At 33.6% G+C, this 123098-nt stretch overlaps 9 protein-coding genes, 1 long non-coding RNA gene and 2 pseudogenes across 15 annotated transcripts; 7 read left to right on the top strand and 5 right to left on the bottom strand.

The window, feature by feature from the left end:
• Nucleotides 1–6065: 6065 nt before the first annotated feature.
• LOC146933535 (cationic amino acid transporter 1-like) lies at nt 6066–13299 on the top strand. Of its 2 annotated transcripts, none has more exons than XM_085705333.1 (3): nt 6066–6220; nt 6343–6764; nt 11658–13299. In XM_085705333.1, the coding sequence occupies exons 2-3, from the start codon at nt 6347–6349 to the stop codon at nt 13070–13072; spliced, it is 1833 nt and encodes a 610-aa protein (XP_085561459.1). In that variant the 5' UTR covers nt 6066–6220; nt 6343–6346; the 3' UTR covers nt 13073–13299. The 2 variants fall into 2 exon arrangements, with proteins under 2 accessions (XP_085561459.1, XP_085561460.1); XM_085705334.1 differs by having other exon boundaries at nt 6087–6220; nt 6334–6764.
• An 8911-nt stretch (nt 13300–22210) lies between these two features.
• Nucleotides 22211–24679, top strand: LOC146933534 (cationic amino acid transporter 1-like). The gene is made up of 2 exons (XM_085705332.1): nt 22211–22815; nt 23023–24679. The coding sequence occupies exons 1-2, from the start codon at nt 22416–22418 to the stop codon at nt 24432–24434; spliced, it is 1812 nt and encodes a 603-aa protein (XP_085561458.1). The 5' UTR covers nt 22211–22415; the 3' UTR covers nt 24435–24679.
• A 1783-nt stretch (nt 24680–26462) lies between these two features.
• Nucleotides 26463–30436, top strand: LOC146933533 (cationic amino acid transporter 1-like; annotated as a pseudogene). Its single transcript, XR_015007497.1, has 2 exons — nt 26463–27000; nt 28867–30436. The product of XR_015007497.1 is annotated as a cationic amino acid transporter 1-like (transcript).
• Nucleotides 30437–31703: 1267 nt separating this feature from the next.
• On the bottom strand, nt 31704–36879 carry LOC146933531 (protein LOL2-like). Its single transcript, XM_085705329.1, has 7 exons — nt 36558–36879; nt 36013–36126; nt 35751–35861; nt 33632–33744; nt 32433–32513; nt 32238–32309; nt 31704–32119 (listed from the first exon to the last, which is right to left on the bottom strand). The coding sequence occupies exons 2-7, from the start codon at nt 36122–36124 to the stop codon at nt 32078–32080; spliced, it is 531 nt and encodes a 176-aa protein (XP_085561455.1). The 5' UTR covers nt 36125–36126; nt 36558–36879; the 3' UTR covers nt 31704–32077.
• LOC146933532 (uncharacterized) lies at nt 34606–35001 on the bottom strand. Its single transcript, XR_015007496.1, has 2 exons — nt 34880–35001; nt 34606–34801 (listed from the first exon to the last, which is right to left on the bottom strand). It is a non-coding gene; the product is annotated as an uncharacterized LOC146933532 (long non-coding RNA).
• A 3896-nt stretch (nt 36880–40775) lies between the features above and the next one.
• Nucleotides 40776–41917, top strand: LOC146933530 (CASP-like protein 1B1). The gene is made up of 3 exons (XM_085705331.1): nt 40776–41170; nt 41316–41439; nt 41539–41917. The coding sequence occupies exons 1-3, from the start codon at nt 40836–40838 to the stop codon at nt 41761–41763; spliced, it is 684 nt and encodes a 227-aa protein (XP_085561457.1). The 5' UTR covers nt 40776–40835; the 3' UTR covers nt 41764–41917.
• Nucleotides 41918–53494: 11577 nt separating this feature from the next.
• LOC146933529 (lysine-specific demethylase JMJ18-like) lies at nt 53495–59509 on the top strand. Its single transcript, XM_085705328.1, has 11 exons — nt 53495–53586; nt 54540–54611; nt 54792–54869; nt 54961–55473; nt 55562–55783; nt 56267–56428; nt 56691–57059; nt 57218–58280; nt 58380–58483; nt 58623–58820; nt 58947–59509. Exons 1-11 carry the CDS (start codon nt 53545–53547, stop codon nt 59310–59312), a joined length of 3189 nt encoding a protein of 1062 aa, XP_085561454.1. The 5' UTR covers nt 53495–53544; the 3' UTR covers nt 59313–59509.
• A 5720-nt stretch (nt 59510–65229) lies between these two features.
• Nucleotides 65230–70267, bottom strand: LOC146933527 (disease resistance protein SUMM2-like). Of its 4 annotated transcripts, XM_085705326.1 has the most exons (4): nt 70144–70267; nt 68840–69524; nt 66922–68138; nt 65230–66272 (listed from the first exon to the last, which is right to left on the bottom strand). In XM_085705326.1, the coding sequence occupies exon 4, from the start codon at nt 66134–66136 to the stop codon at nt 65573–65575; it is 564 nt and encodes a 187-aa protein (XP_085561452.1). In that variant the 5' UTR covers nt 66137–66272; nt 66922–68138; nt 68840–69524; nt 70144–70267; the 3' UTR covers nt 65230–65572. The 4 variants fall into 4 exon arrangements, with proteins under 4 accessions (XP_085561452.1, XP_085561451.1, XP_085561453.1 ...); XM_085705325.1 differs by having other exon boundaries at nt 68840–70267; XM_085705327.1 differs by lacking the exon at nt 68840–69524.
• Nucleotides 68228–70267, bottom strand: LOC146933528 (uncharacterized; annotated as a pseudogene).
• Nucleotides 70268–89659: 19392 nt separating this feature from the next.
• On the top strand, nt 89660–92352 carry LOC146933526 (nodulin-26-like). The gene is made up of 5 exons (XM_085705323.1): nt 89660–89841; nt 89957–90181; nt 91228–91425; nt 91519–91580; nt 91741–92352. Exons 1-5 carry the CDS (start codon nt 89722–89724, stop codon nt 91964–91966), a joined length of 831 nt encoding a protein of 276 aa, XP_085561449.1. The 5' UTR covers nt 89660–89721; the 3' UTR covers nt 91967–92352.
• Nucleotides 92353–112966: 20614 nt separating this feature from the next.
• LOC146933525 (nodulin-26-like) lies at nt 112967–115679 on the top strand. The gene is made up of 5 exons (XM_085705322.1): nt 112967–113164; nt 113319–113543; nt 114020–114217; nt 114572–114633; nt 115119–115679. The coding sequence occupies exons 1-5, from the start codon at nt 113048–113050 to the stop codon at nt 115324–115326; spliced, it is 810 nt and encodes a 269-aa protein (XP_085561448.1). The 5' UTR covers nt 112967–113047; the 3' UTR covers nt 115327–115679.
• A 1294-nt stretch (nt 115680–116973) lies between these two features.
• Nucleotides 116974–119715, bottom strand: LOC146933524 (seipin-2-like). The gene is made up of 2 exons (XM_085705321.1): nt 118651–119715; nt 116974–117719 (listed from the first exon to the last, which is right to left on the bottom strand). Exons 1-2 carry the CDS (start codon nt 119677–119679, stop codon nt 117234–117236), a joined length of 1515 nt encoding a protein of 504 aa, XP_085561447.1. The 5' UTR covers nt 119680–119715; the 3' UTR covers nt 116974–117233.
• Between the last annotated feature and the right edge of the window lie 3383 nt (nt 119716–123098).

Raw genomic sequence — 123098 nt, 5'->3', positions numbered from 1 at the left:
TTGAAGGTTAATGAATTTTATCTTTTAATTTGTTGAAGAAAGAAAGATGGAAAATAAAGATGGGAGGGAGAACACCACCGCTGCTGTGGTGCAGCGCCTCTCAGCTCCACCGCGCGACCACCACTTGTGCAGGTTGCCGTTGAGATGGGTCTGTTAGGAAGGTGGGTTGAGTCAGATGAGTTTGTGAGTGAAGGGAATCTCAAGAGGAATGAAGGAAAGGACAAAGACAAGCCTATGTGATTGTTTTTGTTAACATCCATTGATTTGTCATTAAACAAAATGAATGGCTGAGATTTTCCACAGGAGAAACAGGAGAGATTATTCACGGGAGGCAATCCTCTCCCCTGTTTGACTACTAACATCGCTTGGATTTATGCATATAACACATTCGATCAGCCAACACTCCCATAAAGACCAAGGGAAGTTTCCCTCATGATTTATGCATTTCTTTAATAAAATAACAAAATTATAGTGTTTATCAAATTATTATTTTTTCATAATTTTGATAATAATTTTTTATTTTAAAAATATTGACCCGATCGAAAACCAGTTTAAATGCTTCATTCAGTTTAGTACGCTTTGGTTTAGGTATGGTGGAAAATATATATTATAATTTGTTATTGCATGTGCATGAAGGAGGTGGGTTTGTAGTTTTGGCACCTTAATCTTGTGAGAAAGAGAGTGAGCTGCCCCATTGGGACTCCGGTGAGGGTGGAAAAGGCAATGACAAGTTGAATAGGTTGAGAAGACACATATAATACGAAGCTGGCCCTGTTGTGGGATAATTTTTTTATTTTTTTAGAAGTATCCATTAAACTAATTGAAAATAAGGAGGTGTCATTCTTGAATAAGTTATGGTAATGGGTAGAGGGGGATAAAAAGAAATTAAGCTTGACACTTTGGAGTGTATTTTTCTTAATGTCTTAGATTTGATTCTTTTGATGTTAATTTCGATGAGTTAGTTCATCGATAAATTTACTCTGGCTTTAAACGTGTCATCAAATGGACAGTGAGATTAAACTCATCGAATTAGTCGATCCTTGAATTGATACATTTTTTTTAAGAGAAAATAAACAATTTAAAACAAAAGTGAAGGAGATTGTTAAAAATATGAAAGGTACATGTAATATACTCCTATTAGTTATGTTTTCTAATTATTAAATAATGCCTTGAGAGATTTTGTTTATGCAACCCAAATTTGGATCAGATTGGTGGCTTCTATATTTATATTACTAATTTCTTTTCTTTGAATTGCATGGATTGGATCTTCAACAACCTCACTCATTGAAGTTATAGAGCTAATACAGAGAACTGGCGAAACTACCTTCATGGTGATGTTTGGAACATTTGCAGGCGGAGAAATAAAACTATCTTTGAGGAGGATTTTCATCGGCCTACTAATTTAACCATATTCATGTTATTCCTGAGTTGGTTCGAGCCATTAAGAGGGGCGAGCATCCCCACCTAACAAGAGAGTCAAGACATCTTGAGACATTCTACATTGGCAGGAAGAGACCGCATGAAGAGTGGGTCAAACTTAATTTTGATGGATTTTATAAGGAGTCAGTGGACCTTGCAGGTTGTGGGGGCCTTATTCGAGACTCCAATGGTCAGGGGCTAACTAGTTATGGTTGGAAGATTGGTACTTGCGATTCTTTTCATGTTGAGATATGGGGCATGTATGAGGGGATAAAGATAGCTAGAAGATAAAGATTTCTACAACTCATTGTGGAAAGCAACTCCAAACTTCTGGTGGATATGGTCACATGCAATTACAAGCTTAGCGGAGCTACCCCTGTCCTGATTCGTCGTATTCATGATCTCATTAATCTTCCTTGGCAGGTTCATGTCAACCACACCTGATGTGAAGGCAACATAAGTGTATAATGGTTAGTTGCGTTTAGTCTAACCCAAGTTTATTTTTCGTCCATTATTTTAGAGGCCCATCCTAGGGAGCTACATAGTATCATGTTTGAGGATATTTCCAAGGCTTGCATGTCTAGAAATGTTTGCTTAATTTTGTAGTTTTCTTTTTCTCTTTTGAGCTTTCCCTTTTTTTTTTGTACCAAAAAAAATAAAAAAATTAACGACTTTAGTTGATTAATGAATAAATTAAGTAGTAAAGCTAATTAACTTTTTATTTGGATAATTAATTAATTAATTAAACGATATGTATATCAATTTTTTTTTTGTTGAAGAAATTTATATCAAATATATGTGGATGTCACAATAGCTCATTTTGAAAAAAATGAGAACCTTAATTAACCATCATCTATATATAGATCATGGTCTCAAACTCTCAATATATCAGACGTATTACATATTGCCTTTTCTATCCCTTTGAATACTATGTAAGATACAAGGAGTCTAATTGAGGAAAAACCTAAGTCAATAGTTGTTCATTGTCCGCCTCTATTGTTGGCTACGACCGTAATGAATGAGCATGGTAAAAAAATTTGGTTACACTTTTTGATTACCAATGGTTTCATGTAATAATCAAGACTTGTACTTTAGTGGTAATGCACAAAATTATGGCTTGGTGGCTTATATATTGGTTTTTAGTCTAGGCTTTTCTTATCATCCATTACATAGAGAAACTTTGTAATCTTGTTCTTGCAACTTTAAATAAAGCTAAGTTTTCTTTACTTGTATTTTTTTTAAGTCACAATGAAGCGTACTTTTCACAAATCTCAAGTCTTTCTTGTTGCTGTGTTTTCTAAATCTTATAATTTTATTGTTTTCATAATGAATTATGGATATGATTATTTGAACTTATCTAATCAATATAATAATTGATTTAAGTATTACAAGATCAAACAATCATATGACTATAATTATCTAAACCTACGATATCAATGATGTAGCGGAAGTGAAAGTTGATATTATATATGAGATTGGATAATTATAGCATCGATTCATAATCTTAGACGTCAACCAATGTAATGCTACTGAAAGGTTGATGTCGTATCTAGAAGATAAAACAAAGATTTCAAAACATGAGAATAGTCTAGTTTTGTTTGAGTTAATATAAGGTAATTATGCTTAATGGATTTTGTCAATTGATCAATCCATGAACATAGGAGGATCCATTGGTTCAAAATACACTTATGTAGGTTACATTAGTTTATCCCGCCTTTAATATCTTGATTTGCACAACAACGGAGGGACATGAGACTGAAATTTCTATCTTGTGATCGAAACCACAATCCTAATATGTTTTTAATCATTTTTATAACTTTTTTCCAAAGGCAAACCAAATCTAAAAGTACAATATTTTAGATATTTAACTTAGAAAAGCGGGTCAGTACTCAACACTAGTCTCTGTGAGATCAATACTTTTTATTACCCGATAAAACCGTGTACTTATGTGCTTATTAACACCCTCGCAATGAAGTAATGGAACTGGGAAGACATATAGAGATGACAATTGGACCAAGGCCCAATGGGCACCCGCAAAAAATATCCACAATGGGTAGGGTAAAACCCCGCTTTATGGGTATGAGCTTGGGTCCGGGTAATTACCCGCAAATTTAGATGGGTATGGGTGCGGGTAAGGGCACTATACTACCCAGCCCCGCAACCCGCATATACATATTTATATAATATAATAAATATTTTATTTATTTTTGGCGTATAATTATTTAATTTATTTAGATATTTAAGCATAAACTTAAACCTAAAAACTAATATGGTAATTGTTTCATCCTTACCTTCATAAGCTCACGAGATACAAATTTATGATTTAGATCAATTTGATGTTTATTTTAGCATGCACTTTTTTATATGTATTTTGAATGTTTATATTTTAATTTTCAAGGAATATTTTGGATGTTTTTTTATTTGGCTAAATACTACGATTTCTATTATTTTATGAGTTGCTTTAAAAAAATTGAATCATAGTTTTATTTCAATTGTGATGTTTTTTATTGTCTTTTTATAATTAAAGTGCGGGTAATGGGTACGGGTATGTGCACTTAGGTGCCCATAGGGTATGGGGAAGGGCACTAAAGTTGTTACCCACGAGGGTACGGGCATTTTTTTACAAACGCGGGTATGGGGAAGGGTACTATAGTACCCTACCCATTGAGGAACAAGAAGAGTTGTTGTTCAAAGTCCACTGTCTCAGTCCTGCAACACCCTCTCTGGCCAAAGATCTCTAGTTCAACATGATTAATATGCGACCCATTTAGTATGAATTATTACAAGAAAATATTTGATAGACACTCATACTTATACGTCAAGAGATAAAGAAATAGAGAAGATAATGTGTTAAATGTGATATATTGATAATGTCTTGACAAAAAGTGAGACATAAAAAAATAAGATATTAAAAACATATATGAAAATCAAAGATGTCTATGTATCATTCTTGTTTTCTTCAGTAAAACAAATGTATCATTTTTGTTTTGTAAATACGGCCGGTTCATAGGTATTGATTTCTTACAACTCTGTTTGTTCTTATCTATCCATTAAATGTTGTGATCCGCTTTTCATGGCACATTTATAATAAAACAATTAATTCATAATAACAGGGGGTTCACACTAGCTAGCATGAACATTGTGCTCCCGTATGTCATGTGTCACGCAAAGAAGACCTCGATTGAGAAAATAATTGAGGAAATAATGTGGTTATCTTAACCGTTGATTTAATATCAATTTTTAATTTTGATAATTGATAATGTGAAGATAAATGGTAAGGTTCTTATCCTCACAAGCTTAGCTTGGTTGGTAAGAATAATATATATATATTTGGACCTCAACCATAAAAGAAAAATGGTAATGATCTTTCTATTATTTTCTCAATTTTTTTCTCAATTAAGACAATTCATTTCCTACTAAGAGGTAAGTGACCATTTTTTTAAAGGTTTAAATGTGTCTTTGATCCCTGCACTTTCATCACTTTTTTCTATTAGTGTTGCTTTTATATAATTGTAAAAATGTAATGAAATAAATAAATAAATATACTGAAAATTTAACCAATGCATTTGCATTTATATCATAGGGAATTGATTTTGTCAAGTGGAATCCCTCCTTTTTGGGGAAGAATCCAAACCCGATACTATAAGTAATACAAATGAAAATCACCAATGATGCCTTCTTATGAACTTTTTTAGTAACATATTCCTGAAAAAAATATTACTAAAAAACTCTCCATTAGTTTGGCTTATTCTCCTTGTTCTTTTTCAGTCACGATTAATAATGATTCAATAGCCATGCCATGTTCATAAGAGAATCTCCAATGATACTCTTACTAGGAGGTAACTTAGGTGTCCAACATGTATATGTATGTATATATATATATAATTCACTTCAATGTAAATAACTACTCACTTACTCCAACTCAACAAAGATAACTTTACATTATTACTAAATGAATCGCACCAATAACTTTACATTATTACATTTCAACAAATATATATATATATATATATATATATATATATATATATATATATAGAAAATGTTAACTTGTGCCCTCAAGACACAAGTTAAGAAATCAAAGATAGAAACTTTTTGTTGGAAATTGTGCATTTAATGTTCTAGAAATTTAAAATCTCCTCTTTTCAAGACATTATTTATTATTTAATTCCCTTTTTAGAATCTTAACTTGTGCCCTAAGGGCACAAGTTAACACTACCCATATATTTTATTTTATTTTTTATTTTTTTTTAATATGAAGTAAGAAGTTGATTAAAGTATGCAACTAAACTCACATCCATGAAAGAGATGGAGAGATTATAAAAGCGTTTCATGTCAATAGTAACCCCTCTTGATATGATTTTATTTTATTTTTCTCTTTATCATACCATTTTTACATACCATAGGGAATTGATTTTCTCAAGTGGAATCATTTCCATTTTGGGAGAGAGTCCAAACCTGATACAACAAAAGAAAAATACCAATAATGCATTCATATGAGAAGTCCTTTACATCAATATAAAATTTAATTGTCATTAATTTGTATAAAAAAGTCTCCCTTAGTTGGATTATTCTCTTGTCCTTTTTTTTCCATCTCAATTAATGATATTTTAATAATTTCCATAATTAAGAAACTTTTTAATTTTCCTTCAAAAAAAAAAAACTTTTTAATTTAATCATTTTAATGGACCGTTTCCGTGGCATTAGAAGTCCTTCATTCTTCACATAAATAGCTCCTTCTCCTCTGGCTAATTCCTTCACAAATTCTCCAAAACCTTACGCAACAAGTGCAAATTTCTCGGTGCTTATCCTATCTTGTTTTCTTTGTCATTTATCGCAAAAAAAAATGTAACATATATTATATATACTACCAAACTATTAATTAACTCACTCATCTAATATAAGTTTCTTTAGTGAAAACAGGAACATGGCGGTTGGAGAGGTGGTTGACGGCGGCGGAGGAGTACGTAGAAGAGGATGTACGTTTCAGAAAAACGACTTCTTCCCGGAGGAGTCGTTTAAGAGTTGGGAAAACTACGGAAAATCTATCATGGAAACACCTCTCCGGTTGAAGGATCGTTTGTTGAAACGGTCCAGTGATCATGCAGAGCTGGTGGAGATTAAGGCTAGGAGTGGGAATGAGATGAAGAAGACACTGAATTGGTGGGACTTGATGTGGTTTGGTATCGGCGCTGTTGTCGGCTCCGGAATATTTGTGCTTACCGGACTTGAGGCTAAGGAGCATGCAGGTCCGGCAGTTGTGTTGTCGTTTGTCATCTCCGGTATATCTGCTTTGTTATCAGTGTTTTGTTATACAGAGTTTGCTGTGGAAATTCCGGTTGCTGGTACTTTCTCTTATTCTCACTATAATCATTCTTATGCGTTATAATATGATCATTTGCATTAAATTTAATATATCTTGAATTGAATTTTTTGACAATAAGAAACTTTTACCGGTTACTCGAAGTAGATATAAGAGCATCTTTTTTTCACAGAATATAAAAATACAACAAAAGGTTATAAGAGTATCAAAACAACTAAACTTTTCGGTGTTGCGAATAAGATTGATCTCGAGTGGTTAGTGGTTAATAATCTCACATAGAATATTTGTTACAAGTTTACTAAATTTTACTCCGGCTATAAAATGTTTCTATAGAGATATGAATAAATTCATATGTAGTTAGCTACCTTAATCCATATTTTTATAGTTCATAGGAATATTATAAAGTTAATCAAACATATTTTTCTAAATACTTTAGAATTAAATTCTCATCTTTATATTCCAAGTATTGTTAATCCTAGCAATAAATTTTGTAAACTTAAAACAAACACACCCTATTAAACCAACACAATTAATGATTTCTGTGAAAAAAATCATATGCAATACTTAAACGATTATTAAAATGAGATAGAGAGAGTACTACGGTTCATCAATAAAGTACCCAAATATCCACTCAAAATAAAGCACCAAAATTTATAATTTTACAACATTGTAAGGGGCTATTTAACTTAACTTGATGTTAAATACTACTCCTACCTTTTGACTTCTCCAAGACTTTGACAACCTCATGCATATTACTCCCTTCGTCTTGAAATAATTGTCTCTATTATTTTTTCTTTGTTAAAAAATAATTGTCATTTTAAAATATCAATAATTTATTACTATTTTTTCACTATTATATCTTAAATATCGTGCACAAACATTAAACGACTCTTATCTTAAGACGGATGGAGGAACCATTCTAGATGGAATATTAAAAAAATATGCACTCAATTATAATCTCTTAAAAAATCCATCAAATGTAGTTTTTTTTTTGTCAGGTAGCCTAGTGGCTAGATTCACACGCATTATGTGTGGAGAAGTGGGGGATCCGAGATTCGAACCCCGACTCCTGTACTTATTATCCCTGATAACTATCAACTGAGCTACACTTACGGGACATGTAGTTTTTTTTACTACTATTACAAAATTAAGACATTGTCTCTTCCGCATGTGTTGATAATTCTTATAAAAGACTAATGTGGCACATGAGTTGATAATTCCAAATGTGGAATTCCTTTAAAAAAAAGAAAAAATCTAAACGTGTAATTAAGAATATTTTTTCTCAGCAATTAAATTAGGTTCCCTAAGCTAAACTCATTTGGTAGTGATATATGCATAATATATGCATATATGCAGTAGTCAAGATTCGAAGCCAGACATCCCACTCCTCTACTTTTAAAAATGTGTGTGTTTCAATCACTGAATTACTTGACTAAAATATATCTTTATTGATTGATTTCATAACATGTAACATTTACTTTTTCCAACTTCATTTTTTTTACAAGTTTTCCAACAAATTCTTAATAACTCCGGATTCTAGTGCCTGCGTTTTTAATCTTTCATCTATTTGTTGTGGAAAACTGATATTTTACTACCATAAAATTTCACTAATGTTTTGTAGTTATCTTTTTTATTATGGTATAATATCCTGTTAATTCCTTTCTCCGACTTGTAAAATTAAAGACTGACAAAATTGTCAAGGTTGTCATGTTTTACAAGCTAGATTCAGTGCCAAGAAAAATTGGCAAAATAGTAAATGTTTTAGTCAAGATTCAAGAATATCTTTAAGAGTATCTTTACATTGGTTTTGACTTTATTTCACTAAAAGTCCAAGATTCCTCCATTCATCAGTCATATTGTACCACACAAACAAATAATAACTTCTCACGCTAGATTTTTTCTGGAAATAAATGTAGATAAGTGTTAGTATTGTACTTATAAAGTTTTTTTTTCTTCGTCAAATTTTTTTTTGACAAGATTTTCTTGGACAACTTGTACTTATAAAATTATAATATTTTTTATAAATTTATTTACATGTAAACTATACACGAGTTTGAAGAAAATGGATTGTTGATGTAAACTAACTTTATGCATACATGTAATGAAAATTCAACATGTTGAGATTCATTCCTCTAATAGTAATAGACAGGCGCCCCCATAGTCATTCTTTGTCAACCTGTTCACACAACAAAGATGATTTTTTTTTATTACACCCTCAAAAACGTTGAAATCAACCATACAGATGAAATTGCCCACGTATTCAACAAATAAGAATTATAACATACACATAAAATATATATATGATGGGTTGAACTGTTAGTCAACTTTTTTGTGATTTAAAAAACATCTTGAGGAAAAGGAGTAATCATTAGAAGACAAATGCAAAAGGTCTAAATGTATTAATATTAAAAAAAATCACGATACGACCGAGTAAACAAAGCCAAAATATAAAGAATTATATTTTCTCACGACGCAAATCGCAACGTCAGTCATTATAAACAATCATAAGAAACATATTAAAAAACGGTCTGGTTAACGAGTGCCTCCGGGATACTCTTTAAACATCCTAAAATTAGTAATTATTCTTTTAAAAAGTTAACTGTTACAATTTTCAATGCATTCAATACACAACTTTTCATTAAAAACTTATTTAAAGTGCTTAAAGAGTGCCTCGAAGGCATTCGTTAACTTTTCCCATTAAAAAAAGCAATTTGATGGGGGGTTGAGTGTTTCTGAATTTTTCGCTGGTCGCTAAGAAAGAGACAGATTCACATGATGAAAGTTAAAAAATCAATCAAAGAAAAATTTTCGAACATATCATTCAACAATAGAAGTAGCATGTTGTATTTTTTAATAAGACTTTTTCATCTAATAAAACCTTCAAGTGTTATTAGGACATTTGTTAAGAAGTGTAAATAATAAAATTTATAAAGAGAATTGTGTATTCAACACTTTATACTTTAGAAATCAACTGTTTTTTTACGAAAAGCTTGTCAATTATTTACTCTTTTTAGTCTTACGTCAAGGACATTTGTTAACACCCTTTCTTAATATCTCCTTTCATTAACCACAACTAATATTTCAGTTTTATGATTTTTTTTGACAGAGTTTTATGAATTTCTTATAAACAAATATATTCACTCTTTTTAATAAATATTTAAGATTTCTTATAAACAAATATTCCCTCTTTTTAATAAATATTTAAGAAAATGAAAAAAAAAATTAACTGTGTAACTATTAAAAAGAGATTAATTTGTTTAAAAGATTGAAATAATTTTGTCAAAAAACATAAAATTGAAAATGTGGTGTAATAAAATTCAATAGTTTAAGGAGTTTTGTTTAATTGTTTTCAGAATAAACAATTTCAATTCTATCCTCTCAAAAAACAATTTAAATTCTTTATTTGAAAATGTCGCAATTATTATTCAAAATAATACCATAATCAAACAATTTTAATATTTTTTAAACCAAAAACAGTTTTTTTTGAAAACAATAATCTTAGATGTATATGAGCACCAGCTAAATATGGTGGCCCCCCAAGTAAAGATAATACAGACAAAAAGAACTAAGAAAGAGACGGACAATATTGTCAACGTCTCAACTAACGCATGGTGTCAGAGTTTGGCTTTAACACATGAACATGATAACATAACGTCACCAAAATTGCAATAGGTTCAAATTTTCTTACGTAAAATATCCATGTTGCCAGGCCCCTCTCTGCCGGCAATTTTTCCAAAGACCAATGGTGTGTTTGGGAAGAGGGTTTAGGAGGGGAGGGGAGGGTTCACTTTTATTTTTTAAATTACGAACAATGTAAAATGTCTTTTTAAGATAAATTAAGTGTTTTTTAAGTATTATATGATCATTTATCATGTTAATTCAATTTTTTTAAAATCATTTTATAATGTCTTTAAATTAAAAAAAAAAATGTAAGTCCTCCCCTCCCTTCCCCTCCTAAACCCTCTTCCCAAACATACCCTAAGTCCTAGTACTGCACTGCTAAATGTTCAAATAGTTTGAGGATTAGGATTTTTGGAGAATAAAAACCCTCTTCATTTTTTAAAAGAAATATCTAATGATAATGTAGCAAATGGAGAACCAAAGGAATTGGTAGTAGTATTGAAACAACTTCAAATGTTAAATATTTCTATCATAGTATTGTTTTTTTTGAAGAAGCTAAATAGCCCACCCTAAATTGGCACCGGAGAGAATCGAACCTGAGACCTTGTAGAGGAGCACACTCCCATGACCCAAGTCAATACCATCAGGCCAACCCAAGTGGGTTTTCTATCATAGTATTGTTATTTGGAAGAGACAAGAGTTTTGATGTCTATGAGGAAATAAAAGAGCTTTAAAATTGTCTAGTAGTACTCGTCTCCATTTATACTTCTACTTCTATTTTTTATAATTCAATGTAACATTGATATTTTTTTTTTTTTTGAATTAATTTAACATCGAATATTGTTTTGTCAATATTATGAATGAAATAATAAATGAGAAATGATATTTGTACAACCATTTTTTAACAACTTTTTGACAACTTTCTTTCTCATACTCACGTCATGTTTTTATTCTCTCTCTTCCTTTTTTTTTCCTCTCTCTCTCTATTGTTTTTGACCAATCAAATGAAAGAAAAACAAAGTTGTCAATATAGTTGTTCCAAAAGTTGTACAAATATCACTACTCATAATAAATTGCTAAAGGCAACGACATACATAATTCCTTCAAAAATAACAAAAATTATTAGTTTTATTCATACGTGCATATAAACTTAAAACGACAACTAAAAAGGAACAAATACATGATACTATAATTATTTTTTTTTGAAGAGGCTAACATGATACTATAATTATATTAGCAGTTTGATTTTGATATTGGTTTGTTTATAGTATACACTTTTCACTCTCTTATTCAGGTGGATCATTTGCTTACTTGAGAGTAGAAATGGGAGATTTTGTTGCCTTCATAGCTGCCGGAAACATCCTCCTTGAATATGTCATAGGCAACGCCGCGGTAGCTCGATCATGGACCTCCTATTTTGCCACCCTCTGCAACAAAAACCCTGATGATTTTCGTATAATAGTCCACAATATGAACCCTGACTATGGCCATCTTGACCCTATTGCTATTGGAGCTCTAGTAGCCATCACAGCCCTTGCAGTTTACAGCACCAAAGGCTCTTCCATCTTCAACTACATAGCCACAATGTTCCACATGGCTGTCATTATCTTCATAGTAATTGCTGGTCTCAGCAAAGCCAAAACCGAAAACTTCAATGACTTCACTCCTTTCGGGTTGCATGGAATGGTCAGTTCTTCGGCCGTTCTTTTCTTTGCTTATATTGGCTTTGATGCAGTTTCAACTATGGCTGAAGAAACTAAAAACCCTGGTAGAGACATTCCTATTGGTCTAGTTGGATCAATGACTATTACAACAGCAATATATTGCTTACTAGCAGCAACACTTTGTCTTATGCAGAATTACAAAGAACTTGATCCTGATGCTCCTTTCTCAGTTGCTTTTAGTACTGTTGGAATGGATTGGGCTAAGTACATCGTTTCATTAGGTGCTTTGAAAGGAATGACAACGGTTTTGTTGGTTAGCGCTGTTGGTCAAGCTCGTTACTTAACACACATTGCACGTACTCACATGATGCCACCTTGGTTTGCTCTTGTTGATGAAAGAACTGGAACGCCTATGAATGCTACAATCTCAATGCTTATCGCTACTGCTATTGTTGCTTTCTTCACCGATCTTAGTATTCTAGCTAACCTTTTGTCGATTTCTACTTTATTTATCTTTTCACTTGTGGCATTAGCACTTTTAGTAAGGAGATATTATTCAAGTGGGGTAACTACAAAAGGGAATCAAGTGAGTCTCATTGTGTGTCTTGTGTTGATTATTGGTTCTTCAATTGGAATTTCAGCTTATTGGGCTAATAGTAGTGAGCATAATTGGATTGGATATACAATCTTTGCTCCTTTGTGGTTTATAGGGACTGGTGCTCTTTGGCTTTTTGTTCCAATGGCAAAGAAGCCTAAATTATGGGGAGTTCCTTTGGTTCCTTGGCTACCTTCTTTATCCATTGCTATTAACATATTCCTTCTTGGAACTATTGATAAAAAATCGTATATAAGGTTTACGATTTGGACAGGGTTTCTCTTGGTATACTATGTGCTATTAGGGTTACATGCTTCATATGACACGGCAAAAGAATTTGATAAGAGTAAACATAGCAGTGGTTCTGATCCGGAGGTTGAGAAGCAATGGAACAAGATGGAGCAAGGTGCTGTAGAGCAAGATTCTAGTGTTGCACATGTTTCCAATTAATAACTTGATATGTATATGTTAATGGTAGCATGCATATATGTGCATAAATTAAGAAATTTGTTTCTTTAATTTCGGTTGTGGTTTTGTGTGGGTTTATGTTTTGTGATGCTTAGTTTTATAGTACTTCGTCAAAAAAATAAAATGTTATATAGTACACTTGTTTGTAAATGCCGCGAGGCCCATATTTAAACACAATCTATTGTGATTCAATTTTTATTTTCTTTCAATTTTGGTTTTGGTTTTGGTTCATTTTCTGATCAGTCAAATGATTTGTTTATGTATGATGCTTTTTTTCTTCTTCCATAATTTGTATGATGTTGCTAAACTAGACAATTAAGCATCTATTAAGTACTTTTTTGTCTAATAAAGATGCAGCAATGCTTCCTATGGCACCTAACAGGCTGCACCATAGAATTTTTGTAGTCACAAATTCTTCACATCAAAGCATCTGCAGAATCGCAAATTGAAATTGCAAAGGAGATTAAAGTACTTTTACAAGTTTTATAATGTATCATTGGTCTTGCGGAGACAGATTTTAATTTAAAGCGAATTGATTATATAAAATTGATTCCGGCTAAAAGTTAGTTGATTCTAAAATGATTATGTTTAATACATTCATGTAAAAATGAGTTGTTCTCATGCAAGCTTTGTGATGATGTGGCACTCTAGAAAAACTTCTTATCATCTCTCAAATGACTCTACAAAAAGCTATCTCTATCTCTTACAACCTTACAACTCCCCACTATATCAATTAATTGAAAAAACTTAATGCTTCTTATCACTTCAACCTTTAAACTAATTTTTTTTTTTTGAACAAGCCTTTAAACTAAAATTTGATTCCTATTCCTTAACTTATATTCCTTAAATTCATTGTATTATTACTTAGTTATAATTTTTATTGATAAACATTGTCATTGTTTTTTTATATTCATGATCATTGTGTGTATAAATATGTGGTGAGACTTTGTGAACTTTTTATCTTACCCTCCATCCCAACAAAAGGAGTGTCATATGAAATTAGGAAAAATGAAGGTAGGAAGAAAGGGCTCTATTGTGGAGTTTTGGATCATCATCTTTTCCAAATAATTGTTGAATGATACTCTTCAATTTTGTATGATAGTTTTTGTTTCTCTTTCCTATTCTTCACATATGTTTTGACTATTTAATTTATTGGTTTTAGTGGCAGGTCATAGAGATTCAAGTTACTGGATCATATAGATTTGTCAAATATTTCAACTTTTATTTTTTTTATTGATATAATGTTTATTAGTCTATGTTTTTTTTATCTTTCTTTCATAACTTTTTACCGATGTGTTTACTAAACGGATGCATGAGATTTATGACTACATGAAATCTAAATCTGTATATATCTATCCTTCCTAGACCCAATTTAGTGAGCCTCATTAGACCCTTTTTTTATATTTCATCTTTAAAGCATGTGTTCCTCCTCATTATTTCATCTTAAATTGACAAAAAGAGCATCTCTTTTTAGGAAACAGACCTCTAAAGAGAATCAAGAATGTCAGCAATTCAAGCAATAAGATCAATTTCCAATTGGTTACATTGGCAACCAAATAGTGCAAATGGAAACAAAAGTTGTGCAAAAAATTACTACCTGATTCAAATATTTTTTTTTTTTTGAGAGAAACCTGATTCAAATCTTAGTAACCTAAGAGATGCGGCTGCACCTTTTCAATTACCAAATTACCAAAGTCATACAGCTGCATTAAGTTTTTTTATTTGGAATTCATATAGTTTCATTTGCTTCAATGTCTGTGTATTTGAGTGTAAGAAAACATATTAAAATCATGCCAGCTTTAATTTTGCGCTTTGTTAAAATAACTAGACTGCACCCACAGTGTATTGTGATAATACACTTCTTCCTAACTACACTTTTTTTTTTATCATTTACTAATTATTTCTTTCAAAGATAATTAATTTCTTAAATTAAATTATAATTTTATAAAAATACTTACATTATAATTTTACAAAAATACTAAAGAAAACTTGAGTTGTTCTCATACAAGCTTTATGATGATGTGGCACTTTAGAAAAGGTTCCTATCATCTCTCAAATCTCTTAATTTCATCTCTAATTAAACACACCCACTATATTTTATGTTTTAGTAGTGCTTTATTGAACATCCCTTCATAATCCAATCCTCAATATATTTTAGTTATGCTTAAACTCATTGCCTACTATTTCTTTTGACAGAAGTTAAATAGACTAATTAATTAAGCTTAGGTTACAAAATATATATGTGATATGTAAACTCTTTGAATCATCCTCGTGTTTAAGTAAAAAAAAAAAATACAATTGCCTCAAATATGTAATAAATTAAAAGAGATAGTGGTTGAATAGATCAATACCAAATCTTCGGTTACAAAATATGTGATAAATATAAACTCCTCCATCCAGTAAAACAAAGTAGATTTTACATTCCCTCATATTCCTTTACATGTTCATGAAACAAATTATCATACTATAAATTTTGGTTTTGGATGATGATCACTTTCTTCATGCAATTTTTGGGTGGTGTATTTCAACTTTGTATTGTAATTTTTGTTTATCTTTCTTACTTCTCACATATGTCTTGGCTATTCATTAATGGTTTATGTGGCAATATATAGACTCAAGTTACTATATTATACAGACTGCTCAAATATTATTGCTCTACTTTTTTTTTTTTTATCACCGGCTAAAGAACCCATATAGTGTTTGTAAGTCCACTTTTCCAACTTCCTTTCTTATTTTTTTCTATTGCTTAGTATTGATATAACTATTTTTTTATGTGAATGAGGAGAAGAAGACAAAGGAGCTCAAGTAAGTACATGTCTTTCACCATAATTTTGGATAAATTAAATTATAAGTTTTGGAATTTTTAATGCGATGAAGTGTTTCCACCATGTCTTTTATGGATATCAATTTCACAACAAATACTTTTCTACACTTTTGTTGATAAATTGGTTAGTTATACATTTTACAAGGGCTATTCTCCTATCCCTATGTGTGTAAATTTTGGTGGTATTATTCTGGTTTTGGATCATCATTTTCACTTTTTTCAATCAGTTTTTGGATGATACACTTTAATTTTGTACCGTTAAATATGGAGAGAGCACATTATTTTCTTAACAAGACTAATGCTGTTTTTTTTATTTTAATTTTGTTTTCAGGTTCTCTGCATAACAATTAGAGAGTACATTTCTTAGCTTGGTTACAACAAAGTCACGTTAAGAAACAATTTTATCCCTCAAGGGGAGGTGGATAATGTAAAAAAAGAAATTACGCATAGTCATAAGAAAGTAAACCAAAGCGTTGACTAAAAATATTCGAACCAATAAAAGTTAGAGTAGAAATCCAACTGTGGAGGTTTGATAGAAAACTTTTAAAGATGTTAATTTATCAACATACGAATTGTTATATTAATAATTATGAGAGACCTTAAATAAAATATATGAAATATGAAAATAAAAGTAAGTGGTTACATTGCGTATTTTCCAAGAACATGATCAAAATATGAAAAAGACACAAAACAACCAAAGATTAATCATATGCTAATTGGAGCTTATTTCAACGTTTCTTATGAACAATATTGACAACAAGCATGGCTGCCAAATTGCGATTCTAAAAAAGAAATGCTATAATATGATTACATTATTAAGATAAACTATGACATATGTTTTTAAACTTATCAAATATTATAAGATCAACAAAAAACTATATTCATTGTCCTTAAAATATTTACATAAACCTGATATATAAACCAATACAAATTCTCTTATTTTGAAACAACATTTATATTTTAATATAAATTAAAACTAACCATAAAAATGTCACTATTTCAAAAAATCTTATAAATTGTACTCCCTCCGTTTCAAAATGAGTGTCGCTTTAGCCAAAAAAAATTGTTTCAAAATGAGTGTCGCTTTCGGTTTCCAATGCAATAATAACTTTTTCTTTTCAATTGTACCCTCCAATTAATATTCTGCACACTACTTCCAAAGTATTACTTTTAAAACTAACCAATAGTTAATAAGGATAATTTGGTAAAATAACCATTCTCTTTCTCTTAATCATTGCATTTCTTAATATGTGTGTAAACACCTAAAACGACACTCATTTTGAAACGGAGGGAGTATATGATTATACTTACCATAATTTTATTTTCTCATTTTAAAAATATATATTGTAAGTACTATTTTAATTCAACCCGTGCAACGCACGGGTTATATACCTAGTATACATATATTAGATGGTGTAGTTTAAACTGATATGCATGAATAGATGTTTATCATCGCTGCCTTTGGAATGCTTTTCTAATCAGTTGGACATTATGTTGCCTATACAGCCAATGTATCATACCATCAGAATTCCTGCATAATTTGTATTGGTCATCTGCATTTTGGGATGCCCTAACTGTAAGTAAGTATATCTAACAAACAACATGGTTTGCACAATTTTTTTCCCGTGCAACATGGGTGTAAAAAATAGTTATACACATCTAAAATCAATTTTAGCTCATTCATAAGTGATGTCAAACACACACATACATACTTGCTCACATGCTCGTTTTTCCGCCATTTTATTGCGCTAAAACGAGTAAATTATTAACGGTATTTTATATGAAATTTTGATTTTGATTAAAATTATAAGTACAAATATTTGTGACTTTCAAATTGTAACAAACTCAAAAAATCATGTTTATTTTTTTAATAACAACTGTAAATTAACGAATATAATATAAATTCTTATATTTTTTAATACCACCAACAATATAACATTAATATATGAAAATTTGTTTAAGGGTATACTTGGAATTATAAAAAAATCAGCACAAAATCTTCATTTATTACATATATAATATATTGATAATTGATAATATTGTTCCTATTTTAGTGGGATATTTCCTATTTTAATGGAATTTAATTTTTTTAAATAAAATTTAAAATATTATTATTAAAGGATAACATAGTAAATAAAATAGTTTAAATGAAGGGTAAAATAGGTAATAAAAAGTTAGCCCAAACTCATGTATTTGAAGTCTATTTTATATATATATATATATATATATATATATATATATATATATATATATATATATATATATAGTATAGATGTACCTTCTAATGTTTTTATTTTTTATTTTTTATATTACAACATAAGAAAAAGAGAAACAAAAAGAAAGTGCGTGTGGAAACCGGAAGAGTCCCGAGTGTTTTCGGTTAAGTCTATGCATTATATATTGGAAGAATTGATGGTGTCGGATGGCAGCTTGACCATAAGGGAGAAGAATGTCTTTAGTCACATATGGAAAAGCCGGACTCCCTCAAAAAGTTGAGGCGTTCTCTCGACAACTTCTACGAGACATACTGCATCCAACGAGGAGGAACCTTGCAATATAGAACTTAATTAGGCTGGAATACCCGCCTAATTGCATTCCATGTGGGATTGTGGAAGAAACTTCCAACCAGATGTTTTTGCACGAATTAGTCGTGCTGAATGTGTGGAGCAAAGTCGCGGGTTGGCTGGGTTTTAACATAATTTCCCATCAAAAGTTGTTTGATCATATAGATTGTTGGAGATTGATGTGCCAGAGTAAGAAATTGCGTAAGGGACTATGGTTGGTGTAGCATGTGCCATGTGACTATTTGGGTTTTGTGGCTATCTCGGGATGAGAGGATTTTTAAAAATAGGACAAAAGGGATTCAAGAAATGGTGGAGAAAATTAAGGTGTTATCTTGGAGATGGGGTTTGAGTAGAGTAAAAACATTGACATGTTTATATTATGAGTGGTGTTGGGATCCCGATGATTGTTAGTGCGGTCATATGAGGTGATTTTTCTTGGTTGATGTTTCTTGTTTGTTGTTGTAAGGTCCGGATTTTGGGGTCTAACGGTTGTTGTTCTGCAGCTGATACATTATTTGTTTTGGTCTATGGAGAAAGGCATGTTTTTTGGGATAGTTTTGGACAGTAGGGGCATGTGTTGTATGCCTATGTTAGTTGTTGTCTAACTAGTTTTTATGCCTTTGTTAGGTGTTTTACTCTTCACAGGTGTGGTTTGTTGGTTATGATGTTTCGTATATATGTTGCATGTTTTGTTTGTTTCGCTTTCGCTAGCCATGTGCGTCTTGTGCAAGCTATGCATGAATAAAGTTTTGTTGTTTAAAAAAAATCAAAAAGAAAGAGAAAAACAACTACCGTCTAGGGAAGGAGAGTTTCAAAGCATATGCAATCATAATAGATGCGAGTTCTACTGACACATATGGAATAATATTTAGACAATCAAATCTTTAGACAATCAAGTCGAGAGGATTCCGTTTTGGCAACAAAAACAAAATCATCACATCAATTTCCTTCTCTGAGAGTATGAGGTAACTCCACTTTCCGATTCCTACTCATTTTTAGCTTAATGCCATACAAGCGTTCAACAAACACGTGAAAAGGTTAAATCGTCTCATTGACCAACTCTATAACAACGATGGAGCCTGAATAACCGATGAGATCTTGAGTTTACGAATTCCAACTAATTTGAAGCACATGCAAAATGGCCAAAAATTTTGCATGAAGGTTATTGCATTGGATTATTTTTTTTTTTGAAAAAGTTATTGCATTGGATTATCAATCTAAGTTCAAAGTTAGAATCTTAGACTCCATAATGTTAGAAGTCCTCAAGAATTTTGAGCACTCACCTCACAAGTTCACTCATTTGTGTTTAAGGTGATATGATTCCTCTCAATTATTTCTCAAAGAGCAAGTCCTACAAAAGAATTGACTATAAACTATTTTCTTATTATTTCTCTTGTGAAAGCAAACAAAAATCATGAATACTTTTAAAAAAATTTAAACAAAAAGGCCATAATAAAGAAATATTATTTCTTTTCCAACAAATTAAAATATCATTTGAAAATACAAAACTTAGCAACCCAAATTTAAGTGTTTTATGATTTTTTTTTTGAGCTTTTACATTTTCAATTTTAGAGGCATACAAGGATAAATCCACCTTTCCCTAAAAAAAAAAAAGGGATAAATCCACCTTTAGAAAGACTGACTTATGGGTCGGGTCATCATTCTTAGCGGGTAATGTTTTTTTTACTGCCCTTTTCATATCAACCACTTTTGGATAGAATAACATATGGATCGAGTTATCCTACTTAGTTTAATTAGTTTCCTTTTATCGCCTTTAATTTAACCTCAAGAGTTTTATTATGCTTAGGTTTCCTAGAGTCATATTTAAAGATATCATTTTGATTTTAAAGGCCAAAAATATTAAAGCATCTTTTTATGAAAATTGCTTTTCTGACATACAAAATTTCGTAAAAACACATGAAAATAACGTTTTTGCCCCAAACGGTAGTTAACTACTACTGTATACAGGCGGTAGTTAACTACCACTGTATATCAACACAATACTGTACTTCTGGCATCAAAACGAGACTAGTTTTGTACTTCTAGCATCTTATATTATATTATACTATATAAAAAACATAAAAATCTACCAGAGTCACATTTTGGACAAGAACGATACAAACTAAAAAACAAAAGTTACCGACCGCAATTAATATCTATACTATATATAAAGAAAACAATTCATTTCAGCTCTTTTAGGCTGACATTTTCGCTTTCTAAAAATGCCCTTAATTTTCAATAAAATTAGCACATGTAACAAATAGATAAGAATAAATTTAAATATTAAAAAAATATAACAAACACAATATGAATATATATTAGTCTGATTTTTTTCTTTTATCATTTAAAAAGTGTAACAAATTAGATGAATATATTTATACTTACTTTTTCATTATCCTAATTTTACCCATAAACAACTTTTTTTTTTCTTGTAAAAAAAAAAACTTTTTTTCTATAATAAAGATTGTTGTTATATTGTTGGTGTTATTTTTTTTTTGGTAGTGCTATTGTTGGTGTTATTGAAATAGATAATCATGATTAGTTTGGTTTGTTATAACTTGAAAACAACAATATTTTTAGTTTTAATCAAAATCAAAATTTCATAAAAAAAACAACATTCATAATTTTCAAACGTTAACGCGGAAGAACGGACGCGAGGATCAATAATTATAACAATTACTTTAGATATCCAAACAATCTAGATTTGGTTAAACTAAAGGCTCGCGGCCTGTTAATCAACAATAATCACCCATTCATGATCATCATCATTGTCATCACCACAATCATCATGCATAATCATTCAGCTTTGACGAACCACACAACGGCACAAGCAACAACCTGTGCCCACTGACCACTGTCTCAACCTTGTCTTCACCATTTGTGGGTCATCATCTTCATAACAAAAAAAACAATAACAACAATTTTGATGCTCCATAGTTGGAGTTGTTTTTTTTGTCAGGTAGTCTACTGGCTTGAATTCATCTTTTTCAAGGTGAATAAGTGGGGTGTCCGGGGTTCGAACTCCGGCCCTTGCATATAACAATGCATGTCTCTGCCAACCGAGCTATGCTCATGGGAACTTTTTTTTTTTTTTTTTTTTATGTTGTGTTGGTATACAGTGGTACCTAGTTAACTACAGCTGGACAAATCGAGCGGTTGTTAAAAAAACATCATTTTCATGTGTTTTTTTAGGAAGTTTTGTATGTCAAAAAGTAATTTTCTCATTTCATTAGATAAGCTTCACAAAAAGGCAGTTTTTTTTTTTTGTGTGTAATTGATGTACTTTGTTATGCTGGCCTATGCTCAACTTTTGCAGGATTTTGCAATTAAATACAATTTTGCCAATTTAAAAAGAAATTGTGCATATATTTATGAATTGAGTTGTATGAGATTGAGTAGTTTAATTTAACTGATCTGAGATAAAATCGTTAAAAGAGTTGGATGTCTTACATACCCATAGGAAAGAGGAAAAAAGTAATAAATTTTTGGTTACTTACTAACCTTAAAGAATGAGAAAAAATAATATTACAACTCATTATTAACATTTGCCGTTTTTTTTTGGACGAGATTTGAATTTCGGACCTTACATATACCAACTGAACTAAGCTCACGAGAACTTAACATTGGCCGGTTAAAAGAATATCAATTGAGTTGATGTATGAGAATGTAAATCTGATTAAATTCCATACAAAATTCTCTTTAAATGAGTTGGCTACTTTGCTTATTCTCCTTGTCCTTTTTCATTCACGACAAAGATAATATTCTAAATTTTATACCATTCAAAAAAATATTCTAACTTAATAATTGTTAATTATAAAAAAAAGAGGACATTGTTTTAGATAAATTGTATCCATGTATAAATAGGAGAAGTCCTTCACTATGTAAATCAATATCCCGTCTTCTTACTACACATTTGCATCTGTTGTTTAGTAGGGAGATGGCAACAGTTGATGGAGTACGGAAGAGGGGATGCATGTTTCAAAAAAACGACTTCTTCCCGGAGGAGTCGTTTAAGAGTTGGGAAAACTACGGAAAATCTGTCATGGAAACACCTTTTCGGTTGAAGGATCGTCTGTTGAAACGATCCACTGATCATGCGGAGCTGGTGGAGATTAAGGCTCGTAGTGGGATCGAGATGAAGAAGACGCTGAATTGGTGGGACTTGATGTGGTTTGGCATTGGTTCAGTTGTCGGGTCTGGAATTTTTGTGCTTACCGGACTTGAGGCTAGGGAGCAAGCAGGTCCGGCAGTTGTGTTGTCCTTTGTCGTCTCCGGTATCTCCGCTTTGTTATCTGTCTTCTGTTACACAGAGTTTGCTGTGGAAATACCTGTTGCAGGTAATTAATTATAATTACACTATACTCGTTGCAAATAGCAATGCTTTTTGTGTATGATTGGATATACTCATTCCAATGCTTTGATAAGATAAAAAAGGTTAAATTTATCTTTTTAGTGCATTAATAATTAATAACCGTGTACTATTACAAAAATAGTAAAATTTGATTACAAAGACAGTGATTATTTGTTGTCACTGTTTTGTTCAGGTGGATCATTTGCATACTTAAAAGTTGAGCTAGGAGACTTTGTGGCCTTTATAGCGGCCGGGAACATCCTCCTTGAGTATATTATAAGCAACGCCGCCGTAGCACGATCATGGACCTCTTATTTTGCTACCCTCTGCAACGAAAACCCTAACTATTTCCGTATAATAGTTCATAACATGAACCCTGATTATGGCCATCTTGACCCTGTTGCTGTTGTGGTCCTCACAGCCATCACAACCCTTGCCATTTACAGCACTAAAGGCTCTTCCGTCTTCAACTACATCGCATCGCTCTTCCACGTGCTTGTTCTTCTCTTCATAGTAATTGCTGGTCTCATCAAAGCCAAACCCGAGAACTATTCTCAGTTTACGCCTTTTGGGTTTCATGGTATGGTTGATGCTTCAGCTGTTCTTTTCTTTGCTTATGTTGGCTTTGATGCAGTTTCAACAATGGCTGAGGAAACTAAGAACCCTGGTAGAGACATTCCTATTGGTCTTATTGGCTCAATGACGATTACCACCGTAATATATTGCTTACTAGCAGCGACGCTTTGTCTTATGCAGAATTACAAAGACATAGATGTTAATGCTCCTTTCTCTGTTGCTTTTAGTGCTGTTGGAATGGATTGGGCCAAGTACATTATTTCATTAGGTGCTTTGAAAGGAATGACAACGGTTTTGTTGGTTGGTTCTGTGGGTCAAGCTCGTTACTTAACTCACATTGCACGTACTCACATGATGCCACCTTGGTTTGCTCTTGTTGATGAAAGAACAGGAACGCCTATGAATGCTACAATCTCAATGCTTGTTGCAACTGCTATTGTTGCTTTCTTTACAGATCTTAAGATTCTCTCTAACCTCATGTCGATTTCTACTTTGTTTATCTTTATGCTTGTAGCCTTAGCACTTTTGGTGAGGCGTTACTATTCAAGTGGGGTAACTACAAAAGGGAATCAAGTGAGTCTCATTGTGTGTCTTGTGTTGATTATTGGATCTTCAATTGGAATTTCAGCTTATTGGGCTAACAGTGAGCATGGATGGATTGGATACGCAATTTTTGTTCCATTATGGTTTTTAGGGACAGGTGCTCTTTGGCTTTTTGTTCCAATGGCAAAGAAGCCTAAATTATGGGGAGTTCCTTTGGTTCCTTGGCTACCTTCTTTATCTATTGTTATTAACATATTCCTTCTTGGATCTATTGATAGAAAATCGTATATAAGGTTTGCGGTTTGGACAGGGCTTCTCCTTGTATACTATGTGCTATTAGGGTTACATGCTTCATATGACACTGCAAAAGTTTATGATAAGAGCAAACATAGCAGTGGTTCTGATCCGGAGGTTGAGAAGCAATGGAACAAGATGGAGCAAGGTGCTGTGGAGCAAGATTCTAGTGTTGCACATGTTTCCAATTGATAACTTGATATGTATATGTTAAAGGTAGCATGCATATATGTGCATAAATTAAAAAAATGTTTCTTTGTTTTTGGTTGTGGATTTGTGTGCGTTTATGTTTTGTGGTGCTAAGGTTTATAGACTACTTTGTCGAAAAAATAAAATGTTATATATATTAATAAAATGTTGTGGGTTTATGTTGTGAAAACCCAAAATCTCATATTAATATGGTTTTCAATTTTTGAGAACATGTCACAAGGAGCATGCTAATTTATTAAACTTTGGATTGAATCACCACATAATTGCGTAGTTTCACTTTTTCCACACATACAAAAGAAAGAAAAATTAATTATACGTCCTAACGGTAAAACAAAAAGGTATTGAGCATGATAACTTTTTATTCAAAGCAAGAAATAAAAGAAAAAGGAATTTTTTGTTGTCCTCCATGTTTAAAAGCATAAAAAAGATGGGCTTTGGCCCTCTTTTGTACCAAAAAAAAAAAGCATAAAAAAGAAATATCAAAGAGAGGGTAAGGAAAGATCACAATATTTTGAAGAGGAGTTCCTTGTTCATTATTGTCTTGGATACAAGGCTCATAGGTTGCCTTTAATTTCTTGCATGATAAAGTTTCACGTATATGGTTTAAGGTTTTTGTTTGTTTCATGTGTTTGGTTGACGTGGTTATGAAAAGTCGGTATTGATGATGAATGGATGTGGAAGGATGATTATGTATGGATGAATGAATTTTTTTAAGGTTTGGGAGGTAAGTTATGATTGGGATTCCACTTGTGTATCATTAAGGTACTAATGGTATATACCATTGGCGAATTAGAATGTGTCACCTATCAATATTACTTTATAAATACTTTATTTGATATATTTTTTTAAAGGGTGTGTCATGTGGCACATTCTAATTGGGCAATGGTATATACCATTATGGTACACAAGTGCTATCAATTATGATTGTATCCCCAGGTCACGAGTGGCTTTAACAACCTATTGTTTTGTATGTGCAACTTTTTTTATGATTGAGTGATGGTCTAGAGGAATTACGGTTTTAGTCCCAGGTCAAGGGTGGCCGTTTATATCCTCTGTTATTTTTAGGGGACATGTTTGTTTGTTTGTGGGGTTTTGGTGTTCTGGCCTACTTTCATCATCGATTATTGTGGTTTTCACTTTCATATGAGTTTCAAAAACTACAAAAACATTTTTATTAGTAAATAAAAAGTGTGAGTTGCCTCCCGCAAAGCCCTTGTTTAAGGTCTTATACTTGACATTTGATACCTAGGAATTTAGGATGGAAATTTGGAGATGGGACACCCCTCGATTTTCATGGAATGTGGTGTCCCTCACTCTTATTACTCGTGGAGACAACAATGCGAAGACAATTTTTATTCATCAGCTTATTACTTGTGCAATTTGATAGGCTTATATTAGTATTAGATTATTATTCATAAACCTATTCAGGTAGCAATTTTCAAATTCACGCAACATTGATTTGTATGATAGTAACAGAACTCAACGAGTTCAGGTAATAAATTATTAAATTTAGGTAACAACTAATTATTTAATTCTCACTAAAAAATACTAATTATTTAACACAAAATTTGTTATCAAACTTTAAGACTCAGATTTGGACAATAGTTTTTTTATTTAATTTCTAGATCAATAATTATTTAATTATAGTTGAACATTAGGTAAGAAGAGTATGAGTTTAATGAGGTTAATTAAAGAATTTTAGTGGCTATAACTTTAATATATATGCTCTAAAAAAAACTTTAATATATATTATTTTTGTTAAATTTTAATTTTCATTAAAATTATGTGATATTTTGCATTTCTTGTTAAAAAAATAGATATTTTACACTTAAAAAAAATTATACTTATCATTTTTTTGACAAAATATACTTATATTTTTTTAACAATGCATGTAACAAACATAATATATTATTAACATTATTCTCCGGCTAATTCCTTAACAAATTCTCCGTAACCTCACGCAACAAGAAGTGCGAATTTCATGGTGCTTAATATCCAATATCTTTTTTCTGTTTTATTTATCGCAAAAAATAAGCAACATTTACTATATATATAACCAAACTATTAACTCACTCACCTGCATTCAAAAGAAACTACGCACCTGATACAAGTTTTTTTAGTGAAAACAGGAACATGGCAGTTGGAGAGGTGGTCGATGGCGGCGGAGTACGTAGGAGAGGATGTACGTTTCAAAAGAACGACTTCTTCCCGGAGGAGTCGTTTAAGAGTTGGGGAAACTACGGAAAATCTGTCATGGAAACACCTTACCGGTTGAAGGATCGTTTGTTGCAACGATCTAGTGATCATGCAGAGCTGGTGGAGATTAAGGCTAGGAGTGGGAATGAGATGAAGAAGACGTTGAACTGGTGGGACTTGATGTGGTTCGGTATCGGCGCCGTTATTGGTTCTGGAATATTTGTGCTTACCGGACTTGAGGCTAGGCAGGAAGCAGGTCCGGCGGTTGTACTGTCGTTTGTCATCTCGGGCATATCTGCTTTGTTATCGGTATTTTGTTATACAGAGTTTGCTGTGGAAATTCCGGTTGCAGGTACTTTTTCTACTCTCACTATACTCTTTCTTATGCGTTATAATATTATGATTTGCATTAAATTTAATTTAGGGCATTGACAATAAGAAACTTTTACCGATTACTCTAGGTTGTTGATATAATAGCATCCTAAAAGTAAACAAAAAATTATAAGAGCATCACACCAACTTATAAACTTTTGAGTGTTACAAATAAAATTGAACTCTTGCGGATAATGATTTTCCCATAATTGAGAATTCAACTTTTTGAAACAATATTGACAATATTTTAGGAATGACACTGTTATTTATCAATCAATAAATGAATAATTAAATCGAATACCGTACTTTTTTTATAATTTTTTAATATTAATGTTTAGATAAATACTAAATTTCATCAACTCAACACTCACAACAAAGAAATAATAGATAGGTTCACCAATAAAGCACCCAAAGTTAAAACCAATAAAGCACCCAAATTTATAATTCCACAATATTAAAAGTGGCTATTTAACTTGATGTTTTCTTTTAAGGGATTTAACTTGATGTTAAATACTACCTTTTGAATTCTCTAAGATTCTAAGATTTTTACAACCTCGATGCATATTAATTAATTTAGACGAAAGATTTATTTAAGTCTATAAAAAAATGTGGCACTCAATTTTTATTTTTAAAGAAAAAAAAAACTATTGTGTCATGAGCTGATAGTTCTTTGTTTGACAAACATGAGTTGATAATTCTAAATATACATTTACTTTTTACAACTTTTGTTTTTAACAAATTATCCAACAAATTCTTAATAATTTCATATAAACTCTTCCAAACCCCCCAAAACCATCATTCAATACAATTTTTTTAGTTCCCCAAATAAGGAGGGTTTTATATTTTGAAGAAAAATAAGGCCCCCAAAGCCCCTCCTCCTAATGTCCTCTATTTCTTCCACTTACTCCTTTCTTTTTTTTCAAACTCTCCCCTCTATTCCACTTCAAACTCGCAAACAAAACCTTAGTCTATTTGTTTTGTGAGAAACCGATATTTTACTACCATAAGATTCACTAATGTTTAGTATAATTTTATTTTTTTATTATGGTATAATATCCTTTAATTTACATGAATACACATGACACACTTCAGCCATATTGGAATAAATAGTGTATTCCTTTAATTTATATTTATATTTATCAAATCACTAATATAGATGTTAGCAACAGAAGAGACATGTGTTTAAAAAACAATATAACTGCTCGTCTTGGATTGAGACAATACAAAAGACAATCCACCTCTTGTAGAATGGATACAATTACTCGAAAAGGTGGCACCGAAGTATTAGAGCTATAAGCCAATCCTTTTTAGTAGAGTACCACTTAAGCCAACCTTTTATTGATAATCTTTATATTCTTTTATGTTGATTTATCATTGATTTTTATAATTCAATGTAAGATTGAATATTTTTTTTGAATAACTGTAAGATTGAATATTGTTTTATCAATTATATCATTAAATACTTATTGCAGAGAAAAATAAAATAATTAAGACAATAAAATGTTAAGGTACGTAATGTAAAAAACTACAAATAATTTCTTCAAAACTAACAGTTTATTAGTTGTATTGATACGTGAATATAAACTTAAAACGACAACTAAAAAAGAACGGTGACACTTGAGAGTATATTCTTTTTGTGATTTAGGGAAAGATTATTAGCAGTTTTTTTTTTAATATTTTTTTGAACAAGCAAAAATGAATTATATTAACACGCACAACGTAATTGTTATAGCACAAGGTGTGCCTAAACAATCACGAAAATGTCAAATGTCACGTAATTGTTATTAACAAGTTTTTTTTTTTAATATTGGTTTGTGTTTATATGTTTTTCCCTCTTATATTTCAGGTGGGTCATTTGCTTACTTAAGAGTAGAATTGGGAGATTTTGTTGCCTTTATAGCTGCCGGAAACATCCTCCTTGAGTATATCATAGGCAACGCCGCGGTAGCTCGATCATGGACCTCGTATTTCGCCACCCTCTGCAACAAAAACCCTGATGATTTTCGTATAATAGTCCACAATATGAACCCTGACTATGGCCATCTTGACCCTATTGCCATTGCAGCCCTAGTAGCCATCACAGCCCTTGCAGTTTACAGCACCAAAGGCTCTTCCATCTTCAACTACATAGCCACACTCTTACACATGGCTGTCATTATCTTCATAGTAATCGCCGGTCTAATCAAAGCCAAACCCGAAAACTTCCACGACTTCACTCCTTTCGGGCTTCATGGTATGGTCAATGCTTCAGCCGTACTTTTCTTTGCTTATGTTGGCTTTGATGCAGTTTCAACCATGGCTGAAGAAACTAAGAACCCTGGTAGAGACATTCCAATTGGTCTAGTTGGTTCAATGACGATTACAACAATAATCTATTGCTCACTAGCAGCAACGCTGTGTCTTATGCAGAACTACAAAGAACTAAATGTTGATGCTCCTTTCTCAGTTGCTTTTAGTGCTGTTGGAATGGATTGGGCTAAGTACATTGTTTCACTAGGTGCTTTGAAAGGAATGACAACGGTTTTGTTGGTTAGTGCTGTTGGTCAAGCTCGTTACTTAACTCACATTGCACGTACTCACATGATGCCAGTATGCCACCTTGGTTTGCTCTTGTTGATGAAAGAACAGGAACACCTATGAATGCTACAATCTCAATGCTTATCGCTACTGCTATCGTTGCTTTCTTTACCGATCTTGGGATTCTATCGAACCTCTTGTCGATTGCTACTTTGTTTATCTTTTCACTTGTGGCATTGGCACTTCTAGTAAGGAGATATTATTCAAGTGAGGTAACTACAAAAGGGAACCAAGTAAATCTCATTGTGTGTCTTGTGTTGATTATTGGTTCTTCAATTGGAATTTCAGCTTATTGGGCTAACAGTGAGAATGGATGGATTGGATACACCATCTTTGTTCCTCTGTGGTTTATAGGGACAGGTGCTCTTTGGCTTTTTGTTCCAATGGCAAAGAAGCCTAAGTTATGGGGAGTACCTTTGGTTCCTTGGCTACCTTCTTTATCTATTGCTATTAACATATTCCTTCTTGGATCTATTGATAAAAAATCGTATATAAGGTTTGCGGTTTGGACAGGGTTTCTCCTTGTATACTATGTGCTATTGGGGTTACATGCTTCATATGACACCGCAAAAGAGTTTGATCAGATTAAACATACTAGTGGTTCTGATCAGGAGGTTGAGAAGCAATTGAACAAGGTGGAACAGGGTGCTGTCGAACAAGACTCTAGTGTTGCTTAATTTGATATGTACCATGCATAAACTGGCCATGGCTAGTATATATATGCACAAAATTAATTGTTTCTTTATTTTAGGTTGTTGATTTGTGTGGACGTTTTGTGGTGCTAAGTTATATGCTTAAATTTGTTTCTATATTATGAAGTTTATGAGTTTTTGGATTAATTTTTCGGATTTTTGATCATGAATTTCACTATCAAATTAATCCCTGTCAAATTTGACTATTAAATTTATCCCTCCATACGCGAGAGGTGACAGGCACATCAAATTTCAACAGTGCACGTCAGCATGTCTACGTCTGAACTTAATGTAATAGTCCATAAATTGAAATTATGCCATCAAATTAAGTTTGTGTTATGCAAAAAAGTCAGGACAGGAATCTGTTGCTACAGCTTGAGTTTTGTGTCGTGCAAGCTGTTTCTTTAACAATTACTATATGTTTGTACTTGAATCAATCCTTAACAATTACATGAACAATTTAATTCCTCAAATACATATTGTACGGTCACTTTAGTTCCCGAAAGTGGCATGCGGTGTTACAAAAGTCCCTAGAAGAAACATAATTATTTTTAAGTCCATGAATTGATATTATGTGGCATGAGAGCTGACATTTCTTAAGTCCAACTGGACATCTACATTGGCAAGGACCAAAGTGACTGTTAATTAAAACATAACCATTTTTTCCAATGTCTATTGAAAGAACTCTAACCCTTATTTCTTCATTGTTGTTCTGAACTGGATTTTTATCAAAATGACTGTTAATTTAATGATAAACATCTCTTGTCCTCCTTTCTCTCCTTCATGTGAGTAAGGGCACCTTGCTATACAATTATTTAGTTAATTCAATAATTTCAGTCAACAGACTTTCTGATTACATTCCAGCTACTTTTGCTTAATCTTTCAGTTCAGTTTTTGTAGCTGAATAATCAAGGAGATGGTTTGATTGATTGTCCTATTGCTGCTATTTTTTTCAATGGATTTCCCAACACAACTTTGGCTACATTGAAACTGGTTCTTAGGTACAACTCCAAACAATATTGGAAATCTATCTACCATTGGATAAGCTCAATGGTATTTCAAGCCCCTCACTTGCTAAGTTAGAGATTCCCTTCTTGAAATTAGGGTTGCTGGAGATCCTAAATTTTACCAAATTTTATTTACTTGAGGTTTTTATATTTAAGTACCTACAATCTTGAATCTCCAAAGCCAAACTTTAATGATGGTGTGAAGGTTGTTACTCTGGGTAACCATTTTCTTCCTTGGATGGAGTGGGAGTATTATAATTAGCAATCATTGAGTTATTACAAGTGCATTTTCATGCATATACATATATCCAAACATTCAAAGCCTCCTGGTCCTGGATATTATCACCCTTTTCACAAATCACTCGTAAAATCTGTCATTTATAGCGCAATGCCTGTACAACATTCAGTAACGAACAAATATTTAACCAGATCTGTTATTATATCACACAATGCTTGTATCGAATATCCATACACGGTCCTAACAGATCATCGATAAAATCACAGGCTTATCAAGGAATGAAAGAAATAACATTTGCCGTCTACAACTTACTAAATAACGATACAAGAAGAATGAACCAATCACACAGCCCTTTTCACAACTCGTCCTCTCCATATACATATACATACTGATATCTGTCTAATCCTTACATCGAAAAAGGAAGGATTCGTTTGAATGAAACTATTGGAGGCTGCAATATGATATACATATACACATGCAATATCTTCTGGTAACAGCAACTGTGATAATGTGTCATATACTGTACCTTCTATCATGGCTGCATTATTTCTTATCTGTTGTAACACCAACAACAACATTGCTCACCTGTGACATGCCAAATTCATTTTAAACAAGTCTTTCTATGCTCAAAAGTAACAAGAGAAGCAGTCAAATGCAGTGGAAAAAGACATGAAAAATATACATGAAGAGCAATAATATTTACCAATTTCCCACTTGAATCAACAGACATTGGATTTTCTACAACCACTGTTTGGCTCTGAGATTGGGGCATTGACTGTAGGTAGTAAAACAGAATCACATTGATATTCATTAGATTATCAGAACAGAAAACACCAACATCATCCTTTCTATGCTATTAATCACCAAAAACAAAACTAGAAAAAAAGAGAAAACATACCGTTGAAGTAGAAGGTAACGTTCCCGAGTCGGTTGTCCCGTGAGGTCTATGACCAGGAATTGGAAGCCTTCCATTGGACATCTACAAAAGACAGGAAACAGTATGAAAAAATCAACTCAGGAAAAAAATAATACTCCCTCCGTTTCAAAATGAGTGTCGCTTTAGCCAAAAAAATCTGTTTCAAAATGAATGTCACTTTCGGTTTTCAATGCAATAATAACTTTTTCTTTTCAATTGTACCCTTCAATTAATACTATGTTACACTACTTCCAAAGTATTATTTTTTCTTTAATGAAAAACAAACCAATAGTTGATTAGGATAATTTGGTAAAATTGCTATGACATTTGACTACTTTATTCCATTCCTTAATCTGTGTGCAATTGGCTAAAGCGACACTCATTTTGAAATGGAGGGAGTAAAAAAATCCATTTACAACAGACAAAAGCTCAAAGGCCTCAACGGGAATGAAATTTCATAATTTATATGTTTACAATATCATAACCCTTTAAGATGTGTTCAATGTTGACTGAGAATCCAAAGTTTCCCTAGGGCATATAAGTCGGGTTTGCAGGCCTTAGACTCCAATCTTATTCTTTTAAGTTGGATCCCAATATCTGATAACAGGCATGTGATAACTTGGACGATCAAGCTTATCAAGAATAAGTAGGACGACGTAGACACGAATGGTCAATTGATAATACTAATACCAGAAGATTTAAATGTATCTCCAAAAAAATAATCTATGTGTGAAACCTTTCCTATTTAAAAACGCAGATTAAAACTTGCAAAATATAAATGCATGTAACACACTTTGCTTGAGTCATAGAGTTAGTTATAAAGTAGCTACAGAATTAGTTAGGTGGTTATAGTAGTAAAGGAAGGGGATTCAGTTAATTTGTAGGAAGGCGGAAGGAGGGGGTATTCTTTCTGAACTGTTAGCTTTGGGGAATTGAACAGCACCTCAGTTATAAAAAAGGCTGCCCTTTGTTGAAGGGGAAAACCCTTGGGATCCTTTTTCTAATCAAATTTCAAGACTCATAAACAAATTCATTATTTCCTTTCTCTCATACTAGTCTTTAATTCTTGTATGTGGAATTTGAATTTTTCTAGTCTTGAATTTATATTAAAACTTTTGAAGCATTGTCGAGAATAAACTGTCAATACCCAGATTAACAAAATTCTGTAGATATCAACTTACATTGATATTCGTAACATAGTGACAAACAGCACATTTGACTGAAGGAGCTCCATAAGGATACATGAGTGTTGTCCGGCAGTTCCCGCAAGGGACATGGGCTACTTGATTAGATACTGTTAAGCAAAGAAACAAATCTCGTCAATGAAAATTCAGTGAACATCAATTAATTGAATAAATCACACTGTAAAATGGAATTCTTTATTGGAATGAAATGAAGAAAACATAAGCACCAAACATCTCGTAGTGTGCAAATAAGATTTCATGCATACAAAGCCTCTACAATAGAGATTTGAAGAGTAATAAAAGGAATAGTACTCATCAAGACGAACGGTCACCAAGATTAAATAATGAAACACTGACCTTGGACTAAATGCAAGCAATAATATGAGTAAAGCAATCAAATTATCAAAAATCAGAGAACAACACCCAGAAAATGATTATGCAAATATACTTTTCAAGTTTCAACAAAGAAATAAACCTTAATCCCAGATTAACATGTAGTTGTTTATAAATGGCGTAATATTTACTTGACAATTATTACAACACAATCATGTTTTTATATTTTCATGATTTAAGATCAGTATTCTCCAGACTTCATTTCAAAGAGATGACGTGAGGACAAAAGTGAAGAATCAACACATTCGGTATATTCAACAAGATTTTTTTTTTAGGAAGAATTGATGGAGGCTCTCTTTCTTTTGAATAGAATCAGTTCCTTGAGTGGTGTGGAATCTGATAAATATTTTATGTATAATTTGCTTGAAAACAAAATTCAGAGTATATCATTTCAAAGTAATATAACAAATTTGTCCGCCTCTTCCCGGGAACATAAGACGGGATTTTATAGTACCAGGTTGTCATTATTTTTATTGTAAAATGTTACCAAGAAATTTTGTCTCCAAATTTACAAAACATTAGCTACTCTTCTCGTTTAAAGTCTACAAAGTCATGAAATATTCTCATCATTTTCTCTCTTTCTACTAAATTTGTGCTTCTTTCATGATCTCCACTCTCCAACATACATTCACCTTTCACAAGCATAGGAGCCGGGCTGCCACCTTTTTGGAAAAGCATTTTAGCAAAACCCAACCTCATTCCAGTTATTGGAGCCAGTGGGTTCGCAGGGCTTGCTCCCAACACCAATCGTGCAGTAAATAGCTTCATTTTAAGCTTTGCAGAAAAGGTTAGGAATTAGACACCATAACCACTTAGCCATTATAACTCTAATGTTCTCAAAAGCCAACTTACCAAGACTAAGCACCCATCCTTTTTAGCGTAAATAAATCTCCCGAGTAGCCAAATGACCCCCATGCAAAAGGAATCCCGTATAACATTTTAAATTTTATCTTCTACAGACTTTTGAACAAAGCAAGAAAATAAGGAGAGATGCTAGTCAAGAATCAAAGAAGACTGAATCAGGGTCGCAAGTTCACCAAAAGAAATTATTCAGTGACTGTATACTGTATAGCCATTAGCAATCTTATTTAGCAACAGCGTCTGGAAATTGAAGATTATTACAATGGAACACTAGGGAAGAGGCCATTACAAGTAAGAACACCTAAATAACATAACTGTTTTAGCCGTGACCAACATAAATAAACCACTCACAAGTCACAACATCAACTTGATCATTGGTAACAGCCAAACCGTGTTTACCAAGGCTCATAAAAACACGACAAATGACCTCAAAAGTGGAATCAAAGTAAAAAAAACAAACAAATTTAGAAGTAATTCAAATCCATGCATACAAAAGAACATCATAATCTACAAACTGCAGGTGAGAAACCACCATCCCGTCGGGCCAAACAACCAAACCTTTCACTAACCCCCTTCCATTGCCTCTTATCCAAATACAGTTCAAAACATACACTCGAGGATACATAAGAAACAAGATACAATGACCTTAATGTACCCCCTGGTAATCCGTACACGAGGATTTCGGAACGTAGTTCACTATTAACCATATTCCATGATCAAGCAATGCAGCAAACATAACAATTACAAAATATAATATCATTAATAACAATATTAAGCAAAACCAATATGCCACCCGCTTAACTAATACTAAACCACTAAGCTTCATCTGTCAAGCAAGTAGCAAAAAGCAAATATACATTACCTGGAGCAAGGTTTACAGTATGACAGCAAGAACATCTGACACTTGTAGCTCCGCGTGTGTACATTAACAATGTCCTACAGCCTCCACAATATAGTTGAGACATATCCATCCCTGCAGGAACATCAGTACGGTAAACATCCTAATATCAACTTAGAGTCTCACAACATGTAACTATCTAATTAGTTAAAGACACGAGATGTACGAACATTACATATAGGATAAGTTAAGTTACTTTAATAACGAGAACAGCGTTGGAGCTTACCAGGTGGAGGAACAGAGGTAATTGTGTTGCACAATGCACAACAAACATTGGTTGCCCCTCTAGGGTAAAGCAACATGCTCCTACAACCATTACACACAAGTTGACTCTGCATAGCTGCAAAAATTAAAACAACACCATCACCATAAAACCTTAACCAACCAAACCAAGATTCTCACACACACACACACACACACACGCACGCACGCAAAAAAAAAAAAATTTAGTCAACAATCTAATCTTGTAATTGAAACAAAAAGTGTGTCAGGCACAAGAAACTGTCAAACAATGAATTCAAACAAGAAAAAATAGCATAAAATCTGCGCCAAATTCCAACTACTATATTAGGCAAAACTTCAAATTCGGGCATCAAAACGAGTAATCTTAATCCAAATAAGAACAAAAAAATGATGACTTTTTTTGCAGACAAACGTACGATAATTCCCAAAATGTTGAATTTCCCAAAACGTATAATAAAACAAACCCAGAAGAAAAAAATGGAACAAATAAAAGAAAACAAAAAACAAAAACAAAGGATCTAACAATACCTGCGGCACCAGGACCGTGTTCTGCGACAAGCGATTCAGACAACGAAGTCAAACAAGAAAATAATTAAAAAAAAAAAACCTTTTTTTTTATTATTTTAAGAAGAAAACGTTGATATGGGGATAAAGGAAAAGAAATATGAAAGAGGGTTGAATTGTTGATTGTGATTGAATTGAATGAGAATTGGGAATAATTTGATTGTGTTGGAAAGAGAAAGAAGAAGATGAAGATTGAAGAAGAAAAGATAAAGCGAAGAAACCCTTTCTTCCTTCCTTGCGACTTCTTCTTCTTCTTCTTCTGCTACCAATATTTTATTTTCCTCGCATCTTCCTCTCTACTTCATCTTCATCTTTAAACACTCTTTCGAAATTTCTTTGGTCATTATTAAATTACTCCACATTTTTTTTTATCATATCCTAAATTATTATCAAATCAAAGGATTAATTAGTATTTTTGTTGGGTACAAAAATTGGTTTTATAACTATAATTTAATTCAGTTTAATGCCAAACTAATCATATAAAAATAAACAATTCTTGTTTTTGATAGATAGAATAATTAGTCTTCCTAGATATAATTCAGTAGATATGAACATTGTATTATATGCGTAGATGGCGGAGTTCGAACTTCAAATTCATCACTTATTGAATTTAAAGTAAAAATTTTGGTCATTACACTAATGGATCGAAAAAAACATAGAATAATTAATTTTTTTATTGATAAATTGAATAAAATGAATTCCCTCAGTTTTATTTTATTTTAATAAAATGGCCCGTTCGTGTCATTTAAGAGATATAAAAATTTAAAGAAAAATACTAACTAAAAATTTTGGTCATTACACTAATGGATCGAAAAAAACATAGAATAATTAATTTTTTTTATTGATAAATTGAATAAAATGAATTCCCTCAGTTTTATTTTATTTTAATAAAATGGCCCGTTCGTGTCATTTAAGAGATATAAAAATTTAAAGAAAAATACTAACAAGTGGGAAATTCGGGGTTTGAACCCCGGCCCCTGCACAAATTTTCTTTGGTAGCTACCAACCGAGCTACACAAATTACTAAATGCATTTATTATTATTTTCCTAAACATACTTCTAATTAATATTACTAACTAGTAACTTGTCTTGAAATATTAAAAGTTAAATTTAATACACATATAAACAAAGGATAATTTGGTAATATTAATACACAAAACAGACACATTAATTACACTATCAGTTTGTCTTAAAAAATGTGTAAAATGCAAATAATGCTTGCATACAACTAAGGGAGTAAAAACTATTTTTATCAATACTACAAAATTTACTTTAACTTCTCAAAAAAATTTCATTTATTTGCTTCATTAACTAGGGTCGCACTCCTAGACTTCTAATAGTTAGCATAGCTCAAATCTAAATCTCAAAAGTCTTTATTGTCTTTGGACTTACACCTAGACTTCATAATTTCATCTTAAATTTCTTTTACCGAAACAATATATTCCCTTCGGTCCTAAATATAAAAGAATAATTTTTTTTAGATTCATTGAATAATTCATGTATTTAGACTATACTCCCTCCGTCCCATTTTAATTGTGCCCTTGGCTCATTTCACACTTATTAAGAAAAAGTGTATAAGTGAAAAAGAGAAAAATGGGTTTGAGTGCCCTTATTAACTATTGGTGCATTCTTCTTTATCATAAATGCAAAGTAGAATATATTGAATTGGGAGTGGTGAAAGTAGTATTAATTAGTGTTATAATTGGAAAAAAGTAATTAATATTGTATTGAAGAGTGAAATGAGTCAATTTTTCTGGGACAATATTTTTTTGCAAATGGCTCAGTTATTATGGGACGGAGGGAGTAATATAAACTAAATACATCATTTATCCAATAAACCTTAAAAAAAATCTTCTCTTATATTTAGGACTGGAGGAAGTAATAATTAAAGTCAAATTTTTTATTGAATGAACAATAAATCATAAGTAGTTATGATTAAAAATATATAATAACTACTTGAGTTTAATAAAAAAAATCCGAGAGACCAAAAAATATTATCTAATGCACAAAATGTATCAAGGATAATTCTTAAAAAAATGATGTAGCAAGGATAAGTCCTCTCAAAAGAAATTTAGCAAGGATAAGTAAAACAATTACAAGTCAAAAAGCATGCAACCATGGCCAAATCCTAACAAAAAAAAAAACCATCATACAAGATAAAACAACTCCCAAAAAAGAATAAAAAAAAAAATCACTCAAGTCAAGGATCTCCAATGCATAAAAGGATGAGTCTATCACTATAAAGTTGAAACTTTAATACTACATCCGTTCCTAATTATAAGACCCTTTTTAAAAAAAAATGTCCCATTTTATAAAACTCATTTGTTATTTCCAACTACATTAATTATTTCTTTACATACATGCCCCTATTTATTATACATCTTTTTCATCAATCAGTAATAAATAGCATATGGAAAACATAAACCAACACTCTTTCTTAAGGATAAAATTGTAAAAATAATAGTGATTACAAACAACTTTAATACAAATATCCACTTTCTTAATTCCCGTGATTTTAGCAAAATGATCTTATATATAGGGACGGAGGTAGTATTTTGATATAGGTTTTGAACCGTCACCAAGGAGTTGAGATCATCTCCATTTATAAAAAGGGTTAATAGGTTTTTACCTCCCTATAATATAGGTCATTCCGGTTTCCCCCTTGTAAATTATTTTTTTTATTTACCCCCTGTAAAAAAAAAAAATTGTTTTGATTTACCCCCTAATAGGCCAAACAAAAACCAAAATTCTTGAAAAATAAAATAAAATTGGTTTTTGTTTGGCCTACTAAGGGGATAAATCAAAACGAAATTTTTTTACAGGGGGTAAATCAAAAAAAATTACAGGGGTAAAAACCGGAAATAACCTATATTACAGGGGGTAAAGACCTATTAACCCTTATAAAAATAAATGGAGATTCCATTATGAAAAAGATTGATACATAAAATAGGTGGTGGGTCCTATCATTAAATAGGTCATACCATCATTAATTATTTTAATATTTTTTTATGTCTTTATCTTTCTAAAGGGAAGAAATGGAGAAGAGTTTAATGGAGAGGTTCCTAGCTCGTCACCAAGACCACAATTTAATTGTTTCTACAATGTTATTCAAGACAAGCTTTTTATGTTTAAAGATAAAGGCATTGCGAGCTTTTCAAATAGTTTACACAAAAATCATCCAAATCGGCTGCAGTATGTTACGATGCACCTTTCAAGAAGAACATAACTCACTAAAATATTGAGCATGATCCAACACATTATTGGACACTGCACTACTAACACTCAACCAAGCAATTGTTAAATTCCGAACATAACAAAAAATTTACATTCTACAAATAAATGTTGAGAAGATTCAAGTAATCTGTAACCACTAACACGATATATGACTCGAGAGATTTTTTCACGACTTGCAAGATTATCCTTTGTAGAGAGTCTATCTCGCAGTAATCTTAACAAAACAAAAAAATAAAAAGAAACCTTCAACGAAATCAATTTATTCCATGTAAATTCATATAAAGGAGACCTATCAATTTTGAGATCGTATATCAACCCACAGGTAAGCCCTTCCGATTGAAAATTTACCATCATAAATAATGCATCCACCTCCACCATAGATCACCCCCTCTACATCATTCAACACCATATCAATCAACCGAACATTTTTTTTTCTTTCACTTTGCCGGCTATAAAGTCTTCTTAAGTGATTCTTTAATACCACACCCGCCATCCAAAAATCATGCCAAAAAAGAGAATCCCTTGAATACCCAATCACATTTTCTTAAAGTTTTGAGAACCAACTTACTTGGTAGTATGAAACTCATCTCCAATCCTATGAATATCTCTCCACTACACTGAATCTCTATCTGAACACGCAATCACACCATCATAATTAAAAGTTTGCACATCACAATGAGTTTAATTTTCATACACTATCAATATATACAACGTTAATAAATCGAAATTATTCATATATGTCTCTTTAAAAGTAGTTATGAACAAAGTCAAACAACTTTTATAATCCGATTGATCGACCATGTAAAAATCTTTTACACGTATGAATGATATACCGACTACTTTGTAAATTGATGAAAGTAAAAAATAATTTTATATCAAAGTGATCGAGTCACACAAGTCCTCACATATTTCTCACCAGTGGATAACAACCGACAGATTAGTTGGTTAGACAACCTGCTGAATTTACAGACAGAATCTACATTTAGCTTCTTAGACTTAACAACCGATATGGTTCATCAATATTTCTGTCTTCCATCTATAATAACGCATCCTTCAAGCGATTTGAACATAACATTTTCAAACTCCAATAAACTATACACTATCACAATGGCCTCAGGAAATGAAGAAAAAATAGAGTCTGGTTTCAATGTTGTTCCTGAGACCAAACCAAAGAAGGATTGGATCCTTTTGTCCCTTAGGGTGGTTGCATTTTTGGCCACTGTATCAGCTACACTTGTTATGTCACTCAACAAACAAACCAAAAGCTTTGTAGTTGCTACCATTGGTAGCACCCCAATTACAGTTCCTCTTACTGCCAAGTTTCAGCATACTCCAGCTTTTGTGTTAGTCCATAAAATCTCTCTAATTTAAACCTTTCTAACACTTCTGTATCTAAACATTTTCATTGAAAAATTAACTTAATAGTGATAATAATATTATTAGACATTTAATTTTCACCTTATGATTTAATTTGTGGTGAGAATACAGGTACTTTGTGGTAGCCAATGGAATTGTCAGTCTTCATAATTTGGTTATGATAGCAATGGATATATTAGGACTCAAATTTCATAACAAAGGGCTCCAACTTGCACTGATTGCAGTATTTGACACGGTACAAAATAAATGACACCTCTAATTGATCATTTAAGTTAAAATTACTAACATATGAGAACTGATTGATTATATTTTTTTGATTAATTGGGTGAATTAGATGGCTTTGGCTCTAGCATCAAGTGGAGATGGTGCAGCAACATTTATGTCAGAATTGGGAAGGAATGGTAATTCACATGCAAAATGGAATAAAATATGTGACAAATTTGAGTCCTATTGCAACAGAGGTGGTGGTGCCTTAATAGCTTCTTTCATTGGGCTCATTCTCCTACTCATTATTACAGTGATGTCCATCAACAAACTCCTCCAACTAAATCGCAATTAACACACTATTATTGCAGTTCCTTGATGCTAATAACTTGTAATACATCATTTGTGTACACATATATTTATTTTCTTGGCCGGTCATCACCCTATTTTAATTATGTACATCTACTTGTTTGAGTTTATTAAAAAAAAAAAAGTCTGGTTTTGGTTTATCATTATATTAAAATTGGAAATATTACTATGAACAAATATGGTTTTAATAGATCATACGGTGCACATGCACTTGGATTTCCTAAAAACAAGTTTTTTTTTTTCGTGATGTAAAAGAGATTGCATGTTTAAAGATGATGATATGAGAGTTCAAGTAAAAGAGATTGCTTGTTTAATGATGATGATATGAGAGTTCAATGGTGGAGATTAGAAACACGATTCCACATGTATAATTTTAAACTTTTTTCCCAAATACTTTTTTTTTCAACTTAAGAGGTGCAATATTAGAAACATGATTCCCGGCACAATATTATAAAATAAATAGTACATTATATCATTGGCCTAAAAAGAAAGAAGTGCACAAAATTACTTTTTATAAAAGTTTCGATGCAAAATTATGTATGCTTCTAAAATAAAAAAATCTAGATATAATCAGTCTGTCTAGTCTGGATTTGGCCAATGCCCAATCCTCATGACCTAGAATCCATGATCCGTAAGACATCCATCCATAGCTACAAATCACTTACACCGATGAAGAGCCACGATGCACAAAATATTATGCTTAGAGCAAATTTGAGTCCCTCGTATGATCATCTGATCGCCTGACCATCGCCATAATGGTCCACACTGATATCAGGTACACGTTCTCATTATGAGAAGTCAACTCAAAGCATTGAGACTTCATTGAGCGTTGAAATGTTTTTGCAGGTGCACCCCTCACATTGATGAAGGACAATCATCATCCGCCATGAGCCACCATAAAAGCTGCATCACACCTACTCCAGCCGACTCTTCTATTCTCCCACACAAATAGTAGTGTCGCATATGGGAATGAAGTTTTCACAACCTCTTTCCCCAAATCCTCTTTACATTCTGACTACTGCAAACAACGGTTGGAATTGGTACCAAAACTAAAACATCTTCACGATATCAGACGCTGACATGCATTGCAATGACAGAATCTTCATCATCACGCAAAACACGAGTGCTTGACTTTTCTTCATCACTAGTGATCATTTCTACGATGATCCCACAACAAACCTCCAAACCAACAGAGGGGCGTATGCCACACTACCTAATGATACACTCAAGTCATGTGAAGATCTATCCATGGAAGAGATAAACGACTCCACACAAATTAGGACCGGAGATCGTTTGGCAGATTTGTATCAACTGATACAACAACAATCGCATATGCTCGATGAGCAAAACCAACAATTGGCTAGGGTGGAAAACCTGCAAACTCTCCTGTCATCATCACACCAAATATAACAAGAGACGAAGAAATATTTTCATGATGATGACACCTCCAAAAACTGCAAACTTTATAGTCCCTCTCGTCACAACATTCATAAGCACAAAAATAAAGATAAAGAATGAACTGTTGAAGAAAGGAGATTTGTGACACCATAGAAATGTGGACATTTGTCCCACCATCACTTCGAACAACGCAAAGGTGCCAAAACAACAATTCACCTCCTCGGCATGACAGTGGTCACAGGAGAGGAGGGAGCAACTCCCGGCCTTAATATTTTTGGCAGTTTGGCTCGACCATGATCATCAACGAGGGACATCTATTAGGTTAGAATTCCATCGTCATTTCAATAAAGAGAAAACTCCATGCACTAAAGTGTTTGAGGGTCATCCTCATCAGATTAACCTAATCAAGGGACATGCCAGATAACCTCCACTAGCATTTTCTGATGAGGAGTTACTGATAAGTGCTCAAAAGTATTATAATTCATGTGTTAAAATAGGCAATTTAATGACTTGTTCTGCAAGTTATCTAAGGAAAAGCAATCATTTCTTGTTCATGATTGAGTTTGTAGAGTATTAGGGATGATTTTTATGCTGGATTGTGTTGGATTTTGGATGATTTTCACAGGTCAGAGGCTGCACGCTTGCAGAAGTGCATCACGCTTAAGCATCCTCAGCACGCTTAATTGTGCAAACCCAGAATTTTTATGAATGTTTGCTGACGAGCACGCTTAAGCGTGCCCCAAGCGTGCAAGCTTCTGAGCTGCCTGTTTCTGTGTTTTTACAATCTGTTTCACTTCCTTTAATTCCATATGTGTTCTAATTGCTTGTTATACTCTGTATATGGATTTTTCTTGTTGTTTTGCAGATGGCACCTAAACCCAAAACCAGTAACAAACGACCGAGAGCTTCCACTTCCGGTACTATTGAGCGGTCCATACCCATACCCATACCCCGGCATTTTGACCGAACCCGTTTCTCATCCGGGAAACATTGTTTGTGATTCAATGAGTTGAATAAGGGCACATGGCATGAAAAAGTTTTTACCATTAATCCGGCTGGCCAATATCCCCTTATCCTTAACATGATTACCAGTAGGAAGTGGGACATGCTTATGACCCCTGAAACCCGAATTAACCCTGACATTGTCAGAGAATTTTATGCAAATGCAATGCCCTTGTGTGAGAGACATGAGATGGATGCTCAGTTTACTTATACCACCATGGTCCGGGGGACCACTATCCGGTTTGACCGAGATACGATAAACACCTACCTTGGTGAACCCCTCGAGCTACCACCACCTGAGGATCCTACCATCCTATCCCTCTGTGAGTATGGCGAATTGGAGAGAGACCGTTCATACAACTTTACCCAGATAGCAAGAGACATACTTTTACCGGGTAGACGTTTCAATAGGGGGAAGAACAATGACCTAACCACAACCAACTTTAATGACATGACCCTTGAGGCTGGTGTCATTTTCCAGTTCCTGGTGCACAATGTCGTGCCCAAGAGTCATGTCAACACCACCCCTATGGCTGCTCTCCCTTTGCTATGGCACATTCTACAAGAAGGACAAGTGGATGTGGTCCGTGTCATATCCGACCAAATGAAACATGTAGCTTTGTGTGGATTCATTGGTAAAAATACTAAACTTTCTTTCCCAGGGTTCATAATGGGGCAAGTGAAGGACCAGGGTGCCCAGATTCCTGAGCCAAGAACTGAAAAGATCAAGGGAGTGGTTAATGATAGGTATATCTACAACCTTTCCCAAAAATTAGCTGGAGTAATACCACATGACCCTGAGCCTGCACCTGCGCAAGAGCCTGAGCAAGAGCCTGAGCAAGAGATACCACAGGAGGATGTACATCAGCATGATATGCCTCAGCATCCTGGCGCTTATGATTTTTCATCCCTTGCTGCTATGTTGACTCAGCAGGATCAGAGGCAGGAGCAGAGAGCTCGGCGACAGGAGCAGAGGGACTCCTCATTATGGATCAACAAGTTGCTATTTTCAAAAGTAACCAGGGGTTCTACCAGCATCTCTATGATGCTCACTTGGACCCGACCTATGCGATGATGACTCCCGCCCAGTATTACCAGTCTTGTATGTGGCCTGGGGACAGACCAGTCTACTCTGGAGGGGGTGGTGCTTTCGGAAGTCTTGTTGATGATGAGGAGATGACGGCTAATGTTCATGGTGTTGATGACATGGAGGATGATAGGGATGATATGGCGAACCATTGACCACAACTCGTGTTTTTAGTGATGCATTTATGCTTTTGCTTTTATCATTTGACTTTATACTTGTTAGTTTTTGTTTTTGCTTTGAATTTGGAACAATTTTAATGTTTTTAGTACTCTTACCTTTTGGAGCACGATTTGAAGTGCTCAGTATGTTGTTTCATTACTTTCGGTTATATTTCTTTTGGTTTAAATAACTTAGCTTGTTGTTTGTTCTTTACTAATGTGCCTTGGATGAAAATTTTGTCTAGTCTTGCTTTTGTTTCTCAAAGAAGAAAATTGCTCATGAACATTAATGTTTAAAGTGCTCGAAAGAGCCAAATTTTGAGCAAATTCAGGTGTGTGATAATGATAGGAATTGTGAGAAAGCGCAAAGCCAAGATATTGGTTTCCTGTTTTTCTAGGCATTAACTAAAAATTTGAAACTAGTACTTTGCACAAAACTTTTCTCATCTAGTTCTTCTCTTAAGCATGTTTACTCTTGAACCACTTAGTACTTAGCCAATAAAGTGAGGTAGCTTCAATTGTTCACTATATGCTGGAGACCAATAATCATTGTCTAATTTGTTTGCTTTATGTTAAATCTATTTACTGTTTTGAATTGTATGGAAGCATGGAAAGGATCAAGGCACTTTTTGAAATTGAGCTAACCAACTTGACCACATAAAACCTACCCATGAGAAGAGCGAGTATCTGATACCCTAATCTGAGCCAAATGAATCAAGTCCTCATACATGAACTGTCAATATTCATAAGCATAATGCTCATTGAATTTGCCTGAAATTTTTCAAAAATCCAGTTCATGTGTTTCAAAAACCCTAATTTGATATTTTTACTTTGTTGAACCCTTAACCTTTTTGTACTTTGTCCTTTGCCTTAGGATAGGGGAACATTCAATTAGAGTTGTTGTGTTTAAGTTGGGGAGAAAGGGAGGTTTATTATGTCAAGTATCATGGTGAATTGTTTAAATAACCTGACAACATTGAAGTGTATGTACATATTAGAAGTAGCAAAGTTTATAAATCTGAAAAAGAAAAGAAAAAGAAAAAGAAGAAAAAGAAAGAAAAATAAAAAATAGAATAAGTTGTCAAGGTTATTGTTTAGATTGTTAATCACCAAGGGTTTGTAATGATTGGTAGGGGAGGATATTGGTTTTAATTGTTGATACAAAGAATGTTCCTCTATGCTCGGCCTCTTGATTTCAATTACCCCACATATGACATTTCTTTTGTAGCCCGACCAAGTTATAACCTAGAAAGACCTTTTGATCCATGCTTTTGTGCTTTTTGAGATGATATTTGGATGGACTCATAACTTAATTAGAATGTTAGCTTGATTGTTGGATGTGTGTACATTACCCCTCATTCATTGTTTTACTTTGTTCATCTACTTACAAAGAAGTGTGTTAGGTGTGGTTCATAGATAATCATGTTTGTGACTTGAACTGTCTGAGAAGAATTTTATGCTTAGAACTTGTTTCACATTCATAGTTTGTGCTTGTATTAATTAGAGAACTTCATGCTTGCCTGCGCAATCACATTTGAATCACCACTTGAAATTTTTTTATGTTTGAACTATCTGGAACTTGTGAAAGATCTTGTCCAAAGCCTTGTAAGTTTCCTTTTTGAATCTTTTGTTTGAGGACAAACAAAAAGCTAAGTTGGGGAGAATTTGATAAGTGCTCAAAAGTATTATAATTCATGTGTTAAAATAGGCATTTTAGTGACTTGTTCTGCAAGTTATCTAAGGAAAAGCAATCATTTGTTGTAATTTCACCATTTATGCTTTATATGCCTAATTCTATCCCTCTTATGCAGGAAATGACAAGCAAGGAACAAGAAAGAAGCTCAAGAACCAAAGTCAGCACACTTAAGCGTCCAAAATGCCGAGAGCAACTTAATGCACGCTATTGGTACGCTTCTAGCACGCTTCCAAGATTCAAGCAGCACGCTTAAGCGACCTCAGCTCGCTTAAGCGTGCAAGTTCCAGTAGCCAACCTTCATGTACGCTGTCAGCACGCTTGTGGTACGCTTGTCAAAGAGTTAGCTATCACGCTTAAGTGACCTCAGCTCGCTTAAGCGTACAAAATGTCGAGAGCTCAGATTTGCACGCTAATAGAACGCTCCCAGCACGCTTGAGCGAACTGCTTCAGGTTGCAAGTGATAAGGCACACGTGGCTGCTTCCCATTGGCCAACGGAAGATTTCCAAGAGGCATGCTTAAGCGCCCTTGCACGCTTAAGCGTGCAGGAATGAATTCAACCCATATACATAGCTTTCTCTTCTCTTTCCAGCCATTCACTTACTGTTTTATTCATCTTTTCTGGTTTTCAGAGAGAGGTTAGGGCATTTTCTAGATAGAGAAACACAATGCAAGGTAGTTAGGAGTAGATTCAAGCCAAAATTTGTTGAGACATCATGGATCTTGTCATTGAATCTTCATCTCTTCTTCATCCTTTGCAAGGCTATCATAGACATATGTAGCCACATATACTCTTGAGGTTTTGAGGTATTTAAACAAGCTATTATGTAATCTTTTGATCATTTAATATATGGTTCTAGCTATTTATTCAATATTGTTGTTATTCTTGCATTTAATGTTTTATGAGATTTAAAATGATATGGACACATACTTTTGAATCTAGAAATAGAATAACAATCTATCTAAAGTTATCACTCTAGACATAGATGTTAATATTTGATAATCACTTTTAATCTAGAACTTAATACTTTTGGGTAATTTAATCGGTTGGGAAATCGTCGATTAAATTATACAATCGACTTTGTGATCGTTTAAATGTTTGGGAAATCGATGTTTAGACGATCCCTTAGAAATAACGATATCATTTGGACACGAATGATATTGTCGAGTGATTGTGATAATATCGTTTAAAAAGCTAGAATCTGTTAATCGATCGAGAGATTGCAGCTGTTACGCTTGGTTGATATCTCTGACCCCAAGCGAAATAGCCCTGCCTCGTCTCGTTTTACTTTTATGTCGAATAATTAAAAATAGCTTTACACAAACAAACAATTTATACCTAAACACTTAATGTGATAAATATTGTGAAAATGCATAAGATATACGCAACTCCATGTGGATACAATCCTATATATACTCACGTGTAAATAGTTTTATGAGATGTAAAAATCTTACATCAGTTACCTTGCATAATTTCAAACCATCACATCTCGCATTCTAGTCCGAGTATGATAGATAACTCTGAGGTTAGAAGGGTCCTAGACAACCAGTGCAACATATGTGATGTGTTATATGTTGACCCGTTCAAAAAATTACAGTTATTTATTAAAAATCTCACACATTATGTGGGATCCGACCTCTAGGGGTTTAAAGAGGTAACCACCCAGTCATGGGGATGCTCAGAACTCATAGCAACATTTGGTGAAAGACCGTCAAGATCCACTTCCTAGTGGTGGAATGTAAATCTATTTGCAAATGTCTCGTCGGGAGATTTACAATTGCTAAACTATGTGTGATACCTTCCACAACATATCTTAAAATAATGTACCATGTGCCAGACATCATTGTGGCTAATATCCGGGTGGATATAGAGTTTGCAATGAATTTTTTGATGGTTTCAACTAACCTCACTGAAGTAGAATGCTTGGAAGCTAAGTCATAAATGATATCTCTTCACAAGTGGAGGCGTAAAGAGATCAAGAAAAATGGGTAGCTCTGTAGATCCTACGAGATAAAAGCCCACCCTTAGGTAAAAAGAAAGGCCTAAGAGCTCATATTTGTTTCTTTTCTTTAATTTTTCTTTTAAGAACACTCTTGGTGTTGGTCTAGATCGTAGGTGTCTATTGACAGAACCATTGATTGAAATTTCAAAAGATAAAATAATAAATGATTTCACCGTAAAAATTCTTATTTCCATACTAACATTTCTTGATAATGCCAAACAAGGTCATGTTCCTCCTACATGCATGACAACGGGGCGAGGCCAATAAATGGGACGAGACCGATATAAGCATCCGTCGCACCCGCACCAACCCTCGTACTAAAAAACCGAGTTTTCCCCGCACCCGCACCCGCACCCATTCCCAGTTAAATTGATATTTCATGTTAAATTCAGGGTGGAGGTGACCGGGTTCGAGCGTGGGCGGACTCTATTTCCATGCCTCCCCTCGTATCAGATATTTTTTTTGCAAATAATTACCATTTATATCTCATTTAAAACACGGATGACAACTTTTTCCGTGGGCTTGTATCACAATGACAAATGGATGAACTATTTTTTATATTGTTTGATGAAGTGTTGGGTCTCAAATGGATGGACTATTTTTTTCTTTCTTGTATATAGTTTTCCCATTTAAAACATTTTTATTCACTTTTCAAAAAGGCTCATTAATTGTTAGAGGGACATATCTATCCCTTATTTAAGCTCATAAAAGTTATAAGAAAGTCAAGAGAGTAAGAAAATCACATAATATCCTAAAATTTCATACAATTCATCTAAGGTTTGTTTCCTCTCGCTCTCACTTAAAATTATGTTGCTCTAAAACTTCTTTTACAAATTTAGTTCATGCAAGTAGATCTCACCATTTCAGTGATGAGTGATCATAGATCTATGGTTGAATTTTATTTTATTATCATCTAATATGATTATGTTTTTAAACTTACAGAAATATCTATTGTCACGGTGTTCATCGTCGCTCGTGAGATTTGCAGATAAAGAGAGATCGCCGTGGAAAAATACGAGAGTAAAGGTACGCTATTTTTTTTTATTAACTTTAATATTTTTTTGTCTTCAAAAAAGTCATCATATTCATAGATATTTAATTCTCATGCGGATCTTGAATGACTTAAACATGAAAAAGGTCAAAACTTTTTTTATTCTACAATTGTTTATCAAAGTACAAACATGTCGAGTTGATGGGTCCAGTTTTTTTATGACAATGAAAATAAAATGAGAGAGTATATGAGAAGTGAAAATGAGATACTAAAATCCGTTAAGAAAAGAGATTTTTTATTTATTTATCTCAATAAATTAAAGAAAGAAATAGAAGAGAGTGTAAAAGGTGAAAATGATAGGGAAGAAGAGTTTTTTTTTTCCTTCCTTACTTGGTTCAACAAAGAAAATAGAGAAGAAAAAAAAAGTTAGAGATGAGTCTCAACTTTAATCTTTTCCGATCTATCATGCGAAAAATCGTGTGTGTGAAGAGAAAGTCTAAAAAATGACAAACATGCCATTTTTGTGATCGAATTGGCCTTTCAAACCCTTGAAATTTCTTTCTCACTGAAATAAGAATCTTCCTCAATTTCGTGAGATCATCTTCACCATATTTCGAAACTCACATTATCCATAACTCTTTACCATTCTTAAACTTAATACTCTTTACTTTAATCTATCTCATGTGATAGTTTAATTAAGTAATTCAAACCTCATGTTGAACACATTTGGAGTCCAAATAGAGAAAGCATTAAATTCTTCTTTTCCAAAACTAGAGAAGTTTCGTGAATCCCTAGGAGAACAATGAATATTTAATGTAGGAGTTTATATTTTCTCTGTTTATTTATCCTCCATTTACCGTCAATTCTTTTAGAGATACACACACAAAAGATTAACGAGACTCTTAATGAGGTCCACTTATTAAAGTGAATTCTACTAATCTATCATGTGTGTTTTTCTCTCTTGTAAATTAACCATAAAAAAGTAGCGATCAATGAAGTGATATTGATTACTACTTTTATCTTTTAAAAAAAAAAATCAACATAAGGGTATTTTTGTCTTAATCCTCTACAACCATATCTTTTCATTTTGTTTTTATATCAAATTTAACGGGGGAAGCAATTGTTTTGTCTTTATTTTCTCATCCTCAAGTCTCTTTTCTATCTATTTTCTTACTTTTCATTTCCTTTTATCATCTTTGTGTCCAAAATTATTTTTCTTTTATCATCCAAGACAATTTTATTGAGGCCTACTTGACTTAAAAATACTTTGGTCATGTTGAAATTTCAATATAATTACATAAAATTTAGAGAATTATTAATAGTAAATTATAAATTTTCTTAATGTGCTAGTGTTTAGAATTATAAATAAGGAAATATGTATTTTTTTCCCAATAAAATAAGTAAATATGTATTTTGATAATTGAAATTGTGATGGTTGATAAAGTTAATCATTCAAATTTTGTAAATTGGTAGAACATGCCTCAAATAATTTCTTTTTGATTGATAATGTTTCATATTAATTACTATTCTTACATGGAATGACTTGTCATATGTTAAGTGCATATGTGATCTTCTGCGTAAGCGTCACCTATTGCCACCTAATAAGGACAATTTTCTCTAAAAAAACGTAGGAATTTAAAATGGAATTCACTTCAAAATAATTGCACCATTTCAAAATCAAAGGCTTTTATTTATATCATTATCCACAACTACGAGTAACTTGATAAGCTTATACACAATAAACTGAAAACCTTTTGAAGTGTAACTGCAGAGTGTAACTGAATTTATTTTCAAGAGCTACTTTTCCAGCTACATAATTTATTCTCAATTTTTTTATATGCAGCTATGAATACCTTTTGTTCAATAGAAGCTATCAAAACTTGTTTTTTTGGGCAAAGAAGCTATCAACACTTATTATTTGTTGCGCCAATCTTAACCCGACCACACTCCAACCAGATTGTTAATATTTTGTTTTTACAAGAGATTGTTAATATGTTATTACTAGTTATTTCTTTTAAAAAAAATGTTATTACTAGTTATCAAAATTTATATAAAAATAAATAAAGTTTGTAAAAGTTTATGTGAACATAACTCAGTTTTTAGGTCGGAGTTCGAACTCCAGATACCCCATTTATTCACCTTATAAAGTGAATTCTAAACACTAGACTATATGACAGAAAAAATAAAGTTTGTAAAAAAGTAATTTAATAAAAAATTATTTTCAATTATAATAGAGATATAAAATACGGACACAGAATTTATTTATTTATTTTTGGTAAAATATATCTAATATTTTAACTTTTAATATGTCAAAAGTTAGTCAAGTTAATAAAAAATATTCTTAATACACAAATTATCTTTTTTTAATAAATTATTAATAAAGATAGACGATTAATCTCTTTCAAAATTATTATATATGTCACAAAATTCATAAAGAAAACAAAACCTTAAAAGAAAAGAAGACAAAATAAAAACATGAATAAATTTAAAACCTTTTTTAAGAGGAAATAAATTTAAAACTTTTCCTTCAAAAAAAAAAAAAAATTAAAACTTTGTTTCACGCCCGCAAAATATCGTTAACGGTTTTGCCACTGTGGCGGGCCACAATGGAAGGACCAACAAAAATATTATGCTTGCTTTGGGTACTTCAGACTGACAGACGAAGCAAAGTTTCAACCACTGAAGTTGCTCTTAGCCGCTTTCACGACCATTTTTTTTGTGTGTGTCGGTTCTCTTATAATAATAGTAATAATAATAAAACATATCTTTTGCATACTTTTTTTCATCAAATCTTTTACACAGTTGTTTTTTTTTTTCTTCACCTGCCACCTCGTATCCTTCTCATTATTTTCAATGAATTATTAATTTAATTCTGTTTCCTGTTCCACCTGTCAAAATATATTGCACCATCCTTCAAAAAAAATATATTGCACTTTTTGGCCAAGGCCATTATATATATTTTTTGTTTCCATATTTATATTATAAATACTCTCTATAACTAATTGATTTTGGCATTTAGAGTCCAAGATTTGTAAGATTATACTCTTTTGCAATTTACACAACTTGTTATTGGGTTTGACACATTGATTGGTATACATGCATAGTTACATACACAGGTAGATATAATATCAATATATATTCATCATATTATATACATGCAATTCAATTTGTCTTTCGGTTTTGATTTTATTTGTACGCAATTGCTGTGTGAAAATTCAGAACGTGGAAAACAGCACTCTACTCTCAAAGAGCTTTGCTGCATTAAGTACGTTCTTGTTTTGCATATGTTTGCTTTTTGGTTTTTAGCACTTTTTAAGGTTTGTTTTGTGGATTATTTAATAGGACTAATGATGATGTTAGTTACAATTGTCTTTGTTTGTGTTTCAGGGAACAATAACTTGCTCAATTTGTGTCTATTCACAATTTTGCATTGAATGAAACAGTTGAAATTGGATGCATATTATCACGCCAAAGAGGTTGGTTTTTTTGTACTTGGTTGGTACTGTTAAACCTTAAACAATGTTTTATGAATTTATATTTCTAGAGTGTTATTTGTATCCTTTGTTTTTAATTGATCACACATCAAATTTTTAGATCTTATCAATGTTGATGGAATTGAAAATTTATTGTTACTATCGTGCATATTTTTTTTGTCTTTTTTCATTCTTGCTTAAGACACTTTGATTGTGTTTTCTCTTGGAAGAGCTATTGTTGAGTGATGTGTCATATTTTTGGATTAGCTATTGTGCTGAATTTATGATTTTTTCTAGGCCTATAATGGTTTATAATTTTTTGCTTTCTTGAGGTTTGAAAAGATCTAAAATTTCTGACCTAGGTGGTGGTGATTAGTATTGCCTTTGTTTTGGTTTTTGGAATAGCCTATGTTTGGCATTGGTATGGTCTAATTCTTTGATCATCTCATTTTTGTACCGCTTTTTTCTATGATCCGCGATAAACAACCCTAATTCTGCCCCTCTTAACCCTCTTATTACTCATTGGCAACACGTCTAGTTTCTCTAGTTATCCCAACTCTCTCTAACTAACTGTAACTCCTTATTTCTCTAATCTATCGGGTCGACTAAATGGGCGGAGTTGCCTAACAAATAAGCACATAAAGGGCACTTAAGTTGTGTAACCGGTAGAATTTTAGATGCCCTAAGTTCATGATTGTATCCCCATTTTGTATATATACTAGAAACTCCAAAAGTTGGCAACTTGTTGTTGAGTGTATTTTAGTGCATTCCCACTTCTAACCATTTACATTTCAATCTCTTTGAAATTAAGCTATTACAGTGTTTGTATCATGCATCCTTTTGTTGTTTGAGCTGTAGTAACATTAATGACATACTCTAGTAGATTTAATGTTTATTTCATGTCTATTTCTTCATTCAGTTGGCAAATTAGCATTCTTGTGCGTGACATTTTGCAGGATAATCCTTTTAGGCACGAAACAAACATGGAAAATACACTTGAATCTTCCATCAATCCACAACACAAAAAGGTATTTACTATGTTCTACCGTGTTGAGCACGTGTCTTGTTATACACTTATACTCATTGAAGTCATGAACTAAATTATGTTTTACGAACATTTTTCCTATAAATATATGTTTAGATATTCAAACGAAAAAGATTTTGAAATTGAAAGTAACATGGTTATATATACTGTTGCCATGCCGCAGATATCATCCAGATGGGATCCAGTCGAAGCATGTCGGCCTATAATCGGTGAAACACCTGTGTTTTATCCAACGTTTGAGGTACCTCTTAATTATCACTATCATGTACTATAGATTTTGGCGGTGGTAACACTGTTCTGTGAATCAATTTTAATTTTACTCTTCTCATTAGGAGTTTGAAGATACGCTTGGTTACCTAGCTAAGATACGTCCCTTAGCTGAACCATATGGCATATGTAAAATTGTCCCTCCAGCATGCTGGGCTCCACCTTGCCCTCTTAAGGAGAAAGAGATATGGGAAAATGCTAAATTTCCGACCCGTATTCAGCAAGTTGATTTGCTTCAGAACCGAGAGCCGATGAGGAAGAAAAGTAGGGCAAGGAAACGAAAACGTGGAAAGCAGTCAAAGATGGGAACGTGTAATAGGAGAACTGGAAATTCATGTTCTGAAGCTAATGCTACTTCTGAATCTGATGATAAGTTTGGATTCCAATCAGGGCCAGACTTCACACTTAAAGAATTTCAGCAATATGGAAATTCTTTTAAAGATTGCTACTTCGGGTTGAGTGATGCCAAAGATGGTAAAGGTAGTGATAATAATCACCACGAGAGACGGGAACCGTCTTTGGAGGATATTGAAGGTGAATACTGGCGAATAATAGAGAAACCGACTGATGAGGTCGAGGTAATATTGTATTGACAACATCGTTTGTTGGTTTTCAATGTAACGTGTTTAAGAAAAAAGTTTATATATTACTATATGATTTTTGTAGGTGTATTATGGAGCTGACTTGGAAACTGGAGCACTTGGAAGTGGTTTTCCTAAGACATCATCCTTAACCGAGAGTGATTCAGATTTGTATGCTATGTCTGGCTGGAATTTGAATAACTTTGCACGACTTCCAGGTTCTGCATTATGTTTTGAAGGAAGTGACATCTCAGGGGTTTTAGTTCCATGGCTGTATGTTGGAATGTGCTTTTCCTCATTTTGCTGGGTATGTAGTGAGAATTAATTTTTTGTTAGTCTTATTTATATGAATGAAAAAAAAAAAATTATGGCGTAAAAAACAATATCACTGATTTTTATTTCTTTTCAGTTTGCATGTCTTCCTGTAGAGTTATATGTTATTTTTCAAGAAAGCTAAGTTGACAATTTTAAGGCTTGCTACCTTGCTCATTGATAAAAAGTTATAATCTAATTAAAGGTCAATGTGGAAAATAAATAGCTCGAACTACTTTAGACTAGAGAGAGACTGCTACCAACGCGAACATCAAATGATTTCTAATATTATAGAATTCTCAGTGTGTAAGCACTCATAATATTTAAGGTTTCACTGCTTGTGTTGATTTGTTTGGAATGTTGACATATAACATAAGAAATAATATCTTGAACTTTGCATTACTTTTGTTTCAAATCTTTATACTTTCCTATAAAGACTAATTAACACCGTGTTCTCATTCCCTGCTCCTTGGAACAGCATGTTGAAGATCATCACCTCTATTCACTTAATTATTTGCACTGGGGTGACCCAAAAGTATGGTATGGTGTACCTGGGAGCCATGCTTCAGCTATAGAAGATGCAATGAGGAAACATTTGCCTGATTTGTTTGAAGAGCAGCCAAATCTACTCAACGAGTTGGTATGATCCTTGTACTTTCCTCATTGCTGCTATTTTTTGGTTTCTTTTGTGCACTTTATCGTTTCCATGTACATAATTCGTGAACAAAGAGACATAGTTGATGCATAATGTATATTTTGTAGGCAGTTGCACTTATGAAAGTTAATTAAAAAACCAAAATCACGATGACATTTGGAATGTTCAAATTTTATATATCTTGATAAGTCTTTCCTTATTTTATATATCTTCTGATTGTAGTGGTTATGATCGCATCTTTGAACAGGTGACTCAGTTCTCTCCTTCAATACTCAAGTCTGAGGAGGTTCCTGTGTATCGAACTGTCCAGCATTCTGGGGAATTTGTTATCACGTTTCCAAGGGCATACCACTGTGGCTTCAGCAGTGGCTTCAATTGTGCAGAGGCTGTGAATGTGGCTCCATATGATTGGTTTATGCATGGTCAGAACGCTGCAGAGATTTACAGTCTACAGTGCCGTAAGACATCCTTGTCCCATGATAAGTTGTTATTTGGATCTGCTAAGGAAGCTGTACATGGCCTTTCAGAGACAACTCTTCATGGAAAAGAAAATCTAAAATGTTTAAATTGGAGAAATGCTTGTGGGAAAGATGGTGTTCTTACCAATGCAGTTAAGGTAATGATTTTTGTGTGCCCTCTCCTCTTTGATTTGAACCCCTTTCATATATTTAGAAAAATCCGTAAAACTTTGGATGGTATTTATTATTTGATTTTATTTACCTTTTTTTTTTTTTTTTATATATATTTTTGTGTAATTATCCTTACTTTTGACAGACAAGGATAATGATGGAAAAAGAGAGGCTTGAATGGCTTCCGGATCATTTAAAGATGCTGAAGATGGACAATGACTTCGATTCGGTTGAGGAAAGGGAATGTTACTATTGCTTCTATGACTTGCACCTCTCTGCTGTTGGTTGCGAGTGCTTTCCTGACAACTATTCTTGTCTTAGACATTTCAAGTTGTTTTGCTCATGTGAAATGGATAAAAGATTTGTTCTGGTTCGTTATACAATAGATGAGCTAAGTACATTGGTTGAAGCATTAGAAGGAAAACCACGTGCAATAGAAGCGTGGGAAACTAGAAACATTGGAGTTGTTTCTGCTAGTGTTGAGGATGCTTGCATGCACGAACAAGATATGGAGAGAGTCATGTGCAAAACTGAGAATTACAAAGAAGGGAAAAGATCGCCTTCTTGTACAGGAACTAATGAGAGGTTAAATTCAAATTTACCTAGCAGTCCTCACAGTCACATTTCTTCAGAGTTGGTCCATTCAGAGTCTCATCATGAAACTTCTCGTACACCTTATGTGGATCTGACTGGTGATATGGACAACTTGAATGATACTATGTTGGTCATGGACAATAAAGTTAAGGAGGATAAGGGAAGTTCTTTGTATTTGAATATTGGTGATATCTCTGATAAACCTGCAAATTCTTTGCTAAATATAGCCGAAATCCGTCACAATAAGTGTGTTCCATATGCGGAAAAAGTTACTAGTGCAGAGATCAGAAAAGAACGAGACAACATAGAACTTAGTGCTGGTGGTATTTCTGTCTTGGAAAATGAACCTTCACCATGTCCAACTAATGTTCGAAATTCCGGTACACTTGATGGTTGTAAATTGTTTGGTGTCAATCTGCAAATGCACTCAGATTTAGGACAGAAACTTAATAGTATGCTTGAAACGGGAGTTCTAGACACCTCCAATACAAGTATATCTTTGACAAACCAAAGCTCCCCAATGAAAAAGTTTAGTATTTCGGCTGAGCTTGTTAGTTTGGGATCTGTTGTGTATGGAAAACATTGGTGCAGTAAGCATGCAATATATCCAAAAGGTACGCTTTCTGTAACATCTTTTCCGGTCTTAGATTGTTCTTTTATTTTTTTTTATTTTTGAGTTTAACTTTTCTTTTTCTTTTGGTGAAATTATGAAGGATTCAAGAGTCGTGTAAAGTTCTTTAGCATTCTTGATCCATCAAGCATCTGTAACTATGTTTGTGAAGTCATTCCTGCTGGATTTCTTGGCCCTTTTTTCAGGGTATCATTCCTGACCTTGTTTCTGTTTTAAGCTCAAAATCATATTGACATGTTTCTGTTACTAGATATATGTTATTTGCATTGACTTGTATTGCGATTGAAGTATATTTCTTTCTCTTTCAATAAAAAATATATTCCAGGTTACTTTGGAAGAACACCCCAACGAGGTTTTCACAAACACCTCAGCAGATAAGTGCTGGGAATCTGTTATTGATAGACTAAACTATGAAATAAATAAGCGCAAGAGTCTCGGTGAACTAGACATGCCTCCCTTGGAGCTACTGCACAACATCAATGGTCATAAAATGTTTGGATTCCTTTCGCCATCCATTATTCAGGTAATGCAAACTCGCAAAATCTTTAAGATGTTAATGTCCTTTTTTAGCTTACACCTAACATTAGTACCATAGACGTATATATTATAAGTTTTGATGTTTCTAATCCATTATGATAAACTGTTTCAGTCCATTGAAGCTCAAGATCCCAGTCATGAATGTGTAGGGTACTGGAATCACAAACAAGTTAATTCTGGATCTTCAGGCAAAGCCATTGATGACTCTAAGTTAACTTGTGGTTCAAGTAATAGCTCTCTAGGTGACTCGAGGACCAAACTTTTTGGTGTCGATTTGATAAAGCTGGAGGAGGATGACATAGGAGAAAGTTCTCATTCGTTTGAAGAGATGAAGTTGATTCTAGAAAGATTCCTGAAAAAGGGAAGTCCTGACGAGTTACGAGCAATGCGTCAGTTATTCAGTTCTGATGCACAATTGACTCAGTGGAGACCTGCGCTGAAAGTGCTGATAGAGAAAATCCAGAAAGATTGTGAATAAAACAAGAATAAGATCTCAATTACATTGGAATCTAAATAAATGGTCATATTTCAATTTAGTCATTAGTTGTGTCCATTCTTGCAGAGACAAAATACTGCTACTTGAGATGGATGCCATTGGACCCATTTGTATGTGCTATAATGTCATTGATATAGTCCAACTTTCCTTATAATTATATACATCTGTTGGTCGGATTATTAGTTTTTGCACCTTTCATCTTTAGTGATCTGATCTGCATCCTCATTAAATTTTTAAAAACAAAGGTTGCTTTATATTTTCTTTTTATAGGCTAGAAATTCATTTATAAAAGAAGAAAAAAATTTGGATAAACAGAAACCTATCCCAGTAGAATAAGGATTCAGTCATCTACTTATTTCATAATCATATTTTGCATGAGCTGTTAATAAACAAAATTTTACTACTTATTTCACAATCATAGTTTGCCCCTTTCAAAGAACTTTTAGGGTCTGTTTGGGAGGAGGATTTGGAAGGCTAGGTGAACTATATTTTAATATATATTTGAGATTTAAGAAAAGAAAAGAAATAATATCATGATATATGTATATATTATCATATAACAATTCAATCACACTTATGCTGTGAGGATTTTGATATTTTTGGGGCTAGTGCTTGCCAACCAACAACTAGTAACAAATATAATGTTTAAGCGGGAGTTCTTAACAAGTTAAAAAGTAAGATTCCAACATGTTCGTCCAAGAAACAAGTCAATGTTTGTCCCATTCCTCAATATGTAATGAAAATTAACAGTGTCAATTTCGTCTACGAGTACACCGACATGGGACCCTTTCGTGTGATTTTAATGCTGCAAAAAGTACGTTTTTGATAAAAAGACTTTAAAAGCACTACAATAAACTTGAAGTGCAAGGTTTTGAAAAAAAAATGTGGTGTGCAAGGAAACTTAAAATGTTAAAAGTAGAGTGCATGAAAAGTAAAAAAATTGAAAGTAAAATATAAAGGAAAGCAAAGTGCTTTTAAAGTAAATGACTTGAAAATTAAACAAAGAAAAGAAAAAATGGCATACTTAATCATGTACAAATAATCGATGATCATTTATGTGTTAGATGGGATTTTTGAATGCATTAAGCAACTATTATTACAATTCCCCAAGAGCCCTATTTATAGAAAAATATGATATCTTCCACAGGCATGCATGTTTGCCACATGTCCCAAGCAACTGTTATTACAATGCCCCAAGAGCCCTATTCATCAACTTTATTGATTATGGGATGTTTGGTTATCTTTTGCTTCAATTCTATGTATATTGAGACTTGGAAAATGTCTTCTCCCAAAAATAAACATAAATGCTTTATATAAATATGAACATTGCTGACGAATTCATTCATAAAATGGGGTTTCCAATCTTTTCCTTCCTATAAATAGAGATAAGTAGAAAGAAAAAGAGGGTTGTGGGGACAAGGGATTAAAGAAGCTTAAGAATATTGAAGATCAAGTAAGATCATTTTCGTCCAGTGGTTCCTCTTCCTCTTTGGTAGTGTCAGCCTTCAATGCATTCACATCTCCCATAGGCAATTTTCTTGCAAGCCTAATTATCTGCAGAGATTTTGCTAATAGTTGAGTCCACATCAATGAAAGTAATATTAGTCATTTTAAAGCAAGTGATAATCATTTTCCATAATTAAGATTACATCACTAACTCTGTTTGGATTGACGGAGCAGAACGGAGCGGAGCGGAATGGAACAGAACGGAATGGAGTGAAATGGAGCGGAACGGAACAGATATTCCATTCCACCGTTTGGAAATTCTATGATGTAACGGAACAATGTTTCCATTCCATTGTTTGGAAAGTGGACGGAATAAAACAAATTATAGTTTTTATTCCATTTTTACCCCTATTTAAAACCACTATTATTATGTAATATATCATTACTAAAAAATTTATCTACTTTGTAACCAAAAAAAATTATCTTCTTTAATAATTCAACCACCCAAACAAAAGCTCCTAGATCATCCCAAAGAGGAACTCGTAGGAATTGCAGTCACCAAAAATTAATTGCACTCACCTCACCTCCATGAGAATAACAATGGAATAAGAAAGCAAGACAAAGGTCCACTACATATACAAACAATGCACGAAAATAAGAACTCAAACTCGTTGTGTATAGAAAGCAAGAAAAATAACTCAAACTCGCTGGGTATACAAAGCAAAGAATAAGAAAAAAAGGTCCACTACATATACAGAGAAATGCACGAACATAAAAGCAAAGAAGAAAAAAAGTAAGCATGCAAATATGTACAAGAAGAAAGACACACACTGATTGAAAAAATGAAGTATTTGAGAGGAAGAGGAAACAATAATGATAAAATAAAATAAGGGTAAAAGGGTAATATTTAAGTTATGGTGCTCCATTCCATTGCATACACCCCAAATTGGGGGGAATGGAAAATTGAAGGATTGGATGGTATGGGATGGAATGGGTTCCATTGTATTCCATTCCACTCCATTCACTTTTTGCTAATCCAAACAATGGAACATAATTAGTTACCACTCCATTCCATTCCATTCCATCACATACCATCAATCCAAACACAGAGGCTCTGTTTGGATAGCTTAAATTTAACGGAGCGGAATGGAGCGGAACGGAACGGAATGGAGCGGAACGGAATGGAACGGAATAAAAATACCATTCCATTGTTTGGATATTTTATGACGGAATGGAACTAATTTTCCATTCCATTGTTTGGGAAGTCGACGGAACGGAATGAGTTATAACTTTTTATTCCAATTTTACCCTTTTATGTAAAAATAAAAAAAAATAAAAAATAGTAACATTATTGACTAGTTGAACAGAATTAAGGACAAGAAACTTGAAGATTATCCAAATCTGTATCCTCGCATGAACTCAGTACAATAGTAACATTATATATGAACCCTCCAAATTGTTTCAAAGTCAGCAGAACATCTTCCTGGGACACCATCTCGTTTCAAAGTCAACGAGATGCTTCTTCCAAATTGCAGCTTCAGGACTTTCAAAGGAAAGAAGGGAACCTGGGAGTGAAAGCATATTATTTAAGTTCCATCCAGATTTCAAATATTCAGGATAAGTGCATGCCTTCAGAGGATCAGAAATCTCTGGAATTGGAAATCCACTGCTAAAATCTCCAGAGTCCAAAGTGTCACAGCAGAGAACCTCAATTTCATCAGTTGGATTTTGAGCAATTCGTCCGTATTCACCCTCAATATTCTCAACAGATGGAAAGAAGAGGGTAAACAAGTCATTTTAAAAATTGAAGGAGTGGTTCCATCCCATACCTCCCGATTTGGGGGGAATAAAAATTGAGGAAAGTAATGGAATAGGATGGAATACATACCACCATGTACCATTCCATTCCATCATTATTTTTCAAACCCAAACAATGGAATGGTATATTATTTAATCACATTCCATTCCATTCCATCCCACACCATCAATCCAAACATAGCCTTAGGCTCTGTTTGGATAACCTAAAACTAACGGAGCGGAACGGAATGGAGCGGAATGGAGCGGAATGGAATGGAACGGAGTGGAACAAAGATTCCATTCCATTGTTTGGATTTTATACGACGGAATGGAACTAATTTACCACTCCATTGTTTGGAAAGTGGACGGAATGGAATTAGTTATAATTTTTTTATTCCATTTTTACCCTTTGCTTAGAAAACTTCACTATGTTGAATTTGTAACTCAATTCAATCAATATGTGATTATTTTGATATTGTTCATAAGTACCACAAGAATAAACATTAGCAGCTTAAATTTTGGTTATGTATAATTTGCAACTAGTGTATTTTCCTTTGGCATATTAAACCAAACAATAATAATATAGAAAAGTTATAGTAGATATTTCTGCATATTTCAAAGGTAAGACAGAAAGAGATGGTTATACTCCATAATAAAAGCTGCCAGAAAAGAATGGTGCCCACTAAAAATCATATAATCAATTTCAACCCTGCCCTAAAATTTCTGTTCACCCAGTTTTTCTTTCAAGAATAAGATTTCTACATCACAAATTATTATTTACATAATAAAATAATAACTTCAGGCTGATGCAGAAAACTTTGAAAGCAATAAAAAAAACCTTCCATAACAGCTAAAACAAACACAACATAAGCCTATAACAGAATCAATAAAAAAAAAAAAGACACCTTCATTATTGCATCATATCATATGATAAAAAACAAAACACTATACTAGCTCCATTTTCTTCAAATGTAAATGTAACTTCTGCTACCAATGTGGAAAGAAATGGAAGCATGGGCATTTATGCAAAGAGAGAAAATATTGATTATTCCCCTATTTTAGAGCTAACAGTAGCAGATTTCAAATTTTGACTAACAGAGAAAAGTAATGAACCTTTACAATACCATCATTCATGAGTACATTGATTATATATATAATCAAAAAACAACAAAAAATATCTTCCACTTTATAGCACCAGGATGACAATAATAATTAACTACCAAAACAATTGTCATCAAACTATCAATATGTCCATAAGTCATCAAACTGTCACAAGCAAAAAAAAAAGTCAAATATAGGCCCATTGTAGTTGACAATACTATTCTTCAAGGACTCCACAATACCTGCAAATTTTCATATACTCATACTCAATTTCAGTTGATAAAACTCATAAAATTGCATAAAAGTGATAAATAAATATATTACCATTAATAAAAAGGATAGTCGGGCACAATGAGATGTAACATTTCCTTGCGGTTATCAATTGGAATTCCATTAAAAGCTTTCAATGCATCAGCATTCTTAACAAGGTACATGTATACTTTAGGCAAGGAAGCTGGGTCAACACCAATTTCGACTAATTCAGCCCAAATATCTCCACCATTAGCACTCTTACTCTGTTTGACCAATTCCTCTGAGCTCATTTTAAACACCTCAACCATTGTCTTTAAAGTCTTAGAAATTTCTCTCATGCTTGTATCATCTTCAACAACCTTTTTTGCTCCAACAGTCACCACTCATTTCTCTTTATTGGTTCAAAAAGATGGGATTGACAGGTATTACATCTCCAAATCATTTTTTAGTTAAATAAATGATTTTAGCATATTTTCAGTTTTTTATTTTTATTGATTTTTTATTTTTAACGAGACATTGATTTCCCGTTTTCATGCGGCGTTTTTCTTAATTTATGTTTTGATACGGTGTTCATTTATTTCAAATTGAAAGAATAATTTTAATTCAATGTATCTCAATAAATGATGTTGGTTATTTTATGCTATTAATCTGAATGTTCTAAGTTTGTTCGCATATTCATTATTTTCTTTTACAGGGGTTCTATCAATTTGAATGAATTCATACCTCTTTTAATAATAAAAAAATGTTTATTTTCCCAATTGATGCTATCTTAGAATACTATATTTTCTATCTTACTATAGTGATGGACATATTCTCAAATAAACACACACAAAGTGAAAATGTGGCGACCTAATTCCAACGTCAGATTCCATATAAAATATCCTCACGGTCAAACTATTAGGATGTTTGCAAAACTATATTAAATACTTCTTCCGTCCCAAAATGTAAGGAAAAAAACTCATTTTCTTTGTTCTAAAATGTAAGTAAAAAAGACAAACTTTTATCCTATTTAATCTTGTTTTTTTAAAAAAACCATCTTTTCCTAGAAAAACTTTAGTTTATTGTCATGAAATTAAATGCAAATTACATTCAATTTTCTCTCTCATCCATTTTCTCCATAACTAATGGTCAATGAAAATTGTTTTTACATCTTTCTATAAAAACTTATTGCAAAGAAAACACAAATAAGTGCATATAGTTAAATTATTAAATTCCATATGTTTCCTTAAAAATTTAACGGTCAAACTTTTTATATATGAATTTTACTTGCAACACACCAAAAAAGATTCATAAGTAAAAAAATTAAATTAAAAATATTTTTGATAAATACATTTGATAAAAGGAACACTAAAGATCACATAAATGGAGGAAAATGGAACTCAGTCTTTGAACTCATAATACACTATAGCCACCTAGCTACCCATATGGCAAAAACAAGTTAAAATTTGACAAAAGGAACACTACACAACGCATCATGATAGTTATTATTATCAGAACTGGTCATCTTAAAATTACAAGCACAAGCAACTGACAAAAAAAGCAAAGTGTAAATTCATCTATACCTAAAAAGCACTTATCAATCTCTAATCTTTCCAACATTGTGTTTTCCAAAGGATGTGCATGTTTAGACTTCATTTGGAAGATAATCATGTCATGTCTAGTTGTATCAAGTTATGAACCTTCATTTGTTTGGATAAAATCTCCAAACTTGTAGATGTGAGCAATATCTTGCAACCATTATGATCTTCACCAAAGGGGATACCAATCTTACTTAAATCAAGTCTACCATAAAGATCATACACTACAACTAGGACTGTTTCAAGCTCTTTCATCTTAGCACACAGAAGAAGAGCTCTTTCTGCAGTTGTCAATCTTTTATTATTAACAAAACACATGCAACAAGTAGATTCAGCTATATCTGTCTTATCATCAAAATTCAGACCTATTGCATCACCAATTAGTGTTTGAATCTTTGTAATGTTTGACATCTTTGTCACAGTTGTTGTGACAATCTTTTGGAACAATTGATCTCTCTCGGCTCTTCTTATAACGGTTTTCACATAAGCCTTGACTCTTCTATCTGGACCACATAATCCGATTAAATTTTCCCCTTGGTTACTCACTCTTAGTGCACTCATAATTTGTTTCTTAACCCTATCATCGTTAGGAATGTAAATGTCCGGAAAATAAGCCCCTGCAATATCTTCCATAATCTGTTCTTGCTATAAAAGTGCCAAACCCCTTTTTTTCAGCCTACCGTACACAAGACACAGGGTATCTGAGGCCTATGATGAGAGTTGCCGCACCACAATTAGATTAGGGAAAGATTAAATTTCATGCCTCCACCTGAAATTGAATAATTAAATAAGCCAAACATCAAGCTGCATATTCTATTATCTAAAACATAATGAATGTTGTTTAAAAGATATAAGATAGTATCAAACAACATTTGCCAAACAGACTACTAAATTTGAAAGCCTGTATTCCAATGAATTTGTATGGAAAGCATCCCCTAAAATATTGAGATTCCACACATAGTACAAAAGCCTCTACAATTGCACAATTGTTTATCAGGTCAAAACATTGTCCTTTAGGATATAGAATAATTGGTAATTAGAGTAGTTAATAATCAGTTAGTAGAAGTTACTTATAGCATGTTTTGAACAGCTTCTGCATCAAAATTCTCGCGTCCCAAAGCATGTGCGACGTGAAATTTGAGAAGCTACAAAATGTAGCAGTGGCCTAAACGTCAGTTTACTTTGATTTCAACATGAAAACAAACAGCCACTTAGTAAGCTTATTTGAATATTTAAATTTAGTGACTAGAGAATGCTCTAGTGTGAAAGGAGAGTGAGTGCTCCTTTGGGGTAGCCTTCAGCCTTGTGTGCAAGATTATCATATTCATTGTATACTATTTCATCTAAGGAAGGTGAATTCCTCCCTCCCTTTACAGAACGACAGATGAAAATAATGAAAGAAACAAGAGAAATCTTACCACCACCTAAGTGTATGCAGTGTAAGTAACGAAGTACAGATAAAACTTCATTAGATCTTATACCCGAGAAGTGAGAAAGCTTCATTTGACAAAATTTCAATTTACATTAGTAAATGAATAAACAAGTGGGCTAAAATGGAAACGGTGTCGTTTAAGTGAGGAAAACAATTCGTTGTCCCAGATGACGTTATTTACAAGACTAGACTAAATATAGAAATTAAATGAATAACTAATCAATTTGATGACAGTAATATAATGACAGATATTATTCATATAATATCTTAGATTACAAGCACAAGCATTTGACAGAAAAAACAAAATCTTAGTTCATCTACCCCAACACAGCACTTGTCAAACTCTAATCTCTCTAACACGGTGTTTTCCATATGATGTGCATATTTGGACTTTAAATTTTCATCAACTCTGCTTCAAACACTCTAGTTGGAAGAGAATCATGTCATGTCTCTGACAATCGAATCAATTTATGAGCCTTCATTTGATTGGATAAAACCTCCACACTTGTAGATGTGAGTAATATCTTGCAACCATTATGATCTTCACCAAAGGGGACACCAATCTCACCTAAATTGAGTCTCCCATGAAGATCATACAGTACAATCAGGACTGTTCGCAGCTCTTTCATCTTAGCACAAAGAAGATGGGCTCTTTCTGCAGTTGTCATTCTTTTACTATTACCAAAACGCATGCAACAAGTTGATACGGCTACATTCATCTTATCATTAAAATTGAGACCTATTGCATCGCCAATTTGTGTTTGAATCTTTGTAATGTCTGGCTTCTTGGTCACAGTTGCCGTGACAATCTTTTGGAACAATTGATCTCTCTCAGATCTTCTTATAGTTGTTTTTACAGAAGCTTTGACTCTTTTATCTGGCCCACATAATCCAATTATGCTTTCACCTTGGTCTCTGACTCTTAGTGCACCCATGATCTGTTCCATAACCCTATCATCCATGCTGGTAATGTATATGTCCCCAAAACTAGCCTTTTTATACCCATCCCAGTCTCCAGACTTCATATTGGCACAAGAAGTTTCAATACAATTTTTTTCACTTAACTCTATAGTTTACTCTATACTCGATGTCCATCTGTTCTTTTTTTCGCTCCACCATTCATGAGGCGAACCTATCCATGGCATATAATGAGAGTTGCAACACCAGAATTAGATTAGTGAAAGTTCAAATTTATGCTTTCACCTGAAATAGAAATTTGACAAGAGTAAAACATCAAGCTACAGAGACTATAAACTAAAACAAGATTGAAGTTGTTTAAAAGATACGAAATATGATCAAATGACATTAGCCAAACAGACTACTAAAATTATTATAAACTTGTATTCCAAGGAAATTCTACAGGAAAATCAACAAAACTGCCATAAGCATCGACATCCCAAACATAGTACAAAAGCCCTTGCAGTTACATAATTATTTATCAGGTCAAAACATAGCCTTACTCTCCAAATCAATATCCAAAATTCTAAATGAAACTTTGAAAATAAACCAGCAATTACAACATTAAAGCACAAGGCCCATTGTCAAAATGACCAAAATCTAAGGAGTTAAGTGCTGAAGTACACCCACATATCCACCCTTCAAAAATTATTTAAGAACGATTTGTTGGACACAAAGTTAAATATACCCCGTGGTATATTACTACTCCTCCAAACAGCCCCAAACTAGATCACATAAATGGAGGAAATCGGTACTCAGTCTTTGAACTCATGATACACTATAGCCATTAGCCACCTAGCTACCCATATGGTAAAAACAAGTTAAAATTAGACACAAGGGACACTACACAACACATCTTGACAGTTATTACTATCTTAACTGGACATATCTTAAAATTACAAGCACAAGCAACTGACAAAAAAAACAAAGTCTTAATTCATCTATACCTACAAAGCACTTGCCAATCTCTAATCTCTCCAACATTGTGTTTTCCAAATGATGTGCATGCTTGGACATCAGATTTTCACCATCTCTGCTTCAAACACTCTATGTCATGTCTCTAATAGTTGTATCAAGTTATGAACCTTCATTTGTTTGGATAAAACCTCAAAACTTGTAGATGTCAACAATGATCTTTGCCAAAGGGGATACCAATCTCACATAAATCAAGTCTACCACAAAGATCATACAGTACAACTAGGACAGTTTGCAGCTCTTTCATCCTAGCACACAGAAGATGAGCTCTTGCAGCAGTTGTTGTTCTTTTGTTATTACCGAAACACATACAACAAGTTGATTCAGCTGTATCTGTCTTATCATCAAAACTGAGACCTATTGCATCACCAATTTGTGTTTGAATCTTTGTAATGTCTGGCTTCTTTGTCACGGTTGCTGTGACAATCTTTTGGAATAATTGATCTCTCTCAGCTCTTCTTATAGCTGTTTTTACAGAATGCTTGACTCTTTCATCCGGCCCGCATAATCCGATTATATTTTCTCCTTGGTCTGTCACTCTTCATGCACTCGTAATCTGTTCTTTAACATTATCACCCATGTCGTGACTATACATGTTCCCCAAACTAGCCCCGGAACAGAAAACCGGTTCCCCATACGACATAATGGCACAAGAAGCTAAACACAGAAAAAATTATGAAAATAGAAATGGAAGATTGGGGGTTCAGGGAGAAAAGAAAATTTAGATAATATTGTGCTTGAAACAAAATAGTGTCCCTAATCTTTTATTAATAACATTATCCCTGCAGCTGATTGTTATCTTCCATGTACAGAAGCTAAAATTTAGAGTAGTGAAGCTAAGACGTGTTTGTATCTTTAAGCTTTGAAATTTGTTAAACAATTAAGTCGTAACAGAATTCAACTTATTTTAGAGTGTTAAATACTCAATATATGAGTCAAACCCGATTTTTAACCCCACCATACACCACAACTAGAGTTGCAATACCACAATTAGATATGGGAAGTTGACGTGAGCCAAACATCAAGCTACAGAGTCTATAATCTAAAACATAATGGAAGTTGTTTAAAAGATATGGGATATGATCAAATGGCATTAAAAAAAAAAAAACGAAATTATTAAACTTTAATTTCAAGAAATTTCTACAAAAAAATCCCTTAAAATATTAAACTAGAAGATTGAAAATCGCAGATTGAGACTTGTTAACAGAAACAAGCAAGAAAGTATACCAAACCTTAGTTGAAACTGATTTATCAACGGAGGAAGGTGAAATCTTACCACAACGAAAGGCGTGTTGTCCGGTCTTTGAGTCTATCTAACCCAAGTAACTGATATCTATCTTTTCTAGATCTTAGACAGAAGCAGTTTTTGCTCCCGTGGCCGCTGTTTATGTGAGAGTAAATGATTAAGGACCCGTTTGTTTTAGATTTTAAAAAAATGGATTTCCTTTGTATTTTTTAAAATGGATTTTTTTTTTAAATTTACTAAAAAATAGTAAAAGTTATTTCAAACTCATTTGATATAAGTTAAAAAAGAGATTTTAATATTCATTCATTAAAATATTCATTGTTCGAGATTTTACATAGTAAAAATCACATATATTTTTAAAATGACATCTTTTAAAAAAAACTATAACAAACGGGTCCTAAAATATTAACGTTAAATATATTTTTATGCATATAAATATTCTGATTTTTTTTTTGTTTTAATCCCTTTAAAATTTTCCTTCCACATGCACAAAAAAATAAATCATTCCATATTTAATTTGTTAAAAGTTTTGCGTCATCACTTTTGATCTATGTTTTTAAATCAACTCATATCTATCATTCAAAATTTTGAATGAATTTTTGCATGAATAATTAGATACTATAAGAATCTCTAAAAAATAGATATTTTTACAAATCATGATACTATAAGAATCTCTAAAAAAAATAGATATTTTAACAAATCATAAATGAAATATGAGTTGTGAAATCCAAAAAACATAAAACGATGATCAAAAGTGATGATGTAAAACTTTTGTAGGATCAAAAATTGAAAACAAAATTCTATTAAGATTAAAACAAAAAAACTAAAACTTTTTTTTTTGGTAGTGTAAAAAACTAAAACATTTATAGACGAAAAAACATATTTAACACAAATACTATATATAGAAATTAAACTTTGGTGATGGGAGTCGAATTTATTAAATTATTAGATTCAAATGCCACATGCACATTTTTTTTTTTAAAGAAAATATCACGTACACAGGGTCATCTCAAATGTGGAAAACCAAAAGAAAATAAAATTGTTAAATTCTATATGAATTCAAATAAATTATTAAAAGTAAAAAAAAAATCAGTTTAATCAAATGCATTGGGTTTGAATTCACCTTTGGAAATGTAACAATGTTAATCTCTTAGACGAGGGTTTTCTCATCCATGTGGTCTTGTGTCCATAGATGAAGAGTATTCAATTCGCATAAAAAAAAAATTATATATATTGAGGGTGCAAAACATTTTTATGTTGGTCTTATCTTATGGTACAGAATATTCAATTCACATAATAAAAATTGTATATATATTCGATAATGTAAAATATTTTTATGCATACATCCAATCAAATCACTTTTTGATATCATTAATATAGATCAATGTGTAATAAATACTTTTACAAATATTTATTTGATATGATTTAATTAAATGTATATGTAAAAAAATTACACGCACTACATTGATTATCTTAGTCAGAAAATATATATTTCATTCATTATAACAAATTTTTAAATATCTTAGTCAAAAAAAACTTATTAAAACATCACACTTTTTTTTTTTGGTCTAAACATCACACTTTTTATATACGAAATATCACAACATTAAAATAATATAAACTAATCTAAAATACTTGTCAAAAAAAAAAAACTAATCTAAAATACTCAATAAAATATATACCCTCCGGTCATAAATATAAGCAAAAATTCATATTTTAGATTATTTAATAAATGATGTATGTTGTGTATAATAAAGATCGTATACATCATTAATTGAATGAATAAAAAATATAAATTTTTGCTTATATTTATGACCGGTGGGAGTATTTGTTATCTCAACAAATTTCCTGCACCCAAAGGCTCAACAACAACGGAACCGTCAAAGAAAAGACAATGCCGTTTCCAACAATTTTCTGTGTACGAAAGTCCACATTTCAAATGTCTCAAATAAAGTAAAGTAGAACGAATAGAAGAATAAACATAGAAAGTTTACCAATTTTTCAAACCTGAAATCTTTGAGCTTGGAATCATTCATCCATGGAGTTCTCTATCCCCAACTCCAAGCTACTCTTCTTCATCATCTTCATCTCTCTCCTTGTTTGTCAAATGGTGGTGGCTGAAGATGGTTCATCAAGGAAACCCTTTTCAGCCAGCAAAAGACCCATCCTTATCAACTGTGGAGAGTTGGTTTCAAAGTCAAAGTGTTCTCAGAACTCCAAGTGCAGCTGGTGCACCAGTCAAGATCTTGATGATACTTGCTTCTCTAAATCTGAAGCTTTAAGGTTGCCTCACCAGGTTTTCTCTTGTGGGCCCACCCGTTTATGAGATCTATCTTTTTCATCTTTTGGATCTGTATTACTGTCGCCTTCACTAACCAATTTCATGTGTCCCTTTTGTTTTTCTGGTTTTGGTTAGCTATCTTGATTTGTATGATTTGATTTTATAGACGGTGGTAATGTTGTATATTTTTTTAATGTTGTTGTTAGTGTGTATTGATATTCAAGCTATGATTTACTTATTTAAGACATGATTGTGTGTGTTAGTTCAACATAGAGTGGTAGTAATAATCACCACATTTGATCTTTTTTCTTGATGCAATAAATTGCATTATTCACTTGTTGGCAATTGAAGAAATAGTTAAGATTAACATAAAAAATACATCATTTTGAAAGCTAGCAATGCTGAATCTTTATTAAGAATTAGCTAAGTAATAGTTCAGCACTTGTTGATAAGTTTTTCATGTAAGTTGATGATAATGTGAAATCTCCTTTCTCCATTGCAGCTCTGTTTTATGGCTCCTCTGTCATTATTATTAGAAATGCTTGATGTTGGTAGAAAACCAGGAAAATCTTTCTGATGATATTGTTGATGGCTTAGTACATAGTTGATGATATACACTATGTACTAGAATCTCATTTGAGAGTATAAACGTTTGTTTGAGTGTTTGCAACGTGAAACCAAACAACTACTAATTACTGTAAAATAGAAAATGCTTAATATATGTATCGACAATAAAATTCACGACAGTATTGCGAAGGCTACTTAAAACGCTACTTAACTGAAAGTTTGACTTAAATTACACCCATGGCCCGTGTTTTCCAACCAGAACCAGATTTTATCGGTTGATGGCGATTTGAGAGGTGTATCAAAAGTCCTCGCGATGAAGAGCATTGCTGCCATAAAATATTGTTAAGCACTTAGCAGAATTTGAACAAACCACCATTGTTCTAACATACACTAATTAGTAGTATAAAATATTGTCAAATAGCGGCAACCGTGGTGTTATATAGAACTGTTGAGTAGCATCATTTAAACAAATCGCTATTTTCTGCAATTGGCAAAACATAAGTTGTAAAAATGGTCAAAAATGTTGGTTAGAATGATAGAAGGAACAACTTCCAATAGTTTTTTTTTTTTGACAAAAACAAAAGGATATTCATTCATTCAAATTGATAGAATACATCACAAAAGGATATTCATTTATTCAAATTGATAGTATACATCAGAGACAATAACATGATCAATATCGCTAAAAACATAGAGGGTGAATCTGCGAACAAACTCACAGCACCCAAGTTAATAGCATACAACGGCAAGATGCCTACAAATGATATGGTAAAATCTAAATCACCAGAATACCCATGCTTCTGGATCTCCAACGTTGATGCCCAAATCATTGATTGAATTTGTGATTGTCTGAAGCTGATCTTTCAATATGAACCAAACGAACACCGCACAACAAAAGATGCGAAATCAAACAACGCCGCACAAAACGACGAACAACACAACGTCGCACTAAGACGACGAAATCACGAAAAAACACGAAAGAAAAACCTGATATGTGGAAATCACTTATTTAAATTGAAAGGGAAAAAAGATGCAGAGGGGGTGATTCTAGGTCAAAAATTGACCTAAAATCACCCCTCCTCCATGAGTGAAAGAGGAAGAAAACTTAGAGAGAAGGTGGAGTTTCTCTCACTAAAAAACTAGGGACCAGAAAAAAATTGAATCAACCCAACTTTTACTCTATAGTTGTCTATTATATCCTAACGAGTTTAATATTTATATACCGCATGTGTAAAACTTTTACTCTCTCAAGCAATCATTTCCAATCATATGTATGACAACATTTTTAATGATGAAATAATTAGAAGTAATTCACATTGCATACCAATTAAATCCTATCATAATTAAAGTGACAAAGATAACATCAATGAAGAATGAGATATGTTTCACAAATGACCTTCAAAGGAAATTGAGGTTGATGATTCTGATACTATAATAGGTTTGACACTGAATGACTTCAGGGTTCAGTTTCTTGATATAGACAAAGTTGAGTAAATTAACCTTTCATTTGATTCCCTAAGTTTGCATTCTTGTATTAGCTGGAATACAATTAGGATCCATTAAATAAGTCCACTCTTTGTTGCTACATTTGTAATATATTTCAATCCCGTAACTGTTTCTTGTTGGTTGTTCCTGAACTTCGGCTGGCATGATGATTGTGCTTTGAACATGCCTTAGACTTACAATCTTACCGTGACTGTTTTGCTAACATGAAAGAAAACATAAATAAAAAGTCAATCACTTTGTATGCTCGAGCTTATGGGTATGTCTTAGACTTGTGAGGGATTATAGACATGAAAGGTTGGTCGATATAAAGCTCCTTAACAAGTTATAACACAATAGTAGCCAGCCATTAGATGAAACATAATGATTGGAAGATTGACAAAATCATTATGCTAAAAGAGTGGTATAATTGTTCGAGTGATAAAGGCAAATTCTAATATGGATCACGTCCACTATGGACCAATATTTGAAAAACATTTATAAGTCCAACATTATTCGTCTCCTTAAAATTAGATGTTAATGATTATTTTTATTACTATGGTTGAGACGGTGACTTAATAAATATTGGTTCGATAAAAATAATATAAAATAAATATGTACACCATCCGGTCACTATTATAAGCAAAAATCTATATTTTAGATTCATTCATTTAATGATGCACATGGTCTTTATTATAGACCACATACATCATTAAATGAATGAACCTAAAATGTAGTTTTTTTGCTTATATTAGTGACCGGAGGGTGTATTTTATATTGAATTGATATCAATCAAGTCACCACCATATCCATAAACATGACGAGGGTTATAAGCTAATTTTTTTTCCGAAAAGTATCGGTCAACGGTGGATCCATTGAGTATCGGTCTATGGTGGATCATTTCTGGAGGTGGAGGTGGTCCACTATAGTAATTGATTCTCTCTTTTTTTTTTAATAAAAGTAATTGATTCCTTAATATGTATTTTGTTTACTACTATCATTGTGGATCTCTTAGTAAACATCAATTTCCTCAAACTCAACACCCTCAAAAAATTCTGAAATAGGTCTCACAAATAATTTTATATTAGTACATTCTAACGAAAATTTATTTACTTCAATATGATTTACTAAATGAGGCCCAAAGTTTAGTTATGTCAATATCATTTTAACAAAATTGTGTTTTGATCTCATTTATTTGTATTCCAATTTTTTTAATAAAATAGCATACGAATTCTCGGTCATTTCAATACCCCCCCTCTCATCTCCTTTGTCCTACGGTTTTTCCATTTCACTTTGTTTGGATCTATAATCGGAAATGAAACATGTTTGGGATTGTAGAATTCGAGTCGTACCATTATTATTATTATTATTATTATTATTATTATTATTATTATTATTATTATTATTATTATTATTATTATTATTATTATTATTATTATTATTATTATTATTATTATTATTATTATTATTATTATTATTATTATTATTATTATTATTATTATTATTATCTATATAATGATCAACCACTTTATCTTAATTCCCATTTTTGAAATTTAACCTAATTCAATTTTCCTTCTAATTATATCATCTAATTAGTTTTAGGGTTTAATAAGTTTTTGGTTCTATAAAAATATTAAATTTCCGTTAGTCCTTCTAAGTTTTTTATTTAATTGTTTGTCCTCCAAAAAAATTATGTCACCACTTTTAGTTTATGTCTTTAAGTTAGGTTATGTGTACCCTTCAAGCCTTTGAATGAGTTGATGCAAGAATGTTTAGAATATTATAAGAAAGAATCGCTCCCAAAAAAAAAAATCTTTTTGCAAAATATGAATTTTTAAGTGTCAAATACATTAAAATTCATTCCTTGTTAAACGATTCTAAACTTTTGCAAGAGAGAATCTATAATCTATAATATACTAAATATGACCCTAAAAAAATTAAAAATCCAAATGATACACATGAGTTAGTTTAAAAGTAGGGATCAAAAGTGGTGACGAAATTTTTTTGGAGAATAAAAAATTGCTGAAATTTTTTAGAGTGATGAAAAGCAAAATTTAAAATTTTTATAAGGACCAAAACTTATATAACCCTTGATTGTATATGCATCACTTGCCATTTTTGTTGAATCGGACAAATAGTCGGTCTTGTGGTTATCGTTTGTTTAACCTGACTCGTATGGATTTTATTTGACCACGAATGTGTTACATTTTTTTATGATATTATGTGTTACCGCTTGTGTATTACATTTTGGATAATATTATGTGTTATATTTTGTTCTATTTTATTATATTGTGTTATGTTATGTTCTATTTTGTTATGTTATGTTCATAAAGTGTATATATTGCAATATCACGTGTATCCATACAATATTTTATCCGCTCGATCGGTTTATAGAACCTGAAACTCGTCAATATACTCGTACTCATACTGAGTAAAAACTTGTGTGCATTGGGGTTTGGTACAATTCTAGTTATGTAATTCGAACCAATCAATCATATGAGTTCTCGTGGTCTGCATTGCACTGACAGTTTCTATTATCCACAATGCCTAAAAACTTCTACAAATCAGTGTGTTTGATTCACAGAATAACGAGCTTGTATTAAGTAGAATTGAACAGTAATCTAGTTGTAATTTACTACATAGGTGGAAGGAGAAACACAATATGTTTAGGGTCATTGTTGATGTTACACTGTCTGACTTACAAGATCAACTGGACTAAATTAAAGTTCGTCTCAACCACGGTGACACAAGAATGGTGGTTAGTGTTGAGTATCATCGTCCGTCGACTGACCTAAATGGAAACATTCGATTCACCCAGATGAAACTCTAGAACGACGATGATGTGAGAACCATGTTCTCTATATTTAACCAGTATCGTTTGAAGGGACGGATCAAGTTAGACATTACCTTAGTGAGATTTGTCCATGCTATTCAGGAAACTTCTATTCAACTCAGGACAAACGAAGAAATTAAGATGTGCATGGATGAACCTTATGAATAAATTTGTTTAGTTGATTCATGATCTTGTTTGTGTTTAATTATGTTGTCACATTTATTATTGTCGTTGTATTATGTTATTATATTACGTTGTTGAGTTTATGTCGAATTATACTATTTAAACTGTTGTGGTTGAATTTTATCGTTGTTATTGTTGATATATCATGTTATTTAATGACAAATTTTGTCAGCTTTTTGTTTTCTGATGGCTTTTAGATTCTATAATCTGATTCTTCTAAAAAAAGATTCTAATCAGAAAAACCATAACACACTTCACATGGTTGTTTTAGTCATAGTTCAACCATGACTTAACTATTTTTTCTTCTTTGGGATTTTTATTATTTCATTTTCTAAAATCCGAACAAAACAAGGACACCTGGTTTTAGAATTAGAATGGCCCATTTACAGACTTCAAACCCCTCTTGTGCATTCGAACAAAAAAAAGGGTATTCATATTCTAAAATATTCGAATATTTAAAAACGGTTGTTTTCTGTTTGGATTATAGAATCAAAATCAGTAAAAGTCCTTAAAAAGTCGTGGTTAAAACGATTGTGGCTAATTTTTTCCTTTATAGAATCTAGACAACCTTTTTTGCACCATATAATTCGACGATTCGATGTTCGAATTTTATTAGAGAAAAATATTTATATCTAGTGCTCAATATTGTCTCAAATTGAATACTCATCTAATAAGAACTTATGCAAAATAAAATAAGATGCAAAATAAAAAACTATGTATATTTTCCACACAAAAAAAATGATATATATTTTCATTCCACTGAAAAAGGTGGAGCTAAAGAGGATAAAAACCTAACGTGTTTTTTTCACTTTTAATTTTTGTGTATGCTTCATTTCGCAAACGCTAAAGGCATTTGGTGGGATAATACTTTGGTGACATAATGTCACAGTGACATTAAATCTGGGCCACACAAAGGATTGTGTTGTGTGGCCCAGATGTGTTGTATGGGTGACATTAAATCTGGGCCACACAAAGGTGTGTGTTGTGTGGCTCAGATTTAATGTCACGGTGACATTATGTCACCAAAGTGCGGTGTAATTAAATTTTGTCTATAAAAGTTGTAATTATTGTTATGAATCATGATGACCTTTAATTTTTGTATTCATACATCAATAGTAAAATTAAAAGGAGTTTTCTCTATTGTTGGTCAAGTTAGTCACTTTTCCATACTAGATGCCACTTGATGTTTCATTATAATGTTGATGTTGTTGGTTTACAAGAAGAGTTGCAAATAAGTTGGATCTATCCAAAACTGCATCACATTCACTTTTCTATTTAATGTATGACATCTAACTCACACTTGCCAACCGTCTCACTCCTGTGTGTGAGCTCATCCATTCAACTGAGTATACTCCCCTTCAAGCAGAAGCTTTTTTCATTCACATACTTACATCGCCGTTGCTTGCTGCATCAACGAGACACGTGAAACGATCCCTTTTAGTACTTATCGACTCTGCTACCATTGTTGTGTCATGAGGGTGTTCAGAGGATCATCCACATTGGATAAGATCAATCACACAACTGAGTTAGACACTACATCTCTGTATTAAATATTAAGACATTTGATTTTATATATTGCTCGGCATTCATTTCTCTATGCAATATGATACTTCTAATCCACATTTGCTACAATAGAATCATAAATTTATGACACATTTTTTATACAAAACTTTTCTTGGAATGAAAGTGTCTTTTAAGGTAAAAAAGTTTGGTCTTAAATCTAATGATACAAACTTGTCAAAAAGAAAATCTTAATGATGGAAAAATTGAAGATAAAGCATCAAAGTAGTTATGCGCTTTCCACCCAATCTGTAAACACAACACAATCCAAGTCCAAAAGGGTTGAAGCAAAGTAACGGAGCTTAATTCAACGCGCATGTATAATTTTCCAACACCCCACTACTGACCACATGCATAATCAACGCCATGCTTAATTTGACAATCTCAGCATTTATGTACATAGTTTTACAGTACTGATAATGTTTTTCTTTTCACTATTGCACGGTCATTTTTTATGGTTGAAATTCTTACAATGTTCTACACCATGGCAGAGTCAGGAAAAAAAAGTTTGGATGAGCCGTTAAAATAAATAAACTATAATACATAAACGCAAAATTAAAATTGTAATAAACATTAAACACGAAGTTGAAGTAGTGGAGTTTGATTAAAAAGCTCGGATCGGTACTTTAGGAAAATGGAGAAATTTATGTTGACCGGTCAATATAAGGGAGTTTAAAACCCCCCACAAATTAGAAGGTATGTAAACCTCCGCTGCCCAGCCAAGTATAAACATGACAAAAATCACGTATGTCATTTTTAGAACCGTCGAAAACTAAAACTGTTGAAAAATTGTTTAAAAACTCGCAAAATGGACCTATAATTTTTAATTTTTTTCAGGTGGGCCACTACACCTTTTGCGGGGATTTGGATCTGTCTAAAACTAAAATTGTTGCAAAATTGTTTAAAAACTCGCAAAATGGACCTATGATTTTTATTTTTTTTGGATGAGCCACTATACCATTTTGCGGGGATTTAGATATGCCGAAAAGTAAAATGGTCGCAAAATTGTTTAAAATCTCACAAATTGAACATATAATTGTGAATTTTTTTATTTTTCCGGACGTACCACTTCTACATTTCTATTTTAAGCGTAAAAGTATATTTTTCATTTAAAAAATAAGTAACTAAAACTTTAATAGCACAGTCATGAATGATTTATCGAATATATGCATATATTTGATCATAATCACAATTTTTTAATGGCATGATATTATTTTGTTCCAAAAATGACAGATAATAAAGTAAATTTACACTCACCTTCATTGATAGATGTTTAAATCACACTCCTATTGTCTTCGTGTGCTTAGCTAGGGGTGTACATGGGCCGGTTTGGGTTGGGTTTGGCCAAACCCAAAACCCAAACCATATAGGGTACTCCGGTTTGGGTGAGGTAAAATAACCACCCGTTACATTATTGAGCTGGTTTGGGCAAACCCACTAATTTATGGTTTGGGTTGGGTTGGGTGGTGGGTTACCCAAATTATTTTATGTTTTTTTGTTAATATTAAATGAATAAACTATGAGTCTTTGTATTTTTTCATAAAAATTACTCAACTTTTGTATTTTCTAAAAAAAATTGTAGAACATATTTTTCACTATATTTTAGCGTAAAAAAATAAATAATGATAAATATCAAATAATGAATTTCATCATAAAATACTTACAACAAAAAGTTGTATGACATAAAATTGTATTAGTATCAAAACAATCAAAAAGTACAACATCCGAATTTTTAACTCTAACATGTTTTGATTTTCAATATAGAGAATGCCTTTTGTCAATTTTGAAAATTAGATTTGATTTATGACCGAAATCTTATATATTCTCCTTCTTCCTAATGAAAATAAAAATAAAAATGCTGGCATTATTGGGTAAGTGGGTTTATTGGGTTTGGTCTGGTTTTACCCGAAACCCGTTATTTTTTATGGGTTTTTCATTTTTAAAACCATACTCACCCAATTACCCAACCCAACCCAACCCACTTTCTTGGGTTTTTTGGGTGGGTTTGACCGGGTTTTGTGGGTTGACCCAACCCATGTACACCCATAAGCTTAGCTTAGTTGGTAGGGACAAATGCATAATATATGCAAGGTCCGGGGTTCAAACCCCTGCCACCAGCAAAAAAAAAATTACATTCCTATTAATAGAGAGAAACTTGAGTTACATTCTTCCCCTATTATGTTGAAATATACATAATTTTTCTATAACATAGTTGTTAAATTCTTTTATTAAGAGACGTGCCATTTTAGTCCCTCGAAAGGTTGAGTTTGGATTTACATGTAACCTTAAAAATTGTATTGTGCGTTGTCATGACAGAAATGTGAGATCAGCTTAAAGCTAATGCATATGACTGAGTAATGTGAACATAATTCATTCTTTTTAGTGTAAAATGTGAAATGTGAAGTTGTGTGAACTGAATCTGTACAAAGCATACAAAAACAGTCTTTCAAAAGAAAAAGTATCAAAAACATAAAGACAAAACCAAATGGTCCTTCTTACCTTTCTAATTTTTTTTTCCATGCACAATTGCACACGACCATGTACTTCATGGTTTTATGACACAGGACTTGGGCGATACGTTGTCGTTATTGTGTCTCTGACTTTTGAGGGCTCTGCTCATTGTTTTTTAGGAACAAGTTTGAATTGAATCTCAATTTAAAGCATATGTTTTCTAACTAGAAAATTAGGTGAGTTGGATTACTATTTTTTTTTTTTTTATAGAAACTAAAGTAAAGAAACATAAAATGATGGGTTAATTAAGTAAATAATCTTTATAAATATGTAGAATTTTATTTTTAGTTTCTACAACATAAAATCGCACCTTTTAGTTTTGGTAAAAAATTTCGTCATCATTTTTAGTCTATCAAATTTTCCATCAACATTTTTTGTCCTTATAAAAATTTTCCATCAACATTTTTGGCCACTAAAATGGTCAAGAGTGTCAGAGGGACTAAAAACAAAATTCTGAATATTTATAGGGATCGTTTACTTAATTAACCCTAGAATGATAAAGTAAATATGATATTAATAAGGTCAAATGCATCTAAAGGTCCTTTAAGTTTTTCGTTTTTCCCAAAGTGGTCCTTTAAGTTTCAAAAGTCTCAAACAAGTCCTTTTAGTTTTTGAATCGTTTCAAACCGGCGAAAATCCTATCTCAACCGGCGAAAATGCCAAAATTACATCCATGGTCCCTCCACTTATGTGTATGAGTTTTAATAGTTATTTGTTATTTTGTCTATCTACGAAAAAATATTTTAAATTACATAAAGAGTAAGTAAAATAAGACTTAGTCAATCAGATTAACAGCTAATTAGGGTAAGTAACTTACTATAATTAATTTTATGTTTAATATATGTGTTTACTACACATCCATATTAACAATTACAGAAAACATCGGCTTCTCCTCCCATCACTTCTTCTCATCCAATTCGGTGCAGGTTTGGTTAAAAGAGGGTGCTACCTCATCTCGGTCGATCATATTCCTGTCAGGTTTATGGTGGATTTGGAGACACCGCAATCTTATGTGTCTCGGTAACGAAACATTGTCCTTAACCCAGTTGTGTAGTAACATTTACAGTCTGGTGGAAACTATCAGTTCGACTTTCCACAGCGCCGCAACCGCCCCTCCTCCGGACAGGTTTATTCGATGGAACAACAATAATCTTCAGTGCACCATACTGAACGTCGATGGTAGTTGTAGTGGAGACCCTATCCGAACAGGCTATGGCGGTATCCTAAAGGACCATTCTGGCAGCTTTATTTCTATTTTCTCAGGTTTTATCAATCACTCTCAGGACATTCTATTCGCTGAGCTTTCAGCTCTCTATCAAGGTCTCATCTTAGCTATTAACCTGAATTATGAGGGAGTGGCATGCTATTCAGATTCCCTTCTCACAGTCAACCTGATTAAGGAAGATTTAAATCATTTCCATGTCTATGCCGTGCTCATTCAGAATATCAAAGATCTTCTCAGTTCAAGAAATTTCTCTCTCCATCATTCGCTAAGACAAGGTAACCAGTGTGCAGATTTTTTGGCCAAACTAGGAGCTTCGAATGATGTGGATTTGGCTATTCACTCCAACCCCCCAGAGGGCCTTCCCCCTTTGCTGCAGTCGGATGAATTAGGAACGCTTTTCTTAAGGCGTTAGTTTTGCTTTCTGTTTCGTTGTTTGATTTTCCTCTAATTTAGCCTTGTAACCAAAAAAAAAATAATTACAGAAAACATCAACAGTGAAAAGAAAATGAAATGTCGAAAATACATTGATGCTTACTCTTGTATATGGAAAAAAATTTGGTTGAAAGGAGAGAACTCAATTTATGTGGCCTAGAAGCTCTCCAACGAAAATTAGTCACTGCTAAATATTGGTGGAAACTTCATAGCTATAACATAGTAACAAAAAAACTTAACTCTTTCAAAAAAAATAAAAACAAAAAAGATAATACAATCAAATTGATCATAAATTGAGACATTTTTATCACCATTTTGAGATCAACACCAGTGATCATCGAAGTCAAAACCACGCTAACGATACACATAAACATTTTAGAAGCCAAAATAAGATTAACAAACAAATTTCTTAAACATAACAACGAAACTAATTTGTTTCACATATGACCAGTGGTCGAGAATAATGCAAGATCCACAATTTTTAATCACGTCCATCTAATGGACGTAATATTTGTCGATATTCGTTCATATCGGCTATAAGTAGTCTATGACACGACCAACCCGACCACATGTTAACAAGTAGTATGTATGACTGAGAGGGTATTGAATATGGTGATAGTCTATGTAATCCCTTTACTCAAAATAGAGTACCGACAAAACGCATTTTTATCAGACTTTTCAACAAACATATAAAGTACAAACTTGAAACAAATTAAAAATTGACATCATAGAGGACACATGTAATCAAAACATAAAGGCAATATACGCAGACAATGAATTAGGCAGTGCTGAACCCCTAACACAGGGGAGTCGCCTTAAAGAGAAATTAAGAAAGCACAAAGAAACATATTTAGGGTTTGCCCCTCTATTGAGAAGACGAGTGATATGTAAAGGCTATGAGATGTCTAAATAATTTTGGTTATGGATTAAACTGTAACACTCAAATCAACCTTAATTGAAGTTCATTTACCACTTGAGTCGTATGACTTGATGACTTGATTATCACTAAGATAACATTTTACTCGATTGATTAAAACATTAAAATTAGAATATTAGAAAATAATATAATACGTCTCTTGTATGAAAGTGAAGACGAGGCCTGGTCTCAATATACTCGCCAAATGACCTCGAAAGAAAAGTAAACAACTAAAGAAAAACAAAAGGAAAGAAAGAGATATTTGCTATCCTTTGATGCTTCCATTTATCTGTATACATGGCTGGCCAGGTGGGTAGTTAGTTGAGCCTTCAATGCTTCTCAGGGGCAATGCAAGCAAAATAACCATTTCAAATTGTCCGTTAGCCATTTTCAACATGAATTATTAATTCATGATATTAACACGAAGAAATCATTTACTATCCTTTGATATTGTCAAAAGAAACAAAACTCTCCTTTGATATTGTCAACAACGACCTCTAGACCTCTCAAAAAAAAAAAAAAAAACAACGACCTCTAGAATTAGACATGCAAAACTATATAAAAACCAAAATTGCCTTTATTTTCTCTCCATATATTCGTTACGTTATTTGGCAAAATCGTATATTCCTTTTTGGCTGATTCAGGAACCCTAATCATTTTGTCAAAAAATAAAAGGAACCTTAATCATTGTCTAATTATATACTTAATAGTATAAACTACCCCTAAAAGATGTACACCCTCCGGCCACTAATATAAGCAAAAGTTTGATTTTTAGACACATTCATTAAATGATGTATGTAGTCTTTATTATAGACTACATACGTCATTTAATGAATGAATCTAAAAATCAAACTTTTACTTATATTAGTGACCGGAGGGTGTATAAACTAAATAACACGAATGTTTGCAAGAGCAATACGGGAAGCACTTGAGTGACATAATATCACCGTGACATTAAATCTGGGCCACACAACACACATTGCCACATAACATCTGGGCCACACAACACATACAACACATCTGGGCCACACAACACAACACCTTTGTGTGGCCCAGATTTAATGTCACGGTGACATTATGTCACCCAAGTATTTTCCGAGCAATACTGCAGTTTAAGCACTATTTCACTGTTCTGAAGAAAAATCACACCAAATTATACGGCCTTCACATAAACTCAGTGGGACCATACGAATTTCAGCTGATTGTTTAGAATTTATTGAAAGAATGTGTAGAAAAAAGTTGTCAATTTAGACTTGTCAATTTTTGTTAAAAATTTAAGTAAGTTGAACTAGGGTTCAAGCTTAGAGATTTAACCATTATAGTTGGACGCACATCATTAATATTATGGTGTATGAGTAAACTTACTACCAACTGCACCAATCTACATCGGCAAAACAATGTTTATACGTACCTTCTATTCTTAAAGTTTAACGCAACATTAATTATGTTAATTAAAGATATTATAGAGAGAAAAAAAAAATTCCATAAATAATTTAAAATATATAAGATCTCTCTTGTGAGTCGTCACCCATAACACTAATTTCTTCTCTTTCATTTGCCAAAAAAAGGGGTTATTTAGAGTCAATTTTTGACCTAAAATCACACGTTAAATCATTTTTCTTCTTCACTTTTATTTAAATAACACACACACACATATATATATATATATATATATATATATATATATATATATATTTTCTTGATTTCTTTGTCTTATTGTGGCATTGTTGTTCGTCGTCTTTGTGCGGCGTTGTCTGTATTTTCCGCCCGATTACGCTGTTTGTTTGGTTCAAATTGTCAAATCAACTTCGACCCAATGCAGATCTAATTAATGAATTTGGTGTTATCAACGTTACAAATTCGGAGACATGTGTATTCCGAACTGTTGTGAAAGTGACTCAAAATTGGAGTTTGGAGGCCAAAATTGATGTTTGCTGAAAGTACAAATCGGTGGCCGATTTGGAAAATCGGTGGCCGATTTTGGCTGCCTTTTGGGAGGCTTTCTGTTCGGGAAAAATCGGTGGCCGATTTGGAAAATCGGTGGCCGATTTCGCGTGCTGTTATTTTTCAGAAACGTATTTTTGGGCCAGATTTGTTACAATTTTATGGGAGTTTCTTTTACTATAAATATAGGCCTTGTATCAGACTATTTTGAGAGAGATAGAGGGGGCTGAAACAAGGGTTTAGAAATCAAACTAGGGTTTGTATAGAGTTTGTCTCTTGGCAACAAACTAGGGTTTGAAGGTTGATTCACCTTGGGAAACACTATTAGGATTGAGTCTCTTGGTTACGGGAAGAGGCTGGGATTTGGGTAGAATTAGGCGGGAGACTTATTCTTGTAACCCATTGAAATCTCTTTTGTAACGTTACTCATCATATAGTGGAACGGAGGGCTGCTCTCTCCCCCAGACTAGGTCAATTTGGACCGAACTGGGTAAACAAATTCTTTGTGTTCTCTCTTCCTTTTCTCTCGCTGTTGTTTTCTACTTTTGGTTTGTGATTATAATTGTTCCATACACTTTGATTTTGGTTGCTTAATTATCCCTTGCTCCACACATCAAGTTGTTATTGGTGTGAGTTTTTCATCGAATTCGCAACAATTGGCGCCCACCGTGGGGCAAAGGTCAAAGGATAATCAAGTATCATGGGTTCAAAGTGGGATATTGAGAAGTTTACCGGCGATAACGATTTTGGGTTATGGAAGGTAAAGATGGAAGCGGTGTTAATACAACAGAAGTGTGAGAAAGCTTTGAAGGGTGAAGGTTCGTTACCGGTCACCATGACACGAGCGGAGAAGACCGAGATGGTGGACAAGGCCAGGAGTGCCATTGTCTTGTGCCTCGGAGATAAAGTTTTGAGAGAAGTAGCAAAGGAACCAACCGCGGCATCGATGTGGGCAAAGATGGAATCTTTGTATATGACAAAGTCTTTGGCTCATCGGCAATTCCTAAAGCAACAACTCTACTCATTCAAGATGGTGGAGTCAAAGGCCATCATGGAGCAACTTACGGAGTTCAACAAAATCCTTGATGACTTGGAGAATATTGAGGTGAATCTTGAGGATGAAGATAAAGCTATACTCTTGTTGTGTGCTCTACCTAGATCTTTTGAATCGTTTAAAGATACCATGCTCTATGGAAAAGAAGGCACTGTTACCTTGGAAGAAGTTCAAGCAGCTTTGAGAACCAAGGAGTTGACTAAGTCGAAGGACTTGAGAGTTGATGAAAACGGGGAAGGCCTAAGTGTTTCAAGAGGGAATGGTGGAGGTAGAGGTAACCGGGGAAAAAGTAGTAACAAGACAAAGTTTAAATGCTTTAAGTGTAACAAGATGGGTCACTTCAAGAAGGATTGTCCGGAGATTAATGGTAACTCCGCACAAATTGTCACTGAGGGTTATGAGGATGCAGGTGCTCTGATGGTGTGGTGTTGTTTGGAGGATGAAGGTGATGTTGGTCACCTTGGTATTGATGCTTAGTGGAGCGGTGATCGTCTGGAGAGACGTTAAACACTCAACATCAGCCTGGAGAGGCGGTGGTAAGAATACTCATGATCTACCGGTTGAGGTGGAGGTTCAAGGAAGACATAGTGGGATGTACTCATTTGCTAGTTGAGAGGTTGGAAGCTCAGCTTTAGGTGGAGTTGAACACACCGGGAGTGGTACGACTATGGAGGACCTTGGGTGCTATGCTCTAGTGGTGAGCAAGGGTTTTCTTCATGAAGACGGAAGGCATTCCGGAGGTTGAAGAATGTATAGCACGGCTTGTGGAATTACCCTAAAAGTCCAAGGGTGATTGGATGCAAGGTGATCTTCAAGGAAGCGGGAGATGTCTCGTATTGAAGAGGTATGTTGTAGTCTTGTAGAACTACCTGAAATTCCTAGTGTAGTTTGGATACAAGGATCTTCGAGAAGGCGGAAGACATTCCGATGGCTGAAGAGGTTAAGGTGTGTACTTGTGGAACTACCTAAAATTCCTTGAGTAGTTTGGACACAAGGATCTTCAAAAGGGCGGAAGGCATTCCGATGATTGAAGAGATTAAGGTGTAAACTTGTGGAGCTACTCGGCGTAGTGGGAAGCAAGGGAAAGAGCAGCAAGGTGTTGATGTTAAATGGGCATCATCACTAATTTGGAGTCAAGGTGGAGATTGTTGTGAAAGTGACTCAAAATTGGAGTTTGGAGGCCAAAATTGATGTTTGCTGAAAGTACAAATCGGTGGCCGATTTGGAAAATCGGTGGCCGATTTTGGCTGCCTTTTGGGAGGCTTTCTGTTCGGGAAAAATCGGTGGCCGATTTGGAAAATCGGTGGCCGATTTCGCGTGCTGTTATTTTTCAGAAACGTATTTTTGGGCCAGATTTGTTACAATTTTATGGGAGTTTCTTTTACTATAAATATAGGCCTTGTATCAGACTATTTTGAGAGAGATAGAGGGGGCTGAAACAAGGGTTTAGAAATCAAACTAGGGTTTGTATAGAGTTTGTCTCTTGGCAACAAACTAGGGTTTGAAGGTTGATTCACCTTGGGAAACACTATTAGGATTGAGTCTCTTGGTTACGGGAAGAGGCTGGGATTTGGGTAGAATTAGGCGGGAGACTTATTCTTGTAACCCATTGAAATCTCTTTTGTAACGTTACTCATCATATAGTGGAACGGAGGGCTGCTCTCTCCCCCAGACTAGGTCAATTTGGACCGAACTGGGTAAACAAATTCTTTGTGTTCTCTCTTCCTTTTCTCTCGCTGTTGTTTTCTACTTTTGGTTTGTGATTATAATTGTTCCATACACTTTGATTTTGGTTGCTTAATTATCCCTTGCTCCACACATCAAGTTGTTATTGGTGTGAGTTTTTCATCGAATTCGCAACACGAACCCTTGAATATAGTCATATTTGTAGACTTATGTCTTTTAGTTTTATGCTATTAACATATATGTTGTAAGTTTGTTGACATATTTATCCTTTATGTTTTCAATGAATTTGTATTGTATCGACGTACTCTATAAATTTGAATGAATATCATTTATTTTTAGTTTAAAAAAACAAAATATAAAGGGGATACATTCTTTTGGGTCGGATTTTTTATTCCATTTAAAGTAGTTTATCATTTTTATAATATTATTTAAATTATCAATTAAAAAATTAGTTAAATCTCATTAAATAAAAATAATACACAACAATAGGAGGAACAATCCACAACATAGGAACAAATTAGACACTTAAAAAACCTTATTTTGATCAAGCTTAGTAACATTTTTTCTTTCTATTTTTTCGTCTTCTTCAATTTTATCTTTCCTTGTTAATGAGCACAGAAAGACAGACACATTAATGCTCATCTTAACACTAGTGATTAATAAAAGAGATACTTAATGATGTGTTTGCAATTTTGATATATTCAGAGATCATAGCGATAGCACATGACCTAAATAGTTGTTTCTCAAATAAAAAAAATATTATTTCTTTTTTATTGTAAACGAGAATTTTAAACTATTCTGTCTCTTTATAAACTTTTGGTACCTAACTGTCTGCCTATAAATTGGAGTCGTTTATTTCAGGTTGAGGAGGCAAGACATAACACAGTGTATTGTGTTGTTTGTTTCTAAATTGTTTCCTTGTTCTCTATCACTTATGGCAAATGATAATTCAGCAAGAATTGAAACCCATGAGGTTGTTTTAGATACAAACAAGGATTCCTCACAAACATGTGAAGGCTCTGGCTCCTTTATCTCTGTCCCTTTCTTGCAAAAGGTGTCTCCTAATCTTTCCTTTACAAACTCATACACATAGTTACATAGTTTCTTTCTGAACTTTTGATCATATAGTATATTGAATTAATTAGGTTTTGTTTTGTTGGTGAATACAGTTAATAGCAGAAATGGTGGGCACATATTTCTTGATATTTGCAGGATGTGCTTCAATAGTAGTGAACAAGGACAACGACAACGTGGTAACACTTCCTGGGATTGCAATTGTTTGGGGACTAACTTTGTTGGTATTGATTTACTCACTTGGTCATATCTCTGGTGCTCATTTCAATCCTGCTGTTACTATTGCTTTTGCTACCACAAGGAGGTTTCCATTGTTACAGGTCAACACTACACACAATCTTTTTTCTCCATAAAGTTTATTTTTGTAAATAATATAATATTTTGACATACAAAGTTGATAACATATATACTCTATTTACTTTATTTAAATGTATATATATACTCTATAATACAAGATAAACTATTTTTTTTTAATCTTGGCTTCTTGATTAGCCATTTTTTCGGTATAATTATCTGCAGGCCCACAAGAAATTAAGACTCTTTAAAGCCCACTTCTCTTGAAATTGAAAACTACCCCCCTTTTTTTAACTCAATTTGTAAAAACAAGTATGTTATCCTGTAAAAAAATAATCTTTTTTTTTTTACCAAAAAACAAAACTTTTAAGTCTGAATATATTTTCTCTTCGTTGTTTTCACGCCAACTTACCATCATTTAATAAAAAGTTACACGATATCATTTTCAAAATGTAATAATAACTAAATTATATATTGAAAATGATAAAATAGAGACAATATATAGAATAACAAGTGGTTTGATTCATTACTCTCGGACGATATCACTTTACAATTCGGTTTTGTAGGGTAGTGCTTAATCCAACCCAAATTTTAAAGGTTATCAAAACATTAAAAGTATAAGAAAACAAAATTCATAAGTCAATACTTTGTATTCCTGATTTTACATGAAAATATCAGTCAAATAACCTTGACATTAATTTTAAACCAATAATAGTAAATTCTAAATATTTTTAAATAAATATATATAAAATTGGCATAACTCTCATTGGTAATAAAATGATGTTTTTTTTTGACAAAAAAATTATGGTAATTTTTATGAAGTGATATTTCTTAAAGCACATGGGTTTACAAATAGTTCTTTGATTAAAAAACATTCTACTATTTATTGATTGAGAAAATTATACCAAAATTCTTCAATTTATTAGGTACCGTAAAAGCTCCCAAATGAAAATACTCGTTGAATAAGTAGCTAAAATGTTTCTCCAAGAAATCATGTTACTTAGTTTGTCCAAAAATTATTTTTACCACAATGTTATGCAATTATGAATCATCCTTTGTATAATTCTTATAGGTACCAGCTTATATATCAGCTCAGCTCTTGGGAGCAACACTTGCTAGTGGAACTCTTAAACTAATATTCAGTGGCACACATGACCACTTTTCAGGAACACTTCCATCTGGGTCTAACCTTCAAGCTTTTGTTCTTGAATTCATAACCACATTTTACCTTATGTTTACCATTTCTGGAGTTGCCACCGATACTAGAGCGGTAAACTCATCAAACACATCGATCTCATGTTCATATAAACGTTCTTTAATACTTTTATTCATTATTTTTATTTTCATATTTTATGTTTTGTAGATTGGTGAGTTGGCTGGAATTGCAATTGGGTCTACATTATTGCTTAATGTGATGATTGCAGGGTATGTTTCTACCCTATCTAGAACCTAGTTAAATGCAAAATTACTAATATGTTCCATAAAAAAAAATTGCAAAACTAAGAGTTAGATATTTATGTCGAATCTAATTTATCTGTATAACACGAATTTGTAAAATGAGACGTGTCACTTTTTTATTTGACAGACCGGTAACAGGAGCATCAATGAACCCGGTTAGAACTCTAGGACCAGCTTTTGTACACAATGAGTACAGAGGAATATGGATATATTTGTTGTCGCCGATTTTGGGGGCCATCGCCGGAGCATGGGTCTACAACACTGTTAGGTACACTAACAAGCCATTGCGTGAGATCACCCAGAGTGCATCCTTCCTCAAAGAAGCTGGACGTGGTGGGAACCAAATAGTTTAAGAAATTGGAAAAAAGTTGTCATCAAGTATCATGTATGCAGAGAGTCAATAACATTTTTACTTGTGTACATGTCTTTGTTAGAGATGATAATGAGAAAATAAAAATGGTTTGTGTGTAGTAGTACTAAGGTACTATGTATCATGATCCTGTGCAGTTTTAAAAGGAGCTGCATCACTGCATACACTTCCTAATTAAGGTGCTAAATTGATGGTTCAAAATCATTGATACTTATTTACTTTTGTATTTTATAATATCCAAAACTAGTTTTCTTTCTACCAGAGAAACAAAAATCCAAAATAAATATAGAGAGTGTAGAATTTCCTAAGTTTCTTTTAATGTGCAGAAGACCTTGATTCAAGGTCATATATAGTATTATGATTTTAATATATTTTGTTGTTTTATAAAAAATTAGAAACCCTTGATAATCATATATACACTTTTAGTTATTGTAATTTGTATGCGTGTAAAATGCAAATATGTCTGATATGAGTCTATATATGATCTAATCCACATAGAAAAAGTTATAGATTTGCCATTAATGGATCCCTACTCGGACACATCTTTTAGTGTAGTGAGGAATTCAAAAGTGACTTGCTAAAAAATAATTATGAGTTGGTTGATTAAATATCAAAGTAACATAAAATGTTGATAAACTTAATTTTTTCGAATGGGTAATCTAAATCTTAAACCATTGAAAAGATAGTAAAATACCATAGCATTAGCATCACACTAAAAAGTGCTCATTATTGAGAATTGAGAAAAGGAAAGAGATGGGAGAGAAATGAAAAAGGACAAAAGAGATATGAGAAGAAATAAGAGACATATACATATTATAAGTAAAAAGCTAGTAGGATGGCGCCATCTGAGATGGAGTCATCCTAAGGATGATGGTGCCATCTTATATGGCTTCATGTAAAGGGGAAAATGAAAGCATAGCATGTTGGATATTTATTTTCAATGTAGGGTAGATTGGATAATTTATTTTTGGAAAATAGGACCTTTAAAAAAAAAATTCTTAACCCCGACAAAAAAAACTCAATTTTAGAAAACAATTCATATAGGAATGGTGTGTCTGAGAATAATCAAAAGATATTTTAAGTTGAAAAGACTTTTGATTTTATTATCTCTAAAAAATTTTGGTCAAATAGCATAGTGGTTAGATTCACACACCATTATATGTGGAGAAGTGGAGAATTCAGTGTTCGAACCCGGCCCCTGCACAAATTATTCTTGGTAGTTATCAACTTAACTACACTTACAGGATGAATTTTGAATTTTTTAACCGTTTAAAAAATTACTATAAATTTTTTCTTACAAAAAGAATTATGATTGTTATAATTGAATGCCGCAATAAATTTTTATACAAAATCATGTTAGAAAATTTGAATGTATTTTTTTTGTTTTTCTGTGGTGGTCGGGTTACCTTAAACTTTACATATATCATGCATCGTCTCTATCAATTGAAAATTCGAATGTCTATTCTGATTGAAAAAATTATGTATCAACCTTATTTATTCTATGTCGGAGTCCATACAATCGAGCCCTTTCAAAAAACCAAAGATTAAAACAAAACAAAATAAATTATATTTTAATATGTAATAATTGTCACCAACAGTACACCACCGTAAACAGACGAATATTATAAAAATGTCATATTCTCAAGCTCAAGCTTTACTTCCCAACAACCTTGTAAGATCAAATTTAATTTTTTAAGATAATTTAATTTTTTTGGTACATAACTTTTTATAGAATATCTTTTATTTTATTTTTTCTATAACGGGACTTACCTTATCTCTTTTTTTTGACCTCATTTATTTATGTTGATAAGGTTGGATTCTTTTATTTTAATTTAAAAAATTATATCAATTTTTATAATTGCTCATATAGAGACATATCCAAACGTAATTATTTTATTATGCTATAAGCATTTGTATATGCCGTTTATACAAACGGGACCTTAATGCTTGAGTTTCTTATTTCAATCCTAAACGAAAAGATTCAATTTTGTCTATGAATGTTGATATATGTAAAGAAATTTTTGAAAATTGGGGGAAGTAAAATAAGGTTAGGGATGGGAGGGTTTGATTTTGTCTAATTTTTAATTTGTTTTAATTAATAAATAAAATAAATATTAAAAGTTTAATTTAGATAACATTTTTAACATGTGACATTCCAATGACATCCCTATTTTAATGATACTTCATTCGATTATTTTTATTGGTTTAAATGAGTGTCAAATATGAAGAATCCAATAAATTATAAAGGTGGAATATGTGTTTTTTTTACGGGAAATGATATGTCTCCCAACAGCTTTTATGCCGACAAATTCACGACCATGTAAATTTTGCATGTCATCAATTCCTTTCCTTTTTTTTAGCACCTGAATTCCAAACAAATCAGCTATCCAACGGTTGAAAGGCTTTCGGGATGCTTTCGGGAAGATTTTCTTCCCTTGTATTATCAAGGAAACAAAATGAATGAAATGAAATGTTTATTCTCATAATTGACTGAACTATTACAACACTCTTATATATATAGAGTTTGGTAACAGACTTAACTAACAAAGAAGAAGCTATTAAAAGTACTAAAAAGCCCCTAACAATTACTTGGGCTGCAAGCTATCTACATTCTTCTGTTCATTTTCTTCTATGTTTAATATCCCCCCACAAGTTGGAGGTTGGTAAATGTTGAGCAACCCCAACTTGGATAAAAGGAGATTAAAGGGTTGAGGAAGCAGTGATTTAGTGAAGAAATCTGCTAGCTGATCTTTGGAAGAAATGGGCAGTAGTTTGAACAAGCCAGCTTGCAACTTTTCCCTGACTATGTGGCAATCAATCTCCAGATGTTTGGTGCGTTCATGGAAGACAGGATTGGCTGCAATGTAGATAGCACTCTGGTTATCACAATAGAGCACAGGTGGCTTGATGCATGTGACCTCCAAATCTCTGAGCAGATAGGTAAGCCACTGCAGTTCACATGAAGCAGATGCAAGTGCTCTGTATTCAGCTTCTGAAGATGACCTGGAAACAGTGAGTTGTTTCTTGGTTCTCCATGAAACAAGAGAATTACCAAGGAAGAAACAATGGCCAGATATGGACCTTCTAGTGTCTCTGCAGCCAGCCCAGTCAGCATCAGTGTACCCTTTGAGTTGAAGAGATGAACTTCTGGGAAAGAATAAACCTTTACCAGGGCATCCTTTAAGGTATCTTAAAACTCTCATAGCTGCATTATGATGAGTTTGAGTAGGGTTACTAAGGAATTGGCTAAGTTGCTGAGTAATATATGTGATATCAGGTCTTGTTGTATTGAGATACAACAATCTGCCAATTAATCTTCTATAAGCTGAAATGTCAGGAAATGAAGGTGCAGAATCATTACAGAGCTTAATAGAAGGATCAGAAGGAGTGGAAAGTGGTTTAGACCCAAGTAAACCTGAATCTTCTAAGAGATCAAGGCAATATTTTCTTTGACATAAAGATATGCCAGACTTTGAATGTGCAACCTCCAGGCCCAAAAAATATTTCAGTTGGCCAATGTCTTTGATTTTAAAAGCATCATGAAGAACACTTTTAATCAAAGTAAACTCAGAAAGAGTGTTACCAGCCAAGATCACATCATCAACATAAACCAGTAATATAGTGAAAGAGGAATTGGTGCTCTTAATAAACAAAGAAGCATCAGAAGCTGCTTGTTTGTAACCATTGGAGAGGAGAAGAGTGGTTAACTTCTCATACCACTTTCTACTAGCTTGTTTGAGTCCATATAAAGACTTGGTGAGTTTGCAAACTTGGTTGGGATGAGAGTGAGAGACACCAGGAGGTATTGTCATGTAAACATCTTCCTGTAACTCTCCATGCAGGAATGCATTGTTTACATCAAGTTGATGTAAATGCCAGTGATTGATGGAAGCTAAGGCAATGATGAATCTGACTGTAGTGAGTTTGGCTACAGGTGAGTATGTGTCAAAGTAGTCCAGTCCTTCAATCTGGTTGTATCCTTTGGCCACCAATCTTGCTTTGTATCTCTCTATGGATCCATCAGCATTGTGCTTGATTTTGAAGATCCATCTGCACCCTATGGGTTTGACTGCTGGAGGAAGATCAACTATCTGCCAAGTACCAGTTTGTTCAAGAGCAGTAATTTCATTTTGCATGGCATTCTTCCAACAATCATGTTTAATTGCCTCAGTGTAGGTTTTAGGTTCAGTGTGAGTGGTTATGGACAAAGAAAACAAGGAATGAGAGTTAGATAAATTTGCATATGAATGATAATCAGTAATAGGATATTTACTAGTTAAATGATGTGACTGATTATGAGATGCAGAATGACAAACAAAATCATGTAAATATGCAGGTTTATGTTTAGTTCTAGTGGAGGTTCTAATAGGTGGAGGGTTAGGAGGGGTGATAATAGGTAAAGAAGGAGAAACAGGTTCATCAGTAAAAGGTGTTGGAGTGGGGGAAGATGTGAAATATTGCCAATTGGAAGAAAATTGAGTGGGAGGTGAAATGTAAGGCAAAATTGACTCATGAAATGTAACATTTCTAGAAATGAAGATTTCTTTGGTGTTTAAATCATAAAGAACAAACCCTTTAAAGCCTGACTTATACCCCAAGAAAACAGACTTTCTAGCTCTAGATTGTAACTTGGTTCTGTGAGCTTGAAGAGTGGAAGCATAACAAAGACAACCAAAAACTTTGAAGGAATTAACATCAGGTAAAGTATTGTAAAGGACTTGATAATGGGACTGGTTTTTGAGAACAAGAGTTGGAACTCTATTAATAAGAAACACAGCATGTAAAACAGCATAAGACCAAAAGAAATTAGGAAGTTTGGATTGAAAAAGGAGGGCTCTAGCAACATTCAGAATATGTTGATGATTCCTCTCAACTCTACCATTTTGTTGAGGGGTTTCCACACAAGACCTTTGATGAATGATGCCATGAGAGGCATAAAAGGCAGGCAAAAGGAATTCAGGTCCATTGTCTGACCTGATGATTTTAGGGGTAACATGAAATTGATTTTTAATGAGATGAACAAAGTTTTGAATATGTGAAGGTACTTCAGACTTGGTTTTGAGTAATATAACCCATAAAAATCTACTATGGTCATCAACAATAGTGAGAAAATACCTATGACCATGTATGGAAACTTTAGCAATGGGGCCCCAAATGTCTAAGTGAAGTAGTTCAAAATTAGAGGAGGCAATAGAAGTACTTAAAGTATAGGGTAGTTTCTTTTGTTTAGCAAAGTGACAAATGTCACAAGTGGATTTATTATCAACATGAATATTGGGATACAATTGATGCATCTGAGACAGTCTTTGATTGGACAAATGTCCCAATCTAAAGTGCCACAGTGCTGAAGAAGGTACATGAATATTGAAAGTACAAGAAACTGAATTGCAAGATTGCAATGAACTATTATTGGAATGAAACTTAGGAATGCTATCAGAAGCAGAATCAGAGAGTGAGGTAGCAGGCATTTTCAGTCTATAAAGTCCATCACATAGTCCACCCAAACCAATCATCCTGTGTGATTTCACATCCTGTATGGTACATACATCATTCACAAAATGTATAGCATAAGTCATAAGTTGAAGAAGTCTAGAAACAGAAATCAAATTAACCTTAAAATGAGGAGAATATAAGACATTGGTGATATGAAAAGAAGAGGAAAAGAAGACAGTACCAGCATAATGAACTAAAACAGATTGACCATTTGGTAAAGTAACATTGAGAGGTTTAATTTTGTAAAAGGAATGAAGCAATGAAATAGAAGAACAAATGTGTTCATTAGCACCTGAGTCTATAAGCCAGTGGGGTGATTTAACATGCAAGGAGCAGGAAAATATAGTGTTTATACCTGCAGAAGAGGAAACAGGTGCAGAAAGAACATGATTGGTGTTGGCTGAAGTAGTATTTGATGGTGGAGGGGTTAGGGAGGATTGTTGGAGCAAGTTAACAAGATGAAGATACCGATCTTGAGTCAAACCAGTTTGAGAGATAGTTGAAGAACCTACAGCAACACCTTGTGAATCAGGAACAGCCTCTGAATTCACAGCATGGGTAGAAGGAGTTCCCTTATTAGCATTAGGGAAACCATGTTTTTGATAACAAAAATCAACAGTGTGATTTGTCTTATGGCAAAAGGTGCAATATTTGGAGTTATTCTTTGGAGGATAAGAACCAGAATTAGGTTTGCCACGTCCAAAAGGTTTTCTTGCTTCAGAAGCATTCACCAAAATGCTAGAATCTTCAATGGATGGAGAAGTAATAATGGTGGAATTGTGACTTTCTTCCTGAACAACAAGAGAGTATACTTTGTTGATAGAGGGAAGAGGCTCCATGAGTAAAACCTGAGTTTTGACAACTCCAAAGTTATCATTCAAACTAGTTAAAAACTGAATGACTTGATCCTCCAAACGAAAATTGCGAGCAGATCTCATAGATTCACAACGACATGGATGAAGACAGGTGCACATAGGCATAGGACGATGTGAATTGAGTTCTTCCCAAAGAGACTTCAACTCAGTGAAGTATTCAAGAACAGATTTGGTACCTTGTTTCAAGTTGTTGATAGCAGTGCGTAAAGAAGCAATTCTGATTCTATCAACCTTAGAGAAACGTTCTTGAAGCTCTATCCACACATCAATGGCGTATTCATGGAATACAATAGTCTGAGCAATTTGTGCAGAAACAGAGTTCAGAATCCAAGAGTGAATCAAGTAATTACAGCGATCCCAAGCACTACGGTTCAAATCATCAATAGGAGGAATTGGAATAGATCCATCAATGAAGGAAAGCTTGTTCTTCGCGCCTAATGCACGCTTCATAGAACGATGCCAAGCGAGGTAGTTAGAACCATCAAGAAGAGGTGTAACTAACACAGAGCTTGGACTTTCACTAGGATGCACATAGTATGGAGAATTCGTATCTGGTTGATGAGCAACTGGTGCTTGACGAGGAGGCATGATGAAGAAGAAGCAAGAAATGCGAATCAGAGAAAACAGAGTATGATCGTAAGAAAACGAAGAAGAACGATCAAAGAGAAAAAAAAACGAAGAACGAAGAATCTCAAAGTGAAATTGAGACAAAATCGAGATGAAACGAAGAAGAATCAAGAAGATTCTGTAAAAGAATCAACGAAAAACGAAGAAGATGAAAAGCTTGAGTTTGAGCATCAATGGCGGAAGCTTGTAACTGAATCGTAACCAGGCTCTGATACCATATTATCAAGGAAACAAAATGAATGAAATGAAATGTTTATTCTCATAATTGACTGAACTATTACAACACTCTTATATATATAGAGTTTGGTAACAGACTTAACTAACAAAGAAGAAGCTATTAAAAGTACTAAAAAGCCCCTAACAATTACTTGGGCTGCAAGCTATCTGAAGGTGAGAAAAACACAAGAAGGGGGGTTGAATTGTGTTTTAGAAAAATTCTTCGTTTCTCCTAAAAACTGAACACACTGATCAGAAGCTAAGTGAGACAGCTTCTGAAGTGATAATCAGAATCTAAATGCAGCGGAATAAAACAGAGAGAGAGAAGAAGAACGACACAAAGCAATTATACTGGTTCCTTCCACAATCCGGAAGTAGTCCAGTCCCCCTTGCACTTCCAAGGAGATTTCACTATGAGTAATATCTGATTACAAATGCTCAAGCACACAAGCAAGAGACTTCCAATGCTCAAGCACACAAGCAAGAGACTTCCTTTGCTCAAGAACACAATCAAGAGACTTCCTGCTCAAGCACAACTGCAAGAGACTTCCTAACTAAACAAAATTACACAGAAAATTGTTTAAGGTTGAACACTTGATATACAATCAGAGGTGCTCACAATACAAATCAGATACAGACTCAATGGACTTAAGAATTTCTAAGATATGACTTTGAGACACAGAAATTCTAAGTGAATGCAGAACAATTTCAGCAGAGGTTTGGTACTTGTGAAAATCTTTGTGAGTCTTTCGTTCAGCGTTCTTGCATTACCAATTCTCTAGGTCTTCACTCCTTTATATAGAGGTGTGAAAGAGACGTTGTGAAATTGCCAGCACACCAAAGAGTCGTTGTTGAAGCTTGATCTTTCACCAATGATCTTTTGCCTGATTTGGTTGTTGTCCTATGAAGAACAAATTTGAAATCCATTCCTTATCCAAAGGAACATCTATGCAGGCGAGACCGTATTCTGGAGCTGTTTTCTTGTCTTGAAGTGCAGACACAAAACAGAGTAGTGGAGAACGTGGTTGTACAATTCGTACAAAGTACAATGTCAACGCTTTTGTCCAAATTGCAAACACATGCCTTCAAACACCTTTGAAATGACCGTTGCAAACTCCACTAATCCTTTGTTTGTGTTTTCGAATCCAATAGACAGCTTTTGCATTGATAATTCTTCAATTCTTGATTCTTTGCAAATCCAGTTGATATTCAGCTTCTGGTGAAATGGCTTCTGATGAGGCAGCTTCTGATGATGCAGCTTCTGATGATGCAGCTTCTGATGAGATGACTTCTGCAGCTTCTGATGATGCAGCTTCTGATGATGTGACTTCTGGACCTCTTGTCTTCAGGAGCACTATTCTTCAAGAGCAGCTTACTTCAGGAGCGCTATTTCTTCAGGAGCAGCTTGACTTCAGGAGCGCTTTTTCTTCAGGAGCAAGTTGCCTTCAGGAGCGTCCAAGCTTCAAATTTTTGTTGTTTCCATAGCTCTTTATTTGCTCATTCAGAACCAATGATGATGTAACTTTATAATTATGGTCCTGTACACTTGAACAAATATTAGCTAATCCAATTTACAATTTTTAATACCTTGTTATCATCAAAACTCTTTAAGGTTTATTGTTAAACACATTTTGTTCCAACAATCTCCCCCTTTTTGATGATGACAAACAAAAGTATTTAAAATTGATCAATTGTTGTTAATCTAATTAACAAGTTGACTTTGGGGTTCTGAGGTTTGTAAGCTCAGAATCTGAGGTTTGTAAGCTCAAACTCCCCCTGAGTCTGATAGTCTTTAAGGTGAGGTTTGTAAGCTCCCCCTAAGTTCTATCCAGGTTAATTAAATTCATTTTGCGCAATAATTATTATCAGAGCTTAAAAGCAAAATTGAATCATTGAAAGAATTAACTTATAGATAAGAAGAATGGTTCAATTAACTTTACTTGAATTTTGATACTCCTTCGTTCATTCATAGCTTATACCAATAAGGTAAAATGATAGAAGTTTTTCAAAAATTTCAAATGCCATTAATGGGGCTCAGAGCCTTTAAATACTTGTCACATATACTCCCCCTTTTGTCATTATCAAAAAAAAAAATTAAAATAAATCTAAGCACAAAAGACAAAAAGATATGAGAAAAACTCAAACGTGAGAGAGTATACTAAGCAATGAACTAAATAAATCAGAGCAAAAAAAAATCATGTATATTCAATTGTCAGAAGCAGCTAAACAGTCAGAATCAGTAAGCATTCAGAAGCAAAAGAAATAAGACAAGATGATTTCAGAAGCAAGGACTAAGAAAATAAAACAAACAACAAACAAAGAAAAACACAAGGGTGTGCAACTAAGGGTTGGTTTGTTGTTGTTTCTTCATCTCTTCCATTTCTTCAATCTTCTTCTTCAACAATTCTTCAAGTTGTTGTTGCCTCTGAAGAAGAGCTTGTTCCCTTTCTTTAGCTTCTTGCTGCTGCTGTGCCATCTGTTTCTTCAGAAGCTTACACAGCCTTGCTTCTCTGGTCAAGTAATCCGTTTCAAAGAAGAAAGGCTGGTTTGCCAGGAGCAGTGTAGAACTTCTTACTCTAAGGCTCTGATTCAGATTTTCCATTAGCCTTCTGACTGAAGCTTGCTTGACTCTGATGCATTTAGCCTTGATCTCTTCAATAAGCTCAGCTGCCCTGTTCTGAAGTGATGCCCAGGAGTCTTCATATGCACCTGTGAGATCAATCGTCCTTCTTTGATCCACCAGATTGTGCATCTGACTCAAGATTGTCAGAAACTCAGAATCGATATATCCAGATTCCAGGATGTTTGTGGGTGGATGTTCAAGGATTTCAAGATCAGAATCACTGATTTCTAAATCTTGAATAGGGTTAGGAACTGGAATGGTAAGGTGTGTTTGTGTGTTAGAAGATGAGGGCTGGTCAGAATCAATGTGTGTGGTGGAGGTTGAGGCTTGAACATTGACTAGAGAGATGTCAACATCCATGGGAGTTGGTTCAGGAGAGTGTTCAGGTAAAGGTTGAAATTCAGTTTCAGATGGTGGTTGTTGTGGTGAAGTTGTTGTTTGAGTGTTGAGTTGGGGGTCAGTGATGGCTATTGGTGATTGTGGGGGTGTTGTGGGTTTATGTGGTTCAGGTGTTTGTTGATGAGGGTTTTCTGAAACAACATTTTCAGAAGCAGCTGCTTCTGGAGTTGTTTCAGAGGCTTTTTCTGAGGCTTTGTCTAAGGGTAACTCACCTGAGTAGTGGAGAGCAAGATTGTCTAAGACAGAAGTGTCTTCTATTGGTTCAGGTGCTGATGGTGAAGAGGGTGAAGTGGAGATAGAGGTGACTGGAATCTGGATTACCTGATCTGCAGGGCCAGCTTCAGAAGTGATAGTACTAGGTGCTTTCAGAACCGCTTCTGAAGCTTTAACAGCCACTTCCTTGACTTCTTCAGACTTCTTCTTGAAAAATTCATCACAATTCTCCAGACCTGAAGCCTTGAGCCTTTGATCCCTCTCCAAATTGTATTGAGCTTCTTTCCTTTTTAATTCAGCTAGCATCTGAACAGCTTGCCCATCAGCTTCTTTCTCCATATCAGAAGTTACTTCAACCATTGGAGTGAAGGTTAGTTCAGATGCCTTCTTCTTGTGCTCATTTGCCTTTATCCCATCAAGAGCTTTATTCAGATGCTCTTCTGTGATGACTGACTCTGATCTGTCCTTGCTTCTTTTTATGGGAATAGAAGCAGCCCTAATTTTCTTCTTCTCCATTCTATCTGCTAACTTATCAGCAGCGTATTCCTTAGCCATCCTTTCCATGACTGGAGTTACTTCAAACATAGAGTTTTTCAACTCAAGAGGAGCTTTCTTCTTCTTCAACTTGGGATCAGCTTCTTCTTTCTCTAACTCGTCCAGAGCTTCATCCAACTTCTCTTTATGGTAGACAGTTTCAGTCTTTCCTCTCTTTCTCTTAACAACTTTCAGTTGCTTGACCTTATCAGCAGCAGCTCCAGGAGCACTTTTAACTTTCTTCACTTTAACAGGAGCAGCTTCATCCTGAGTGCTTGCATCTTCCTCCAAGATGTACTCAGCTACTAAATTGGCTAAGATTTCAGGGTTGCTTTCTTTAAAGATGGGAGGAAAGTCCCTGATTATCTCAGTCTCAGCAGTTGTCATCTCTAACCACTTCTCATCTTTAGGGGCTTCTTTGAAGAACTTCATAGAGTGTAAGCTCCTGCTACTGATAGTCCTTTCAGCAGTAGAGACTTTGAAACATTTATCAGAAGCACTCCTTGTCCTTTTTAAGAACTCCAGCACCCTTCCTTGATGAAAGATTTCAGACAGCAATCTTCCATAGGGTACTTGTTTTCTTTCTCTTGTAATGCTTTCGTTTATGGCCCAGCAGAGATGATCCATTACATATCTTGGGAAGTTTATCTTTTCCAAAATAGCCATGAAGTAAATTGCTAGCTTCTGTTGATTGTTGGGTTGGTCAGATCCTCCTGCTCTTTGAAAGAAGCAATCATTACTGAACTTCACCAACATCCTGTTGTGAATCTCCATTTCAGAGGGCTTTGCATCCTTCTTCCCACCCAAAAGAGTGTTGTAGTAACCTTGTAGCAGGACATCTTCCTTCCTGACTATTTCTTGGAATCTTCCCTCTGCATGCCTTCTACAAGCTTTAGCTATAACTTCCTCAGTGATGGTTATAGGAATGCCCATCACTTCAGACCTTATTTCTAAGCTGTCAAATGATGTAGGATTCATATCCATGACCATTTTCCCTTTCTTTGACCCAGCTTGTTTGCTTACAACTTTTGCCTTTTTAGTAGGTTGTTCAACCTCTAGATATTGCTCTGCAGTCATCTTCCTTTTTGACTTTCTGCCTCTGGCTCGTGGCAGAGCACCACCATACATTTCCTCTGGAATATCTTCCAATCTGATTCTCTCATTGGTTGCCTCAAAATGTTCCTTGATATAGTACATCTGCACTTCAATGGGATCCTTCTTGCAGATGGGTGGAAAGTCCTTCATAAGATCAGACTTAACAAGTGATTCACTTAAATCAGTTTGAAGTTTGGTGACTTCACTGACTAGCTTCATATTCAAGAGAGTATGAGCATTAATGAATTTTCCAGTTTTTGTGTCAAGTAGCTGATCTGTGAAGCCTTGAGATTGACTGAGACTGTCCAAGATACCTCCTTGATAGAATATCTCTGAGAGGAGTCTTCCATAAGGAACCAAGGGTTTATCCAGTAGCTGACTCTGTTTCAAACACTCTACCAAGTACTTGAACATGTATTTGGGCACATTCACCTTTTCCTTCTTGATGAAGTGCTGGAGAAGGACCTTCTGAGCTAGATTTGGCTTCACACAGTCACCACTTGGAAACAGGGTCTCATTCTGAATCTTCAGAAGCATCTTGGTTTCCATGCTCAATTCAGCATATTTCTTCTCCTTCTCAGAATTGTAAATCACCAAGTTGGCTTGCTTTTTCCAAATGCGTTTTTCAGCAGCATCTGAAAGATCAATTCCAGAGTAGTATCCAGAGGCTGCAGCCTTGAGAACATACTCTATGTGCCATTGTGCAATTCTTATTGGAATACCACAGATGCTGGACCTGATTTCATCTTCAACAAATGGCGCAAGACCCATTTCTTCTCTTGTTTTCCCTTCTAATTCAGGATACATTAGCACCATTTGACTTTCCTCAGATAAGGATGCCGCTTTGTTGTAAAATTTTGCTCTTACCCAGAAGTGTCTAACCAGAGCTTCATATGTTGGTCCATTCAACATTCTGAAATAATCCATGAGTCCTTGCTCTTCATAGTAGCTTCTGATAGAACACCTATGAAAATTCAGAGAATCAAAGTCCACTGGATTCTCTATCTGAACTTGCAAATCCCATTCTTCCAATTTCATGCTTCTCCCTCTGTAGTCATATTCAGGGACCATTCTTGAAGTAGATACTGAATCTTTTCGTTGCGAGCTTGATGATGCCATTTGATGATTGACGAAGATTTGAAGAAGATGAAGATTTTTAGGGTTCTAAGGTTGAGAGAATGCGCTTACTTCGCAAACGGTTTGAGAGCAAATGTGTTTGTTGTGAGTGAGTAGTGTGTGAATTGACAAAGTGTTAAAAGTAAAACGATTGCAATTCAAAAGAGACAAACAAACATAACATTAATGACAAAATTGGGGGCGCGTGAAAAGTACTTTCATAGCTATTAAATCATCATTGCCCTTTTTAGTTATACGCCAACACATACAGGCCACGTAAGAAGTTCACAGAGTAACTATCAAGTTAGTGGGCCAGAAGTTACTTTAAAAAGTAACTCCCAACGTTTCCACTAATCCAACTATTCAGAAGCAACAAATCCAGCTTCTGGACTTCAGATGCTGATGTCATCATCAGAAGCGAGTTTTCCTCAGAACCTCAATAAAGAGCTTCTGATGGACTACTGCTTCTGAACTAACTTCAGAACCTAAAATCCTATTCAGGAGCAAGCAAACATTTAATCAGACACGAAGTGCATGTTCAAATTTTTCTTTATAAAATCAAATCTTTCAACAGTTAAAGGCTTAGTAAATATATCAGCCCATTGATTTTCAGTATCAATGAATTGTATATCTAAAATTCCTTTTTGAACATAATCTCTGATAAAATGGTGTTTGATTTCAATGTGCTTAGCTCTTGAATGCAAAATTGGATTTTTAGACAAACAAATAGCAGCAGTATTATCACAATATATGGGAATACTGTTAGCAGTTATCTGATAATCTTCCAACTGATGTTTCATCCAAAGTAGTTGTGTACAACAACTTGCAGCTGAAATGTATTCTGCTTCTGCTGTAGACATAGCAATAGTTGTTTGTCTTTTGCTAGCCCAGGATATAAGATTATCACCCAGAAATTGACAATTGCCACTGGTTGATTTTCTTTCAATCCTATCACCAGCATAATCAGCATCACAGAATCCAATTAGCTTATAATCTAAGGATTTCCTATAAAGGAGTCCAAGATTAGTTGTTCCCTTCAAATACCTGAAGATTCTCTTGACAGCAGTCATATGAGATTCTCTAGGATCTGATTGGAATCTTGCACACAAGCATACACTGAATAAAATATCTGGCCTAGATGCAGTGAGGTATAACAAAGAACCAATCATACCTCTATACAGCTTCTGATCTACTTTAGCTCCTTCATCTTCTTTGCTCAGGTTGCACGTAGGATGCATTGGAGTGTTCATCACTTTACAATCTTCAAGTTTGAACTTCTTCAGAAGCTCCTTTGTGTACTTTGATTGATGAACATAGACTCCATCTTTGCATTGATTGATTTGAATGCCAAGGAAGAACTTCAGCTCTCCCATCATGCTCATTTCAAATTCATCCTGCATTAACTCAGAAAATTCCTTGCAAAGAGATGCACTAGTAGAACCAAATATTATATCATCAACATATATTTGCATAACAAGAATATCTTTCCCAAGGGTCCTTCTGAAGAGTGTAGTGTCAACCTGTCCTCTCTTAAAATCATTTTTGATTAAGAAATTACTTAGTCTATCATACCAAGCTCTGGGAGCTTGTTTCAAGCCATATAGTGATTTCTTCAGTTTAAAAACATGGTCAGGATATTTAATATCCTCAAATCCAGGAGGTTGCTTAACATACACTTCTTCTTCTATGACACCATTGAGAAATGCACTCTTGACATCCATCTGATATAATATTATGCCATGATTAACTGCATAGGAAAGAAGTAACCTGATTGCTTCCAATCTTGCAACTGGAGCAAACGTTTCAGTGTAATCAATGCCTTCTTGTTGACTATACCCTTGTGCAACAAGCCTTGCTTTGTTTCTTGTTACTTCACCTTGCTCATTCAGCTTGTTTCTGAATACCCATTTTGTTCCAATAATGTTCTTGTGCTGAGGTTTGGGTACCAGATCCCACACATCATTTCTTTGAAATTGATTCAACTCTTCTTGCATAGCTAGGATCCATCCATCATCTGAAAGTGCTTCATCAACTGTTGTAGGTTCAATCATTGAGATTAGTCCAATCATTGACTCTTCTTGTCTGAAATGTGATCTTGTTCTTCTTGGACTATCTTTGTTTCCAATGATTAGCTCCTCAGGATGTGAAGACTTGTGTTTGAATGTGTTTCTGGGAGGATCTTCTTGATGTGAGCCATCTTGTGCTTCATCAGAAGCAGTTTCATCTTGCGCTTCTGATGTGGGTTCAGCTTCTGGACTATCTTCAGACTCAGCTATCTGATCAGGTTCTGGAGTAGCTTCAGGAACCTGTATCTCTGCAAAACTTTCACCCTGCTTTGAAGTTTTATCTTCAAGCTCCTTGTCATCAAATTTAACGTGCATAGATTCTTCAACACAGAGTGTTTCTGAATTATACACTCTGTATGCCTTTGACCTTTCAGAGTAACCTAAAAAGATTCCTCTTTGGGCCTTGGCATCAAATTTCTTTAGGTAGAGCTTGTTGTTCAGAATGTAACAAGTACATCCAAATTGATGAAAGTAAGAGATATTGGGTTTTCTTCCTTTAAAGAGTTCATATGCTGTTTTCTCCAAAATAGGTCTAATAAAGATCCTGTTTTGAACATAGCATGCTGTATTCACTGCTTCTGCCCAAAAATGTTTTGGTAAATTGTTTTCATGAATCATGGTTCTGGCCATTTCTTGTAAAGTTCTATTCTTTCTCTCTACAACTCCATTTTGTTGTGGTGTTCTAGGAGAAGAGAATTCATGGAAAATTCCATGTTTTTCACAAAAAGCTTCAAATGGCTCATTTTCAAATTCTCCACCATGATCACTTCTGACTTTCAAAATTTTTGATTCTTTTTCAGATTGAATTTGAGTGCAGAAGCTACTGAATACATCACACGCAACATCTTTACTCTTTATGAATTTCACCCAAGTCCATCTGCTGTAATCATCAACAATGACTAATCCATATCTACTTCCATATAAGGATGCAGTACTCACTGGTCCAAATAAATCAATATGGAGTAATTCTAAAGGTCTTGAGGTTGAGACAATGTCTTTGGTTTTAAAAGATGACTTCACAATTTTCCCTCTCTGACATGCACCACAAAGTGCATCTGAATGATAGTCAATGTCTGGTAGCCCTTTCACAAGTTGTAACTTACTAAGCTTAGAGATTAACCTCCAGTTAGCATGTCCCAACCTTCTGTGCCACATCCATTTCTTATCATTCACTGATAGTAGGCAAATCACCTTCTGATCAGCCAGTTCAGAAAAATTGATTTTATAGACATTGTCAACTCTCTTTCCCTTGAACACAATGGATTTGTCTTCCTTGTTGATTACTGTACAGTTGGGTTTTTCAAAAAGCACATCATAACCATTATCACAAAATTGACTAATGCTCAAAAGGTTATGTTCAAGACCATCTACCAACCATACATTATTAATTGAGGTAGAGGAATTACCAATAGTTCCTGTACCTATGATCCTGCCTGACTGGTTGCCTCCAAATTTCACATTTCCTCCCTCTTTCATTGTTAGGCTGAGGAACATGGACTTGTCTCCTGTCATGTGTCTTGAGCAACCACTGTCTAGGTACCATGATCTTTGCTTTGGCACTGCTCTTAGACATACCTGCATCATTGACATTTTTAGATTTAGGTACCCATTGTTCTATGGGTCCTGGAAGGTTAGTACATAAGGCTTTACTCTTCACTTCTTGTACCTTGTGCTGTGAGTTGGATTGCTTCTGATTAACCATCACCTTAGGTTTTGGTACTTCAGAAGCAGTAACTGTCTTCTTCTGAAACTTAGACTTCAGAACCCCAGATTTTGGTTTCACCAGACTCTGAGGAATAGGTTCTGATCTTTTCAGGATCCTAACCTTTGAAGTTTTGGAATCAGATTTGATCATAGCCTTTGACTTAGAGTTCTTTGGCTTTGAAGTAATCTTAGCCTTAGAACTAGAAGCTTCAGGTTCTGATTGAACAACAGTTTCCAACTCAGCCCCTTCTGGTACAAAGAATGTTTTCAGACCTTCCTTGATGCATTCACAACAAGACTTTAGATTGGTTTTCTCCAGTTTCACTTCTGGAAAACCAATTCCTCTGCCATTGTTCTTGTAAATGCTATAAATCATAGAAGCCACTCTGCTTCTGTCAATGCCAGATATAATGAAGTCTTCAAGAGCAATTTCATGATTACTTAAAGGTTTTTCATTACACTTTTCTTGTAGCTTCTGACATAAGAACCTGAGCTGGTCTTCATATGTTTTACACATGAAGTCAAAGCCCCTAAGTCCCTGTTCAGAAGCTTTCAGATCCAATAGAGTTGATTTTTGCTGTTGTACCAAATCAGCATATTTTTCTTTTAAATCCTTCAACTCATTGGTTCTTACTTCAAAATGTGTAAGAAGTTCTTTAAGTGACTCAACAAGTTCATCTCTGGGAATTTTGGAATATACCTCATTTTCATCTTCTGAGTCTGAATCTGATCCAGCTTCTGAAGTTGCTGTTGCTACCAACCCAACAGCTACCTTTGCATCTTCATCAGCTTCCTCTTTATCAGATCCAGATTCACTACCCAAATCATCCCAGGTTGCCATTAAACTCTGCTTAATCTGCTTCTTGAATTTGCTTGGTTTGAATGTAGACCTCTTTGACTTGTCCTTTGACTTTTCTCTTTGAAGATCAGGGCATTCAGCAATGAAGTGACCTGGCTTCTTACAGTTGAAGCATCCCTTCTGATCTTCTTTCCTTGAGCATCTGGAGTTACCCCTTCTGGAGAGAAACTTTCTGTTCTTCTTGGCCAGATATTGAAGTCTGTTTGAGAGCATGGCCATTTCAGCAGCATCTGGTTCAGAGTCTGAACTTGACTGTTCTTCCTCTTCAGATTCAACCACTTTGAGAGCTTTTGATGACTTGCCTTTGGATGGAAGAGCTATTGATTTACTCTTCTTAGTAGACTCATGTTCATTAAGACTTAACTCATGAACTTTGAGAGAACTAACAAGATCTTCGACACTTAAAGTGTTTAAATCTTTAGCTTCCTCAATGGCAGTCACTTTTGGTCTCCATCTGGCAGGTAAGCTTCTGAGTATCTTGCTTACATGATCAGAAGCAACATAGCTCTTCTTTAGAATCTGTAGACCAGAAACTAAGGTTTGAAACCTTGAGTACATCTCCTCAATAGTTTCATCATCCTTCATTTTGAATAACTCATACTGATGTACAAGCAGGAGAGCCTTTGCTTCTTTGACCTTCTTGCTCCCTTCATAATTTGAACAGAGAGAAGCAAACATAGCTTTAGCAGTGGATTTGTCACTCATCTTCATGTATTCTGCTTTGGGTATGGCAGTGACAAGAGCTCCTCTGATAATATGATGCTTCTTGTAAAGTTTCCTCAGTTCTGGAGTATGTTTCTTTCTATCCACAGCAGCTCCTTCTTCATCAAGGACTAAACCACCAACGCCGTCTTCCAGAATATCCCACAATTCTTCATCTAGGCTCATGATGTAACTGTAAAAATTGGTCTTCCACCAAGAGAACTCTTCAGCATCTCCATTGAACTTTGGAACTTTTCCAACACTGGTTTTCTTACTATCACTATAATCATGTGAGACATTTTTATAGCTAGTATCACCATCAGGAGGAGGAGTAGTCATGTTTTTCTCAGATCTTTGACTGTTGCACGGTTAAGTGATACACAACAGACCAAGGCTCTAGATACCAATTGAAGGTGAGAAAAACACAAGAAGGGGGGTTGAATTGTGTTTTAGAAAAATTCTTCGTTTCTCCTAAAAACTGAACACACTGATCAGAAGCTAAGTGAGACAGCTTCTGAAGTGATAATCAGAATCTAAATGCAGCGGAATAAAACAGAGAGAGAGAAGAAGAACGACACAAAGCAATTATACTGGTTCCTTCCACAATCCGGAAGTAGTCCAGTCCCCCTTGCACTTCCAAGGAGATTTCACTATGAGTAATATCTGATTACAAATGCTCAAGCACACAAGCAAGAGACTTCCAATGCTCAAGCACACAAGCAAGAGACTTCCTTTGCTCAAGAACACAATCAAGAGACTTCCTGCTCAAGCACAACTGCAAGAGACTTCCTAACTAAACAAAATTACACAGAAAATTGTTTAAGGTTGAACACTTGATATACAATCAGAGGTGCTCACAATACAAATCAGATACAGACTCAATGGACTTAAGAATTTCTAAGATATGACTTTGAGACACAGAAATTCTAAGTGAATGCAGAACAATTTCAGCAGAGGTTTGGTACTTGTGAAAATCTTTGTGAGTCTTTCGTTCAGCGTTCTTGCATTACCAATTCTCTAGGTCTTCACTCCTTTATATAGAGGTGTGAAAGAGACGTTGTGAAATTGCCAGCACACCAAAGAGTCGTTGTTGAAGCTTGATCTTTCACCAATGATCTTTTGCCTGATTTGGTTGTTGTCCTATGAAGAACAAATTTGAAATCCATTCCTTATCCAAAGGAACATCTATGCAGGCGAGACCGTATTCTGGAGCTGTTTTCTTGTCTTGAAGTGCAGACACAAAACAGAGTAGTGGAGAACGTGGTTGTACAATTCGTACAAAGTACAATGTCAACGCTTTTGTCCAAATTGCAAACACATGCCTTCAAACACCTTTGAAATGACCGTTGCAAACTCCACTAATCCTTTGTTTGTGTTTTCGAATCCAATAGACAGCTTTTGCATTGATAATTCTTCAATTCTTGATTCTTTGCAAATCCAGTTGATATTCAGCTTCTGGTGAAATGGCTTCTGATGAGGCAGCTTCTGATGATGCAGCTTCTGATGATGCAGCTTCTGATGAGATGACTTCTGCAGCTTCTGATGATGCAGCTTCTGATGATGTGACTTCTGGACCTCTTGTCTTCAGGAGCACTATTCTTCAAGAGCAGCTTACTTCAGGAGCGCTATTTCTTCAGGAGCAGCTTGACTTCAGGAGCGCTTTTTCTTCAGGAGCAAGTTGCCTTCAGGAGCGTCCAAGCTTCAAATTTTTGTTGTTTCCATAGCTCTTTATTTGCTCATTCAGAACCAATGATGATGTAACTTTATAATTATGGTCCTGTACACTTGAACAAATATTAGCTAATCCAATTTACAATTTTTAATACCTTGTTATCATCAAAACTCTTTAAGGTTTATTGTTAAACACATTTTGTTCCAACACTATCTACATTCTTCTGTTCATTTTCTTCTATGTTTAATACCTTGAAATAGCAACGCTGTTTTATTGCAGTAACCAATTGAGTTATGAGAAATACTAACAAATACATTTATTAAAAAGTTTAAAACGAAAATTTTATCTTGAAACAACAAAAAAGTAATTTTTCTACATATAATTTATCAATTATTTCAAATTTTGAACCTTTATTTAGAAGATAGTACCGTATTAATGTTTATTCAGAATATATTGCAATTATGGTAGGAAATCATTATTGAAATTAATTGTGTAATTACAAATTAATATAGGCTAAGTGTAGTACAGTCACGGCCAGCTCTGGTCCTCATAGTCATAGGATTGTTATCATATAATATACTACAGGACTTGTATATAAGTGCATCATCTGTATCAATCATATTGATTTACTTCTCTAATACAATACACCACCGTAAATCAGAGGAATATTATAAAAAGGTCATTTTCTCACGTTCAAGCATTATAGTACTTCTCAACAACCTTGTAAGATCAAATTTAATTTTTTACGAAAACTAGATATTATAAATAGGATCAAAGAGATTGTTTGGTGTGGTCCATCGTATTTCTCATCTCAAAGGAAACAAGTTTCATTGTTAATTCATCAGCCATTTTCTTGTTCCTCTAACAGTGATGGAAGAAAATTCAGCTAGCAATGCAACCAATGAGATTGTTTTAAACGTAAACAAGGCTGTCTCTAACACAAGTGAAGACTCAACCTCTCATGCCACTGCTTCTTTCTTGCAGAAGGTGCATCCTTTTTGTTCTTTTTGTCTCAAAAACACGTTCAAATGTTTTGTTTGTTCATAACTTATTTGCTATTTGATTTATTAAAGGTTTTGTTATGTTATGTCTGCTAAAATCTGAAACCTTTTTTTCATGGATTGTGACAATATTTATGCAGTTGGTAGCTGAGGTGATAGGCACATATTTCTTGATATTTGCTGGTTGTGCTTCAGTGTTGGTGAACAAGAACAATGAAAATGTTGTAACACTTCCTGGAATTTCAATTGTTTGGGGACTTGCTGTGATGGTGCTGGTTTACTCTCTTGGTCACATCTCTGGTGCTCATTTCAATCCTGCAGTTACCATTGCTTTTGCTAGCACCAAAAGATTTCCCTTGAAACAGGTGACCAAACTCACCATTTTTCAACTATTTGGCAAAACTTGTTAGGAAATTAGAGGTCAAATTAGTTCATGATCTACAGCCTACTTTGCTTGAAAAATGAATTTCTTTTTCTTACTTATTTTGACCTTTTCATATTAGTTTATAATATCCAAAGAAATCATGTCAATTATTGCACATTGTGAACACACAATTTCATTGAATAGGGAATAAAATAAAAAATTGGGTGTTCACACACACGTAGATAGAAAAATATTGTAATGAAAGATAACTTATCTCTCAACCAGATTTTAAATAAAGGTTTGCGATCGTGATCTAGGTAGCGACATAATAATTTTTTATGTTGTCGACACTGCAACATGATTGCAATTGAGGCCGCATTGATCGTATTTAACAGTGATTCTCCATAATGTCTCGTCACTGCGACCTCTATTTAAAACCTTGCTAACTATCTATAAATCTTTCCATTTATTGTATAGGTACCGGCTTATGTAGCAGCTCAAGTTTTTGGATCCACACTTGCAAGTGGAACTCTTAGACTAATATTTAACGGCAAACATAATCAGTTTGTTGGAACACTTCCAGCTGGGTCTGACCTTCAAGCTTTTGTGATTGAATTCATCATCACTTTTTACCTTATGTTTATCATATCTGGAGTTGCCACTGATAATAGAGCGGTAACGTGTTTGTTCATCCTAATGCTTTGTTTCTTGCTTGTTAATTTGGTTATTAACTAATTTCATCTCTCTTATTTTGGTGTAAAGTATTTTGATTTAATACGTGTTTAGCAAAATAGGGGTTGGCTAATCATCTTTCAAACTCTAATATAAAAAGAGGCAATTAAATTGACTAGTTGTCTTAATATATATAGTTGTAACGTTTTGAATCATTTGGAAGAATGCTAGCAGCTAGTAGTTTACATAACAAGACAAAGCTTATACGAAACAAAACGACCATATTTGAATATTTGTAATTCTTAGACCATTCTATTTATTGGCTTTTATTTATTCGTTTTATTTTCAAACTTGCAGATTGGTGAGTTGGCTGGGATTGCCGTTGGATCTACTGTACTTCTGAATGTGATGTTTGCAGGGTATTAACTTATCCCAAAATTATTCAATATTATCATTTGCTTACGTAGTTCATCACCATTTGGAAACAGATAGCAAGTCATGATCTCATTTGTGTGATTTAGTATTTATTCTTGGAGCATACTATATGTTTCTTTTTTTTTGAAGAATACTATATGTTTCTCTTCATGGTTAAGATCATGTGATGCCATTTTAAAAAAAAAAAAATTAATAAATCATGTGATGCAGTAAAAACTTAGAATAGAACACTGTATTATGTTACTTGCTGAGTTTAATTTTGATACACTTTTAGTGTAAAATGTTTTATTCTATCAGTGTCACCAAATGATAATCAATCATATTTTTTACTTTAGAAACTTACGATAAAAATCAAATGCTTTTAATAATCTAACGATTATGATTGATCAACAATTTATTCTAAAAGTGTATATGAAGTAAATCCTTATGATTCTGCAAATTTCTAATGACATTATTTCTTATATGACAGACCAATCACAGGCGCATCAATGAATCCAGCAAGAAGTATAGGACCTGCTTTTCTACACAGTGAATACAGAGGAATATGGATATACTTGGTGTCTCCTATTCTTGGAGCTGTGGCTGGTGCATGGGTTTATAACGTCATTCGGTACACGGATAAGCCGGTTCGCGAGATCACCAAGAGCTCATCTTTCCTAAAAGCAGCAAAACCATAGGGCTGACTTTGGTTGATTTAAAGCATGTTTGATTTTCCCTTAGGTATATCACATGTTATGTTCTAACTTTTATCTAAACGTGGATACTTCCAAGGGGAAATCAATATGCTTTATAGCAAATTGCCTTGAAATGTCATTTAAAGATGCAATAACTTTTCAAATTTTAATTTTATAGATCACTATTTATCAAGGATGAAGTAGAAGGAAGAATATCACTAATAGTATACATGGTAGCAAATAACACTAATAGTAGTAGTATATCATAAAGCATAAAATGTTGGTCTCCTTGTATTCTGCTTTACCAAGTTTATCTTCATATTAATTTAATGGATTGATTGTGGTATTTAGTTTTACTATATTTAGTATATGGTTCACGTGGTTCTAGTGAGTAGTTTTATCAAAGTAAGTCCCTATTGAATTTGGTTAATGGGATATAGTATGTTGGTTGGCATTCAAGACATGAGACAGACAAACTTGTGAAAGTTCATTAGCCCGTCAAGGGGATGAGTCAGAAAATGGCTAAAGTCACACTACTTTTCACCCTCTCAAATCTCAGCTGTTAAACTCACATGTTTTTTAAAGTGTAATGTACTTGAAGACATCACAGAGTTATTTTTTGTGTGTGCATCCCAACTCATGTTGAGGGATGTGGAAAGTTTTCCCATGCCTAAATTGTGTCACATGTGCTGCATAAAAAGATTTTTGGAATCACATGGATTGTATGTTTGGTTTAAGTTACAAAACCGTAAAGAACTCCTCTGTTCAGTTATAGAAAGTAAATGAAATCTTTTCTTCCTTTTCAATGAAGAAAAATGTCAAGTCAAACAGTCACCAATGGTTAATTTAGTTCATGTTTGATTAATCAAACACCAATCTTTAACCATGAATCAACTGTTTGGTTAGACATGTTGCAGAATTTTTAAAATTCTAATTTTCTCTTGAATACGTGATGGTAAAGTAAGAAAATAATCAAAATTCCTTCTTTTCCTCAACCGAGTTGTCAAATTTCAAGTGTATTATTGACAGTATTTACGGTTGTCAGCTACACTTTTTCTGAAATTGAGAACGACATGAAACTATCACCACGAGGCACATGTCCTAAAGTATCATTCTATTGCAACTCCACCACCAAGAAGAATGGCAGTGCAAGCAGCCAAGCAATAATGCAGAAGATCTAAAAGGATAATTAAGGATATGATGCCAAGAAATATATGAATACTATCATCCTTTATAATTTTCATTAGCCATTGAACTTGAAGAGACAGTAAGGTCATAGATATAGACTCCACATTGAACAATGACTTTCAGCACCGACATTAGTGTTTGCTCTTGAAACTATGTGAGTTTTTGGGGATATATCATCATAATTCTTTGTCAAATATAAAGGGTTACATGTTGATACTAATTATTTATAATGTAAAATATTAATAATAAATAATTATTCAATTTTAAATCTTGAAATGAATTCATGCTAATCAAGTTTAGCACAAGAATACTGTTAAACTAAATATTGTGGAAATACTAGAGAATAAAATATAGAGGGCAAGCAAGACACGTACTTTAAATAATGTTCAAACTGCATGAATGACCTTTCTAATTTAGAGAAACAACTTACATTTTGTTTTCATTTTTTCATGTACAAAGAAATTTGTGAAACCAATTCATTATTCTCTTTCTTGGTATCAAAACTATTGAATACCGAAGTACAAATCACACGCACACCTGCACATTATGCAAGTTTGCGTCTAGATATATTATACATAAGTGAGAAATTAAACATGTACAGAGTGATTGGGAAGGAAATTTAAAAAATAAAAAGATATGAAGAATAAAAGAATTTATGTTAGGATCCCTCACTAAACAAAACATGGATTTACATGTAAGAAGAACTAGGAAAAGAACTAGACTCAACTTTGTGGCTGAAGATTGTTTTGGGTACTTGTACTGCAAGCAGAACCACTCCTTTGCCTGGTTCTAGGAATAATCATAGGCCAACAACACACTAGAACAAAAAGCAGCTCCATCACGAATGCCATCATTGCAATCCATATAAATAAACTCATCTTCCAATACCACAAAATCCTCTTGATTAAAGGAAGTTCTGATTCAACAAATATAGATGAATCATATATTTGAGGAATACCAGCACCAGGTACATATTCTGCTCGCTGCTCAAGGGTTACTTTTAAGCATGAAGTGGGAACATCCCCTTCAACAAAATCACTCATCTTGGCATCCAGAGTCTGGGTCTCTGATATATAACCAGTAAGAAGAGGAACAATCTTAAGGAAAGTTGTAATTAGGCGGATAGGCTCACTTCTGAATCTTAACATGCAAGGTTGTCTCGAACTTCCAATTGTTTTACCATTAGAAGATAAGAAGTCTACCCTGATCTATAAAAAACAAGTCAAAGAATAACTCATTAGCAAGCCACAAGAAACTATGAACTGCAATTTTTATTGTAATCCAAGTTCCTTAAGCAGGAAATGACAATTTTAATAGAACACGCCTATATACACTCAAAGAAACCATGATTAATTAACAATCCACAAATACATTTGATCCCCTTTGCTTAATAAACCTAACTGTTATTTTAAAGCATCAACACCATAATGGTAGGAAATAAAGCAGATACACAGAAATGACATGTCAAAGAAATACTTCAGTTAAAGGCATTACTAAACATCTCAATCTCCAAGAGACCAACACAGCCTTCACATCAAAAGCAATTTAGCATACATCATTGAAAAAGGGAACCGAGAATAGGTCTATTATCCAGTTGAATTCTTTTCAAGTGAGTTAATATTTTGAATAACGGTGAGTTTGACAAGCTCACAATAGCACCGTGATTTTGTTGAAGCTTCAAAGTGTAGCTTTTGCCAAAATCACGGTGACAAAAGGTGATTCTGTCAAGCCACTAATCCAAACATGCACTCAAATGACAGAGGGGTGCTTTCACCTCCTTTCAAAGGAAACTAATTTGTGAAATTCTAAAATCATGTACACAACATCTTATTTAAGCACACAATATTAATATAACACTGGGAGTTGCCAGTTGTAACTAGCACCAAATTACCGCTCAAACCTTTGAAGTTGCCATATAGAATTAATATCTTCAAAAGCATACACTATTTGACATAAACAGCATATTAATCGCCTTCAAAAGTCTCTGCAATATCATCATAACCTTCCTCATTCATACTAAAGAGAGCATGTCTTATTGTCGAGCAAGTAAAACATCATAATAACAAGGTAAAGAATATAAAACCATGTCAAGCAAAGTGTTCTTTAGACTAAAATGAATCTTATAGCTAGGTAAGGTACCTGAAAGACACCAAGTTTAGTGTTGTATCCTGACTCAGGCACTAACAATGAAACAGTGAGGTGCACTTTCTGTTTAGAAGGGATAACCCTTTTATTCACCCATCTATCAACCCCAATGTCGCCACTCTCATCAAAACGACGATCACCACCAACACCAGAACACGATATTATAGGAACAAACGCAACAGGACTGTGTTTAGTATAATCAAAATTCAACACTTGTTTCATCTGAAACGGCTTTTCCACCAAACCCTTCACCAAAAACCCACTAAACAAAAGTGCTGAAACCAAAAGTGCAAACAAAATACAACAAACATAGATTGACCACAAAAATCCCCACCCACATCGAAATGCAACATTCCAGAATGACTTATGTTCATTGAACCATCCCAATGCTGAAGGACCAATGAACTCACAAACACAACACGAAACCCTATCCAATACCCTCATAGAAAAAACTCTCCCTTTTCTTATTGTTCCAAATGGGTCTACAAAAAACATACAAGTATAAAGCATCAATAAAATTGGACACTTCACGAACATAATGAAAACCCTAATTTGAAACATGATTGCTCTAATCACTAATCCAGTTGCATAATCAAGCGAATTCGACGGTGAATCGTTGAGTTCACCCAACGAGTCAGCTGAATCACCGAATGGTTCATCATGTGTAGCTGTAGTTAACGTCGATTCCTCATTCCTCTCTTCTTCGACTTTCCCTTTATCGGGAAAATTCTCACTTTCCTTCAAAATTGAAGGATTTTGCCTCTTAATTTTATCACCGTTGGTCGAATTGGCGCTACTGGAAATGGTTTCTGATAATTCATTTTCCGGTGATCGGCGGCGAATTGAACGACGGCGGATAGTGGCGGAGGAAGGTGAAGAGGGTTGTGTGTCTAGGTGGCGGTGACCGGAAGAGGAGGGAGGAGATTCCGGCATGGTATGGTCGTCGTTGGCGGAGCAATGATGGAAGGGGCATTGGTGAAAGGCGTCGAAGAAAACGTCGTCGTTTTGGGGGTTTGTGTCCATTGAATTGAATTGAATTGAAATGAAGAATGTGAAGTTAGTTTGAATGGTTGTGAATTTTCGAAGGTTTACAGTAGAAAGGGATAGAGCGTGGGAAAAAGGAATATTTTTTTTTTGACGGGCAGGAAGAGCATGGGAAAAAAGAATATGGAATTCATAATTTGCCTTCTAGAAAAGAAAGGTATATTTCAAAAATAAATATTACATTACAAAAGACAAAACAAAACATTCATGTTAAAATAAACATTTTATTCATGTTAAAGAAACTAAAGGGTGCGTGTCCCATGAGTTTAGTTCAGTCGGTAAAGACGTTGCATATCATCTCCGACTCATTCCCATTTTCGTGGTGGATAATTTTTTAATAAAAATAAAAGTATTTTTTCAGCTTTGAGCACAATGTTGTAATACATTATTTAGTAAAGAGATTATGACGATCAATGACTATGATGATTGAGAAGAGAGAGACCTAGAGTGTGAGATATGGAAAGAGAAAAGAAGTGAGTGTCATTGAAAGACTTAGACTCTGACCGTGTGAGTAAAATGATTTAGAGTTGGGTTTCTATTTATATAAAAGGGTTAAAAAAATGATTTTGTACATTCGGGGACGGGTATGGGTTCAAGGTGGGGGTACCTATATCCCTGTTACTCGTCTCATATCCGTGTTGTGAAATCGGGTAAAACTCAAACCCAGTCAAATTGAGTTTGGTTCGGGCGAGTATCCACTGATATGAGTTTTGTTGGCACGCCTATGTTCAAACTTATTTTTACCTCTTGCACCTTTTCTCTATTGTGATAGTTAATTTGCATGTCACATTGCTTCCCGTCCTATATTTCATGAACAATCAAAGCGCATTGACATTGATCGTCACAAAGTTCATGAAAGATTACAAGCACATCTTTTTTCATCTTCTTCCATAAACCAACTACCTAACTTCTTCACCAGCCAAATCGGGGGTATTAGGATGAATTACTTGTGACACAAGTTAGCTATAATTAGTCACGTAAAGACTCAATTATATGTTAGTATAATTAGTTTTCTAATTCATTTTTATCTTTTAAGTTTAACAAAAATATCAGATTAATTCTTTAAATTTTTTAAGTTTTAAATATATCATTAAAAAGGTTATAAAGATCTATTTAAAACTTACAAGGTCAAAAGAGGTATTTCACCTTTTTTTTCTTTCTAAAATATAAGTTCAGGGTGAGGGGATGATACTCCCTATCAACTTTCCGGTTAGATTATGACACCGTTAGTTGGTTTGGCTATTTCCCACCAATTCCACAGCTCACACATTGTATATATACGGATAGCACTTGTGTACCATAATGATATATACCATTGTCCAATTAGAATGTGTCATGTGGCACACTCTTTAAAAAAATATATTAAATAAAGCATTTATAAAGTAACATTAGTAGGTGACACACTTTAATTGACCAATGGTATATACCATTGGGCATTAGTACCTTAATGGTACACAAGTGGAATCTGAATATATACATGTAATTGTATCAATTCCTAATCAACGAATTCAATAATATTCACGCAGTTATCAATCTTTACTAAATTATCTATACTATTAACATGGTTATCAATCTTTACTAAGTTATCAATTCCTAAAATGAAAGAAATTATTGGCTTCCTTTTTTGGTCATTGACTCAATATCGAACAGCCAGTCGTCGCCTCAACAATGATAACGTGGTTAGTGTGTTATTAGCATTCATCAATATTAACTGTTGTATGATTTGGAGTGATTGGTTCCAAATGAATGCATCTTCGACATGTTTTAAGCGTGACTGGTGTGAACCAAACATGTCCGATGCATTGCATGAAAATAATATTATATTAAGACATTCAACTCATTGGTTAATCATATTAAAAATAAGGCAGCCAAATAAAAGTTGTCTAGGTTTTATATTACTATATTAGTTTTAACTTTAGGGCAATGCTATCCGGTGTCCCGGGGCACCGGTTAAGGAACAATAAAATGAATGGGTTCCACTTAATTAACCTCAATTAAAATGAGAAGTTGGTCAACTTAATTAAATTAGGAAATGCTGTATTCAATACCATTAAAAGACAGCATCAATATACAAGCACATGTTACCGTTGCTCTTTAACCTTCCTTCTCTTTCTAGCTTCTCAATTTCTTAAGTAATATTGCATCTCTCTGCCACCACTTTACAACAAGTTCCCCTTTTACACTTTTTCTATGATAACTACACCATCCGGTCACTAATATAAGCAAAAATCCATTTTTTAGATACATTTAATTAATGATGTATGTGACATATAATAAAGACCACATACATCATTAATTGAATGTATCTAAAAAGTAGATTTTTGCTTATATTAGTGACAGGAGAGTGTAAGTCCTACGGCACCACTTTCTGCAGGTAACAATTCTTTTTTTATTTTTGTTTTTTTACGCTCATTCTTTTATTTTTTCTATGAATTGGCTCTTTCAATTATATTGGTATTGGTATGCATTCGTGTATATGTAACATGGAGGGGAATTTCTTAAAGTTTTGAAAATGAAGCTGACGATGCAAGCATGGAATCCTATTTTGTTTTGAAGAGGATCTAATTACACATTTGATGATTTTGTATTTCATACTTTAATTGGATATATTTTATCTTTGGAATTGCAAATTTATTTTGGACTTTATAATGTCACGGAAAAATGATTAAAAAATGCTGATGATACAAGCATGGACTTTATAATAGTTTGAAAGAAAAAAATGATTAAAAAAAATTCACGAACAAAAAAAATGGTTAGAGTAACAAAGATATGAAAGGAGGCAAGTGGATTCAAAAAAAAAAATGATTCAAAAAAAGTTCACAAGAAAAACAAAGAAATGAAGCGCGTGCTGTGTACTCCCTCCGGTCACATTTATAAGCAAAAATCTACTTTTTAGGTTCATAGAATAATTAATGTATCTAGTCACATTTATAGACTAAATACATTAGTTATTCAATGAACCTAAAAATTAGATTTTTGCTTATAAATGTGACCGGAGGGAGTACTTATTTTCTAAATATTTTCTAAAGAGTATTAAATGCAGCAGTTTTCTATTTTAATTAAGTTGACTAAACAATTTTCACTTTAATTGAAGTAAATTAAATGAGATCCATTAATTTTACTGTTCCTAAACCAGTGTCCCGGGGGCACTGGTTACCAGCACCCTTAACTTTATTAATGGTTTTATAATAGGTTGTCCAAAGTTTGATTTCATCCTTATCTACAGTATTATTTTGGAAAAGCCAATTAAGTTCTGTAGTTATTTTTGTCTTCTGCTTGATAGAGTCAAATTTGTAACATTTTTTTTTCAAAGTTAAATTAAAGTCGATATTGTTATTAGAGACGTGCAATTCATTTTAGAAAAGTAAAAGGTTTCAACGAAGACAAAAAAATTAAAC

The sequence above is a fragment of the Medicago sativa genome, chromosome 4 (assembly GCF_051527215.1).
Source record: "Medicago sativa cultivar Bolivia chromosome 4, Bolivia_mono, whole genome shotgun sequence".
Lineage (NCBI taxonomy): Eukaryota > Viridiplantae > Streptophyta > Magnoliopsida > Fabales > Fabaceae > Medicago > Medicago sativa.
Note: the sequence above shows the minus strand (reverse complement) of the source record. Positions and strands in the feature narration are given on the sequence as shown.

Bases quoted from the DNA above. Each gene is read 5' to 3' on its own strand.
- LOC146933535 (XM_085705333.1), top strand. From the start codon at position 6,347: ATGGCGGTTGGAGAGGTGGTTGACGGCGGCGGAGGAGTACGTAGAAGA. The intron at 6,765-11,657 runs GTACTTTCTCTT...TCTCTTATTCAG, and splicing joins TGTGGAAATTCCGGTTGCTG to GTGGATCATTTGCTTACTTG.
- LOC146933534 (XM_085705332.1), top strand. From the start codon at position 22,416: ATGGCAACAGTTGATGGAGTACGGAAGAGGGGATGCATGTTTCAAAAA. The intron at 22,816-23,022 runs GTAATTAATTAT...TGTTTTGTTCAG, and splicing joins TGTGGAAATACCTGTTGCAG to GTGGATCATTTGCATACTTA.
- LOC146933531 (XM_085705329.1), bottom strand. From the start codon at position 36,124: ATGCAGAGTCAACTTGTGTGTAATGGTTGTAGGAGCATGTTGCTTTAC. The intron at 35,862-36,012 runs GTAAGCTCCAAC...ATGTTCCTGCAG, and splicing joins TACCTCTGTTCCTCCACCTG to GGATGGATATGTCTCAACTA. The intron at 32,120-32,237 runs GTAAATATTATT...GGCATGTCACAG, and splicing joins TTGATTCAAGTGGGAAATTG to GTGAGCAATGTTGTTGTTGG.
- LOC146933530 (XM_085705331.1), top strand. From the start codon at position 40,836: ATGGTTCATCAATATTTCTGTCTTCCATCTATAATAACGCATCCTTCA. The intron at 41,171-41,315 runs GTTAGTCCATAA...GTGAGAATACAG, and splicing joins CAGCATACTCCAGCTTTTGT to GTACTTTGTGGTAGCCAATG. The intron at 41,440-41,538 runs GTACAAAATAAA...TGGGTGAATTAG, and splicing joins TGATTGCAGTATTTGACACG to ATGGCTTTGGCTCTAGCATC.
- LOC146933529 (XM_085705328.1), top strand. From the start codon at position 53,545: ATGAAACAGTTGAAATTGGATGCATATTATCACGCCAAAGAG. The intron at 54,612-54,791 runs GTATTTACTATG...GCCATGCCGCAG, and splicing joins TCAATCCACAACACAAAAAG to ATATCATCCAGATGGGATCC. The intron at 58,281-58,379 runs GTACGCTTTCTG...GAAATTATGAAG, and splicing joins GCATGCAATATATCCAAAAG to GATTCAAGAGTCGTGTAAAG.
- LOC146933527 (XM_085705324.1), bottom strand. From the start codon at position 67,960: ATGAAGTCTGGAGACTGGGATGGGTATAAAAAGGCTAGTTTTGGGGAC.
- LOC146933526 (XM_085705323.1), top strand. From the start codon at position 89,722: ATGGCAAATGATAATTCAGCAAGAATTGAAACCCATGAGGTTGTTTTA. The intron at 90,182-91,227 runs GTCAACACTACA...TAATTCTTATAG, and splicing joins GGAGGTTTCCATTGTTACAG to GTACCAGCTTATATATCAGC. The intron at 91,426-91,518 runs GTAAACTCATCA...TATGTTTTGTAG, and splicing joins TTGCCACCGATACTAGAGCG to ATTGGTGAGTTGGCTGGAAT.
- LOC146933525 (XM_085705322.1), top strand. From the start codon at position 113,048: ATGGAAGAAAATTCAGCTAGCAATGCAACCAATGAGATTGTTTTAAAC. The intron at 113,165-113,318 runs GTGCATCCTTTT...ATATTTATGCAG, and splicing joins CTGCTTCTTTCTTGCAGAAG to TTGGTAGCTGAGGTGATAGG. The intron at 114,218-114,571 runs GTAACGTGTTTG...TCAAACTTGCAG, and splicing joins TTGCCACTGATAATAGAGCG to ATTGGTGAGTTGGCTGGGAT.
- LOC146933524 (XM_085705321.1), bottom strand. From the start codon at position 119,679: ATGGACACAAACCCCCAAAACGACGACGTTTTCTTCGACGCCTTTCAC. The intron at 117,720-118,650 runs GTACCTTACCTA...TGTTTTTTATAG, and splicing joins CTAAACTTGGTGTCTTTCAG to ATCAGGGTAGACTTCTTATC.